The sequence below is a fragment of the Anabas testudineus genome, chromosome 1 (assembly GCF_900324465.2).
Source record: "Anabas testudineus chromosome 1, fAnaTes1.2, whole genome shotgun sequence".
Lineage (NCBI taxonomy): Eukaryota > Metazoa > Chordata > Actinopteri > Anabantiformes > Anabantidae > Anabas > Anabas testudineus.
This window is the reverse complement of record NC_046610.1, coordinates 21419101-21528395: the sequence shown is the minus strand read 5'-3', so window position 1 is coordinate 21528395 and position 109295 is coordinate 21419101. Positions and strand designations below refer to the sequence as shown.

General features: G+C 41.7%; 7 protein-coding genes and 1 non-coding gene across 11 annotated transcripts; 4 read left to right on the top strand and 4 right to left on the bottom strand.

The window, feature by feature from the left end:
• Positions 1 to 1451: 1451 nt before the first annotated feature.
• Positions 1452 to 34502, bottom strand: htt (huntingtin). Of its 2 annotated transcripts, none has more exons than XM_026358876.1 (66): positions 34405 to 34502; positions 30982 to 31065; positions 30453 to 30573; positions 30276 to 30335; positions 29996 to 30075; positions 29699 to 29837; positions 29074 to 29215; positions 28052 to 28230; positions 27753 to 27957; positions 27061 to 27138; positions 26552 to 26955; positions 24120 to 24249; positions 23913 to 24028; positions 23725 to 23836; positions 22947 to 23084; positions 22017 to 22175; positions 21776 to 21873; positions 21554 to 21693; positions 21371 to 21434; positions 21145 to 21245; positions 20831 to 20977; positions 20284 to 20404; positions 20058 to 20203; positions 18724 to 18908; positions 18404 to 18627; positions 18196 to 18322; positions 17969 to 18093; positions 17721 to 17831; positions 17488 to 17565; positions 16781 to 17004; positions 16586 to 16664; positions 16303 to 16464; positions 16164 to 16219; positions 15869 to 16017; positions 15617 to 15753; positions 15414 to 15530; positions 15179 to 15301; positions 14771 to 15030; positions 14517 to 14659; positions 14120 to 14348; positions 13701 to 13842; positions 13409 to 13588; positions 13074 to 13250; positions 12762 to 12838; positions 12486 to 12621; positions 12244 to 12366; positions 11884 to 12091; positions 11616 to 11761; positions 11276 to 11453; positions 11089 to 11187; positions 10764 to 10948; positions 10553 to 10679; positions 10330 to 10433; positions 10034 to 10188; positions 9804 to 9943; positions 9636 to 9721; positions 8802 to 8932; positions 8551 to 8683; positions 8181 to 8336; positions 7859 to 8049; positions 7404 to 7518; positions 7090 to 7303; positions 4744 to 4963; positions 4415 to 4577; positions 3637 to 3797; positions 1452 to 3498 (listed from the first exon to the last, which is right to left on the bottom strand). In XM_026358876.1, exons 1-66 carry the CDS (start codon positions 34500 to 34502, stop codon positions 3285 to 3287), a joined length of 9552 nt encoding a protein of 3183 aa, XP_026214661.1. In that variant the 3' UTR covers positions 1452 to 3284. The 2 variants fall into 2 exon arrangements, with proteins under 2 accessions (XP_026214661.1, XP_026214662.1); XM_026358877.1 differs by having other exon boundaries at positions 3285 to 3498; positions 4744 to 4852.
• LOC113162701 lies at positions 17327 to 17456 on the bottom strand. The gene has a single exon (XR_003298840.1).
• An 856-nt stretch (positions 34503 to 35358) lies between the features above and the next one.
• Positions 35359 to 76073, bottom strand: grk4 (G protein-coupled receptor kinase 4). Of its 2 annotated transcripts, none has more exons than XM_026358887.1 (16): positions 75741 to 76073; positions 63619 to 63714; positions 59228 to 59340; positions 58087 to 58164; positions 57182 to 57282; positions 51291 to 51383; positions 50625 to 50688; positions 50146 to 50286; positions 45012 to 45202; positions 43560 to 43597; positions 43101 to 43190; positions 42637 to 42845; positions 40661 to 40798; positions 39447 to 39584; positions 38919 to 39096; positions 35359 to 38336 (listed from the first exon to the last, which is right to left on the bottom strand). In XM_026358887.1, exons 1-15 carry the CDS (start codon positions 75790 to 75792, stop codon positions 38920 to 38922), a joined length of 1719 nt encoding a protein of 572 aa, XP_026214672.1. In that variant the 5' UTR covers positions 75793 to 76073; the 3' UTR covers positions 35359 to 38336; position 38919. The 2 variants fall into 2 exon arrangements, with proteins under 2 accessions (XP_026214672.1, XP_026214671.1); XM_026358886.1 differs by having other exon boundaries at positions 38965 to 39096; positions 75741 to 76072.
• A 2955-nt stretch (positions 76074 to 79028) lies between these two features.
• On the top strand, positions 79029 to 86196 carry LOC113162316 (target of Myb protein 1-like). Of its 2 annotated transcripts, none has more exons than XM_026360382.1 (15): positions 79029 to 79219; positions 81075 to 81159; positions 81762 to 81840; positions 82072 to 82221; positions 82595 to 82729; positions 82840 to 82989; positions 83545 to 83661; positions 83785 to 83918; positions 84043 to 84085; positions 84186 to 84318; positions 84807 to 84873; positions 85091 to 85166; positions 85283 to 85342; positions 85426 to 85465; positions 85585 to 86196. In XM_026360382.1, exons 1-15 carry the CDS (start codon positions 79147 to 79149, stop codon positions 85728 to 85730), a joined length of 1488 nt encoding a protein of 495 aa, XP_026216167.1. In that variant the 5' UTR covers positions 79029 to 79146; the 3' UTR covers positions 85731 to 86196. The 2 variants fall into 2 exon arrangements, with proteins under 2 accessions (XP_026216167.1, XP_026216166.1); XM_026360381.1 differs by having other exon boundaries at positions 84183 to 84318.
• A 142-nt stretch (positions 86197 to 86338) lies between these two features.
• Positions 86339 to 88771, top strand: LOC113162317 (noggin-2-like). Its single transcript, XM_026360383.1, has one exon. The coding sequence runs from the start codon at positions 86779 to 86781 to the stop codon at positions 87646 to 87648; it is 870 nt and encodes a 289-aa protein (XP_026216168.1). The 5' UTR covers positions 86339 to 86778; the 3' UTR covers positions 87649 to 88771.
• A 553-nt stretch (positions 88772 to 89324) lies between these two features.
• Positions 89325 to 95095, top strand: get3 (guided entry of tail-anchored proteins factor 3, ATPase). Its single transcript, XM_026360737.1, has 7 exons — positions 89325 to 89505; positions 90314 to 90461; positions 90829 to 90977; positions 91141 to 91291; positions 92744 to 92851; positions 93347 to 93544; positions 93639 to 95095. Exons 1-7 carry the CDS (start codon positions 89363 to 89365, stop codon positions 93765 to 93767), a joined length of 1026 nt encoding a protein of 341 aa, XP_026216522.1. The 5' UTR covers positions 89325 to 89362; the 3' UTR covers positions 93768 to 95095.
• A 933-nt stretch (positions 95096 to 96028) lies between these two features.
• LOC113162266 (bestrophin-2-like) lies at positions 96029 to 100604 on the top strand. Its single transcript, XM_026360318.1, has 9 exons — positions 96029 to 96183; positions 96300 to 96394; positions 96716 to 96949; positions 98016 to 98170; positions 98372 to 98449; positions 98991 to 99143; positions 99240 to 99320; positions 99429 to 99583; positions 99842 to 100604. The coding sequence occupies exons 1-9, from the start codon at positions 96032 to 96034 to the stop codon at positions 100602 to 100604; spliced, it is 1866 nt and encodes a 621-aa protein (XP_026216103.1). The 5' UTR covers positions 96029 to 96031.
• Positions 100605 to 101471: 867 nt separating this feature from the next.
• LOC113162427 (protein Hook homolog 3-like) lies at positions 101472 to 103098 on the bottom strand. The gene is made up of 3 exons (XM_026360547.1): positions 102791 to 103098; positions 102603 to 102683; positions 101472 to 101766 (listed from the first exon to the last, which is right to left on the bottom strand). Exons 1-3 carry the CDS (start codon positions 102845 to 102847, stop codon positions 101635 to 101637), a joined length of 270 nt encoding a protein of 89 aa, XP_026216332.1. The 5' UTR covers positions 102848 to 103098; the 3' UTR covers positions 101472 to 101634.
• Positions 103099 to 109295: the final 6197 nt, after the last annotated feature.

Here is a 109295-nt window from a genome sequence, read left to right as displayed (position 1 = left end):
CCACCTAAAAGGAACCAAGTGGTTTCATATCTGCTAAATAAACTGTTTCACGTCTGGCTAGATGTGAAACGGTGCTGAGATCATTTCTTTCTTTCCAGGACTGCAACCTGTTCCGTTTAATGTTGTAAATGCGGAGTGTAAAGTGCCACGCTTAGTGGAAATGACACAGATAACACTGGTGCATGTGCACTTGCTTAATACCCGTGCCATCATGATGTCAGCTCAGTGCTTCACGAACCATATGGCAAACAGTCTGGCACTGCTCTTAATACCTTTTAATCGTGAGCCACCCATCTTGAAGGGTGCTGGAGTTCCAGGAGCTAGAATGTGTGTTTTGTTTTCTTTCATACTGAAAAATCTATGTTTCAAGAGGTCAGGGCTACAGTTAAGGGCCTGATGACTGCTTTCTAACACACACAAACACACACAGTGCTGCCACATAAATTGTGAATTTTCTCCTGGAGGTTTCCGCCCGGCTCAGCTTGGCCATTTGTTGTGTGGATGATCCGAGGTGGCTGGCAACAGCTTGTTCTTTCTGGCAGAGAGGAAGACGAACTGGAGTGTAATCGAACATCGTAATGGTTGTAATCTCACACACAAACAAAGGATGCTTTCTGTGTCTGTGTGTAATGTTGTTATTACACTCTATTTCATCTTATGTACCAAACTGTATTTTATAGAATGGGGCAGAGATGTTTTCCAACCATGTGCCAGCATTTTAATGTTAGGCTGGTAGTTAGCTGATCTGTCATTAGATCAAAAGAATGCAACTATAAAATGCCAAAGAAAAATAAAGTCTTCAAGGGAAGCATATTAAATCGGCTGAACTTGACCTTTGTCCACAGCCTCCACGCCCATCTTCCCAAACTACAAACGATTTTTGGGTAATCGGATTACCCCCTGCAGGGGTCTCCAGTTGGTCTTTTGCTTTTCTTATGCCTGGATAATCTTGAAAAGTGTTTCTCTGTCCTGCTTCTGAATCACTCCATTAAACTTTATACGTATTGCAGAAAAAGGGCTTCCTCTCATCCTCATTTTTCTCACTACATAAAACACCGATGATATTCTGCCAAAAACAGGACTCATTTAATCTGCGCCAGAGGCACCTCGCATTGGAACTTCAATAAAGGCTGCAGGGGACAGGCATTTATTGTGTGAATCTATTTTAACACGATCGAAGTAAACCAGTCACATTACCTTTAAGGATGGAAAGTGGGAAAACATTTAGCAAACAATTCACAGTGAAGTTTTTCCTGTTCTGTACTGTAGGAGAAATGCATCTAACAACATGAGGAGAACTTCAAGTTTTAAGTGCTAGATGTGTTTAATATTCAGCACAAAGACAATGAATTATGAAATATTTACCAACCTTAGACCGAGACAAAACAATACTTAAAGCTCAACAAAAACGAAAACTCCCACTGTCACGTGGCTTCACCCCACTACACTTCCTCGTCTGTTGATTTGTCAAAGCTGCTGTTGGTTGCTAAGGTTACAAGGCTCCCTTTGGATTGTGTTTTTTCTCTTCCACACAACAGTCATGGCAACTGTACCCCTGGAAATGCAGTATTAAGAACTATGCAAAGAAAAAAAATAGTAATGCTAAGCATGCTTTCAAGCTTTCAGTGTAGAGGACATACATATATTCAGTCTTTTATCTAAGGCAAGTGTATGTACAGAAATGTGACGCCCAGCACTCGTCCAGGCAACTCAGAGCCTCAACTCAAGTCTTCAATAAAACAGAACTTTCTGCATTCTGCCACCTGCTGATTTGCTGATTCCCACCCCCACCCCATTTCCTCAACACGTGTTAAGACAAAAAAAAGAAAATATCACATTATCCGTCTATTTAAGATCTCTCATCTTTACACAGTTCTTATTTTGTCATGCACCATGGCTTTCATAGTACTTTACATTGACTTTTTACAAGATACGAAAGTAACTCCATTTAAAGATGACTGAATTACTTCCAGTCTTATTACAACAATAAGAGTCACATCTTACATCCTGAGAATTACAAAAAGAAAGGTGGAATCATTCGGGCACACTGGGGAGCATAAACGACTTTGAATGCAATAAAAACCAAAAAAAAGGACTAGACAGATATTAGCAGTGTCATAAAATCAGAAGAGGAAATGCTTTGTTCCCCCTGCTACTGATTAAAACAAAAACAAACAAAAAAAAAAAAACATCACTGCAATTTTGGTATTTTTCTTTTGCTGCTTGACAGTTTCCTCTGTCATAAGGAGTAAATTTATTGGGTCTAACAGCTAAATGTACAATGTTGAAAGTGTAGTGGAACATAAGGTGGTGTTTTTGAAACCACCTGATACATACCACCGTCTAATTCATCCTCTTAACGTAAGGGCCACTGAACATACAGGAATTGTGGCAACTTGTTGAAAGGAAGACAAGTTGCCTTTTCTACAGTGACCAATAAAGTTGCAACACTTATTCCCTGCTTCTCATAAAACAAAGTAGTTTCTGCTGTCAGTGATCAATGTTACACATTTTACTAATGCGTAGTGTAATGACCCTAACGTGAATATAAAAAAAGGTCTGAAGATACCAATCATTAACAGAACTGAGCAGGCATCTCTGACCTTTTTGTCTTTGTCCTAACCAGACCTTCTGCACCAACAGAAACACACTGAAAAATAGATGCATTTAAGCTTTGAATATAGTAAATACTTTGCATTTTCTAATTTTATTTCACCATTTTACTTTACGGACATCACAATACTCAAGCAAGAAAATAAACTAATCAGATTTTGTGTTTTATTAATGTAATCTTTATGTTTGTTTTTCTTTGTATTGAAATAAAGGTGCTGGGTAAGAGAAAGTGTTCAAGGTGCTGTCATCTGTCTCAAACATCTTGTGAGGGCCGGTGGTGGTTGTAAGCAGAACCACAGTGAGGGGTGGCAGCCAGCGTCCTTTATACACTTACACTATTCACAGTCAGTCCTTTTACACAGAACACACAGACCCTACATCTGACTTGGATTCGGATCTCCCTCAGTCTTTTCTTTGTTTGCTCACTCCACTAGACTCTTGTTGACTTCAGTAGTTCTACTAATTTTATGTCAGTGAAAGGGATGAGGCTACAGTAGCATTTTCTAATAGAACATTCTGATCTCCATCACAACTCGTGGAGACATGACCCTCCGTGACAACACATGGAGATCCAATTTCTCACCCTGCCACATTTCTCACTCTAATAGACTTTTCTCCCTGTGCTTCATCCCTCTCCCACTTCTCTGCATGCCCGTCTCAGTCTGTTGCTCTCAGAGCGTTGTATCCTGGTGGATTGACTGCAGGCAGCCCAGCAGCTGGTAATAAGGGCTGCCCGGCGAGGCCACGGTCTCAAAAACAGATTGAAAAGCCCGGCGATCCAGCTCTTCATCAATCTGGTGCCGGTAGAAATCCATGGCCACAAGGCAGAACAGGTTGACATCCACCACTTCACTGGAGCCCATTCGGCTGATCACATGTGGCAGTCTGGTTAAGAGTGGGATGGGTTAAGGACAAGAAACCACACTGTTTGATAAGCTGCACATTTAAACCTTGCACCAGAGACATTCCCAATATACATTATAGATACAACAACCCAATCACTGTTCTGTCATGTAAGGATACAGGGCTGAGATCCACTGGGAGGTGGAAGCAGAAACAAAGAAGCAGGAGAGGCTCCACATCGCCATAGCCACTGGTGTCCTCTGAGTGAAATTGGACAAGGAAAGCAGCACCCAGTCTCGCACCATAGACGACTGGCCGGTAGCATGGAGAGTCTGGAAAACCTGGGGATGGTTGCACAGCAGCGTGAGCGGCAACAGTTACAGGACGGAAATGGGTAAAAACAAAAAAGGCAGAGTATATTTCTTGATAAGAACTATTAACAAGTTCTTTTTTTTTTTTTTTTTTTTTTTTTAAATTTATTGTGTGGAGGTAGACGTTAGACGTATTTTTTCTGCTCCGTTTTTTTTAGCCCCATAAAGCTCTGTTTACCAGCTGTGGTTGGTCTTTGATTTCTTTGAATTACTGTGCACTTTTACATTAGTTTGAGGGCAAGAAATCTCTAACTGTGAACTCGGTTTAAAGATTTGGACTAATTTTGTAAATCAAAGTGCTCCAAAAACCACAATGTACATATTTAAAGATGATCTATTTCAGTATAAACATGCCTGAATCATGTTGCTTACGATTTTGTTCAACTGTTGTTGTTCTACTACCCACATTTATCTTGTTTGTTCTTTATTGTACATTCCTGGACAAACCTTTGTCTGATTGGGCAACAAAGGAACTGGTTTAAGTCGACAAAACAGTGCTGTACAAAACTGTACTCATACTGGTTTTCACTGAAAATCTTTCTTGCTTGAAAATGTTTGTTTGCAGGGACTCATGTCCTGCTTCTGACCTTGTAGACGACAGTGGCCATGAATTGAGGGTACGGCTGCTGATTGGACAGGAACTCCCCGATGACCTTGTTCATGACGTCCTGTGGTGGGAAGAAGTCTTCCAGAAACTGGGGCAGAATCCTGGACACCACCCGAGCCTCGCTGGGCAAACCCTTCCTGATCCTGGAAGAACAATTGGTGATGAGAAACAGAATAAAAGCTCATCATTAAGCCACATTGTTGAACTCCACAAACCTGTAACTTGACACATGAAAAGGAAGAAATCTGTTAAACAACAATAATTTTCTCAGCATAATTTATGTAAAGTGGAGCGTGTGCATGTGTGTACCTGTCAAAGAGGACAGAGATCCTCTCCATGGCAACAATGATGGACTCACTGTCTGGGGCCTGAGGGTCAGAGTGAGCAGGGCGGCCGGCAGGGCTAGCTTTCTCCTTGCCTGAGGAGAAACCAACATGACCCTCCGTGACGCCTGCAGCCTCCGCTATGGCAGAGCCAGAGTCAACCTGACCTCTAACCCCTGTCACGTCTGAACCCGACGCAAGAACCGCTGAGAGGACGAGAGGGAAGGGGGTGGCACCGGTTGAACCAGTGGGGGAGAGGTTAGAATGGGAGTAGGGACACCGATACAAGATTCAGATCAGAATTTAGTTGCCCTCAAACTGAAAATTTGTGAATTTGTGGAAGCAACCACCTTGAGACAAATCATTCTCTGAAGTGACTGGTGCTTTTTGGAGATTTTTGATGCCATGTTTTCTGGGTAAATTACATAGATTAGCCTCTCCTGTGACCTGAATGCATAAAGAGGCGTGTGCAGAAAGTTAGACTGTAGCATGAACCAAGGTTTAGAGTCAAAGAATTTGCTGGCTAGCTCTCAGGACCAAAGAGGTCAGTGTAGGGACAAGAACATGCTAGAGTTAGTAGGGGCCGACATAGGGGTTAGAGGTTGGGTATAAAATAGGCATTTATTATTTGCACTGGGTGGTATGACCACAGTTTATATTGCTGTATTTAAGATTGCATGCATGTCGGACTTATTCTAGTGTCAGGAGTACACAGAAAATAAAAAGGATATATTCATAGCCTTTACTGTTAGACATTCAAGAAAAAAGCTTATTATATTTGTACAATATTGTAATCATTCTAGCCAAGGTATACAAGTATTGTATACCTTACAAGTATTGTAGTATGGCTGAGGATCACAAATCTCAAGTCTCATGGCTTTTCCAGTCACATGCAGTGCCTTGAGAAAATGCCTCTCCAAGCAATGTCTTTGGCTTCGGTATTTCACTGATGCCAGCTTCGACTCGGACAACCATAACATTCGTGTTTTCGGAAGAGATGACGGACTAAGTCACTAGGTTTAACACCAGTGGCAACAACGGTGGCCTGGCAAACTGCAGTATGTACTCCTTTGATCTGCTTCAGATTTTGCAAAACACTTAACTTTCTTCATTCCCCAACACTGTTTTCTATTAATCTACCAGAATGACAGTCTCTGCCAACTGTTTACAGTCTGTTACAGCTTCTTGATTCTGCTATGTGATGGTATTAAATATTCATACTGTTCCAAAATATAAATAGTATGCCGCCTAGCACTACTCTGTATAAAACACATCGCATGCAAGTAATGTTTTTTTAATGCCACCATAGGTGTAATGAAACATCGACTGCAGCTTTGAAAGGTCTTCTGTGTTGAAAGAGACAACGTAAATCACCAGTATTAGAGATGATATGGTTCACAATAACTATGTACTATGAGTAGCTGTGAATGGGTTACTGGCAGTGAGTGAAAAGCAGAAACACAAATCTTGCACATATTGTTAAGAGCACCTTGAGAAAACACTCAGTAGTTGTAAGTGGGCTTTTGGAATTAAAGGGTTTTAGTCTCATGCTGTCACGCACCACGTTGCTTAAAAATATTTTAAGCAATATTTTAATTAAGCATCTGCCAAAATGGTTTGTTAGCAAACTTCAGCTTTTGTCTGCATATTCAGCTGCATACAAGAGTGGGATATACATTTAGGTGTAAACTAGTAAGTTAGCAAAGTAAGTAGCAGTAAAGCACAACCATCTAATGGGACTGTTAAAGGTTTGCCACACTTCTCCTTTAACTGTTCCTTTTGTTACACAGTCAGCTGTCAGGGTTAACAAAAAGAAAGTTGCAGCCAACAGCAGTGAATGTTTTCTTGTTTTTTTTGAGCTAGTCGAAAAATGTTTTATGGAGCTTAAAGTCCTTGAAGATGATTAACTTTTCCAACTAATTTTAAAACGTATGTTTTAGGATCTGTGAGCTCCACAGTTTAATAGTAAATGCTTATCACTTTTAGGAAGAGGTGGAGGAGTGAAGGTTTATAACAGGGACAGCACTGACATGCAGTGAGGAAGCAAGCAGTGACAGCAGGGTGCAAGCACATGGGGAAAAATGAGAAATAACCTTACTGTAGGAGAGCAATAGAACATAAGTAAAACTTGGATAGCTGCAAGCTAAACTAATGTCAATACTGCACCAGCCAGGACCAGTGAACACATGTTTACCTCTGTTGGGTGTTCATGCAGGTGAGTTAGCCAGCTAGCTTGAAGCCACAGTGAGTTTGCAGTGAATTGAGAAAGTCACCAGTCCCCCAGAATACATGCTGGTTAATTGGTTCGGTTATTAATGACAGTCTTTCTTACCAGTGTACATGCAGGTGAGCATGAGTCCCAGCGCAGCCATGGCTCTATGTGGCGATGGCATGTTGACACGGTCCACGCTGAGTTTGACCAGCGCTTCTCCATCCACACGTGACAACTGCTCTGACAACAGGAGTCGCTCCAGGCCACGCAACACGCAGTGATAGATGATGGACGGTGTGGAGTCCTCACTGGCCGACACCATCACGCCACATAACTAAAAGACAGGGGCAATAGTGGAGAATATAGTTTTTCTATTGTCATTTCTTTGTGTAATGTGCGTCAAGGTTTGATTTCCACCATTCATTTTACTATACCTGTACGACTCCAGCCATGAACTCAGCTCCTACATCCAGAGGGTAGTTCTCCATCATGTAGAAGGCCACTGCACACATCACCAGCACATGCTGCTGGTTATGCAGGTTAACACAGCTGCAGAATAAAGAGCAAGTGGGAAAATTTAGGATTAGAACTAAAAATGAGAAATAGTAGTAATAACACTAGTAGGTATCTGTTTAAAGTGTGTAGGGCAGCACCTGGAGGTCTAGAGTCATACTGCACTCTTGTTTCAATCACCTTATTAAGATGGATAAAAGTAATTGATTTAAAGAATTACTTGCAGTACAGAAGGGGGGGAGCATACACAGTGACATTAAGCACACTGGCTCCCCGACGCTCTGTCATTATCAATTCAGCTCATTAGATGATGACATGAGGTCAGCGTCTGCATGTGTTTTTTTTTTAGATGAGAGAGGGCGACGGCCATACTCACTGAGCAATAGCCCGGAGGTTGGACAGCAGGTATTCACAGACGGTGGGGATCAGCTGTTTAGCAGTGTCATCCAACAGGTCACACTCCAACACATATAGCACCCCGTGCAGGGCTCCTAGGCGGCTGGGTAGGTGGGTGCTGCGTAGGGTCGTCTCCAACAGGCGGCATACAGGCTCAGCAATTGCTTTATCCTAGGTACGTACATTTAGAAGTAGAATAACTCATTACAGGTTAATAGTACACATCATCCTGTCATCTAATGACTTCAGCACACAAACACACACACACACACACACACACACACACACACAGGTCTGCTCACCATGCCCAATACAGCAGCAGCCTTGCAGATGGCAGGTATTAGGTATTGATTAAGGATCTCATCCTCTGGTGGGTGGAGCTTCTGAAGTTCCATAAGGGTGGAGAACATCATGTCAAACTGATTCCTTTCTGTGAACAGGTCCGACACTGCCAGCAGCTACAGAAAGTGACAGAAGACAGAAAGTGGAAACATTTTTCCCTCTCATTTCCCAGGAAAAAACAAACAACAGGTATATTGAATGTGTCTAAATCCCAAAAAGGGAGAAAATTAAGGTATTTGAAAAAAGTTTTATCCAAAGTTATTCACAGTAGACTGATGAGAGTGAATGGGCATCTAGCTATAAAATGACAGAGTGTGCATCATAGCTCACCGATCGGACCACTTCACTGATAAGGATGGTCGGTGTCCTCCTGTTACTTGGCGAACCGGGAATCAGCCACTGGCTGTAGAGTTCCAGCAGGAACTGAGAACATGAATGTATGTCCACACCTGCACGATGCTTCCTGAAAGCAACAACAGTGGCAGGTCACGGTTTCATGTTTCAGTGCATGCGTCAACACATGGGCATTGAAGACTAGAGAAACCTGTACATGTTTGTATGTGTGTGCTTATCTGTCTGACCTAGAGTTGATGGGAGATAAAGGCGGTGAGGATGGAGCTGGATTGTCTGCATCATCTTCTTCATCTTCACCCCATTCTTCCTCCCTCAGTGGAGTGATGTTATTACCCAACCAAACTGAATGGATGGAGACCTGAGAGAGAGATGGCAAATACAACGCACAATCAAAAAGGCCATATTATGCTTAATTCAAGGTTCACATTTTATCCTGAGTTTCCACTGATACAAGTTTTTATGACTTTAAAGGTTAAAAAGAGCAATTGCATGTTATGCCTCTTTAACAGCTCCTCTGGCCTTGAGAATAAACATTCTCTTTTGAGCTCTTGCGTCTTTAAGGCCCCACTAGCCCCAATCCAACTCTGTTCTAATTGGCCAGTGTGTGGAAATCTTCCTGAGGGCTGAACAATGCCCAACCTAATTGAAAACACTGCTGCACACTGGAGGTTGTGAAAACTGTTGTCTGGTCACAGCCAAAAACACACGTTGTGCAAGACATATCAACCTCTGCATGAACACTCAGGAGAACATACTTGGTGGATATAGGAGCCCATAACAGATATGCCAGTTATGGATTTTCACACCTTTTTAAGTCAAAACTCTTGAGAACAAGGCTAAATCAGCCAGACTGAAACCTGTGCGTTTCACTACCAACCAGCATGCAAACACACGTTCACCTCAAGCTTTGGGCCTTTGACTATGTGTAACATGGGAATCCAACCCAAGTATATCTGTAATATCAGAACATGAAAAGTGCAATATTAATAAAATGAACATTACACAACTTAATCCCACTTATTGTTCCTCAAGATTCCAGTTATCCATCATCTTTCTCCTACCTGCCCTAGTTTGTAGTCCATGTTGCCCATCTCCCTCTCTGTGTTGATCTGCAGCAGCAGCTTCTCATGGCTGATCAGGGTACCAGCTGAAACAATCAAATATGAAATATATTCAATTCTAACTAATAAAACTGTGTGGGGGGTGTCACTGTGTGGGTTCTCTGTTACCTGCAGATGCTGCGGACAGTGAGGGTACAGGGTCCCAGGCGTGGTATGGGTGGTGTGTATGGACATTGTCTCTTTTTGACACAAGAGCCTGAATCTCTCTTTCCACCTCACCCCTGATCACTGCAAGTTTCCGACCAAACCTGAGATCACATACAAAAAGAAAAAACAAAAAAAGTTAAATACTACCACAGGCTCTTTGGGTTGCTACATAGTAAAAATATCCTGACTACCATGTTTCCAGGGCTTTAAGGCTCTTGTTGCGAGGCTGCTGTTCCAGACAGCTGACTGCAGGGTTGCCAGCAGTGGGCAGAGTCATGGCACTCAGCACCAGGCTGGTGATGGCCTGCACTGCTAACACATTCAACTGGGTACGCTCCAAATCCTCCTGGAGACAAAGGGTTGAAATATAAAATCCTAGATGAGTAGGAACAACATGCAAGTGCAAATAAAGGGTGCACATACAGGAGCTCTATGAATTTTCAGCAATATGTTTTATGAGTGATATTTGTTGTGTTTGTGTGTATACCTCCTGCTGTGTCTCCTCCTCCTGGTCCATGGTGATGGGTTGGGTGACCAGCACCCCGAGCAGAGTAGCCCACGTCTCCTCAAACTGAGTCCTGCTGCTCCATCCTAAACAAACACCAATCCGTGCACATGAGGAAATATTTAGGTGTCACAATTATGACAAAACCTGGCATTAGGTAGGTAAGTAGAGGTAAGAACTGATAACAAAAGGTGTGTTTCTGTACCCAGTGTGTTGATTCGGTACAGAAACTCTCTGAAGACATCCTTTTCCTGCAAGAAGTCCACAGGGATCTCAGGCAACGTTGTGCAAAACTCTCCTCCTGGCTGAGGGGACCAGCCCAGTTTCCAAACCTACGCACACACAGCATTTACACAAACAGACTAAAGCATACTTTATTCATATCTGAAGGTCAAGCATTTCTTTCAAGCACTCACCAGTGGAGGTACTCGGGTATAGCTGTTGACCAGGGGCAGTCGGGACAGACTTATGACAATGTTGCGCAACGGTGATGTGAGAAACGCAGGGAACACGCCGTTTCTATGGTGACCCAGGGAAAGAATGCTTTGCAGGCCTTCCACCAGCTCTGCCATGATTTCACATGCTTGCCACTCGCACGTGTCTGCACACAGAGGAAATTTTACATTATATACCCTTTAATTTCTCCAGAAACCTACTCAGAGGAGCAGAAAGCAATTAACTAATTTGAAGAGCTAAAGTTGCATTTTAAGCAACTCTGCGGTTTTACTGAAACTTGCTCACAGTCACTTTGCGAGTCCACTTGGTCTCCATCAGCATCTCTTCCTGTCTTTGTCTTTTTCTTCACCGGATGTAGCAGCTGGTCACCAGGACTCACAGCCACTGGGAGGCCAAAGCAGAAAATCTGATCACACTTTGCCCCTATATAACCAAAAGATATGGAAACATCCTGGTCTTTCTTTCCCATTACCTGCAACAATGATAAGGTGTAGGCAGTAGATGAGGGAGCAGGTGCGTGTGGTGTACTCTGGGGTAGACAACTTATTCCAGACACAAGGCTGCTGCAGGGCGAGACACAGGCAGGACAGAGCCCACTGTAGGTCTAAGCTCAGAGGCAAATGGTCCTGGAGCAGACGCCACACTACCACCTGGGCAAACAGTCACGTAAGAGTAGAAGAAGACTGTAGAACACTTTAATCTGAAATACACTGAATTACAAACCAATTCACTTTCCTTTAATGTACTGTTTATGTGAGAATCGATTCCCCAGAGCAGTGAACAGGACACAAAACATAACAAAAATGACTTACCTCAGTGGCAGCACAGGTGAAAGTAGTGATGAGGTGTTCCTTGTCAGACGGAATATGCAGTGAGGAGGGAAGCTGGCTCACACTCAGCAGGTACTGGGAAAGAGCTCTGCAGATCGACAAAACCCTTGGATAGAAACCTGGCTCATCTAAAAAAGAAAAGAAAAAATAAATTAAAAAAATCTGAAGTACACTCAATATCTGAACAGTGGCTAAGATTGCAAAAAAGGTATATTATAAAGTATCCTGTACTAAAGGCAAAAGGACTCACCATAAACATCTGCAAGTTGCTCCCAGTAGGGATGTGGCTTGGAGGGTGGCAGGAAACACTGGTGTGGAGCAGGAAGCGACTCTGTGACCCCTGTGATTTGTTCTAGGGTCACCTGCAAGGCAGTCTCCAACAAGAGAGAGCCCTGATTTCGTGATATCCTCTGCACCCCCATACTTAGACATGGACACAACAGGCTGAGGTTGAACTCCTGGAGATTTGAAAAGGGACAATATATATGACTGAAAGTTAGACAAGTGAAAATCTAACTATTGTGCGTGGCTATACCCATTAGCAAGTGAAAAAATGAAAAAAGCTTATGTTCACAATCAGTGGATGGTGTAGATTTGTTATCTGCGTCACCTTGCATCGCATGATGTTTAAGAGATCAGTGGGAGGTAGTTTGGTAAGAAGTTCTGTAGTCTCCAGCAGAGAAACGTCTCCACGAAGACAGCACTGAGACTTCACCAGAGTCACATACCACTCCTGCAATAATGAAATCAAATTAGTCTTTTTATTAGGAAAGCATTTTGTGAGGTGACATATAGTCACAGACACAAAAAGCTGGAATACACCTTTAGACCCCTAATTCGCTGATTCCCTACCTTATCTGCAATGACCAATTCAGGAGCAGGGGGTGGATCCCCATCCAAAGGGTGTGATGTCACAGGAGGGGTGGGGCTGCTGGTGTCAGCAACTGTGGCTCTAAACCTGTCCAGCAGGGAATAGAACCTCTGATGCCTGTGCCAAGAAAGATGAACAGAAGACACAACGATACGGACACTTTGATTATTTTGTTTATTAACTGATTTGATTAATTTCTTTTATTAATGTTTCTTTTGCTGTTTGCTTCTGTATGCAATCATAAGTTGCAGTGTTACCTCTGAGCCAGGCCACTGGACTGGAGGTATTCTTGGATCCTATCTAGTTCCTCCACAGGTAGCTGAGCTATACTGTTCTGTAGGGCAGAAGGACAGATTAACACATCAACTACAGGAACATGAATACAACAAAAGAAAACACTCACACTTTATCCCCAAGTAAGAAACTCACAGGTTTTCCCAGAGCTATGTCATGATGTACACTCCTGTCTTATTACACTGAATAAGCTGACCAACACATCTACACAAAATCTAACATGTTGCTCATGCAAGCAAACTCCCATTTCACAAAAATGCACAAACATACTGTACCTGTAGTGTCTCAGCCAGCAGCATCTCCACTCTACGACATGCCAGTGTGTCCACCATGCGAGCCAGAACCCTGAAGGGTGTATTGAGCAACTTGTCCACATACAACATCAGCAGGGAGCCAGACTGACTCAGATGGATGCCTTCCAGACACTGCAGTGTGTTCTTTAACATGGTAGGCTACAAAGAAGGGTTTGAAAAGAATAAAAAGGATGAGAAATGGGGGTAAGGAGAAAGGGAGGTGAAGAGAAAATAAGAAGTGAAACCTCTTTGGTCAAGATATTATTGTGTTACATTAATACAACAGTGATAATTGAAAGAATATAATTTATTCTCACTGTAGTGAGGTTGTCACAGCGAGACTGGATGGCCTGGATGAAGAGGCCACTAGCAGCCGAGTTGCGGTGCACAGCGCTGATGAAATCCTGCACTGGGGGCTCATGACAAAGACTAATGAGGTCACGCACGTGGTTGACAATCAGCCAGGTCAAATGCTCCGAGTCATGAAGGTTCTGACACTAAAAACATATGAAAACATAAAAGCTAGAATAAATCACAGCATTTCTGATAATCAAATGTTGTTAAAATTATTTATTTATTATTTGTCTCCAACATTCCTGTGAGTCTCACCACATAGTCGCAGAAGAGGATGAGAGCTCCCCTGCGTACAATCTCTCTGTTGACCATTGTTAAACGGGTCTCGGGCTTGTCCTCTTCACCCTCCCCTGAGGAGTGAGGGCTGAGCAGCTTTGTGCTTGAGAGGCTGTGTCTCCTGAGACAAGGAAAAGACAAAGATGGAAACTTAGGGGGAAAGATAGAGTATACACTCTAAGGAAACGCAGCTCAAACTATCAGTTTCAGTGTAAGAATTGATTTCACTTTTGCTCCTATATCTGTGATACTGAGGGATTTTTATATGATAGACTTTGATTTCTGTCCAATTGTCCCTTGACAATTCACTCCAAGTGTTTAAATTTTATTTATTTTTTTTAATGCTTAGGCTTTCCACACCATTTGAGAAGACGCATGACTAGGGTCTTTCTTCGTACCTGGGTGTCTGGTGAACCTCAGCCCACCATGAGTAGTTGGTATAATTGATGATGAGAAGGACCTGGCACCAGAGCAGAACCAGGGATGGGTGGGTGGTGATGAGGGACTGCACCATGTTGTTCAGACACTCTAAGGAGTAGAAGAGGACAGCCTCATGCCCGGTCTGTCCACCTGCACTTTCATCCTTAAGGAGACGGCTGGCTGCAGCCGTTATCCTTCGAAACATTCCTGAAAGAAATAAAAAAAAACATTGTTCAAGAAGAATACCTGACACTGAAGTGCTCTAGTTTCAAAAACTAACATGCGCTGGCTCTGGTGCATTCAGTGAATTTTGTTGTAAATCTACAGTTGAGGTTATTTGTTATATTTTCAGAAACAATATCACTATTTGCTCACCACTTTTAAAGACATGTATGAGGCACATAAGCAGAGTGCCTAATTGCTGGCAGTAGAAGGTATGCTGCTGTTCTGTAATGTCCACTTTAATCTGCCTGGAGGAAATATCATCCAGCAACACTCCAACCAGTTGGAGCAGGAATCTGAGGAACAAAGTAGAGGTGGCAATGAGACATATTTTTAGTACAATAAGGAAAATGTATTAAAAAAAAAAACATATTAAACTTTACAAGACAGAGAATACATAAACTAGCCTGGCAAATGTTTCCTCAGGTGGGGCTTTCTGTTCTTCATCATTAGTTTCCTGGTTGCTGAGCGTGTCAGCAGCAGGCGCATCATTTGGTGAGGAGCGTTGGTGATGGAGACGATGGACAGTGTGGCAAGAAAGAAGATGCGGGGAGAGTGAGAGCTCATGGACCCGGGACAAGACAATGTCCTCTGTGGACTGGGAGATAAGCACCCTGAGCACTGCCAGGATACCAGACACCCAAAGCTGGACTGTAGCTACTGATGCCTAGAAGACCAGAGGTTTGATTTCAGTTATTAATATTTATTTTGCAATCACTAAACAAAACACAGACCATGTGTTAAGCAACATCAGATTTGGTCAATGATCTGTCCAGATGTTTGTGTACATTTAGACATAAGATGTGATATCTTACCATGGTGGCCGGGATGGTAAACATACTCTTCAGCAGCATGTCTACTGGTCTGAGGGAGGAAGGCGCCACAGTTTCAAACAGAGTGTTCAGCACTCCCAACGCTTCTGGAGAGTCCAGATGCATCTGTAAGAACCCCACATACAAATTTTTGTACAAGTTGCCACAAGATCTGTTCCAAAACATATTTACAGTTGAAAGACAAATGATCACTAACATGCAACTCGCTTTTTCCTACCTGCTGCTTGGCAATCATGGAAAGTATGACATCAGCAATCTGTCTGGACAGTCGCTTCCATTTGTCCTCATTCTCTTTGTGACACTGCTGCAGTACAAGGATGAACATCTCCAACACCTTAACACAGGATAACACATGTAGAAACACGTAAGGCAAAAGGAAGAACAGCTGGACATTTGCATAATGTGCCTCTTTGCATGTACCTGATGGTACTGTATGAGTCTGAGCAACATGGAGACCACCACTTCTTTCTGTGTATCCAGTTCTTTGCCTGCATCTGCTTTGTTTGAACCCCTCAAGACAAAGAGGTCATGAACTATTGGCTGTAAAGCTGGGATGGCTGTGGAGAAAGCAAGAAAGTAAGTACACCCATAAGTTATGAGGCTCATAATAAAACAAGCTCACAAGTTCAAGATATGATTGTATATGTGATGTGTTACTTGTGTTCCTCTCACCATGTGTTACTGCTTTTCTGCCGCTTGCCATGATACCGTCACACAGCTGGATGATCTTGGGGATGCTGATAATTTGTTTGGAGTGGTAGCGCTCATAAGACAGCAGCACCAGGAAGAAAAAGATGTTGGGAATGACGGCCTCTGAATCTCTGTCCAAGAAGAGCAACAGTTATTTAGTATTTCACATAACACAGTGAGCAAATATAAACCTTAAGTCACATAACCAATGCAACCTCAGATACAATTTCCACTATACAATGCTCTTTTACAGGATTCACAGAAAAAGAAAACTTGCCGGAATTGGCCCACTTCGATGTACTCAAACTGCTTCAAGACAAAGCCTATGAACACCTAAAACACAGTAAAAGATATTGAGAGTGAGCAAGATTTCAAAATTTGAAGACACAAAGAATGTTTTTTTGTAATTGTTTAACCTGATCCGAGTCCAGCAGGCAGTAGTTGACTCTGAGCTGTACGAGCTGGGCGAGCAAGTCCAGCACTTGCCTCTGCAGGGCCACAGAGGTGCTGGTGGTGTACTGCTTCAAAGCTTTGATCACTAGCGGCTCAAACAGTCGAATGTGGTTGTGGATAGCATTCTGGAAAAACAAAGAGAGCAACTAAAGCTTTCAAATACATTATAACATAAGCAAAATACAATCTTGCCATAATATGTTTGCAGTCTCAGTTTGAAAAAGTAGCTGAACAAAGCATGTGTACCTTGTCTCCTCTGTTGCGTGTTGCATTTGCAATGTTTGACCTCAGCTGGTTGGAGGCTTTTTGCATCACATCAAACCACCTGGTGGAGAAAGAAGGAAGGTACAGTAAAATATACATACTGTACACAAACTTTTCTTATATACACACAAATGTGAATAACTGCTTCAACGCAAAATATGAAATACTACAACCCACCCAGAGGTGTCCTGCTCCTGTTCAGCCTGCACCATGTTGCGGAGACTGGCGTCAGCCAGAGCCTGGGTGAAGTGTGTGTATGGGGCCATGAAGCAGTAGTGGTAGAGGCCTGGTCGCAGACTGGAGGAGCCAAGACGAAGAGCCTTGCCCTGGGAACGGCTGGGTCCACTTAAGACACCTTCGTACTGGGAGGCCAGATTGGTGCCAAACAAAGTCTTCAACAGCTAAAGAATAACAAAAGGGTCTTCAGCCTTACAAATATGCCACATATCAAAATAAACAATCTATAAAAGATACATTTCATAATTATTCTACTTGGCTAGTCATGTTTTCACATTTAAATTAGAATCACTGGTGACTCTAGTTCCAGTGCATGTGTAAAAAAGCAGCATTACGGGGGATTACAAGGGATTTAACCTACCGTCGCTCATCTATTGTTAATTGTGATATTATTCTAACAAGCAACACTTTTGTTGCTGGTGTCAAAAGAAACTATCCAGCAGGATATTAGAGCTTGTGTCCCCCTTTATACAGTATACGAATATGAATGTATGGAACCATCGCACAGGGAAACCAACATCTTTACAGTCCCTGTCGGCAGGAACCAGTCTCACTCTGTGTGGAGTCACACAGGTTGCAGCACACTGCTCAGTGCTGGCACCATACAGACTGCCACACGCATACGGACGCACACAAAGACTACTGACCTGCTGTACACAAACAGTAGCCATGGTTGGTTCTCTGGAAAAGCAGGACTTGAGGTAGCCCAAAATTTCCTCCACACACTGAAAGAAAATATGAAATAATATTTTCTATTGATTCCAACAAATAATACAGTTACTTGGGGTAATTTCTTTGATTAATACAATTACTTACAATAATTTGCCAGTTAAATGTGTGTCTATGCTTTAACACTGTCCAATAAAGCTTATATATTTACCTTGCTGATATCATGTAGTGTAGCCAGCTCCAGCAGCTGAGAGAGCACGTCTAGAGTGGCACGCAGGAAACTTCCAAACTTCTCCTGACTACTGTGGAGGTCCAGTGTCACCTAAGAGACACCACAACTACATTCAACTTCAACAACTATAGCCAGCGACAATTTAGGATACTCAACATGGAAATCTACTTTCTGTTATGAAGGAGGTACTTCATAAAAAAAAAAAAAAAAAAAATGTATGTTCTGACCTTGTAGTTGGCATGCGTAGCTTTGAGAACATCATAAAGCTTGAGGTAGGGTGGCAGGTGGTAGAAGCTGCCAAGGGTGGTAGACTTGTTGACTGCCGTAGAACTTGTACTGTCTGCTGGCCTGCCTGTTCACAAAAAAAAAAAAAAAACATACAAAATTTCATAAATGTTAAGACACTCAGAGATGATGATTATCTATGCTGGTGCTTAGTCAGGTGTGCTTGTACCTGTGTTGACCTCATTGTTTTTCTTTGGGCTCATGGGGGCAGCACTAGGCTCAGCAGCATCCTTCTCTCTGCCTTTTCTTCGGATGGGACTCAGGGAGGGAGTGTTGCTTAAAGAAGGGAGACTGGCCTATAAAGTAGAAATCAGTACAGAAATTCAACTCAGTGGCATGGCCTTGTAAGCTATTTTCACCATTTTAAACAAAGTTACCTTAACTGCTGGTCCAGGTGGTGTATCGTCCAGCACATGAGCGCAGATGTTGAGGACTTTCAGTAGGTGGGAAAAGAGCTGCTCCACCATGGCCACCAGGGGACGCTCCGACAGTGCTGCCCAGGGTTCCTCCATCTTATTTGGGCCTCCACTGCTGTTCGTGCTCCCACTGCTGCCATCGTCCTCTCCAGCCCAGGGGTTGCGCATGCATTTAGTAGCAACAGCTGGAAACAAATTTTGTGAGAGTCAACTGTTTTCAAATGCAGTATAACTTTAAGCTACACAAATAACGTTGTGAAATTTGTCTGTGAGTTACCCACCTGCAAGCAGATTCCCAGAGAGCATAAGTGCATCCTGGTGTGCTGAGAGATCCAGTGGAAACCAGGCAGAGGAGAGTAAGGAGAGAATAACATTGGCCATTCCTACTGTTAGACTCCTCCGCTCAGTATCTGGTCCAGATGAGGAGTTGGCTGAGGAAGCTGAAGCACCGCTGGGCTGTGACAAACTGCAGAGCAGAGGAAAGAGGTGTGTAAACAGGTATTGAAATTAAGAGCAAAAATAATGTGTCATCCACCATGAAAATGTGGCAGATTATGCAATTACAATGACATAAGTAAAGTATAGGGAGTAAATTCTTTTACAAGCTTATAATTTCTAAGTTTTTAATTTGAACTGTCAGAGAGTTGATAATTCTGTTTGTTATTGAGGTCATAGTGGGTGGTGGAATCGTACTGGAGCACTTATACATTGTATTAAGAGGGATAGGGTGGCCATAATGTTATGATCACGCTGAAGGATGTTGCAGGCAGACTCCATGGCGTCTTCAGACTCTCTCATGTCTGTCACATGCTCAGTGTAAACTTGCCGTCATCCATGAAGAGCCTAGGGTGAGAATGGCAAAGCTGCCAATCTTGGTGTTCTGGTGAATACCACTCGGCCTGCACGGTGTTGGGCTGTGAGCACAGGCCCCACTTGTGGACGTCGGGCCCTCATACCACTGCCACAGAGTCTGTTTATGACAGTCTGACTAGCATGTGTGATACGGGGCCTGCTGGAGGTCATTTCATTGGGCTCTGACAGTGCTCCTCCTGTTCCTCCTTGCACAAAGGAGCAGATAGCAGTCCTGCTGCTAGGTTGTTGTCCTCTTACGCCACCCTCCACCGTCTCCTGATATCTCCTCCATGCTCTTGACACCGTGCTGGGAGACACAGTAAACCTTCTTGCCACAGTGAGAATTGATGTGCCATCCTGGATGAGCTGCACTACCTGAGCAACTTGTGTGGGTTGCAGACACCACCTAATGCTACCTCTAGTGATGAGGGCACTGGCCAAAGTGACCAAAAATCAGCCAGAAAGGCGACAGGAAGCAAGGATGAGGACAGGGAAACAGTCTGTGGCCACCACCTGCAGAAGCATGCCTTTATAGGGGTTGTCTAATTGCCTCTAATTTCCACCTGCTGTCTGTTTCATTTGCACAACAGCAGGTGAAACTGATTGTCAATCAGTGTAGCTTCCTAACTGGACAGGCTGATATCCCAGAAGTGTGATGGACTTGAGCTTATGTATGTGTGTCTTTATTTTTTTTTTTTAGCAGTGTATAGACCATCAATTAAGCATTATATGGCCACTTTAACAAGACAGAGGTTACACAAACCTGAGGGCCCTGCCTCTGCTGCGGTTGAGACTAGAGCGGGAAGAAAAGTTGCTAGTGGAGCTAACATAGCCGCAGTGCCAGCCTGTGCTCCAAGTGCACACAGGAAAATTTGAAGCCAAGAGGCACAAGGCCTCGCAACAGCCAAACTGTAGAAAAAGAAAGGAATGGAATTTAGGCTTTCTGAGAACAGTAAACGACAAAAGGTAAAGCATGTCTGAAAACTTACAGTTAGTGCTCTGGAAGTAGAGGACGTGAGAGCGTGAGAGACAGCGGTAACAACTCTGGACAAATTGTTCTCCAAAGTGACATCAGACACAGCGTTGGACAGGTTGTATCCTCTGTATGTCCTGGCAGAAAAAACAGTTCAGTTCCTCAGACTGCATTTTGTGTTTTTCATGAGCTCTGTTTATTTGAGGGAGTGGTTACAGTTCAGGAGGTAGAGCAGTTAATCCAAAACCTGCAGACGCAGATGTTTATTTATAATTGGCTTTAGATGAAGTTGTCTGCCAAATGACTACGTGTTTAAAACTGAACTGGTAAATATAAAAAAAAACCCTAACACTTCTATCTCCATCTTCAAAGTAGTTTTGATGGCATAAAGACATTAGGGCTTAAAAATTAATAACCAACACGAATACTTCATTAAAAATAAATTAATATGTAACAATGTAGGTGACTAAAAGGAAAACCAATGTTTGTAAGAATGACTTCTTAATTAGTCACATATTGAGTGTTGAGATGCGGCACCAAATGGAGAGAAGGAGTGTAAATACCTTGTGATTGTGCTCACTGTGAACTGGGAGGGGGGCTGTGTCTCGTGCATAAGAAGCTGCAGGTAGACTGAACTCTGGTCCCGGGCGATAGCCACCACTGGGTCCACCTGCCCCTGGTCACAGTCATAGAACAACCTAGGGACCAGTCTGGGGGATACGGATATAGAAACGTAAGATAACAGTTTGATAATGAAAAGAATGGGGGAAAAAAAAAACTAATAAAAACATATTAAAATGGAAAAAAGCTCTTCAGTAAAGTCCTGTAGATACAAGATGTGGCACAGACAATATGCATATGTGAAGACATTGGGTACCTGCTCACAGCAGAGGCGGCCACATGCCGCACTCTTGGATCATCATCTCCCAACAGACGGACGACAACATCATTGAGGACTCTGTCCTGCAGCCTCAGTCGCTAGAGAGAAATGTCAGCAAATGAAGTTGAAAACTGGAATAGGTACATGTGCAGGTGTGTCTGAAAACATTTATAGAATTTTTTGCACACTAACAAATACAATGAAGCTAGAATGGAGCACTTACTCCAGTGTAGTGATGATCTCCTTTGTGCAAACTTTCTGTTTTCCTCTCCAGGAAATTAACTAACCTACAAACACAGCAAAAAATATTGACATTGTTACACACATCATTGCAATGGGGAGTACCAGTGTATTAGCAAAGTGCCTGAATCAAGTAACTCAACACAAAAATGTTTATTTATTCTACCGAAAATCCATTTCAGCCAGCGTCTCCAATAGCTCTGTGCGAACAAGCCAATAGGAAGAGTCCCTCAGAGAGAGAAGGTCTATCACGAGCTGCAGGCCGAGCTCACTCAAGGTGCTGCTGCACACTGTCATTATACAATGCTGAAACACACAAATTAAAAGCTCACTCACACAAACACGCAGTGAAAAGACTAAAGACAGACCTGTCCAGACATGGACTTACTCTCACTGCCGAGCACGCCATCTTGCAAGTGACAGAGGACTCATCTTTCAGAGTTTTCTGGAGTAAAGGCACCAAGTCCAACAGTGACAGAGGGTTACCTGGAGAGGAACATGGCAGCCAGTTGAGAAGGGCACCACAAAATCCTATCCAAGCTTTCAACATGTCTTTTGACAACAAACACACGCTCACACACACGCTCACACACACGCTCACACACACGCTCACACACACGCTCACACACCTGTTGCACTCGCCACACTGGCCAGCCAGGTGTGTATGTTGTAACGTGTTTTGGTGAGTGCAGCCTGTATGATGGCCCCACAGAGGATGGCCGTGGCCCCTCTGATCTGTGGGTCTCCATGGTCAATTAGGCTCAGCACATTGCTGATATACTGCTGCTCTGCAAACAGACAGAGAAAGAAGCACGGTCAAAGAGAGCACTTAGGTCACATGAAGAGCGATGTCAAATACATTTTGAAAGTGGAAAAGTGTTTTGCATTAAGATCTTCATTCAATCTGGGACTGCAGACTTTAATATTATTGTTAATTATCTCATTCATGTAATTGTAATTCCATGTAATAATTTTTTTCAATCCATGTCAGATTTCTGACTATCTGCTGTCAAGATGATAAGATTGGTTTTCCCATTGTTTAATTGACATCCCACTTTTGCACAAATATGCATATTGCCTGTTAGAATCAGCTAGTGTGGGAACTGCACAGATGAGCAAAAATAAACACAGGAGTTCAACAATAGCAAATGGGCACAGGGAGACAAAGTTTCAGATTTGTTGTCAGATCAGATTTGTGAGAAAACTTTTATCTAAAAAAATTAACTGAGCAGTTTTTATTTAGTGGTAAAGTTTAGAGTTTATTTGGTGCATGTTTCAAGGAGACACAAAAAAGCTTATTAACATTATTACACATTTCACACTGGATTCACACACTGGATTTTTGGGGTCAGGATTGGTGAGATTCATTTGACTTTCTGACTGTGTATTTGTGTAAGGTCTCTTTTTGTAATACTTTTGTTTTTTGCGCTGACCTCCATGACTTTATCATAGTTAAATGCCAAAAAGATTATTGGACCGAAATAGTGGGATTGATCCCAACTTATTCAGGTGTCACACATCATCTAAACAGAAGAGTCTTGAACATCTTTTACCCATACCTTCTGCTGTAGTGCCACCCAGTGGCTCCAAGTAGAGAGAATTAAAGAAAGCTTCAGGATGCAGTGCTGCGGCTGCCCCAACACAGCTGACTGCCAAGGCCTTGACACTCACTCTCACCTCTTTGTCAGGGATAAGACCTAGAGAAACAGAGCAGTGATATTACTAGAGCACCAAGTGGTTACCCTTCTCAACATTCATGACACATTGTTTAATCTACCACGAGCAGTCAAGTGGGGAAAAATGTTTGTGAACCTCCAACTTCTCATTGTGTGTGACAGATCCTAGGAATTTCTGACCAGTGCAATATCTTTTGCTTGCAATACTGCCAACACAACAGGTTCAACAAAGGCTACAAAACAACCATCACTGGCAGTTAAAGACAAATAGAAAAAAAAAAAAAAGATAAATGAAGATACTTAAAAACTTTGGACTTGTATGTGTAACAAGCAGAAATTAGTAGCTAACACAACAATAGCCTAACTTAACCATTTAGCTAACGTAGCTGTTTGTTACACATACAAGTCCAACGTCAGGTACTTAAGTAGCAGCGCAACAGCAGCACAATGGATAACAACCACACTGGAATACTGTGTGAATGCTCACAACTTGTTTGTATCACAACATCCTTACAGTTCTGCTTATATAACACAGCAATATACTCAACCACGTTTTATTACAAGCACATCACTTTAGGATTCACATTAAATATAACTCAGTTTTATCTCATTTATCTTAGCTTTTATCTTATCTTGGTTTCTTTGTTGTAATATATTTTACCATTTTTTTGTCCTGTCAGTAGAAAAGAAGCAGCAAGAAGGCGTACGCAGTGCACCAGTGGTTCCACCCCCTGGTCTGTGTAATGTCCTATTGGACCCTTTATCCGTGATGGCTGAGAAACAGACAGAGAAGTTAGACAATCAGAAAAATGTACCATTACACTCTCTCACCTGGCTTGGAGGTTTTACCTTGTTGTCAGGTTCGGGTTCAGCAGGTTCATCCTTTGGTATAAGGCGGTCCACACTGCTATCCGAACCCTGCCGGTTGTGACCTCGTCCTTCGAAGAGATGAGGCTTGCTTAGCGCTGTAAACAAAACACACGCAGAGATGAAAACCATAATCAAAGTCACAATTTCTATGTTTACTCGTGCATTCATCTGCATGCGCAAACATACCCAGTGCCGACTGCAGGAATGGTGGTTCTGATGGTTCCTCTTGGGAGGGAGGTGCTGCTCCTTCATCTTCTTCATCCTGTAGTGTACCGATCTGCATTCCAGAGTACTGACTCTCACTGCCGTCCAGCACCTTATGCGCAGATACACAAAGAAACATCTCTAGCAGGGGACTAAAGTTAACTTTACAAACAAACCAAACGGCATTTTGTTCCCGTTTGAAATGCAAACCACATGCAAACAACATCTGAACACCTGTAACACTAAGTCATTCTTGAGTTTGATTTGCTGGATTGAAGACACAAAGACAAAGCACAACAAATGGCTAAAATTGCAAGTCAAACAAATGTTTGGCTAAAACATCATTGGATCATGCTCGATCCCAATTCACAGCAAATCAACAGCATATGGGATAAAGCACAGATTCAAGCACTCTTTATTTGTGGTTGTCACAGTCCACCAGAGAAGAGCAAGCTTTTGATCAAGCTTCTGATTAATGCTCTCCTAATCAAGGAAGAATTATTTTCTACTTTTTTGTTAGGAATTAAGAATTCTTAAGTCATCAGCTATAATCTACAAATCTAACAGAAAACTAGTTTGGCAACAGCTTCCTCCCAGAAAGAGGCATCTGTGAAGTACTATTCATTAAATAAATACATTTTTTTCCAACTTAGCTTTTTCCAACAAAAGCCCGTCACAGCCTCTTGAAAGAGTTGAGGGACACAAACTTTTGGAAAACAATCAACACATGGCCTTCATGCTTCTAGTTTTGAACTTCACAGCAAGCTAGGAAAGAGGGATGTTTGGGTTGCAATTTACAAAGAATGTTCAAAAGCATCTCATTTTTGGATGGGAAACGCTGGGAAACAAGGAAAAGGAGCAAGGAAAAGAAGAAGGGACATAATATAAAGAGAGGAAAAGTAGCAATAAGTAGGGCAAATTCTGTGCATGGCTTTAGACCAACAAGAGAACTGAAAAAGAAAGTTTCCAGACAAGCAAGCCACTGCCAATCTGTTTAACGTTTCCAATTGGCTGACCTTGTCGCTAGTGCTAGAGGAGGAGGAGGTGGCATAGAAAGAGGAAGAGCAAGAGAAAGAGAAAGAAGACGACGAAGAAGAAGCAGTGTAGACAGAAGAGTCATCATCTGGGACATCGGGACCCTTGGTGGAAGTTGGTGATGGCAGGGACTGCTCAGTCACCCGCGGCATTGGAGTATTTGACTGCGGTGAAGTGAGAAGGATAAAGGAGAGGGGGGCATAGAGGTAGAACTGTTAGAACGAACTATCTCGCACGTAAATCTGGTTTTTGGGAGGCAGGTCACGTGAACTGGTTAAAGTCTAAATGGTGGAACTTAGGGTCCAACATAACATCTTCTGCAGTGTGTTTGGAGCCCATTCCAGGCTTCAATGTTATAAGATGTAAAGAAAGCCATACTTTTATAAAAAAAACAAATCCCTAACTTTACTTTTGAATGCTATGTTGTTCATATTATATGACGTTTGTCAAAATGGTTGAGAGTAGTCTGTGCATGCAGTGTGCATGCAAAACTGGTTATGGTCCAAAAATGTTAAAAAAACACATGAAAAATGGAAGCAAGAATGAAAATGTCATAAAACCTTATTCTATTTTTAAAACAGAAACTGTGCTATTGAGGACAATAGGTTCATAGACCGCATTAGGTGGTAATTAAAACTTCCCGTGTCTAGGGTAGGGCTGGGTGATATGATTTTTTTTTTTAATCACTACTCTTTATTCTACTTTACTCCTGAGATGTATATGTATATCATATATTATATGTTTCACTGTAATATCACCGTGTTTTTTTTGTTGTTCTTATGGTCTGTCGTAGTTAACACAGGTATCACACTGGTGTTTTAGGAGACCACCAGGGAGACCACCAGCACTTTGGTCTGGGACTGTAGGTATTACACTGTGCATGCTCTGAAGGATCTCTACACTACCAAATAATTTGGACAATTCCAACAATCTCTTCATTTTTTAGGCCTTGGACTAGGTCCATTGGAATGTCTTCCTGGTTAATGCTGTGCTTGAGTTTTCATTAACTTTTTGTGTGGCTGCAGTAGCCCAAGCATTAGCACATTTGTCACTGCAAGCTTATACACTACTGCTGTGTGCATCAAGCTAACAACATCAGGTTATACTGCCTCTATTCTATTCACACTATTCTTATCATCAGCTTTACGTATTGCCTGTCATACCACGGATTGAACAAGTTCTATCAACGCTAATTTCAGTATGTATTAGTTCAGTATGTTTTATTGAGTAAAATTTATTTTGCAATAGTTATCTTTATAATTTATCGCCTAGCCCTAGTCTAGAGTATTCCACACAAACTCTATATATATATACACAGAAGTAAATTACTTTATTAAAAAACATGGGATTAAATCTCGCTCTCATGACCACACACTGACCAGCTCTGCTACATCTGAAGGGGTTACAGCTGAATCCGGTCCCTCTGTGGTGGTCTGGGAGGAGTCGCTGGGTGGAAGTGAGCGATCATTAGTGCCTAGCAGTGTCCCCCCTTCACCCAAAGGTCCTCCCTCTGGTGTTGCATTCTCTGGGGTGGTGTAGTCAGCCGTCTCTGGTGTAACGTTGGCCCCGCCGCTGGAGCTCCGACTCAGCATTTCCTCCTCATTGTCGTTGGGTGACTCTGGAGTGCCGGATGCAGAAGTGCCGCCTCCTCCACCGCCCTGGTCTGAGGAGGCACTGAGATCCACAGAGTCACCAGGCTGCAGGGTGTGCTGAGAGGAGCGTGGCTGTTCAGTGATGATGTCCACCTGGGCTGTGGAGGAGGCATCTGCTCCAACAACTGATGCTGAAAGAAAAAAAATACATTATCATCTATTGTGAAGTTTGGTCAATAAGACTGTTACAGTTTCCAAATACTGTACATTCTGCCTTCAGGTGGGTGGTTTCTCACCTGTGAAGGCACCAGTGGTGACATCTGTCCTCTCAGGGTCATCCTCCAACCCATCCTCCTCTCCAGAAAGTATTTTACCTGGAAACAAATGGTTTAACATCAACAAAGGACAAAGAGCTCTAACTCCAGCTTATGAGAGAAAAACCTGGGTGTGGACTGACTGGTTTCTGACTGAGCCTTATCCATGTGTTATTAGACAATAAAGTTAAAATGTGAAATTCAACAACTAAGTGGAAAATCAGCTACTGTAAGGGACTCAGCTGAAGGTGAATTTGCCCAAAGCCTGAGTGGAACATCAGTTAGAGGGTAGATGGCAGTGGAGGAAATAAACAGACTAGTCACCTCTCTGTTTCCTGAGAAGGAGTGGACTGCTGGAAGACCCTCCCCCCGCTGGAAATGGCAAGAACGAGGAAGTAGAAAGAGGAGATGAGAAAGAGAAAAGCAGCAAAAGCTCCAGAAGACTCATAGAAAAAAGTAATTATTTACAGACCACAGAAACAAGTTAAAAAAGCAAAGAAAAAGGCTGCAAACACATAGCAAAGCAGGAACAAGAAAAAAAGCACTAACACAGCTTGATCCTGGCAAAATATGGGTTAGTCGGTTAAGGAATTAAAAGTGACCTGAAGCAGCTATTTTTGCAATTGCCTGGTGACTATAAGTAAGTCTAGTAAAACAGCACTGTCCCAACTGACCAATGAGCTCAAGGATGCTGCTGGAGCGTGCACGGCTCTCAGTGTCCTGGCGAAACACGGTGGCATGTTGAATGCTGCCAGCAGTGATGAGTATGTGCAGAAGCTCAGGCGGAGGAGTCCTGAACACCTGCTGCAGGAGTTCCAGAGCAGCTGTGACTACATTGTGATCCCAGTGCTGTGTGTAGTGTAGAGTGAGCTCATACACCTTTAAGACACAAACCAGACTCCACAAGTCAGACACAACTTTACAATAATGTACACACTTTGTGACATACATAGAATCAGGTTTTATTCTCTACCTGTAGCAGTTGTTCAGGTGTCGGCTGTATGTCAGCCTCCTTCCTCATGACTCCAAAGCTTCCTTTGAGGCTGGTGGTGTTGACTTGCTGCTGCAGCAGAGGGATTAGGTAGCGGAGTGTTAACAACACCCCCAGAATCAGATGGCTAGGGTGCTCTTCATCCACTGGAACCAATAGACCTGGAAATAGAAAGAATAGACAGGAGTTCACCATTTGTGTTTCCTAACCACATTTTAATGTCTGCAGCCTGTGTGTTACATAAATGTTCATTAATAAATTCTGTCAATAAATTAGGAAAGTGAACATCTTTGTACATAATTACACAATTATATACACAAGTATATAACAATCCATCCATCAGGGCAACCGTGTGAGTCAAGTAACCAGGTTACAGTGACAGTGGGCTCTCGAGAAAGCATATTTCCTAATTGTCATGTAAACGGGAAACCTGGTTACCATGATTGCAGTAACAGATCAGAGAAACCTGATTTCCCAATGTTGATTTCTCCCAGAGAACTCTGATTACTCAGCCATGTAAACTTTTTACAAGGGTCCATGTGCATAACAAAGGCTGCTGACACTCACCACTCTACTACTCCTCAGCTGAGGAGTGAGGCTGGATGAAACAACCCAATCTCGTTTTTCCTGTATACATCTAAATAAGTCACTTTTCACCACGTTTTTTTTTTTTTTGTTTGCTCTGTTATAAGGAGCACTGTGCCTGTGTCTCTCGCCCTTTAACAAATCGAAGACGAAACGAACAAAAAAAAAGAAAGAAGAAAATTGGTTGGGAATCTGTCTTTTCTGTCTCCATAGGCTAAAATTTGTGGACTACACTTCCAAAAACAGTCCAGTGCAAAGGAGAAATCAGATTACCCTTTTGCTGCACGTATACTCGTATTACCAGAAACCAGGTTTCTTTTATGTTAACGTGTTTCGATTAGTTAAGAAATCTGGTCTCTCTCAATGACTTGGTTACTTGAGTCCATGTAAGTGAGAGTGTGGACCTTTTTGTATCCTACCAAGCAGCACATTAAGGAGCCAGGTGTAGAAGTAGCTGGTACGTCTGGAGTGATGGCAGACACTGACGGCTGAGCTGGCCGCTGTCCGCCTGATGGTCGGGGAGCTAGACTTCAGGTTGGCCACAAATGACTTTAGCAGCACCTGGGACAGAAATGGTAAAACTACTATTATATTTTGTCTTTTGGTTGAAATTATTTGTTTGTGTTAAAAAATGTTTTAAATAAATATTTTTAAACACAACTTTATAGATGATCAAGCGAGAAGAAATTTCTAAAGAGCAAAAATAAGGTATAAACATATCTGAAGAGAGGGATTCAATTTAAGCTAGTATGAATGTTACTTTCAGATAGGTTAATTGACTTCGGCAGAGAGGAAACATATGGTTAAAAACAACATTAGAACATTTTTTGAAACCAAATGTTTTATTGTATTTTTTTTTATTCTATACAAACACAATTTAAAAACAACTTTATTATTTAACTTAATTATTGTTGCAGGAGATTTGATTTTTTTCAGTTTGTGTCCTCCCATCCTCTCGTTACCTTGACAGTAGATGAAGTTGCAACAAAAATATCTGCTTCGCTCATACAACACAATTATCATTGTTTCTTTCTGTACTGATACCTTGATTTCTCCATCATTGGCAAAGTGTCCCAAAGCCAACATAATCTTGGGCATTGCTGCAGCCAGCGTTTCTTGCACAGTCTCCTCTTGCCGCTTGGTGATTCTGGTGAGGCACGGCAGCAGGTTGACCAGGTAGGGTCTGAACCACAAGAGGGATTAGAGAGAGAAGAATGACACAAAACAGTAAATGAGAGAAAAGATTATTGGTAGCCTTATAAATGACAATGTTGCCTCCACGTACACAGAAAAATGTGAAAATGAAGGAAAAAGAAGCTTTTTAGGCATTTGGGTGTCTACCTGCATTTCTGTGGTCTGATGAGGTGGGAAAGCTCAGCAAACCTCCACAAAGCTGCTCTAAGGCTCCGAGAGGCACCGTTCTACAGAGATACACAAGCCAGTGTCATCAACCCTTGCGTCACCACTACTTCTACTGTCACACTAATGTGTTTTAAGGAAACACATCCAAGCATTTCAGTTTTAACGCCACATGAAATAAATATCAAACCTGGGTCGCCAGTGAATGAGCAAAATGCTATTGCATAACAAAATGACTCACTACACAGCCACATTAGATTACCTTTTTAATTTCTTTGTACAGCTCTAGTTGCAATCTGGGGAGATTGGAGTCCATCAGAGCCTGAAGAGAAATATAACAAATAACCAACCAGAGATTATTACGTTTTGCAAATGAAATGTATCACACAAAACCAAATCAAGGGATACAAGAGATGAAAGCTGAAAAGGTCCTGCTTACTTTTATGATTTTGTTCAGGCACTCATCTGCCACCATTCGGACGTCTGATTCGCTGTCATCAGTGCAGAGCAGGAACATCTCCATGGCGATGCCCAGCAGTTTTTGAAACTCTGGAGATGTTCTGCTCCCCAAACCACAGAGAAGAAAAGTCACAACATGGGCATTCTTCCATTTAATTCTGTTGCAGTCAAATGGCTTTCCCTGCCTCAGACACAAAACCTCGTTCATACACACAGACTGGAATAGCTACATAGTTTTTCTGATTGGATGCTATGAGATCACTTTTTAATTGAGAATTATTGATGATGATGATCAGGATTAGTTCTGAGTGAAGACATTACTGTGATGACAGTGAGACTTGAATTTGTCTCAGAAGAATTAAAAATAAAAGCCATTTCTGAAGTTCAGAGGTTTTGGTAAGTTTGCCTGTGTCTAATATTTAGAAAGATTTTTCAATATTTTGTAAATATTAGACAGTTACCTACACTAAACTGTTAGATATGATTAAAAAAAAAAAAGCAAGACTTGCCTCAGAGATTGAGCCACAATGTTTTCACATATTGTCAAACAGTGGGTGACCCTGTCCTTCTTTGTGGTAGCCTGTTCCTTTTTCCTGTGAAAGAGTAAAGAAGAGGCACATAAGAAGAAGGGGAAGGAAAACAAGAGGCAGCACAAAAGGAAGAGACACAGAAGGCAGAGAGCGAACAACTGGGTTATTCCATCTCGAACCAGGATCTTAACAACCCTGAATATGACAAGTCACAACATAAAACACTGCAACACTGCTAGATTCTGTGGCAACAAGTCAAAGTAAACTCATCAACTAAATTGATTCAGATGACGGCATCCATATCCAACACTTGAAATGCCTAAGTGAAAACTCACAAGGTCATAATCTGAAACCTTTGGAGTCCAAATCTCATAATAAAGCACTTATCAACGTGACAGAGCAGCAGCATAAGCCCTGTTAAATAATGTAATGTTGAGTAAATCTACAACCCCAATTCCCAAAAGGTTTGGGAAGCTGTTAAAGTCTATGTGAAAAGAGGAAAGCTATGATTTGATGATTTAATCTCATGAATGCATGTTTTATTCACAACAGACAATAGAAACAACAAATGTTTAAACTGAGAAGATTTACCATTTTAATAAAACAAATAATTTGAAAGTAGTGTTAGCAAAACAGCTTAAAAAAGCAACAATAGGCTGGAAAGTAAGTAGTAGGAACATGGAAAAGCTGAAGGAACATTTTGCAACTGAATAGGACAACGCTGAGACTGATTGGACTATTGGATGCTCATCATCTTTGGGATCTCAGACAGCAGTGCATTAAAAACAGGCATAAGATTCAGCACTGTCTGAGAACACAGTTCATTGTGCCAGCTCTATCATATAACGAAGAATCCCTGCCATCTTCACTGTAACAAAGTATAAAACCATCCTGATGTCAGACAAATCAAAATTTGACAAGAGCCTGGGTGCTGAACTGACCTGCCTGCAGTCTAGACCTTTCACCAATTTAAACTATTTGGCACATCTAGCATGCAATATATAACAAAGAAGACCCAGGACTGCTGAGTAGTTAGAATCTTGTATCAGGCAAGAAGGAGATCATGTTCCTCTTGCAAAACTTCTGGTCTCCTCAGTACCCAGATATTTACAGACTAGAGGGGATGCTACACCGTGTTAAACATGGCCGTGTCCCAACTTTTGTTTACACGTGTTGCTGCCATTAATTTCAAAATCACCTTTTTTTTGTCTTGGTACATTTTCTCATATTTCTCTCTCTCACATTTGGTATGTTTTAGTGATGCACCAAGTGATTGGCTGGAGATCAAATTGGACAGTTGTAAGCTTGATTGGCCATGAACAGTGACCAGCCGACCAGCCTGAGACATCCCATTCTGAGCCATTTATAAGCATGATGATTCACGTTGCACACCAGAGCACGGTGGAGCAGTGAGAATTTTTCACTCTGCTTAATGGAGCTGTTCACCAGCTTCACTCTCCTGCTCAAAGCCTTGTTCCTAGGTCGGGCTTAGCTGCGCTTCAGGTTAATGGTGTGAGTGGTAGCAGAGTGAAATTGAGCAAAATCAGAATCAGCAATATTAAAAAAACAAATCACAAATCAGATCAGAAAATTGCAATCGTTGCATCTCTAACATGTATTCCATGTTCTATTGTAGATAAAATATGAGTTTGTGAGATCTGCAAATAATTGCATTCTGTTTTTATGTAGATTTTACATAGTGTCCCAATTTTTTTGGAAACTGGGAATGACGTTTAGGGAAGGGTTTCCGGAATAGACTTCATGATATGGCATCATTAACACTGTAACAGTATATGCAGGCATATACATCATGATTGTGTGAACTAATACTGTAATGTGGTATGGTACTGTTGACTGTACTGCATTGTATTGAGGGTCCATCCATTTTTATCAATGAAGCTAAGCTTAATAGTTCAGTTTAATGCAAAACAAATGCTTCTTTAAACTGTTTAAACAGAAACTGAACTTTCACCTTCACGAGGTAAGGATTTATTACAGGGCAGTTGAATAAGACTTCAATAGTCTTTTCTGGGTGAGCCAGACAGAATTCCAACTGACTATAACCATTGTAAACACTAGTCAGGTAGCAGGCCTCCCACTGCACCGATCACCTGTGATCATAACACAATGCACGGTGAATAAAGTGTGTGTATGTGTGTTTGTTAGTCACAACTTTCTACAATGTCACACTGACAAGAAACTATAATCTTATAAGAGCAAAGCATCTGTAGTTTATTCAGCACAGCTACTTCCCACCAACTGCAGGCACTGCACAGACAGACTAGGCATCACTACCAGCTAAACCCTTATGGGTTCACCAATTTTGAACATACTGAGATTTAAGATCTAACCATATCCAGAACAATAGCTTTCATTCTTACACTGAGTGGGCTTTATTCTTAAACTATTAAATTAAAAGCATATCAACACTGTGTTGTTAATGATCTGCTTTTAATGTAATAGTTTACAATATTATTGAAACCTAATTGTATAAATACATCACTCTTATTAGAAAAATAATACATTGTGGGTTTGTTGAAAAAAGATGGAAATGCACAGTTTTAAGATCATCTGGTCTGGAGGATCAGCCTAATAGGTCTTCTGTTTCTGTTCAAACGCCAATTAACAACTTGAGTACTAGGAGCATCATCGGTAATGCACTTGTCATTCTCCCTTAACATATAATTTGACTAATGTCCTTAAGATTATTAATAAATCTAATTATCAAATCGAAAATGTTACGTTTATGAAAAAGCGTGATTCCTCGAGCAGGGGGTATTACAAAAACAAGGCACGCAGTCTTAATCGCTACAGCATCTCTTGATCCATGGATCAGGATAGAGTGAAAATGACGTCGGTCCAAGAGGCTACCATATTAATGCACCTGATCTTCGGCACAAGCAGTACCATCTAGATTAATGTGCAATTTACTACAAAATGTTACGCCTAAATTGTGAATGCGACTGGTCAAACACAAAGACAATTTATTAAGTAAACTGTGCACATTTTAATTGATCCCTAACCCCGTTTTCAGTTGCTTGAGCATCAATTAACGGACGCTCTCTACGTCGGCTATCATTAAGCTAGTCTGCCACTACAAATGTGCTTAGCTGACATTTGGTTAACATTAACGATAATATCAGAAGAAGAAGCCTCGTTAACCATTGGTGCAAAGTCTACAAATAATGACATAAAATTAGACTTACAATTCCAGAGAAGTATGGATAATATATTGTTCTAAGGTTGTTAGCTTGCATCTTAGCCCAACTAGCTTTAAGCTAACTTTTAGCTAAACCTTGGTTATCAGAGAGGCATTAACTTTAGCTACGGAGCTAAGCTAGCTGTCCTGTGCAGCGGCTGTTGGCTTGTTTTGCAACCGTGGTTGGACGACGATCCACTTACTGCTTCTGGACAAGCTCCTCGGCTGTTGGTGGTCCCTGTTGTTGCTGAAATGACTTCAGAGACTCAAAGGCCTTCATCAGTTTCTCCATGGTGGCCATTTTAGCATTCAACAGTAAGTAGGCTAGCTTTGCTAGCTAGCTAATATTTATTATGAGGGCTAACTGAGTAGCACAGTGAAGACAAGTTAGCGCACAGAGAGAGCAAGCGGTGCGTAGTGCGACGAGAGTGCTAACACTACTCGCGACAACTACCACCGGCTCTCTGCCTTATTTCCGTGCAAGATGTCCCTTATTCCTTCCCAATACTATTTCCAAATAACCCAAATGATGGTTGATAACGAGCCATGGTTGATGCAGCGTTGCGTTTCCCTGTCCAATCACACCAGGAAGTGGCATATGTGACACATTCAGGGAGAGGTGAGGGCTGCAACGTCACCGACCAATCACACTGCAGTTTTGTGTTGAGTGACTTAGCAAAGAACCAATGAGTGCTCTTTTTCTTTTGTTGTTATTGACGCTGTCACGGGATCAGTGAAACCCAGAGTGCTAAAGCAGATTTGTGCCTTCATTTGTGCACCAAGATGACTGCGGGTTACCGAAACGTCCTGGGAACTTAATCAAGGAGAAATAAAATGTCCATGTACATCTAACCTATCCACCGCACGGAGGGAAAAGTTAGAGAGAAGTAAATCACTGCTATCTTTTCATACTCCAGCCCATCGTCTCAGGCAGTGGGAGGGGCGAAGTTTGAATGAAGGAACGGTAACCAGAAATGTATGATCAACAAAGTGACTCCTATATTTACATTTACATTTACATTTACATTTATATTTATCTATATTATGATTAAAGCGAGTGGCAGGAATTGCTTTAGATACAATCTGTTTAAACTCCTCCCATCTATGCCAATATATGCACAACAAAATAAGATGACACAAATAAGTCAAGACAATAGTGTTTTTATACAAATGGCAGTGTATTATTTCATAATTACAAATGTCCGATATGGTACAACAACCAGTGATACAACTTGTACAAGAATTAACAATGACTGCAGTGGTTGAACAACATGACTGTACAGATACAAAAAAAGAAGGAAAAATAAAATCAAGAAGTCCCAGGCCCAGTTTGAATACCACTAATGCATTTTTCATTAGCATACTCCCTGCCTTGATTATGTCACGCAAGTGATATATCTGGACAGAAGAGTACTGGTGTTATCCCCTAAACTAAATTTAAGTGACACCAAAGAACTGAGGATCTGTCACTTCCATCTTCATCCCCGTATTTTGGGGGACTGACGCGTCATCAGCGCCTTGACTGAAGGCAGGAGAGAACGTTTCAAACTGGGCCAACTCAGCTGGTCACCTTGCCATTTATAAGCTTGTCCTCAGATACCAGTGAGATATGTTGGCACAAGAAGGTCATCATTTACATATATAAGGAACCTGAAGTATTACAAACCGATACATGCTTGAGTAATAAAACATATGTTTTTTTTTTTCTAAACAGGCATTACAATGCACTTAGTGCGGACATTCAAAACTGTTGAGCTGTTTAAACTTCCTTTATGTGAAGGAATTTCTCTCAGAATGGACGGACGATACAGAGGTTGAAAAAAGGCGGGATGTCAAAACTTAACTTTGCAACTGGCACATATAATAAAGGCTGTCAGTCTTTCTTCAGTAAAGTCTCTGGATAACAAAGCAAGTTTGATTTATGTAGCTTTTGGTATCATTGGCAAAAAAGTTAAAGACACTTCCTATAGTCATTGTTAAAACACACCATAGTGCAATGAAACTGACAGAATTTCTTTACTACTATACTGTATGGAAGGTATAAGAGTAAAGTTACTCCAAACAATGACAGAGGCATGGTTGGCAAACACAGTGAATGTGTGTTAGAGCTTAGTTACATGTTAGAAATACATACTTTACAAGGTTTTAGAGGGTAAAGAGTCAAAAGGCTAAAATCTACATAGGCAAGAGAAATCAGCTTCAAAATGTGCAAATGCAACAAAACAAAAACAAAACAAACACAAAAAAAAAAAACACTCAGAAACTCATGTTAACTCAATGGCTAGATGCACATTTCTGATTCCTGATTTTAACAATGGAATGTGCAACAGGAGACAACATTTTAGAAAAAACAAACTTGCCAAATTGATTATTAGATGGGGGATTATATGCGTACCATTTAAAATATTTGCGCTATTGAACTGTTAAAAATCCATTTGAATGACATTCAAGTCTGTACATGATTTTGAAGTATTGTATTGAAAAAGGCAGACACTGCTTTGTGTAAAAAAAAAAAAAAAAAACTCAATGTATAAAATGAAGGAATCCTTTAGATAATTAAATTCTAACTGCACAAGGGCATAGCTAATTTACTGCATTGACTGAACAAAAGCGGCATTGGCATACAGTGTAATACACACACACACACACACACACACACATAAAGCTAACATGTCTAGATTGGGTATTCACAGCATTAAAACAGGTGATGGGAAAAATCCTCGATGGCGTCAAAAGCAAAATGGCTTCAAATGTTTCTGAGAGGCCAGTGAGAACAAAATGTTTACGATAATTAATCTTGGTTCGGGGCATGTAAAGAAAATGTTCCTTCCTGATTGTTTCACTTGGGAGGTCTACTAGCAGGATATGCAGCAGACAGGTATTGTGTCATTCAGGATCAAGAGAAGGGTGCATCTTGACTCAGAGCAGAGGCCAATGCCTGCTGGCAACCGATTTAATGGAACAGTAACTTGTTATTTAGATGAAGCCACTGTCAGCCACAGTCATCCAGTTTTGCGTTTACTGTTATTCTAGAAATATAAGAAGCAAATTACTAAGGAATTTCACAGAGAAAGATTTCTGCTCTGCACATTAAACAGGCTCATAATAACTGGATAACTAAGAAAAAAAAAACTAATGAAAAGCCTGGAAGAACAACAAAATCAGAAAAAGAGATCATAGGAAACATTGGATACTTGCTTTCAATGGAAACACTCTCTAGCATCTGAAATTAATAATCTGAGTCTTTTGCAGCTCATGAAAGAGTTTTGGAGAAGTCCTGGAACGACAATCATCAGGACTTCTATGACTGAAAGTGGCCTCTGTAATATATTCTTTGCATGTTACTGGTACTTTAACTTGCACATGCTGACTAAAAAGAAATAAATCCATCCCGCCTCATCTAGAACTGAATGGATACAGGCACCTAAAAGACTCATACTACATACTACTCATACAAAAACAAATCAGAGGGGTGGATGGAGATGTGAGAAAGTTTAAGCAGCTTGGCATCAACACAGCAATGTTCGACTGGACTCTGTTTCCACGCATGTTGTTTGGGTCTACGCCCTTCATTCAGATCTATCTGAGCCTTGAGGAGTGCGGAGACTAAAGGTTAGTTTGGGACCGGGAGGATCTGATGAGCTAACGCCACGTCACATTGGCCAAATGAATGCCAAACATACAGCACATATAAAAACAAAAAGGCCTTATGCTACATTGACAAAAATAAAAACTACTGGTACTGTGCTTCTTAAAAAAACACTCCCCAATACGCATTATCCATACTCGTTTCGAAAGAAAATAAAAAGGAAATAATAAGGTAATGTATGCATTCAAGTGGTACTTTTATGGCTTTTTGTACAATACAACCTTTAGTGAAAATATACATCTACACATAAATTCAAGTACAAATGTACAAAATCTTTAAACTCATACTTTTTTCTTTAATTATAATACACTTTTAATACAGCTCATAAATACAGGTCAACATTCACTGAGTTCCTAAGATTTGCGCTCGGTTGGAGTTTGTGGTGAAGTTTAGCGGCGAGAGGCGGAGGAGGCAGGTGGAGGGAGTGGTTTAAAGTCGCGAGGGCTCTTCGATCTCGTCGTCACTGTAGCCGCTCTTCAAACAGACCTGGGGAGAACCAAAAGTCAGGATATATCACCAACGTCAGCAGCCTTCGGCGCTACGCTGTCTCACATGTGTGGTCAAGTCCAGAATTCCTGACTTGACCACATCACGCACATAATTGTGAACGAGCACTGACAGCCTGCCTTGTGGCAAGTTGGAATGTAACAACAGGCCCCCAACTAAATAATTAAAAACTGTTTTAAATAAAAGTAGATCCTAGTTTTTAAAAGCACTACGAGTGCAGTAAACCAACTATGTTGACCACTGTGTCACTACATTTAAAATGTTTATGTCATGTCAAAGCATTACGGCCTTTCTTCCCACAACCTCCAGAAAAGATTCCTCAGGTTTGACCTTCTGAAACAAAGCAGCGTAGCAACAAATACAGGAAAGAATGTGCAAAGGGATTAAAAAGGAACTGCAATATCCAATTTAAGAAAAAGAGAAAGGAAGGCCTTATTCTAACCCACTCGAATGAACTGGAAACAACAACTTCACACTGAATTCCAGAGGAGATTCAGCCGAGTTTGGACAAGGCCTTGGGGGGTAAAAAGGAAGGAAGGAAAGTAGGAAGATAGGAAGTACCTTAGCCCCCACCCCCTCGGACAGTTGCCGGAGCACTAGCACTTGCCTCTCTTCTGAACAGGCGGTAGAAGAAGCCTCTCTTTGGTGGAGGGTTCGGCCGGTTCATGTCCAAGTCTGGGCACAGTGTCCCGTCGGTCTCGTAGACATTGATTTCTTTGAAGCACTCCATCTCAATCATCTACAAGAGACGAGATGTCGAGTTAAATACCCTGATAAATTTCAATACCATAGGAGGGTTGGTTCTACGACAGGCCTGTGGGTCAGCATAGTGTTGGGTCTCATTTGTTTATAACTTAACGCTGTCTACAAATGGACATTTAAGAAGTAAATGAACACCTCCACACTAACTGGTAACTCTTATTGCAATTTCGTGTTTAAAAGCATTTACATTGATTTATCTCTGTACATCACTGTTAAAGAATGGGTTTTCCCTATTGATTCCTATGTCATCGCCATCACTGTGCTGCACTGTTTGTGTCTGCTGTGGGACTGAACAATGACATCATCTCAGGGCTCAGCTCGCAGTACCTCATTCTGCCACGGGATGGAGACACTGCCTGTGACAAACTTGTGGTAGAAGTCATCGTCCGTGGGGTCAAGGTTCACGCCTTTGACGGTGGAGAACTGCTCGATGTCCAAGACGTCTTTACAGTACACGGCTCGAGGCTGGAGACAGAGAAAAATGAAGACAACAGTGAGAAAGAGAGTTTAACTGCAGAAGAAAAGAGAAATGTAAAATTACTTTGAATGAAAGTGTGAACTAATGAATAAATAATACTTTAAATCAGGTTGATATTTGCCTAACATCTAAATCTTCACATGCCTGACGACTCTTTGCTGCTCTGCTTTGTTCAGTGTGGCTCTACTGACCTGAAAAACCCAAAATAGAAATGGAGATAACACTATCTTCTTTCAACTATTGATTTAACCTCACAGGTCAGTCATTCCCCTTACTCTGTTTATTTATGACACTGAAAATGGAATGAATCTCTCTGTGAGCAGCTGTGCTATCCCATGCAGAAAAAGATCTATAAGGGAAGCACAGCAGAGCTGTAAAGAGTACTAAAGGATTTCAGAGTTCAAAAAGTTCTCTTACTGACGGTGACTGGTGACACTGTACTCAAATAAAAGTGAAAAGTTACTTGCTTTAAATTCGCTTTGAGCGCTGTAGGAAATTTGTTCAACTAAGTTTTATATAGAGTGATGACAGAGAAAGGAGAGTTGTTCATGAGGGCAAATGAACTGCAGGAGAAATATAATGCCTGTAAACGGAGGGAGACGAGAGGGAGCGCAGAAAAAAACGACACCGAAAGCATCACATGGGCAAGGATGCTCCTCCAGCTGTCACGCGACAACACACAGTGTTTAATTGAACATATCGCAAAATATATCTGACTGTGACTGTTAATTTACCTTTTGTACAGACTGTGATCTAATAACTAAGGCAGTGTTATAGCTCTGTTAACTTGTCATTGGTTACTGTTACTTAAGCTTAAGTAAGAAAAACGAATGAGCTACTGTTTACTAGAGACCATCAGACGGTAAAACAGCAGTAAAACTACAGGTTATTAGCACAGATAAATTAGAAATTCAGGGGTTACAGTTTAATCTATACCGCCTGGCACTGGGACAAGCAGCTGACAGGAGCAGTTGCTGGAAGAGAAGGTTTTGTTTACATGTGACAATGGTATTTCCTGTAGCACGTATGTACTGTGAGTACACAGGTTTGTATGTGTTCTTACATCGGGGATGAAGGGAGGGTCCAGCATGTTGGCCTCCAGTCGTTTGAAGTTGATGTTTCTGAAGATGGGGTGCTGCTTGACTTCTATGGCCCCACGACCCTGACAGCCCAGTCTCTCCTTGGGGTCCTTGGCCAGGAGCTGCCATGTAGCATGAGGAAGACGGAAAAGAGACTTAAACATTGTAACTAATAAAAACCTCCTCATCAAAAAGACACAACGTGAATAAGACTAATTCGTCTTGTTCAGCATACACCCAATAAAGACAAATCCAAGTCCCTGCACTCAGGGGTTAATACAGCAGCATCATGGATAGAATTAGAGAGTGTCGCTGTGAGAGCCTCTGGATAATATTACCACCACACTACCTACAGTACAGCACGCTTATGAAGTGGATGAGTGCTGTTTAGTGGTTTGGCTACTAGCAGACACTCTCTCTCTGTCTCTCTCGCCTTGTTGTCACCCAACAGCTGATGTCTTTCACAACAGACAAACCAATGGCTTTTCACGTTTTCACTACATCTCACATTCTGTCTCTATTTCCCCTTTGTTGCTCTTGTTCTTTCGCAACTCTTGCCCAAATTATGTCAGGGTTCAAAGGAGACTCTCACTCTCACTTTCTGCTCTTGACAGCTCTAGATCACTTGTCTATTTTGGTCTGTGGTAATTACACACACACACACACACACACACACACACAGACACTCATTCTCTCCCATTCTTTATTATCTTTCTCCTATTTCTTGCTGAAACGTTTCTTCTCCCTGCACACCACCTTGTAGCCCCCCACCACTCAATTCCTCCTCTCCCTGGGGAGTCTTTCAATCTGCTGAACCTCGGGTCAGAATGTTCCAGCGCGTCACACAAACCACCTCGTCCCCTGCTCAGAAACAAAGCGGCTCAGTGGCTCCCTCTCAGAGCGCGGAGCAGTGGCACCGAGGAGAGCAGACGAGTTGAAAGAGAGTCGAGGTAAGTTGTAACGAACTACTGGTCTCCCTTAAACACTCGATCAACAGCTTTCTATCAACACAGGGTTAAATATGAACCCACCTCACATAAAACGTCACACTAATCAGCTGTGTGGGGCAATTTAAACCTTTTCAGCACATTTTTTTTCTTTAATGGCAAAAATATACAAAGGTACCGTTTTGATTCCATCTCACCACTGTCAACCTAGTTTTTAGCAGCAGCGAGCTGCTGTTTTCAGAGAAAAACCTAAAAAATAAACCCACTTTACACTTAACAGACAAAGTTAGCAACTACTGGAGCAGAAGGGTATCGTGGAGAATATAGCAGATAAAGGACCAGATACTTCCCTCAGAAACAAAAGAAACAGAGCAACAAAGGAGAGCTTCTATTCGTTGGGTGAACTACAAACATTTGTTCATGTAGTTTTGTGTCACATATTGACCACATTGACTTTTACATTAAGATATTAAATCTGATTATAAAAAAAAACATTCATAGTGGAGGGATCATTTTCATTTTTTATTGTAAAACTTCTACTGACCCAAACACTGAACTATGATTTTCTTGGCATGCCGCTCAGTGCATGCTGGGACTAACTCCCACTACCGTGAAGAAGTGGGTGTACTAAAAAAACAAAAAACAAACAAACAAAAAAAAAGGCTCCTGTTCAAAATGATCATGATCATGATGTACTGTATGGTGAAATGAAAACATTTCAATAAGAGAAACTATATATAATAAATAATAAATATAATAAAAGCAGGATTTGATGTGTTTGATGAAAGTTTCTGCTGGGCAACTTTTGTTTTTGTTGTTGTTGTTTACTTACTTCACTTAATGTTTGTGTCATTTATTAATAATCTGACTACATTTTATACACAGAACTGAAATCCTCATGGGTTTGTTTTCTCTCTATACCACCGGCCTCAGAGAACTTTCTTAACATGCTCTCTTCCTGTTGTCCTTTTTCTGCCCTCCATCATTTGGCACCTCCATCTCTTCACGCTCACCTGTCTACAGATGTCCTTCGCCTCCTCAGAGAACTTATCAGAGTACTCCTCCTGATCCTCCCTCACTCTCCTGTCCACCTCCTCCCGCTTTACACGTTCCTTGCGTTTGCGGAAGGGCGACTGGCCCTGGATCATCTCAAATATCAGGCAGCCCAGCCCCCACCAGTCTGGGCTGAAGGTGTAGCTCTCGTTCTGGATCACCTCTGGAGCTAAGAGAGGCAAGTGTGAGAAAACAAAGGGTCAGTTCAGGCTAATCATGCTAAGATGAGACAGAGTTAATAAATGTCGTCTAAAGAGGTAGAGTATTAAGCTGTGGAAGCAGAGGAATGACGTGTTAAGATAAAAAGGCTAAAATACAAAGCAAAACATATATCAGAGGTTTGTCTGCCTAAAGTCTATCGAGACTTTTAGCAGAATTTATTTATTTTTCCCTTATGTCAAATGTTATTTTATCAGATTCTTACCCATGTATCCAACTGTGCCTACTCTCCCACGTATCGTCTCTCCTTCAGGGATTTGAACAGCGAGGCCCAGATCCGAAATTCGGATGTGTCCTAAACAGGAACCAGAGATTACATAACTGAGATCATGTTGAATATGCATTTTAATAAGGATTTACACTTTGTTTCAGAGAACCATTGAGGAACAACTTTCATTTCCCTGTTGTCTAGGGTTGTATTATAAAGTAGTACAAGTACAAGTGCCCTAACAGGAACACACTGTTGCTGTTGTGCTTGCACACTATAAAGTGGACTACTTACAAACTGTTCAATTTTTTGGGATATTGTGAGCTATGGCTTGCATCAAATAAACACTGGCAAACAAATTATGGAAAAAAAAAAAACTATAGCTGAGAAATGTGCCCACATTTTAGCCCATTCTAGTCTGAACTGTACAATAAACAAAAAAGCACTGGGACATACCACGATCATCCAGAAGAATGTTTTCAGGTTTCAAATCCCTGCAAAGAAAGAAAAAAGCTCTGATACCGTGGAAGCTTTAAAAATAGACCTTACATTTGAGAACAAGGATATAACATTAAAATCCTGATAAATGGGTGTATTCTTTATTAACTTGTGGTTTTGTTGACGTTGCATTGTCTCAGATTGCCTGTGTGCTCTCTGATCTTGAGCTTCGCAGTCTTTCTTGTGGATTAGTAGAGGCTCATCTACATGCATATACTGTATTTATTTGCATTGTTACCAAGTGCAGTTTTGTACTGAGCTGCATTCGTGGTTTCATTAGTGTTGTAGTATTTTAGGCTTTTAAAAGCTTTTTTTAAATGAATATCAAATCTCATTTACATGTTAAGACCTTTTTATTGACAACTAAGAGCTCATGTTATTCTTAAAGCAAAAATCATTGTATCTAACTTTTTACAAAGTGCAATAGAAAAAGTTCATTATTTATTGTAAGAGCTACAAAATCTAAAAACTAGAGCTCTTAACTTATGTCTGCATGACTATGATGCGTCCCCTAAGAACATCAGTGTTTATGTTAGCATTACTCGAAGGCTCTGCTGAGTGTGACCGGTGCATTACACCTCCGTGAAATCAGTACACCATTAATCCAGTCACACTTCATCATCCAGGACTTTCTATTTGCACTTGTCACAGTCTTACACGACTGTAAACACTGGTGTGAAATACATCTCTCATTAACACTGGAGCTGAGACACATATTTGGACATCCAGCTCATTTATGGTTTAGTTTAAGCTTTTTGATTGGTGAGATTTGCCAATCATGTTTTGTGTAGTGGAGAAGTATTCCACTGATTTAGTGCTGCGCTTTGATAATGTGTTTGTGTTAGAGATATTCTGTCCTCTCTAGTATTGATCAAGATTCAAAACGCTGCATCCCACATGTCCCACGATGGAACTGGATAGCATATTTGTTTAGACTCTCCATACTGGGTAAAACCACATGTCTTTCAAACCTAATGTGACATCATCAGGGTTATTTTCCCAGCCTTCAGTAAGCATCCCTCAGAGCCACAAAATAATTTATACAATTGTTTTCACAAGCTGAGTTGAACCCCTCCTTAGTACGTAAAACTGATGGAATGGTCCTTTAAATGCCAGGACCGTTTAGCCAATTGTAGGCAAATTCTCTTGTACAAAAACAAGCTTACATAATGTGGTTCTGGGACTGTAAACCTCACAACATTAGTCCTTGGAGACAGATCCAAAAAATACCCCTGAATCTTTCTTCCTAAATCCTCAATGTTTTGAGACAGGAAAGTTCATTTTAAGCAGAAATAATACTGCTAAGATAAAAACATCTTAGTCTTGTAATTTTCTTTTTTTTTCTTTTTTTTTTTTGGCTTTCCCAGCAACGCCTGGACCAAATTGTTTCTGACCTGTATGTGACCTAACCTGTAGACTATCCTCTCACGGTGCAGGTCCTCAAGGCCACAGCAGATCTCAGCAGCGTAGAAGATGGCCCTCTGTTCGTCGAAGCCTGAATTGCCCATGTTGTAGATGTGGAACTTTAAGTCACCGCCATTCATTATGGTCAACACCAGGCACAGCGCATCCTTGGTCTCATAAGCATATGCTAGACTAACCTGGAGAAGGATGGGAATTTGTGGAAGTTGTAATGAGGGAGGTGAGAGAGAGAGCGAGTGGTCAAGAAGAAACAGTGTAGATGAGAGCAAAAGAGAGAATGGGGAGAGAAGGAGGGAAGAGCAGTGGTAAGCGACAGAGAAGCTAGAGGAGCATCATTGTTTCATTTGATTTGTCTAATGCCCCAAAAGATCATCCATTATCCCCCATGGAATGTCTGGAATGTACACAAAGAGATACACCACAGACACGGAAAACCAGAGGCTTCTTCTCCACTCATCACCCACTGCCTTGTGTCCTCCCTCTCCAATCCCATCATCTATCTCTCTTTCTTCCCTTCATTCCCACCAGCCCCCTTCCTCGCCCCAACTCCACCCCCCAACCCCGGTGGGTCAGTGACACACGGGGTACAGCGTGTGTGCATGTGCCGTTGTGTATAAGCAGGATGTTGCTGCCATCAGGAGGAATCCCATCTGCTAAGGAGTATGTAGTCCGAGACAGATCACAAGAGGGGATGGGAAAATTCTTAGAGGCCAAAATACACACACACACACACACACACACACACACACACACACACACACACACACACACACACACACACACACACACACACTCATTCAGTAGTTTTTCCAAGTTTAGATTTTTTTCCTCATAGTAGATAAATACAAGAGAGAAGATATCAAAACTATGAAAGTGTAACCTTTTGCTTTGAACACTCATTTCAACATTATCTCAACCAGCTTCATGCGCTAGTCACTGGAATGCTTTTTACAATTGTCTTGGAAGCATTTCCACATATGATGAACACTTGCTGGATGCCCTTCCTGTCACTGCAGGTTGTTGTTGTAGCCGTACTGGTTGAGAGCACCTTAAATTCAGAAGAAATCCACCAACATTGTCATCAGCGAAGCACCCCCACACCATTGCACCTCCTCCTCTGTGATTCACAGTGGGAACTATACATGCAGATACAGTACCATCCATCTCACACTCTCAGAAATTTAAAACAAAAAATCTATAATTTGGACTAATGCTGAGATCCAGTTGGTCCACTGGTCCATTCCTTTTGTATCCTGGTCTCTCTTAACAACTGATGTTGAGACGTGTTTGCTGCTCTGGAAGGCACTGATGTGGAGGCAGTTAGTTGAACTTCTGCAGCAGAGGTAACTTGTTGTCTTCCTTCCTTTGGGAAGTCTGTATGATGATTTTGCAACTGCAACATTAACTAAACTTCCATGTTTTAAAGTAATGGTCGCTTCTCTTTACTTTGCTTAGTGGTTCTTGGCGAAATTGCGATTAAAACTTGGCACGACACTACTAATGCTCATTGGTCATTCTGGTACATTTATATGACTCTATGGTGCATGTTGACACACACTATGTTAGAAGAGCACGTCTTTTTTAAACTTTTCTGGTTTTGTAGAAACCAGTACCTGAGTGGTCCATTCAAAGTTCACACTCAAAATGACAGATTGCCGAATCTCAGGGACTCAATCCCTGCACAGGCTCGGTCCAAACACTGCCCACGCTGGAACACGGGCAGTCCGATACTGTTTTCTAAGCTCCAAAAGCATAATATGGGCACTTTAAAAATGCTAGAAATGCCTCCAGTGAACTGTTATTTAAAACCATTCCAGGTGACTACTTCATGAAGCTGGTTGAGATACTGCCCGTCTTCAAGGCAAACTGTGGCTATGTACATTTCATAGTTTTGATCTCATCCAAAAACCATTGAATGCAAAAGTGTGTCCAATCTTTTAATGGCCACTATGGTGTACTGTGCGTATTGCACCTTGACAAACACACAAATATGAATGCCAAAATAAATGATCTTACCCACTTTTAAAATAAATCTGAAATAAAAATCACCAAACCTATTGAAGTAATTTAATTAGGGACAGTGTAAAACGCTAGAAAATGCTGTAATTAAATATAATGCAAAAGCTGCCTAATAATGATAAAATGTATTTCAATTATACAATAAATATTTCCACAAATCCAACATGTGTGCTAATGTAATTAAATTAAGTAACAAAACACTATTAGTGCAATCATATGATCCAATAATTAACCTAAACTCAACTAAAAACAACAAGGATGAATAAATAATAAATATAATCCTGTACATTTAAATAAAACTCCTTTTTAACCCTACCTTCTTCTAGTGAGTGCCCCACTCTACAGAACAGACATACCCCTGTTCCCAAGTCATGGACAGGACAGTTCATGCAAGTTCACTTATTCTTTGATGTGATCTTTAAAATCAAATTTAAAATGAGTATGAATTTCATTATATGATCGAGTATTTTTCCTAATAAGTTCTTAAATGTATGCCAGACTCATTATGCATTATGTTTTTATGCCATTTGTCTAATGGCAATTTTATCAAACTGGCATCAGCATCAAAACATTTCAGATGCTAACAAGAACAAAACTGCATCAGAGTGAAGCAGCTCTACTTCAGTGAATCCTGGAGGAGACTTTAGAGTAGGGTCAACATATGTCTCACGTACACATACACCCCCACACAGCGAATATGTGGATGGCTTATTGGTTAAAACGTACAGTAAGCCAGCAGAATGTACTGACTAATAGTATGTGCTGATCAAAAAAAGGTAAAGAAGAATAGCGAGAGAGAGAAATGAGGGGTTTGAGAGAGCACTTGACTCTTCTCCTTGCTACTGCTGTTTGGTCAGTGTTGCTAGGTAACAGAGCTGCTCTCGTAGGTAGAGAGGCACATGAAGAGTCATCAGTTCTGCCTGCAGCACGGAGAACGAAAACACACACACACACACACACACACACACACACACACACACACACACACACACACACACACACACACACACACACACACACACACACACACACAATCATGTGCCAATCCCAGGTGACAGGAGCTGCAAGTCTGAGGTTCTGTAACAAGCCCACTCCAGCCTCTGTGTGTGTGTGTGTGTGTGTGTGTGTGTGTATACACGCATGCCCATATACATGCTTCTTCCATGACTCACTCAAAACAAGGACGTGCAACATAGCTCACGCTGCATCAGAAACAGACTAATACAACACACCCATTAGCTCCAAATAAATAACATATAGTCAATATCGCAGCTCTGTGCAATTAATTAGTCATAGTATGTTCACCTATAGAAAGTACACACAGCACATACGCCACAAATGATCCCTCCAGCCTCTCCTCGCCAATTTCCAGGAATTTTAAACAAGCACTTGTTATAATTTTCTTGTCTTTGGAACAATCACTTTTTAGAGAAACAAAACACTGAGCCAACGCTAAGTTTCCTTTTCCTGCCCGAGCACCTGAGATGGAGTTTTTTTTTGTGCGTACAGTCGGGCGAAATGGAAAAAGAGGCATCACTCGTTTTCCAATGGCATTTAAACCCAGATTTCAACACGTGTAGTTAAGCAGGATAAAAAGGAGACAGGCCAACTATTGCTACTCACTCTGTGTTTGTGACATATTTAGCACATTTAATAAAGATCCCTATAATATCTTCATTTAAGGTTGTGAGCTGCTCCTATACACTATCACCTTACATATTAATAGACTAGGTTTTGCCCTTTTGTGTACTTTGGTGCAGCATGGAAGAAATTAAAAGGTAATTACAGAAGCTTGGCATTACAGTACCAGCCAAAAACCACCACTTACTCACAACTATGGCTCAATTTATAGACGTCCTCCATAGGAAAAATAAGCCCATAACAACGCCACCAATCAGAGTTTGAGAGGGAGAAGTACAGTGGTAGAATTTTTTTTCTTCTAGATGAAGATGCGTTATTAAATGTTATTGAGTCAAATTTTAATCAGAAATGCATTAATGTGTATGTAACAGCACACATCCAATGCTCTCCCAGCATTTTGTGGTTTTGCAAACTGAGTTTTTTTTTTTTTTCCAACAACACCAATGGCCTTTGTCCCAGTTATTCATTTTGATTGGTTTGACCAGGAAGAGCACTTTTAATGCTGTTTCCTATCAATGGAGGCTGCAATGCTGTTGTGACATCCTTGCGCAGTGTTCCTTGCATCAGTGCTTCCTCAGAACTGTCTTTGACATTTAACAGTCACTTAGATTTCATGCTCAAGTTACTCCTGTGACGTGAGTTTTTCCATCTGATTACAGATTTGTTTGAGTTGGTCTCAAAGGAAGTCAGTAAAGTTGTAAGGGGCGTCTGATACACATAACTGTTACTTAGGTCGGGTAGTCTCTGACCATAGGATGAATATATTGTGTCTTAGTTTTCAGCAAATTGTAGTGACAATAGAGGTTTCAATGTACCCATCACTGCATTAATAGTGAAGCACAAAGAAACAATCAGGTGGACATGTATGTGTTGTTTGTCCCAACAATATATGACATGCACCTGCCAAAAAGCACACAAATATACAAGGAAGAATCTCCACTGCAATAGAACTGCAGAAACTCCACATATAAAAATTATAGAAAACATATCAATGAAATTTGAGAAAACATCCACAGTTGATTAAAGGCTGACAGTATGCTCCAAATCAAATCAAATTTGGCATGTTTGCACAGGCAGCATGGCAGAAAGACACCTGCCACAGGTCAATAATGTCATATGACGACCCCCCCCCCCCCCCCCCCCTTTGTAGTTCTATCCTAGCATGCCTCTTTCCACTGCGAGTCACGGGCTTCTCCACCTGGCGCGGACGTCATTAAAACAAATAACTTGAGTCGGCGCAACTGTCTTTAACAGCTGATCGACAGCCTTTGCAAACACGCCATTCAATTTAATTTGCAGGATCCTGGAGCCACAGCAAACAATGTTCTCACACACAGTACGTGCATGCACACAAAAGCACACACGCGCGCACACACACACACACACACACACACACACACACACACACAATACAAGTGCAATTCTGATTGAAGTAAAAATATAAGAAAAAGGTAGTACTTACTACAAAACTACTGTTAACTTTTTCTAAAATGCGTTTTTCGTTTAGTGCCATTGCTTCACCTTTTCTTTTCTTCACTCGTTTCTTTTCCAGCTTTTTACAGGCGTACATCTTACCGGTGGCACGTACTTGGCAGGCACAAACCTGGAAAACGAGCAGCAGGGAAACATGATCATTGCACACACATTCACATAAAAAAAAACACCCTTTAAAAACTATAATTAATGGAAGTTCATATGTCACACCACAGATTTCCCCACCCAACATTACTGCATTAGAGACATTAACAGCACTATATTAACTAAGTGTCAAGGGTTACTTGCACCAACTTAAATCATTAACATTAACATCTAATTTCAAAACTTAATGTGCAAAGGAACATAATGGTGGCTCAGTATCCATCATCGAAACCTTAATAACTCTAAAGCCACAGTAAATGTTCAGTTATTTCAACTTCATTTCTCGACTGCTGGGGCTCTTACCTCGCCAAATCCACCTTTTCCTAGTACTCTATAATGTCTGAAGGTATTTTTGGTTACTGGTTGCCTGCAGGAGAAATGAAAAAGAGAGAAAGACAGGGGAACGATAAAGGAGACAAAATAAGAATGAGACATAATATAACTGATAGGTTGTGTCATTCTCTCAGACTATGTGATGCTGCAGACAGAGTAATGCTCTAATATATTATTAATCCACCCTGATGACTGTGGTTTCCACGCAGCCATTATGCAAAGCATCATCAATTATTAACCACTCACACAGAAACACCGATTGGCAGTTTTTATATTTTGGTTGCTCCTGCTTCTGGTCTATACTATGTTCATTTGTTTGTGGATTTATATACAGCATATCTATTTCTATATATATATATATTTGTTTGTTTGGTTGAAACTTTTCTTAAAGCAATTTCATTAAATGTATTGTTGTTTACATTAGATTCATTATTAACTTACTTTATAATCTGCTGCTCTGGAAGTTTAAAGGAGATAAAGTGCTGGCTTTAGCAAACAAATAGATGGAATGAAAGATAACAAAGCGACCGGTGAATATTCAATGTGTGTAAGATCACAGGTGTCACTGTTATGTAACAAAAAGGAATGGGTTGCATGTTTGCTTTACCAAGTGTGTAATCAGCAGTGACTACCCACCTCTCCAACCATTTCCACTGCAGGAAGCGAGAGAAGTACATGGACTCCTGGTAGGAGGAAAATGGAGCTCCACTCAGATAATCACGAACTATTCTGTAGGAAGGGAGGGAGAAAGAACGGCAGTGATCATTTTGATAACAAGTTAATAAGGTCATTTTCAGGAGAAAAACAAGCTGATGTAAGATTTCTGCTGAAACCCTCTAAACAGCCAAACAGACAGCTGGCCCGTGTTCCCTACAGAACAGCTTTTAACCTCTACAATGAGTACAAACAAACATCCTCTTTATTTGACTACTCCCTGAATCACACACGTGCACATGTTTGTGTACATCTGTGTGACCATGTGCGCGTGTGTTTGTAGGCATCGCCGGCCGTGGTAGAGTTCGAAGCTGCCCCTGATGCACGACCATCAAAAATCCTAAATGCCTTTGAAAGGAGACATTTCACTCGAGCAGGAAACTGGGGATTTTGGGGAACCCTTTATTTGTTTGTTTGTTCCTTTCACTGAGCAGCAGGCTGAGCGGAACATGTAATCTCACTTTACTTGACATGTGAATGTGGCTGTTGAAAGTTTGTCCGAATCGCTCCCATTATGTCGTATGTTCAGATATTAGCAGCCAAGAATAACTTTATTTTGTAAAATCCTTGATTAAAAGAGAAGACATACGGTAAACGGATATTCACGATGTCCCCAAAACATACTGAGGAAAGGAGGGGTCATGGAAGGTCAGTGCTACATCATCTCCTGATCATACATCAACCATCACGCCACAGAGTGTTTTTACAGCATGGCCCTTTAACACGTGCCCTTTTTAACTGCTTTGACCACAGATGTTGTTTGACTTAAACACTACGTTCTCTTTAACATCATTGTACCAAACATGGTGGACTGGACTTTACTGGGACACGTTTACAGTTACTTCAAGGTTTGTGATAAGAAAAAAATAACAGAAGTCAGCACAACCGTCTTTGTTTCTATAGCTCCTTCCCAACTGCTGTAATCGAACTGCAAGAGGAGTCAGAGGCCAGAGAAGAGTGGATAATACTAGACATATAAAGCTGGTCCACGTCTTTGGGATGTGACCAAGTTTTCACCATCAAGTTCACAGACACAAGCTTTTGATTCAGAGTTTCACATAACCAGCATAAGTCACTGCCAAAAACAGTCAATGTATCTGCTTCATGTTGCAGCACAGGCACTGACCAAGACGACCTTAAGACAGACACTGTGTGTCACAAGAACTTGACCTGTTTTACACATCTGCTTTTGAACTCTTAAGAAAAAAAAAAAAAACACATTTGCTACAGGAGAAACGAATAATGTAGCTACTCATATTATTTCAATAACACAAAGCTTTAGTAAAGAGGTAATGTACAGCATTTAAGGCTGGGTGCTAAAGATTTCCTAATCCAGCCATCCATTATATTTTCCTGCTAAAGGTTCAGGGTGCTGAAGTCAATCCCAGCTGCAGACAACCTGTGCCGACACAGACGGGAAAAAAAAACAAACCTTTCCATCATTTCAATGAGTAACGTTACCAAGCCTCCATCCCTGCACAAAGCCAAAACCAAAGTGTACATTCCCAAGCTGCTAGAACTAGCACCGAAACTCGCAAACAAGACTTGTGTGGTCAAGTTCCCAGCAGCAGTCGCTCCACTCTGCCTTTTCAGTCACCAGCCAGCCACTGCCATGAGGCTGGTGAGTGTATCGATTCATTAACTTAATAATAAATGACTGTATGAAACCATAACACGCCACCTGACTTAAGTTGGATATAGCCCCACAGGCAGAACCCTCAAAAGTCTAATTAAAATGTGTGTTGCAGTCCAAACAACGTGTTCATTCACCGTAACACAGTGTGTGTACAGGTCCAGCAAACATGTTCAATATGTTTTCTTCCTCATTAATGGTATATATCAGTGAAAACATATCAAAACCGCATCACCCAGCTCTAATTGATTACAATCCAACAGTATGATCACAAAATGACGCAGTTTCTGCTTTCTCTACTGCTGACCAGTATGATCACAGTCCTCTGCTAGTCTACAAAATATGACTGAAAACCAAAGGTACAAACCACAGTTCCCTCCACTACCACCCAAATGTTGAAGAGATGCTCATATTTGGCCAGGAGATTTTCCTTTTGACCACAGTTGAACATGACTTCATCGCTAAAGAGGATGAGGAAAGCTGCCTGTAGTTACCAACACCACTGGGGTGGCTGTTCTTGGCAAAACACTCCAAGTAGAGAGTTTCCACAAGGGGAGCACCTTCTGCTGTGTAAAAGAAAACTGAATTATGTCATCGTGCGATCCAGTTGTTCCGCACATGACACGAACGTTCATCTACCCTGACGATGTCTCGGTCCTTTACAGGAGGACTACAGCGTATTTAAAGACAGCATATTAGCACTCGGTCCTGCGCTGAGGTTTCTCAGCTCAGACCTGACACTTTTAGAAAGGGGCCACAGAAAGGCAGGAGCACAGCAGCGCCTGGCTTGGAGTCGAGCCGCAGACAGACACCTCTGGGAGTCGACATAAACACAGCTACAATATGGCTTTTGTTGCACGAAGGGAGCAGGAGAGGAAGAGTGCGGTGGAGGAAAATCAGCAGAAAGACGTTTATCAAGAGACACAACACACTGTAATACACATGTACGGAACGTGCACACTCTACCCTTAGTATGACATAATTGCATGTTCCACTGCAGCAGAAGAAAATCCATGAGTGAGCTAATACATTTCTGCTGGTGGGTGTGTGGCTCAGCCAATAGTCACGTTTCCACGTGCAGCACCATGCTTTCCTACAGGCTTTCCCTCCGAAAAGAAAACTGAGTAAACTCTGGGTCATAATTACGTATTGGAATAAAATAACAAAGCAAACCAAAACTCCACAGCGGAATACAAAAATGATAGTGGAAGGAGTGATGACTGAACTTGAACAGGAATCCCATTCAAAAACCTCTGAACTGCTGCTGTGAGGTTTTCAGGAACATAAACACGTGATTGTGTTGTTCTACGTTTGTCCATTCTGCTATTTTCCCCTGCTCTTCTTAACACTTTCTTTCCATTTCTACGCACGTTTCCCCCCATTTTTGCTTTTTTCTCCCCTTCCATTGCTCTCTGTGCATTTTCACCTTCAGCCGCTCACGATGTGCCGTTTGTCGGCACTTCACTATATGGCTTGCTCCGTTATAAATCTGGTCAAGAGTGGAGCAGATGCTGTGCTTCTCACATCAACAAATTGTGGAACGTAAGTGTTATAATGACTATTGACTATTGCAACAGTCTGTTCACCTGTCTTAGCCACAAATCTCTGCTGCAAGACTCTTAACTAGAAAAAGATAATATGAACACATCACTCCTGTCTTAGCTTCCTTGCACTGACTTCCAGTATGTTTTAGGATAGATTTTAAAATGTTATTAATAACTTTTAAAGCCCTGCATGGTCTTTCCCCCAGCTATATATCCCAGCTGTTAAACCCTTATGAGCCTGCACGTAGCCTGAGATCCTCTGGTAGAGAGCTTCTGCATGTAACTGATGTTAGAATGAAAATGAGGCAACAGAGCTTTTGCAGTAAGACCCCCAAACTCTGGAACAATTTACCTGAGGAAAAAAGATCAGCTGACTCAGTAACATCTTTTAAATCTCTCCTTAAAACCGACAAGCCTTTCCTTATTTAGCACGACTTCATCAATTTTGATGAATGTGATTGAGTTTCCTCCATCTATCGTTTTGGAACTGGTTTTCTAAAGGACTGATGTTGTAGTTGTTGTGTAAATTTAGTTCATTGTTTGTTTCCTGCACCCAAACCGGTCGAAGCAGATGACCAACTAACCTGAGCCTGGTTCTGCTGGAGGTTTCTTCCTCTAAAGGGAGTTTTTCCTCTCTACTGTTGCCTAGTGCCTGTTCAAGTTGGACTTGTTGGGCTACCTGTATTTTTTTATTTCTTATGTGAAGCACTTTGTAGCACATGTTTAGAAAGTGCTTTATAAATAAATGTATTATTATTATTATCATTATTATTATGATTATTATTAGAATGCTGCCCTCCTCAGTGCCCTTTTAACAACACAGAGATGTTAAAACAGGTATGCATGCAGAAGAGAAAGAAACTGACCTGAAAATATGACTTGAGGGGCCAAAAAAATACAAAAAAAAAACAAGTGTGTGTTGTGCTTTGACCACTGACCAGTCAAACATCAACTTCTGTCTAATGAATTTACTTTGTCCTATGTTTTAACCACATATATGTGTATACACACATACACGCCTCTTGCTATTTCTCCTATTTCTATCTATTTGTTTGTCACCGTGCTAACCTTCAACCAAGCCTAACCAGCAAACACACAGATCAGGATGTGTTAATTGACAAAAAAGAAAAATCCAGAAATGATCAAGAAACAAAATGGCTGTCAATGCGTCCTGTCAGCAGTACATCTGCCCCTCTCAGCCTTGTGCAGCATAAGGTTTGCTGAGTTTATGAATCAAAGAGCTCTTGAACAGTTCTCTAAACATGTTTGCAAAAAAACAAGAGTGCAAGCTAAGAACATAATTGAGTGTTTTCCCATCTCCTGAGTCCCTTCGAACAGATTCCAGTATTCCCAGAAGAAGCTCATATAAATCAGAGGCTGGTCACAGCACTTTCAATCCTAATCAGTTTGTATTTCATACCTTAGTCCAATCTTAATGCATGGTACCCATATCATGGTAGCAGTACATCTGACCCTCTCAGCCCATGCTCAGAAGTGACAAAAAAGATCATTATTATACTACTACTTTAACTCCTGAGCTCACCTGAGAATTAACACATTTTAAAGTGTTCTTAGGTAACACAGTAATTCAGTGATGGATGAATGTGCAGCCATGATTATATTCCAAACAGGAAGTGCTAATAGATAACTCAGTGCACTTTTAATGGTGTTTAGCCAGGTTAAAAAAAAAGAAAAGAAAAGAAAAAAAAAGAAACAGACACCAGTGCAGAATATCTTAAATTGTCATTCATCCCCCAAATTATGGGAACTGGTCAACAAACGTAGAGCATGATTATCTCCCCAAAGGAATTAAGACAAACAACAACAACAACAACAACAATAATCCTACTAATAATAATGTAACCTCAGTGTATTTGTATCACAACTCTCTTAAAATCTGTCTAAAAAGAACTAGCCAATCAGCACACAGCGCGGTTCAGACATTCAGAATCATTAACAGCTCATAAATAATCATTAACACGTTATAGGTGACCAAGAACAAATAAAAAAACACAGAATAGAGAAAATGTAACATTGTGCTGATGCTTTTAAAATAGTTAACATTGCCTTACCAAAATCAGTTTTACAACTTACCACTATATACATTTCACACTGTGTATCATACAGCTTAAGTAAATTGTGCAACAGAAACCAACTGTGACGGAGTTATATATGAAAATTAAATATTACAAATATCTGTGTGTGTGTGTGTGCACACATGGGCAATGAGAAGTACATTTGGATAATAATCCCCAGTCTGTTTGCTTCTCCTGGCTCTCGGTGCAGGAAGCAGAAACACCTGCAAGTGTGCGTGTGTATGTGTGTGTTTGTAAATCTGTGTTTGTGTGTGTACAGGGAACACTGAGGCGGCTGTTGTTTTCATGCCAGCCATCCGGATGCTCTCTGCCCACTGCTCTTTTTCATGGCCTCAACTGTGCATGTGTTTGCAAGTCTGTATGTGTGTGTTGCTGCACACCAGGTGCCAGCTGCCTCATCATCACTAGTGACAGGGTGCACTAGTCCACACAGTCTTTAACAAACACACGCGCACTAACACACTATTGCTGAAGGAATACGATTCTATTAGTGCCACTACATTTTGATGACCAGGATCGTAAAGAAAGATGGGGACTTACTTGGTGCAGTCATCGAAAAGCTCCTTACATGGACTCTGCTCCAGTCTCTCCCGGCACCCAGCGACTACATCCTGGGGTATGTCTGGCAAATGGGCTGCCGACTTGAGGGTTACAAGGAGAAAAAGGACACAAAGTGAGACAGGCAGACAGAGAAAGGGATAGAAACAAGTCAGATAACTGTGCACTGTGGCTGCAGACTGAAGGGTAAGAGAAAAGGTCAAAATGTTATCAGTCAGATCGTCCCGTTCTGTTTGTGAACCTGTTTTGCTGGAAGAGGATCAAGGTTGTGATAACACCTCTCCAGTTTGGCTTTAAAACTAATTTTGGTTTCAGTACAGTTGAATTCATTAAGGGTGGTGTGAACACAGCGAAGACTTCTGTGGACCACAGTGCTTTAACCTAATAAATGTTTCCACTGCGGTTGTGGCAACAACACACACACAAACAAAAAAGAAACCACAAAAGGGTGTGAAATGGGTGTAGAGAACGCATTTTACCAAAACCTCTTCACAGTTTGGCACCTTATCTATTTACAGCATCTGTAGCTTATAATGATAAATGACGTCCAGTGTGAATCTTAGTCAAACCAAAATAGAGGTGCAAGCACAGTCTGGTAATAATTGATGATACCCCGGCAGAAAAACTAAAGTCACCAGTGCTGGGACTTGATTACACATGTTTGGATTCACACAGTTTGAATAAAGTCCAAAGTTTCTAAGGTTGATCCATGACAGATTGGCAAACATGTGCTTAGTCATTCAAAAATATAAATATCATGATAAGATAACTAAATAATAAATGAATTTATGTACTTCATTTAATGGAAAAACATTTTATCTTAAACTATTATTATTTCTAATGTACTATATAGTCTAGCTGTGTCATTATGTGTATGTGCACCTCACCCCATTATTAAAGTATGTGTCTAAAACATTCAGTCCACAGTCCCTCCTCTTCTCATCTGGAGCTAGCTGGTACATGGCCTGCCATAGAAAAACAGAAGTGTGAGCAACCATAGCATCGCAGGAAACATGCTCATTCAGCCATCTTTTCTTCATCTCTCTCCAAATAAGGTCAGAGTTAGACAGTCAACAGAAGACATGGCGGGAGGAGGTTCGAGAAGGAACGGTTGAGGTTGTATAGAGAAAGAAGAGGGAGAAGCAAATTAAAAACAGAAGTGAGCGTGGGGCCGCAGAAACATAGCAAGAGGTTACTGATGACAAAACATCTGAACTAATTCAAGGCAGCAAAGTGGCGACGATGGTTGTTGACGCACTTTGCCCGTTGCATCCTTCAACCAGAATGATGCCTCAGTTTTCACCCCATCGCACCATCACAGATTGTGTTTTTGGTCAAATATGGCTGTAGACATGGACATGGTCGAGAGTTTTACTGCTTCAAGGAGTTTTTTTTTTTTTAAAAACAAGCTCATCAGAGAGGAATGGGACCGAGCTGTGCTGCAACACGTCACAGCTGAGGCAGTGGGACTAAACTAACAGCATGTGTTAAGCACTAAAGTGTTTGTATCGTTCTTGAATTCAGTATGACTATGTGCGACTCCCAGGGTGCATATGTACATGCGTTTCAGCCAAAAAACAATGTAAGTTCTTATTAAATACGCATGATCCCCTGTTTTCCTTTCTCGCATACCTCGAGAGGCCTTGACACAAGCTTGGGCCTGTGTTTGCCTGCTCACTCGGGGGACCTGCCTCTGACGTCGGTTTGACCTCACGCAGGAGTGCATGTAGAAAAGAGGAGGGTCTTCTGTCTGACAGCCTGTGTAAGTTGCTAATCACCGCCTCTACGCCCACCCCACCCTCCACCTCGTGCTACTGCCAAGAGCAGGCAAAGGACCAAGCTCGTACTTTCTTTTCCTATTCCTTGCTCTTCAGGGGCCTGAATCAGGCAAGTCCCATGGGAGAAATCACAGAGAGATGGGGAAGACGAGAGCGACTGAGACAGAGCAGCATAGAGAGACGTGCAAAAGTAGGAAAATAGTTGGAGAAGAGAGGAGAACAAGCAGAGTAAAAGGTGATCGACACATACCACAGCATCCATGAATTCGATGCAGCGCTTCAGCTCTGGCCTGGTGTCACAGTACTGACGGAATAATAGCCGACCAATGGGCTGTTTCTCACATAGACTGGTGTAGTCCCTCTCTGAGGAGAATAGGGCAGGGGGAGAAAGAGACACAGGAGAAGACAGATTGAGAATAATCACTGCACAAGAAAAATTTAAATCTGACTTTTGTCTCTTTTTGTGAAACCATCTTAAAATGTAATAACATGAAACAGTCTTCGATGTTCTGATTTACAGTACAGACATGCAACCACGGAATCACCTGCAGATGTTGCTTCATATTAACGCGCTGGGAATTTGAAGTTGTGTTGTTATGAGGAATAGGAATATGTACTTATGAACCAGAATGAGAGACTTTTCTGTGTATGTTTGCAGTTGTACACCTGTGTTCGGTGATTCGCTTTGTTGTATTACCTGTATTACATTTATGTATTTGCAGCAGGTGGCTGCATTATTCACAGATAATGTTTGATGCTGCAATTGTTGTCCCGTCATATTAAAGCTGCAGTCCTAATTCTCTCCTAGCGTGCCTCATGAACTCCTTTACAGCTTTGTAGAAAGTTTAATGAAAGAAAGTGAGCAAACCAACCACATGTTAACATAAAGAGGTCAACATAAGTTTAGTAAAAGCTAGCTGAGACAGAAGGGGATACTTCATCTCTCTTTCATCTCATATCCCAATCAATACTATACAATACAATACAAACCAGTTGAAGCTTCATCTTCAACCGGCGCACTTGTTTCTGCTGCTCTGTGCTATAAAGAAAAACACAATGCAAGGCTGTGTTCTGTGAGTTTGTGGTAGCATGTTTTCTCTGCGTGTCTCCTGTGCAGCTGGCTCCGGCCTATTAGGACTATTAGCATCCATTTCAGTCATATTTCCTCTGGTACCAAAGGAGGATGAAGAAATTTTCCATCCCTAGTTGACAGTGAGGACAGATAGACATACAAAGATAAACAAGCTACACATTTGCATGCAGGAGGAGGGGGGATTTCATGGCGTTCAGTGGCGACAGCTCGGACAACATCCAACAGTAAATCAAATCTTCACAACAGCCTTTGGAGTTGCACTGTTTATTACGCAGCACGCCCCTCTGCTCCGCAGCGCGTCCAAACGAGACACTTACACGACCACGAAACCCAAGTCGTCACTTTGATGAGCGACCAGAGGAGCGTGGATCTGATACTTTTATTGCTTCCCTTTCCACTGTGCGGCCGCCATGTTTTAAATCTGGAGAACAAAAGCCACGTCAGATCATCTCACAAAGAAATGTTCAACTGTGTTACGCTGCATTGCCTTCAGACCTCTTTTCATTTCTGATCGCCAAGTTCTTGGAGGCCTGTTTTGGCACTTCCCTATCGACTGTGTTCAGCTGTGAGCTGGAGCTAAGGAAGGCCCACACACACACACTCAGAGTTGATAAGGGCCAACTTCAGGGCGTTTGCACAGCAACAATGTTTGGAGTAATATTCACTATTTTGAACCCTATTTGTTCTGTTTTCACTACATTCATTTCTTATAACATTCACAATAAATCAAATCTCCAGTTTTTATGATTTTTCCTGCTGAGATGTCCCAATGTTTTCAGTACACCGTAACACTTCCTGTATATATGTATGGAGATGAGTGTGTTTGTGTGTTTTGTTAATTCAATGTGGTGACCTCCTAAATCACACACCATCACTTTCCATTCAAACAGCAGCGATTCTCAGCAGCTACAAATATGTTGTGTTATTTTCTGTCCAAATTTGTTTTCATTTTAACAATACACAGAGGACTGGGAGTTGGCAACAAGCTACACGCAGGAACATATGACTGATTTTAGTGTCTATGCTTTCATAAGTTAATGGTAAACAAGAAAAAGAAACGCACACATTATTCCTGTCAGAGAAACGACGACTACAAAGAGGCAGTCCAAGTGAACAAAATAACACAGCTAAATAAATCCTTTGGTCGTCACAGGTTTTGCAATCAACTGTGTCAGCGTCTGCTAAGGTCTACACGTAAGGACAAAAACGATGCTAAAAATCACATGCACATCTTAGCACATGCTCTCTCTTTATTTGGCCTATTTGTTGGATGAAGTTTACAGACTGGTCTTTTTATGTTCACCATATACGTTATGCAACGGGATCCTAGGTTTAGCACGTGGGCAAAGACCTAAGAAGAGAACACAGTTTCTTTGGACTGGCACTGGTTAGTGTGTGTGTGTGTGAGAGAGAGCATTTGCACGAGTGTGTGTGTGCATGCTCTGATTCCAGGCTCCAAATCATTAAATATGAGAACGTAGGCCAGTGAAATGAAACACTTCCTCTTTGAGTAAGAGAACCTCGCGATCCTTGAAGGAAAGAACAGCTATGGAGAAAAAAAGGGAAAGGGATACAGATATGGTGAGACAGGGAGAGAGAGAGTGTGTGTGTATAAGATGGCAAGGTGTCAGGGAAAGTGGGACAGGAGAACGAGAGGACTGAAAAAAAGAGAGGGAAGCATTGTAAAGCTTGAACTAGTCTGGACTACTAAATGTCTGTGCCAGTGAGCTGCAATTGCAACTTAATTAAAATTCCAATTTAGGCCAAGACAGAGTGACTTAATGAGACAGTGAATGGCCAGCTAAATTTGCACAAATGTGAACGAGTATGTGCAATGGCTGAAAGAGTAGCTGAACAGTTGAGTGCGTGTGTGTGTGTGTGTGTGTGTGACCTGAGTAGTGGCCAACACTCACTGCTGCTATGCAACAGGAGCTGTTAGTCTCCATCCAAAATACCTCTGGTTTCAGGAGCGTGTTAAACAAGCTAACATGTCCGCAGTGATCAAAAGTAATAGGTGCACATGTTCTGTATGTGTTGGATAGATACCCAGAGAAAGAAAAAGGAGGAGAGGAAGGCAGAAGGAAAATGGTCGAAGGCTGGCAGACAAAGTGGCTGCAGCGCACTTAATGTAATCTGGGCTTCCTAGAAGTACGACACACTTGTCAAGGCTAAGGTCAAATGCCTGACATTATCAAGACACAACAAAGACACTGCTATCAGTTGCTATACTGTGTCTTTTTATCCGCTGTGCCTACACGGCGTACAGGCACGCGGGTGCGTCTCGGCACACAGATTTGTGTGTGCACATGCACAGGCCTACATGTCTTTGTGTTTAAGGACGCAAAGGGTACTATTATGATCCTGCGGCTGGTGCGATAGGGAAATTTCGCAATAGTGTCTATGTAACAGTGACGTGTGTAACCGCCAACAGCTGCTGAACGCACGCGCGCGCGCAGCCACACATCATTCTCTCCTGCAAAGTTACAATCCGAAGGCGAATAAAATATGTAAAGACATGACAAGTACAATGCTCCCTCACACCTACGGTGACATTTATGTGCTGTTTTTAAGAAGGTAATCTAGCACATCTTAAGATAGATATATTCAAGTATATGGTAATTAAATCTGTGAGTGATGATTTGTGATATGAAGACAGAACCACAAGAAACACAATCAGCGCTGAGTAAGAGATATCACCGTAGGGAGTATGTGCCTCTGCATCTCTTTCACTTAGCCTCCCTCCTTCCCTCTCGCGCTCTCCTGTCCTTAAGACATCTTTCCTACTGCTGTAAAAGCTGCTCTCTCTTTGTTTCGGTTTTTCGCTCATTCTTTCTCTCCCTCCATAACTCTCCTGCTCTGCCACTCTTATGTTGCTCTGAAGTGGTGGAAAGGGGGGAGGGAGGGAGGGAGAGATAGATACAGATAGTGGGAGAGGGAGGCATGTAGATAGAAAAGAGGGAGGGAGAGTATGTGGGGGAGGGTAGCACTGTAATCTGGCAGAGATAGCTGTGACGCATGATTACACACACACACACACACACACACACACACACACACACGCAGAGGCATGCAGAGAACCAGAATGGGTTTGGGTAGGGGGCATTGTAATGTAGTACATAATAGCACAGAGGAGAGCACTGGTCTGGGACCTTGCCCCCTCTACTTTCAAGTCAAACCTGGATGTGAAGAACAGGAAGGAAGCAGCAGTGAAGATGTTTTGATTTGCTGTGTGAGCAGACAGTCAGTGACACACACCTAATGTTAAAAGACACTGTGATTAACAAACGGCTGTGCAAACAGATTCCCTAAGGCAGACACACACGCACTTACAAACACACACACACACACACACACACACACACACACACACGGTTTCCTGTCCCCTGCCTGTAACTGCGGGTGGAGACGGGTAGAAACAGGAAGGAAGTCCAATCTGAACTTCCTCCCACAGTCAGACCCACCCCAACGACACAGCATGGCACGTTATCTTCCTGTCTGAGACCCACACACATACACACACACACACACACACACACACACACTCTTACCTATAGTGCGGCGTAGCTCCTCACACTGGCTGATGTGCGGGAGTTTGAGCATCTCCTTCCATTTCTTACTACGACCATTCCTCTTCCCTCCTCCACCTAAGGGACATAAAGAGAAAGACTGAAATCAGACCATCAACAGTTCGACCGTCGCTGTAGGAGGATTTTAACCACATCTATCCACTGGTAATTTCAACACAAGAAGACAAGGAATAACACCCAGACGTGTGTGTGCGCGCCCGGGTGCAAGCACGTTGACCTCGCTGTGCCCAGAGGCCCGGACAGCTGGTTCGTCTCACCAGTCACCTCTATGCATAATGAAGAATGTTGACGGTTTCAGAGATCATGGGGCACGTACACACGCACACACACACACGCACACACACACACAGGCCTCAGTCAAACATTAGCCTAGCATAACTTTAACATAACATTCATGAATTATCTCAAACACGGAGAGGTGTTGGGGAGTTTTCTCAGCAGATCAGATGACCTTCATGTGAAGGGTGAACGACCTCTGGACACAGCAGCATTCTTCAGTGGACGGGGGTCACGTCATATACTTTACTGAAACTCACTCCAACAGCAGCTGAAGATGAAGAAGTCAGCAGACTGCCCTGATGAGATGCTGCTTTGATTTGCTAACTAGCAGCTTTTACACACACACACACACACACATACACACACACACACACACACACCACATATTAGAATTACATAGAAACCAGGACATTGTAGTCTTTGGTTTGTGTGTTACAAAAACATTTGTTGGTTGCAACTAAAAGGCTTTTTTGGTTTTTGTTTCAAAATCCATCTGTTATCACTTTTATACTCAACTCTCCAATAATAAGTGGTGATAACAGAAAATAAATCCTAAACACAGTTTAAATTCCAAATTCCTTCTTTCAGACTAGACACATGCATCCAGTGAATTGATCTAACTGATACAATATGTAGCAAATCAGCTACTCAACTAAAGCAAAATGACACAAAGTACATTTACATTTAGTGATTTGGCAGACGCTTTTATCCAAAGCGACTTACAAGTGAGGTACCTCCCTACTGGAGGTAGGCCACAGCTTGGATTTGAATCCCTAGTCTCCCACATGGCGGCGATCTTACCACTACCCTGTGCAGACTTACACACACTTTTGAGCTTTGGCCGCAAATAAACAGACGACTCAAGATCCCATTAGCAGATATAAGACTATTTCATGTAACCAGTAGTCCTCTTTTTCCTTGTTAATTCATTCCCGGTCCACACACACACACACACACACACACACACACACACACACACACACACACACACACACACACAGGCATTTCTTAAAGAAGACACAAAGTGCAAAGTAGCAAGATTCAAATCACTTTGTTGCACTTCTTACAGCCAGCATGGATAAAGCAATAATAATAAACATTTTCTACAAACCTCTGTTTCAGTTTTTAGAAATGAATTCATTTTGCACTAAATGAAAGAATATGAACAAAATCTATGCATATGAAAGTAAAAGTGGCAAAAGTTAAATCTGAAACTGATCAAAGAACTGGTAAATTAAAAAAAAGTGTTCATGTTTTTCTCTTCTTAAGAAAATGTATTTAAATCTAATCCGATTTTAATTTTCATCAATACAAAACATTTGAAAATAAGTGAGAGAGTAAAGTACAGAAAACCTTTGCTGCAGCGTCACACACTTGGATCCAGAGACGGCTGATTTAAACCCTCCATCATCTTTGGATAAACATCGCCAATTTTCCACATCACTTCAATTCCATGTTTTAAAACACAGATTGGATAAACTAGCCTGAACTCAGGTGAACTGTGTAGACTGTGACAGAAAGGGAAATCCTCTGCTCCTGAACTTCACCTGACATCAGCCGCTCCAGCAGAGTCATGTGACAGCTTCAACACAAACACTTACAGGGATCACCTCGGTCAAACACCTGCAAAACAACACAGTACTGCACACACACCACACACACACACACACACACAGACACAGGTGTACCGCGCTCTCAACGCTACAAAAGCATTTTCATGACTTTCTTTAGCCAAACATTCAGTTATTAAAGCTCATAGGAGCCCACTGGTGCTTATACTGCAGATGAGGCGTCATGTACATGTAGTGGTGATTGAAGGTATATATTTAAATGTAGACAAATGCACAAAAATGTGCTCTCTTTGTTGCAGGATAAAGAAAAAAACAAAACAGGAAGAGTAATAATGGGAAATGTTCACTGTTCGATTGGCTGTTGTACACTGAGGGCGGCTATCAGTAGAAGTACTGTATTAAACGTGTACTGTATTAAAGACGTGAAGCTGAGAAATGTCACGTAAACTGGAGGAAAGCTGGGAAAAAGTTCACAAGAAAGAAATGAGGAAAATGATAAGAGAAAACAAAAGCTGGGATTTTAATAGCATTCATTGGAAGAGCATGTGTGCAAGCCTGTCAGAGCTGGCTGGGCCACCCCACCCTGTTTAATGTCACTCTGACGTCAAAGCCATGTGTGCAGGCCCTTAATGCAGACAGGATGGAGCGAGTATTTATTTAACTTTGGTTCTCCCCTTAGAGAGGATGGGGCCCGCCATAAACACTGACTTCAGAGAAGGTTCAGTCATTCATAGCTGAGCATCAGCCAGCAGCTGAGATCATTGTGCAGGATCCGGGGATGGATCTGCGCATGTGCACCGGTGACGACATTCAAAAAGTTGGAACATGTTGAGTGAAGAATGATGTCAAAACATGAGACATGCAGCTCGACTACGAGGAAGCGCATTCCTTTCCTTAAAAGATTTATAGACGGCAGTGCCATTCTGGTCCCAGAGCAGGAAAATGTGTAACATGTTACCAAACCAACAGTGCCTCGTGTTGAAGTCACACTGGCCACCAGTGCTTCACATCATCCCCTTCTGTATTTCCCAATGCTTGATGTAAACTGTAAAGTAAAGTGATACAAAAAAAAAAAAAAAAAAGGGCCAGAAAACTGCCCACAGAAAAAAGGACGTTCCAACACACCACTCGGCTTGTTTAAAACAACTTTATGTCGCCAAAGTCTCCCACAGTGCTTTAAATCCAAGAGTCTGTCAGCGCTCATTTTATGGGGAATCTGCTTTTTTATTTTATAATGTTGCAACAATCCCAGTGTCACAAGACAATCGCTATTCAACACTCGTATCTAATTTGTTGCATTACTTACAGTAGGCCTGGATACACCGCTAGCAGGGTCACTTCCTTTGTGTCAGCACTGTACTTTGTGCGTTTCCTCAATTTTCAAGTCAGACCGGTTAGACGTATTTAATAAATGGGAGTACAAGAAACACAAAGAAAATACACAAGGGACATTATTTTAACACAGCTTTTGTCTGTAAGTCTCGGTGTGTTTGGAGTGAGCTGCTGGTGCGTTAATCAAAGTACATTCATGGGTCGCTTCTTGTTCGCTCTTGCACTTTTCACATGCTCTTAATGCACGTGAAGGCCAAATCCAGCGCAGCACCATCCCAAATATGCTGCTCTCCCTTTCCTCTCTTTCATCTCAAGTGGGAGAAGGAGCCAGACTGGAGGTCATACACAGTAGACTGTGGCAGTATCATCTCAGGGAGATAATACAGCCACTGTATCAGAGGTCAGGCAGCTTTCAACAAGTCAGACTTCAGATTTATATTTTGGAAAGCGGAAAAAAAAAAGTTGACCTTAGAGTAGAATTCCTTGTGCAATAAACTTTTCAGAATTAGGACTCAATCATTCAAATCCCTAAACAGCATTTAAACTCATTTCTACGCTCAAGTTTCAAGTTTATTTTTGCATTTTATAGCAAATGTCAAATACAAAACAACACATGAAGCCATTTTTAACTCAATACACAAGAAACGCAACAACATTTGGAATTGCACAAAATAGAAGCTCACACTCCAGAAGAATGACGGATATAAAAAGTCAGTGGGTTTTTTCTTTGGGTTTTAGCTGCAACAAACAAAAGTTTATGATACAAATGAACAGTTTGTATGTTGATAAATCTACAATTAGTAAGGAGTTCGAACAGTTTGCAATTGAACTACACTCTATAGTGTGCAATTAAAGTAAAAACACAACAAACCAGTGACGTCTAATATTCCCGCCAACGTCTGTGGTGTCATTTAGCCACTTGCCAGTAACTCCTTTAAGATGTGTATTAAAAAATAAACAAAAAAACTAATTGGGATATTTGCTGTTGTAAAACGTGAACGACACATAACCTTGTGTTCACCACAAACCTTATTACATTACATATTACACAATTCTCATTTTCCATGACTAATCCACAGAGTCTGTGTGATGTACTGGCAATTTACTCCAACTTAACGGTTCTCGGATAATGATGCTCTGTACAGCAACTACCACTGGCAATCATTCATAATTGGCTGATCAAACATAGGCCACACCCCAATTAGTTGTTGACAACAACCTGAAAATGAGCAAACAAAGAGAAATAAAGTGAAAAGGAAGTCTGTTGTATGAAATTCATGGGAACAACTTTTCTAACATGACTTTAGGAGAGTAGTGACAGCACTGACCTGTTTGCTGTGTTCAAATCAACTGATCCCCCCCAAAAAAGTCTTCAGATCAAAAAGTCATTTTTAAGGTTTGTTGAAATTATTATTTTTACAAAGTCACCCCAACCACTCCAGTATTAGTAATTGCAGAAATTTGCAATAACATTATTTCCCTCAGGAAAACAGTGTTATTCTGTGTCACGTATGTTTATAGAATAAAGAGTTATTGCAATAAAGATGATTTTTATGAGAATAAAAGATATGGCTTGATTAAATAAAAAAATTTAAATACTTGAATGGGGAAGTGGCAACTTCTTTTACTGCGAGTCTCAGCTTCTTCAGATGTTACCATGAACACAGAGCAGAGCGACACTGCTGTCTTCACAACCCGTCCTGTTTTTTTTTTTTTTTTTTTTTTTTTGCATCACCATATGGGAGAAGCCGCTCAGCCATCTGATGAACACATGTCACATACTGACACTTGGAACAGCCACAAGGCCAGAAAATCCAGGACGTCTGTGACGGTGCAAGAGCGACCACGGCAGATCGTCACACAACATGCTTCAGGCAGCGGCTACACAACTTCTAAAGAGTGGCTCGGAATGAGTAGAAGAATAATGTCATGTCTAGAAGGAAGGAGGAAAGATCGGGGTCGGTGTTCACTTTAAAAAATTCCTCTGAGCATGCAGCAAACAGCAAGGTAAGAGGAAAAAACAAGGAATGAGAAGGATAAAAAAGCCAAACACACCGTTATGCAACTCCACTACATTTTGGCACTAACAGCAATTTTTCTAACTTTGGAAACACTGATAACGCTGTTTACCAAGTTATTTCTGGCCAACGTAATCGTACCCTGAATATTTGCTACCAGTCCATGCCCGGTCTGATTTGACCCCCATGCATGGTGCAGACACATAGGTAGGGATTTGGCTAGGAGGGCATCGGTACTCTCCCAAAAACACGACTTAAATGGTAGGAAATGAGAAAGGGTCACGCATAGTTTAGGGCCATTGTAACATGAGCGTGCACACACACACACACACACACACACACACACACACACACACACACACACACACACACACACACACACACATATACACACACACAGCGGCACAATGGAGCCTGGACATGATAAATGAATGGCCTGTTGCTTTCCCAGTTGTTCTCCCATACAGCGTGCGATTGGCTGGAGTAGCCTCTGATAAGGAAAACATTAGCTGCGAGAATCTGTGTTGCCTATTCAAAGCGAAGGTTCACTGTTTGCACAAGGTAATCTGTCTGTATACTCGCACTGAAAGACACACATCAGCTGGAAGAGGGAGCGAGAGGGAGGGGAAAAGAGAAACACGTTAATATCAGGCAGCGCCGCTCTCCTCTAATCCTCACCTCTCTCGCAGGCCCCCCTTCCCTTTTTTCCTCCTCTCTCCGAGTTTAGATTCTTTCTCCCATCCCCCCACAAAAAAAAAAACTGTTTTCTTTTCTTGTTGTGCCTTCGTTAATTCTTCATGGCCAGCCCCCCCCCCCCTCTCTCTGACTTCATACGGACCTCGAGAAAGGTGTGCGTCACGTGCAAAAATGTGAACATTACAACACGAGAGTAAAGTCCAGGACGTAACAGCTGATGAACAAGGTGGTGGGGCTCTCACACGGGACACTTCTTCACAGCAGACACACATACGTACACACCCCGCACATAAACATGCGCTCTGGCTCATTTGGGCAGCGTGCTGTGGTGTTTTGCAAGACCTTTCCTTCCTCTTCCCCATCTCCCCATGTGCTGAGATATTCCATTAAATCTGGCCGAGACGTACTTGAAAACTGACCCTTGTTTTCACAGTGTCTTGAGGGAGAAGGGGGGAGGGAAGGACTGTGAAGGAACACAGTGAGACTAAACTCAAGCAGGACGCACAGAGTTCGAGCTCGTAAAAGGACAAACCGAAAGGTTAATCATCTATATGTTATCTACAGCTGTCTCTCAGATGAAGGGCCCACTGGTTAAATTCATGGCCATGCTGACAGAACAGGAACACACAAAAGCAGGCTCTCCAGCACGCAGCCCTTGAGCGTGGAACACAGAGGCCGTACTACACCTTGAAGATTATCTTTGATAAGACAACACCTTCAAGTCTTATTTGAACTCAGGACTGACAAAATCTAACCAAGGGCAGACGTCAAATTAATGACTGTAGTAGCACTTTAAAAAGGCAAATTCATCAAGTACGAGGGGCCTTTGACTCGGTCTGACCTCCAAAACTGTTTTTTTAGAGAAAACCATAACAACTTGTAAATACACACACTGTTCGAGTCAGGCCGACAGCTGGTTTCTCACAGCAAGAATGCTCATTTAACATTTAATAAGGCGGTTGGAACAATGTCCTTATGATGTTCACAAAGGGCCTCGAAAAGTGCCTCTTCATGCTTTGTTAGGTTCCCAGGAATTGGGCTAATGAACTTCCCAGTGACCACCGGGCTATGCCTTGCTGCTAGTGCCTTGCAGGACGCAGAAGAGTTACATACGCAACACACTGCGTCTCCTTCTCCACACAGCCCATTTGTGGGCGCAATAATTGTAAAATGAATCCCAGATCAAGGGACAGTCACAAAGCGATGTGTTTTATGAGCCACTGCTGGGGGAAACACCCCAGAGTGATGACAACAAGTGTTAGCCCAGCGATGACCACAAAACTAATAAAGCTTCGCTGGCAAACGTCACAGGAAAACCTTCACAAGTGGTCTGAGAGGACCTGCTAGGATACAATTTGATGGGTGGCAGAGATGGGGCTGAGAGCAGAGGAGAGGTTAGTGACACCAACAGCACAGACACACACACACACACACACACACACAACAATAAAAAAAGAATCCAACGACTAAAGTGGAAAGGAGTTGCATAAGGATTAACGTGTCTTGTGTTTGTCAAAGGAATGCGAGCACTGAACTGTCCACATTCCTTCATTAGAAAACAGGAACGATGAAAGTAGCAAAGCAGATAAAGGCCGACTCCAGAGAACAGAGGCACGAGTACTGACACACACTTCACGTCGATTCATTTTTCATATCTGAATATGAAAATATGTGGGAAAGGTTAGTGACGCTCAGCTGACAGTTTATGAGTTAAAACTGAAGCACGAAGGCGGTAAAGTCAGGTTTTTAATTAACTTTTTTGAGAGGCTTCAACGATTTAAATGCTGTTCGTGGTTTCAGGGCGTCACACTGACAGGTGTTTCTACTATTCTGTCCACCCCACTTCTACGTATGACTAACAGAGTAACAGAAACACAGTACAGTTCAACAACAGCCTCCAAACCGACCACAAAGTTGAATCAACGCTTCCCTAAAATAAAAACTGAACATGATCACCGTGGTAGCAGACGATTCATTCAGGACTGTTGAATTACACTGCATTGGTTTTAGCTGGGTGTATCTAATAAACTGCCACCGCAGTGTATATTCGTGTCCCTGGTAATAACACTCGTCTACTCTGTTTCATTAAGTTCCTCTCTGGCCTTTGGATGATTTCCTTGCTTCTTAGCACAGACTCGTTTCCCTTCCATGAGCACAATGTTAGGAAGTGAGACTAAAGTCAGTGACAAACGTACCAGGACAATTCACCTGTCCGCTTCAGTAAAATGTACGTGGTACTTTTATTAACTCAAAAATCATGTTTACTACAGATTTAAACCCTGCACCGCGTTTGTGACAGTAGTATTACACAGTACATGTCATGTCCCTCAATGAGGAACACATGCAGAGTATATTCACATCATCAAACTTTCAGCAGTAACCAAGTTCCTAAATGGTTCATTAATCCTAAACAGAGCAGACGCATTAAACATATCTATTACATATAAGAGGGAAAAGCTTTCTTTCTCCAACCCATTACTACTGCTCTCTCTACACTGACTATATTTACACACACACACACACACACACACACAGCTAAATGCAACAAGCTGAAATCAGAGCTCAGCTTTTGAGATACATAGTTAAAATTTGACTTAAGAGAGATATTTATTTATATCAATATTAAGATATGTCAGAGAATATGTCAGATTGGCCATAGCTGTACATGTTTTCTACATATTTTTGTGAGGTCCTAACTTACAACAACTCTATGTAAAGTGCCTTGAGAAGATTTTTGTTTGGATTTGGTGCTGTATGGGTAAACTGAACTGAACTCATTTGGATTTTTATCTATAAAGCTGATATCTAACAATGTCAGAGCATTTGAAACTTAAGCAATGTTTTAAATATTCATAGCATCAGGAGTGAGATCAGCATTTATTGACAAAGTTAGAGTTAATTTTCTAGTTGCTGCAGTTTGTTTCTAGCCAAGATAAAACTGCATGTTTAATATATAAATATAAAATGTAGTTTTTACATATTCGTTAAAAACATTTTTTATCTTAAATTCATGTTTAAAAAGAGCGAGAGAGAGAGAGAGAAAGTACCTTCAGACTTGTTCATTAAATACCTTTGACAAATATAGATGTAATGAAAGCAGGATATTTTACAGCTGAAGAGTAAACATCATTTTCTGAACAGACTTCACACCACCATCTGCTCGGCTGGGATAGGTTGCTCCGCCAACTCAAGTGCCGCGAAGTATTGTAAACAGTGGAGCCTGTGGGACAAACTATGATAACACTGTATCTAAATTATCTCAAGTGCTTTTAGCCGCTTGATGTACTTCAGGTTTTCTGTGAATATGCATCAATACCTGTCAGCTCCACCAGAAGTCCAATATATTGGTCTTTGAACATTTCTGGGTAATGCTGAATATGACCACTCAACGGTGTTACTGTCAGCACAATTAATGATTCTCCTGATGTTGTTCTGAATGAGACCACGTGGAAGCATACTGCTATGTTGAAAATAACTCTTGCATGCTTGGCTGAGCTTTTAGATCCACATAAACTGTGGGTTGCATCTCTGCCAAAAGTTATCCTCTTGGTATTCTCACAATCACCATTTCCAAAAATGTCCCAATATGTTATCAGAAAGCTTCATCAGTAACTTCCTCCAGGAATAGAAGACAGCCGCCTCTAACTGCGAGCTCATTCAGTCTGAGCCGACTCTAAATGTTGTAAAGGTGGTTGTCCTTTGAAATGCACATGGCAACAAATGTATGTGTGAAATCTACTGCGTCTGGGGTGGGGAACAGTGTCGTCTGTAACCGCTTCCCTTGACGTGTCATTTGAGCTGTACTAGACTGGACACACCCTGTCACAACACTTCTCACTCTGACCACCCAGTTTCACATCAACAGGTGGATTAAAGTTGATCAGAAACTCCTCTTATGAGCATCCTGTGACCTGAACCAGACGTTTCTTAGGCATTAACAAACATTACTAGTCAAGTGTTCGCTCTGAGATGAACTGAACCCAAATTTCCACCAGAACGACCTGTGATTTTATGTGCACTGTGCCTTCAGCGAGCACTAAGCTGGGAAGTAGTCACCCCCCCAACCCCCGCCCCTCTACAGCGAGGTCAGATAGTTACAGAACAACTGATTTAATGTATTGCTCAAGGACACATCAGCAGGGCACACTCTTGCTGACTCAGCGGCTTGGACCCAGCTGTCCGACCATGTGGCTGAGCTTTTACTGTCTGAAAAAGTGCCTCCATGCACCCATGTCCTGAGTGCAGAGGCTTTAACGCCATGAAACACAAGAGTGGCCAACGAGGGACTGTCAGATAAAGGGACGGCAAACCTCTGATCCACAAGACCCAAGTCCTGTCTGGTTTTGTGTTAAAAGGTAACAACTGGTGAGACTACCACTGTTGACAGCTACAAACACCCACCTCTGGAAAGGAGAATTAAAATCCAATTAGTCTCCTGTGCATCTTAAAGGGATAAATGGAGAGCCATTAGCTGTTTTAATCTGTGCGATAATTAACACAGTGAAGGGTGTGAGAGGGAGAAATATGAAAAACGACTGTACACATGGTTTGACGTGGTAGAGCGGTCTACTACTGACTGTTTTCTCCATTTATCCATCACATTCTGAATTCACTGACTAACTGTGCATAGCCTTACAAGATAATAACAAGTTTATATCACATCAGCTTTTCACAAACTGAGCAATGAGGTATGTAATGAGCAACTAGTTGGTATAATATAAGCAACTACTGATTCAAAACTCGCACATTCACCAATGTCTCTGAGGACAGTTTGGAGCAACTGGTGATCACAGAGCCTCAAGATCCAGTCGAGCACTCATGACTGTGTCTGGCAGCATCTAACGACAGCTGAAGAAAAGCCTGATGCTGATGCTGCTATGAAATGGATTCATGGTGAATAATCCATGACACAGCAGTGCTGGCGTTTAGTCTTCAGCTCAAAGGCAGTGGGAATATGATGCACACCACGAGCAGGGAAGGCCTCTGCATAAGTACAGTGAGGTGCGACCCCCTCCTCCTCCTCCTCCTCCTCCTCCTCCCCCACTCAGACAGGCGATTTTGCTGTCGAATAAAATGGATCAACTTGCACAAAGGGCCCCGGACCTTTCTGCTGGTATCCAGTCCGACTGGACGCAATGAAAACACACACACACACACACACACACACACCACGAATGGAAATCGTTGAGGAGTAATAGCACCTCTCTCTCTCTCTTTTTTTTTTTTCCTCCCTCCTCTGGCTGCAGATACTGAGCTGCACACCCACACTGTGCCCACTCACTGGCTACAGAGTAGCTCCTCTGCTCTGCCATCTTCTGGAAAAGCAGATGGATGCTCGCCTCGTTCCCACCTCCAGGTGAGCTGCAGCGGGGATCACTGACCCGCTGAGCAGCGTGTGATGGCCTGGGCCGCCGGGTATATGGTGGGCCTTCTTCCAGTAACCCCCCCACACCACCACCACCACCACCCCCCACCCTGAATCTAAAACCTCCACACTGTCCCCTTCATGTGAGCAGCTCTCAGTCAACAGGCAAACGACAATGCAGAGGCACATCTCTGCGTCAGACACCACCACACTGTCTCCTCCTAATGAGCCTTTAAACGCGGATGACAGGTCAGGAGCGGCTGCGCCGGGACACGGAGCCCCACTGCGCAGCTAGATTTGTGCTCCACGCTCAGCACCGCGCGACGGGAACACCTGGAAATATCGGTTTATGACACCGTGAAACGGAAACATCCACAAAAACACCGCCGGTGGTCGGCGTAGAGAGAAATGTGCTCGACAGCCTCTCGTGAAGCGCGACCGTGTACGCGCGATGCTGCAAAAGCAAACACTCCCTGCGTTGTTCGTTTCCAGCCTGCTGGGCCTTATGTTAACCTGCCCGGTAAGAGAGAGTGTGTGTGTGTGTGTGTGTGTGTGTGTGTGTGTCGGTTAGTGTACAAACAGCTGGTTTTAGGCGGAACATGTTTGGCGTTTGCCCGGAGACAAAGCGCTGCGCAGGGATGGGAGACACCATAAATCCCAAGGAGGACAGCAGAGAGCTCGGGCTCGTCCGCGTCGCTGAGGTGGACAAAAAAAAATTACACACACACACACACACACACACACACACACACACACACATCCATCTAACGTATTGTTCGTTTTCTAGCTGCTGTCGGGTGCCTCTGGGCGGCTTGTGCTTACCTTCCCTCGCCTTCAGGAGAACCGTGTTGGCCACGATATTTTCAATCTCCATTGTCAGAATGTGAATCCCGAGCAGTCTCGATACATTTCACTCAGCGGAAAAACACGGTGGTTCTGATCAAACGTGCGGACGACGAGCAGGCAGCTGCACGCAGGCGAGGGGGACGCGGCACTGGCGCATAGTAGGTCTCTAATAGTGCCCGTCGGTCCTCTCCATTGCAAGATGTTTTCGTATCAAAGCCGACCTACGGAGCCGTGTGATTACGACGGGGCTTGTTAGCATTCAGCCTGCCTGCCTTCCTTCCTGCTTCGGCTCCCTCCTCCTCCTCGCCCCTCTTCTGCACAACGAACCAGCGAGAGTAGGAGGGATCAATTTACGACCAGCGCAAAGACACACACACACACACACACACACACACACACACACTCAAATGCGTTCATACATGCATGCGGTGGATGGTTATGTCATTTGTTGTGTGGTAGTTTATTTGGATTAAGTCATGCACATGTGCGCTTTTTAGCAAGTTTCACTGAGGTATATTGGTGCCCCCTCACACCGTGTCTAATGTGAGCATGAGAAGCTACTGGAAACACACACATGCTCCCCCTCTGTTAAGCAGGTTTTATCCAAATGTTGTTGCACTGTGCTGGGTGCGTTAACAGCCTGGAGAAAGGAGATAACACACTGGTTTTCTCATAATCACTTACTGTCACACTGCGAGCCCAGCATCCTTCTGGGCTCTCTAATCAGACTCTTTGATCAAGAGAACCCACACAGCTCTGAGATCTGCTAAGGTGATGTGAATGTTTAGCTTTGTCTGTTCTTGAAAAAGATTCATAGTGTAAGAGGGATAACTGTGGGTGAACAAGCAAAACAGCACTTTCTCTTTGCATTTTGCTGCTATGACCGTAAAAGCACAACGGGGAGGTGTGAAGGTAACTGCCTGCCAGAGGAACTGAAGAAGTCAAAGGTCACTAACTTTCATCTTCACATCCTCACCGGCAGAAAGTGTCGAGTTACTGGATCAATCAAAGTGTGTCCGTGTTTCATGTCGGGCCTTAGCTGTGTTTTGAAAGCGGCAGGAGGGAATTTTTCAAAATTAAAAGAGTTTATTGTTAACAGGTGTGTGTGTGTGTGTGTGTGTGTGTGTGTGTGTGTGTATGCGCATGTCCAGACATGAAATCAATAATTCCTGGTATCCTTTGTTCTCACACCACCTTTTAGACATTACAACTATTACTGTCACCCTGTCAGGGGTTCAGAAACAAAGTCTCTACTGACATAATAATGATTAGAGTGTGTGATAGGAAACCTGATCTAGGCTTAGCGGCATGACTAAGGACCAGAGAGCTATTCCCTAACGATCTGGTACTGCCTTCATTTATTCTTACTTTCTTTTGAAGACATTTTCCATCGAGGCACTAATGTTACCTGTTAATTACTCTTACTAGAAGTTCACAGTGAGGATTCAGTCAGATGCCACAAAGAAGAGTAGGTCTGTACATCAGTTTCATTGTAACTATGTGGATTCAACATATGGTGTGATGGTTTCTTCTGTGCATGGTTTGTTTTGCTGTTATTGCAGGGTTGCTTGTGTGAAAAAGCTAAAACTCCATCTGACAGGTAATGCTCACAGCTGATCCTTTTAGATTACATGCTTCCACCTAGTGGCGATGATACAAAAATACAAAGATCCAAAGATTTAGACTTTATCAAATACTCTTCTCTATGGATTAAACTTCCCAAAAATAAAACGTCATCTTTCTCTTTTCTTATTTCCTCTCATCAGTGTACTCTCCCTCCTCAAATGGCACTAAATAAATCACAAACGACTTAAGTGAAAAGACATTGGTTTCCTCCTACACCCACAGTGTTTTGTGGGAAAAAACATGATCCTGGTTTTAATGTGAAGAAAAATTAGATGAAAATATACAAGGTAGATCTAAACCATTTCTATCCAGACTACTGAGACTTTCAGTTTTTCTCTGTGTTGTAATGCAGACTACATTACAGACACAAGGTGGTGCTGCTTTCAAAAGAGTGTTTGCTTAGCCACCACCTCAGTCAAGTTATTTAATTACCTGTGGTTTTAGATGCTGATGCAAACTTAAACATTAGTTAATGACAACATGCATGTATTAATTTTCTGTTATTCACTCTTTGGCCACAGACTCGGTGAAGATCTCATTATCATTGGAGGATCTTGCTTTGATAAATGAAGATTTTAGATTTTTACAATAATAACAACGATCACACCATTTCATAAATGTTTTGTTTGCTCAGATGAGGAGGACGTGCATTGAGAAAGATGCTTACCAGTATGAATGACTGATGTGGTTAAATGAAATGAAGTAGATGAACTTTAATGCAGTTTTAAGGGGCATACAGTTTTCCTGTATGTGTATTTCTACAGCATGACACTGTAGCCCCACTGCATTCACCTGACAGCCACAGTTAATACTTCACATATGCGATTAGCACGCACTACAGTGTTTAATGTACTCATGTACACTGTGGCTTTATATTCAATTAGTTTATTTTATTGTTTGTGAGGCTTTTGTATTTTATTTTGATAATATGTAGCCTAATATGAAACATATATAGTATGTAGTACTGCACATAAAGTGTAATTTCTTTGCCAGTACTTACACGTTAGTAAAACAACAATGCAGAACACAAATAAAAAGCAGCAGAAGATCAGAAGAAATACACATTCGGTTCACATAGTTCAGGTCCAGCCACCATTTTCCAAGTCAACTTTGACCTAGTTTAATGATGTTATCCTGTTATTATGATGTTATTTCAGGTCAATAAATTAGCTGTTTTTGCTGAGAGCATGTTCATGAGTGGCCTCCAAATGTTCAGAAGTGACCTTACCTTCAGGCACATAGCTGATTATCTGGTGGTGAGGCTCTGCCATCTCCTTGTTCATGACCCTATTTACCCTTTACATCCCTACATTTAATGGACAGCCATAACTGCTTGTTACCTTTCAGATCAAGTTGTCATATCTAAAAAGTTTCTTATGCATTAAGTTACCAGTCATACGACTTGCTGAAAGCTCTGCCTTTATTTAAGACTGGACAGAGTAGAACAGTAAGTTGCAGCTAAGTGAGGTAAAAAAAAAAAAACAAATGAATGAAGATCAGATGATCACACCACTTTGATCAAACTTTCTGAATACGAGCAGGCCTTTCACGGGGTAAACATGAACATATGATGCTCAGCGGCTGTCGACAGTCTGCTTCCTGGCTGTGCGCATGGTTTCACGTGACCAGACGAGCGGCTGTGCGCCTCGGAGGCAGCGGCGCACAGTGAAAGCAGGAGGAAATAGGCTGCAGCGGCTTGGAGCTCCCACTTTGCCCGATTATCTCAATACAGAGGGGACGTGGGAACATTTCGAGGATGTTTTCAATAGGGGAGACAATGGAGTTTCTCATAGGAAACCCATTTTCTACGCCAGTCGGTCAGAGAATCGGTATGTTGCGATCGTTTTACCAACTATAACATAGCCTGTGCTAGGAGTTGTGTTCTGTTTGATCAATCTGACATCATCACTTTCATTTAAACGATCGAGAACAGGTTTCTGAATTTGAAAACGACACTACCGCGAATGTAAACCAGCTTAGTGGGACTTTTATAGTCGCATTTATGTTTTTATATTCCAAAATGTATAATAACTCTAAATTTGACAGTAACATAAAAGTATTGGGAGCCAATGAAACGATCGAGGCGGGACTTAGCTCCCTCAGTCTTTCATGTGATTGGTCGTTATGAGGGAAGTGACAAGTCGTTTGGCGAATAAGGAAGCCACCTGATGTTTCCCCCCCCCTCACTTCCTCAACTAATGTGTTTTGTCAAGCTGCAGTTTCACACCTCATGCGCAAGTGTTAGTGATCCGTTTCAGTGTACTCATATGTCACATTACACAACTTTAAAAGCAGTAGGATTGCCTCATAAAGCCGGCAGGCTGCTTCTTCTTGTGAAACCTTTAACAAAAAAATTTAAAAAAAAACAGGAAAACCCTCAGAAGGCTTGAGCCCAGCTGTTAAAGTCCTGAAAGATGTGTAACCAGGACAGTCATGAGCAGTGAGTGAGAAAAGGTTGCACACCCACCCCTAGCCTTCCTTCCTTCTATCTCACGCACTCGTTTTCTTACTCGTAAATGTCGGAGAAGCTTCAGCTACTTCTGAGGCCAAGGAGGACAGAAGCAGCTGACAGTCACATGAAGTGGAGGGGAGCAGGGAGAGGCCAGGGATGGAGGGAGTGGATGGGAGTGAGAAAGGCAGGGGTGAGGGATTTGGAGAGGTGTGGGAGGTGTTGGTGGAAAGGAATGAAGGAGATTTAGAGGCTTATGAGGAGCCTGTTAAGGGTGAGGTGCAAAGAAAGGCTTTCTTTGCTAAATATTTTATACGAGATGTTAAAGATGAAATTCTATTTTCTCAATCAGCTATTTTCTCATAATCACCTGGCAGCTGTTGGTTTGAGGTTGTCTATACTGTCAGAGGAAGTGCTACTCACTACTCAAGCCTTCAGTAATAGATGTTTCCTAATTTGGAGGAAAAAAATGTATATTCATGGAGAATATATATAAGAATATATATTTGTATGGGTTGACTTCAAGTGTCTGCTTGAAGTCAAGCATGAACTAATTAGATTTTGGTTTTCCAAGGCCAAAGTCACTGTTGCTTTATGTGTGTCCGATTCTCATCAGCGCTATATTTCAGAAATGCCTGGCACAAATGTCCACTTGGACTGAAAGATGACCAAATTAGAATATGAATGTGGACAGAGATGCATGTAAATTACAACTTGACTGGTTGTCAACGGCGATCAACTGCGATGCAAAAAGTCTAATTAATTAAACTGTTTAGAAATAAAGCTACAGAGAGGGCAGAGAAGACCTAATAAATTGTGGGAATTGTAGTTGGCAGCATTTTTAGAGCTGGGCCCATACTTTAAATATGTCTCCAAGTCACCAAATCTTACAGAGGTGCTGAACTACATTGAACCCCCGTTTTTTCTTCATAGTAGTGTTCACATCTGGATCACAATGCCCTCAATTTAGCTACCTAAAAAAAGTGAAACAAGGTTTTACTTAGCCACATATTTAGCCACACATATTTAATATAAAATAATAAAGATTTGAAACCAAACTGAGACTTTAATGTGCAAATATGGACCTTTTGTTTAATAACATCAATGGCTCTACTCAAAGATGCATGTGATGTTTTATTGATGTAAATTAGAAAAATCTTTTTGTTACAGTAATATTTTTACATTCACATTTTCAGTATAACTGTAGCCTCGTATGATTTCCTCTGTGTTGACAGAGCGAGCAACCAGCAGCTCTTTACCATTGGAGGACTGGGGCCTCAACATGGAGATATGTGACATCATCAATGAGACGGACGAGGGGTAAAGATGATGCCACTGGCTTTGTTCACTTAACTTAAGTTTTTTTTGTTTAGTGTTCCAATTTCTTTTTTATCATTAATTTCTTTCTCTTATTACAAGTCAGGATAATGATTATTGGAAAGAGGAAACTCCAAAGCACATAAGTCCTATGATTTCATAAAGCAGCCAAAACCACTGCACCCTCTTCTTGCTGACACAATATTTCTTCCTTATTAATATACAGTATTATATTTAGGTCTGTATGTTTATTTTTTGTATTATTACCATGTCACTTCCTTTATGGTTTTGCTGTTTCTTTTTGCAATACTGCCCTGAACTGAATGTCCCTACTTATGTTTTAGGTTAATCTCATAGTTGGTTTTCTGTTTAGTCTGTAATGCCGTGAGGAATGTCACTGTTAGCTTCAAATGCAGTGGGTTTGTAGTTCATGGATGTGTGTAGTAAAAAGCCAAAAGGTTTTTTCTTTCTTTTTTAGCCAGAAGAGTGACTTTAGGCCCTTTTTTCTATCACTGTACACATGATCCACAAACAGTTTAAATATTAAAACGGAAAAGCAAACAAACTGATCATCTGATGCAAAGTTGTTGTTTTTTTCCCGGCAGTCCCAGAGATGCAGTCAAAGCTATTAAGAAGAGGATTGTAGGAAGCAAGAACTTCAAACAGATCATGTTTGCCCTTACTGTGAGTAGTCATGTGTAGGCCACTGTCAGAGTTTTTTTTGTTCTTTCACAAAGTGAGGATTGAAGGATTTAAGAGGAAATGAGCCTTGTCGTGATTGACTAGTGCTTTGAAGAACATGGTTTCACTGTATATGATTTGCTGAACAAGTTGCTAAGACCACATATTAGTTATCAAGAAAAAAGATGTTCTCAGAGGTTTAGTTACATTTTTGACGTCATCATTGTCCCACAGGTACTTGAGACTTGTGTGAAGAACTGCGGCCATCGCTTCCACGTTCTGGTGGCATCACAGGAGTTTGTTGAGGGAGTTTTGGTTCGTTCCATCCTGCCAAAATATAATCCCCCCACAGTCCTCCATGACAGGGTGCTTAGCCTCATACAGGTATGTAGAGACCACCATACAGAGCAATTTGCACCATGGCTGTACATAATGATTATATGACCCAGTATAAAACCCAAACATGATCAGTTTACTCTGTGACCAGCAAATATTCCCATGCAGTTTTAACATTTCTGCTTTAAAAAGCATCTGCAATGATAGATTTATCATTACAAATTAACTTTCCACCGATCATTTCAGCTCCAGTCTCCAATTAATTTAATTGTATTTTAAATGAGCAAAGTTTAAACCCTAAACTAGCAGGAGTGATAAGTGTCAAGTTTGTAAATGTTGACCTTTTGTTGTCTGTCTACTGTCTGATCAAATAAGAACATGAGTGTCAGCCATTCCCTCTATATTTCCCTCCCATCGTCAGTCGTGGGCTGATGCATTTCGTAGCTCTCCCTCCTTGGTAGGGGTGGTGCATGTATACGATGACCTGAGGAAGCGAGGTCTGGAGTTCCCCATGACAGACCTGGATGCTCTGTCTCCCATCCATACTCCAAACAGGGTGAGAACTTCCACAAAGTGAAAATAACACACATATAATCAATTAGTGAATAGAAATCCATCTTTATATTGTAATTAGCAAATGGCACAGTCTTTGCCCTCACCTTGCAGAGTATCCCTGAAAGCGAGACACCGGAGACACCCACTGCTGCTGTTCTCACGCTAGAGTCACAACCACAAGCCTCTTCCAGCAATCCCAGTCTGAATCCTTCACCTCCACTCCAACCAAGCGAAGGACCAGTCTCCCTCTCTGCAGAACAGGTAGAACTGCGTAAAAGCAACTGCCAGTCATATACTACACAGTTTTCCAGGTTGACGTTAACATATTGAGCAACATATAAAGCCATTGCCTTCAAAGGTAAAGCATTTTTCACATGCTCTCTACATGAGAGTTTTTAAAAGAAGAACTGCTGGAACCTCTGCAACTTAATTTGGAAACAGGGTTTGTACAGGTCGAACAACATTGAAAACCTCAGCAAAAGTTAGGTACATGTTGTCAGGTTGACCTCTGTGACCTTTTCATTAACTGGAGAAATTACAACGTCTGAACCAATTTAATAAGTAACTAATAACTAATAATCATTTATTGCAGATGAAATGTGTATAAGGTCATACTGGACTGAATTAGTGGTGCTAATATTTAGATGTAGAGTTACCACTTTTATGAACTTTTAAAAACTGAATTATACTGAATACTAACCCTGTAAAAGTAGAATCCATGGCAGAGTTGTGTACCTAACAAAGTGGCCAGTGAGCACATATTCCCAGCAGTGGGCAACAGAATACTTTTTTATGATTTGTTTGTTTTAAATCCAGGAACAGAAGTTGCGAAGTGAGCTGGCGCTGGTGAAGGGTAATCTCACAGTGATGTCTGATATGCTGAATGAGCTAATACCTGGACAAACCCGGCACAATGATACAGAGCTGCTACAGGTCAGAGTTGTCTATAACATTTACTGTGTCTTACAATCACATGAGTTTAAGGAAATATTTGCTCTGTCTTCATTTTGATTACCTCTGAAAATGAATTAATCTCTCTCTCTTCTGCCCAAGCAGCAGCTGTACTCGGTGTGTAAGAACATGCAGACCCGAGTGGTGGAGCTCATCCCCCAGCTGATGGATGAAAGGTTCATTGAAGAGCTGCTTGTAGTGAATGATGACCTCAACAACGTGTTTATCCGCTATGAGAGGTGCGCTCTCGCTTAGCTCCATGTTTTGGATTTTGTTTTTGCTTAGTTGTTTATTGTGAAATACAGTGATGTGCATGTTGCTTATGGTCAATGTGATTCTCAGTGTACCGCAATTGTGTTTTAGGTTTGACAGACTGAACAAGGCCCAAATTACAAGTAATCAACAGGTAAGAAGGAAACTGAAATAATAAAGAGGTACTGTGGGTTTTTCATCTTCATTGCAAGACGAGAATGTATTCATACAGTGCTGTGTCCTCCTCCCAGCAGAGCTCTGCAAGCAGACCAAGCCTGTCTGACCTTAGCCCTGCACCTTCCACTTTCAGCCAGCCTGCTGTCATCACAACAAGCAGCCAACCAACAGTCAGCATCTTGGCTAATCAACAGCAATCAACCAACCACAGTGAGTGAACGCTGTATAACTTCTGCTTCGTAACGTGCACAAAACAACAAATCTACATGTACAATTTCTTGTAACTGAAGTCTGGCTTTTCATCATTTGTTTCATTTCTAGTTGAAAACAGGATGTTGTGGTTGGACATCAGGGGATTGTTCAAAAAAGCATGGACTACAATGTGACAAACATTATGATGGCTAACGGGATGTTTTGGGAAATAATCTGAAATACCATGTTGTAGCATATGGTCCACTTGAAAGTTGTACATGGAGAGTGCAGTAGTGGGCAAACTGACCAAGAATTTGTGTGGATATGAGATATTAGTTATGTCTATAAGTATATTAATATTCAAATTACGAATAATAAAGTATCGATTATAAAAAAAATCATGTTGGTTGAAAATTACAGGCGTTTTATATGTGATATAATTATATAAAACAGTACGGACAAACTGGTTTTCATTCAGTTGTAACGTGATACTTTCTGTGTTGCAGAAGATGAGGAGGAATTTGACATGTTTGCTCAAACCAGAGGCAGCTCCCTCGCTGAGCAGAGGAAATGGTGAGTGTTGCTAAGTGGTGACAAAAAGACGCACATCATGTATCGTTCCTGCTTTGCTTGCTTAAGGTTGATAGGCTTGTCCTGAACATCCCTTTTACTTTTTAAAAATGTGTTAGCATATTATATTACAGTATATTTCTTCACTGTTTTACAATGACTCATGATTAAAGCCTGTTGAAATATTTTCTCAGTACGGTTTGTGTATGTTTGTGACCAGTGTCAGGTACGAGGACCCAGGAGCTGTAGAAGGTCTCGCTGGAGCTCTGGACACGAGGTTGCAGGTCACAGGAGGGGTGTGTATACCACAGCAACACACAAATGTGTTTGAACAGAATATTGCCGGTGAATTAAGAGTAGGTTACATTATATTAGTAATGCTAAAACACCTCTTTATTACTTTTCTTCTTAGATGCCACCAGCCAACAACTTGAACCAGAGTGATATTGACAAATGGTTATCTAATGATATGGTAAGAGAAAGTGTCACTGTACACTGTACATGTTCTGAAACAAACAATGCTATATTTAATCTATGTCTTGTTTTCTTGTGCAGGAAGAGCAATCTTCAGTTTGTGAGGGAGTGTCCAGTGAAGGTATGTTGTTGTCTCTTTAGCGCTTCACCTTTAGTAGAATAGATACCATTTCTTAAATCTTCCTTTGTTCTGGTAAATTCATACATGAACTCACATCTAACTGTAACCGTCCCTGCCAGATTTTGATAAGTTTCTTGAAGATCGGGCAAAGGCGTCAGACCACAGGAGTCAGGCGCCTCGCAGCTCCCCACCCTCCACATCGAGACCACCACCACAATCTACCCAGCAACAGGACAGGTCACATGACCAACTTTTTTCACTCTGAGTTTGAAGACAAACAAGAGAAGCAGGTGGATGTAAAGGTCGACATACACATATCATCACATTGAAGTATACATACAATCACACACAAATGTCAGTGCCAAGTCAGGTTTTCTCTGAAAGTACCCCGCACACACACACACACACACACACACACACACACACACACACACACACACACACACACAGTAAAACCTGACACTACAGAACTGCTGTCTAATCAACACAGTACAAAGGCAGTACTTTTTCATTCTTCATTGTTTATCTTTGTGACTGTATATATGAAATATATAAGAAATATATTATTATGATGTTGATATAAAAAAAGTCATAAAAAGTGTTTACAGTTAAGTATAGTTTTGAGAATATATGTGATTTTACTCCATCATGTGCCTTTGCTCCAGACAGCTGAATAAATGGAATAAAAACAGAGAGAATAGAGAATAAATGGGGCATTGTCTTGCAAGGTATGTTTTGTCTGTTTTTCTTTTTTTTAATTATCTTTCGATCTAAGCTACCATGAAGGGAATTTACCCTGAAGCTTGTTTTCGAATTGACATGCAGTCTTTGTGTGAGTCAGCTGTTATTTTTGAAGATTTGTGAAGACACAGCTTCCTCCAAAAGATACGTTATTTTGTTTTTATGTTTACTGTGAAATACGTGTGAAATATACAGCAATACGTCCTTAATCGTCCTTCATTTAAATTTAGCACACATAGGAATTTGTAACATTGTAATAAATCTCAACACATGACATGAAACCAAAGTCAAGCACCATTGTCCTGTGTTTTTGCATTGGAAACTTAGCCAAAACATCAAAGCCTTGAATCAGAAGTGGGAGCTCAGGTGTGCTCTGGTCATACTCCATAATATGTCTGCTGCTTGTGTGATAAGGCACTAATTTGTTATTGTTGAAGAGCTCAAGGATGTCTGGTGCTGGGTACACAGAGTCCCTGAAGCACTCAGGGGATAACCTACAAATGAGTGGGTGAAAAGAAGGAGCAGAAGAGCAGGTTTTCATTCTTCTGAGCTACCATCCAGACTTGAAGACCATGTTCCGACAGTTTAAGTGTTTCTGTCTCCGCTGGATCTGTGTGTCTGTGCTTCTGTATGGATCTGCAACCTTAACTGCTAACATTTCAACCCAGAATGAGCTTCTAAATGAGACTGTTTGGGATTCACCGTTTCTTCAGCTGAGGGCCAGACTTCCATCCTACTCTCAGCCAGTCCGGCCATACACCTTGCTGACCAATGTTGAAGACTACCACTACTTGCCAAAATCCAGACATCGCCGGCGTTCTCAACTTCTGCGTCTTCTGGGGTCTTCCTTTGACCCATTTTGGATGTCAATTGATCAACCATCTGAAGCATCTGGGGGTCAGAGTAATGGTCGACCTTTGTTTCACACACTGCCTGCTAAAATACTTAACTACAGCACGTTCAGAAGCAAGTTCAACCTGAATCCTTCTCCAGAGCTGAGAGAGGCTGCAGAGAGCGGTCGCCAGAAACTAAAGAAGGAGGCTGAAGAGCTGGTTCTTGGTTCTCTGCCTCCAGATGTTGCCAGGTCAGTCAGAGACTGGCTGGTGCGCTCAGCTACGTGTGAATTACACTACCGCTGGGTGGATCTGGGCCCGGCCTTCTGGCCGCGCTGGCTGCGGCAGACTGATTGTGAACGATCAGATGGAGTGCAAAGTTGCTCCTTTCCCAGTGGGATGCAGTGTGTGAGAGCTCAGACAACACACATAAAGATTCTGGCTTGGCACTGCTTGGAAATCAGAAATGGAGTTGATGAATCCAGACGGATTAAGGGTGAAAGGCCTGATGGCAGCATTGAAGTTGGGCCAGGTGAAGTAATGAAACAGTGTTTATGGAGGCAAGTTCCTTATCCTGTGGTCGCAGCATGTACGTGTTCATGTAAATAAATCTGATTCCAAGATTTTTGCTTATCTGAAGCTGCTTTCTACGTGCAAAATATATATTTTATACAATGGAGTTGATGTCAAGGATGTAACTAAAACTGTGTTAACTGTATCTATTCATAGCTAGTTCTTATTACTCTACAAGAAACTGCATGTACCTTAATGTTGCTGGCTTTAAGTACAGTTTAATAAACCTATTTTATCTTGTTAATTTACTGATCAGGGGCATAAAAATCTGAAACTCCTTCTTAGAGTCACTCCAATGCTCAACAGGGCAGTTCTCAGCCAAACACAGTCCTCTATTGTTGCTTTATGGAAACGCCTGTTGGTGTACCTGTGCAGTGATGAAGTATGCTATAAATATTTACAGTCTCCTATTTTCAGGTGATCTGGGGATTAAATATATATCTACCCTTGGATCACAAACATGCTTCTCAAAAAGTCTTGGAAATGGCTGGTACAGACTAAAGTGAAATTTCTTGTTGGTGTGCCACAGTACAGGAAATTCATGTTTTGCTACACAATAAAGTTTTTACTTCTTTGTTTCCTTTTTTTTGACAGTTAGTGTTGGTGTAAATTATTAAATGCAACTTTTTTACAGCAAAGAAACATTACAATGTCAGCCTGAAATAGAAAACACAAGAAAAATGTCATACAATAATGTAATTTCAAAAATCGTTGTGACAAATGAAATTCTGCTACAAATGGACCTGTCTTATAGCCCATAGGTTTTATCTGTTATACAGCACAAATTAAGTAACTGCAGATTTAAAATAAGTAACACCTCAGTGGTATTACCTGCTTTATGTTTCCCATATAAAGTTAGTTTTACAGTGATGTATGCATATGTTTGTTGTTGTTCATGAGGTCCTGGGCTAACTCAATCACACACTTTTTATTTGAAATAAATGCAAGCATCACTAAATAGTACTTAATGACCAGTTCATGCTTGTTTTTTTTGGTTTTGTTTGTAAAGGTTGGAATAAGCTCATTGCTGCCATCTGCTTTTTGACATGTTCACTGTAATGCTGCACCCCTACTGGTGATGTGGGAGCACCTGTTTGGAGGTAGACTGAGTCACAACACTGTGGGTTTCCATAGAGCAGACACTGGATGCCAAGTTTTGCTCTTTTTTTTTTTACAACATAAATTGACTTTACACACACACAATTAAACATTTTGTTTGATTTGTTTTCCGATTCTAAATTTTCACCAGATTGTTTAGTTGTAGAGGACAGAGCATGAAATGTATAGTTGTTATTATAAATCACTTTCCTGTGAGTTTTATGCAAATGTATTTTTTACCACTAATAAAAATATTTTAAAAAAATGGAATAATACATATATCCTGTCTGGAAATTAGAATTTGGTGGTATCTATATTTTGTATCTGATGTCTAATAAAGTAGTATCTTTATAATGAAACAATGAAACAATGAAACAACCTACCACTGTCACATAGAGAGACTTTGCTATTGTTTGTAAAGCTTTTCAGTCTTTCATGAGTTACTCTGAACCGCTTTTAAAACAATTTATTTGTCTGATCTAATGAAAACAAATAGCAAACATTAAATATAGAACATCGACACCACAGGGTTACACGTCCCGCATCGACCACACAAACCATACGGACTGTAAGCCAAAGCTCCGAGGAGCAGTGAAGGCAGCAGTGTCAGTACAGCCCACCTGAGCTGGATGTTCCAGTGTACACAGACAAGATGGCAGCTTCATTGGAAGATGAATTTGAAGATGCGCCCGATGTGGAGCCGCTGGAACCGACTCTGAAGAATATTATAGAACAAAAATCTTTGAAATGGATATTTGTGGGTGGAAAGGGGGGTGTTGGTAAAACGACATGTAGGTAAGTTTGCCTCCTGCCATTGTCACTCGTCGTTAGCTAACAGAGCTAACTAGCTAAGATTAGCCGTCACCATAAGTTGACGTGGATCATTTCAGTAAACCGGAGTAAAGTGGGTGTTTTTTAATAACGACTAACCAGTCAGCGATATCTCGCTAAGTCACGACGCATTAGCAGTAAAAGATAAATAACGTAACCGTTTTAATTAATGGGGTAAAGCTGGTTGTTAATTTACCGGGTAGCTTCTTGGACGCTGTCAAGCGCTGTCACTAGCTAACGTTAGCCAGCTGACACGTTCATGAGCTTCTCAGCTGCTGTGATAATATTTTCACGGTGCAACTTGATTATTGGCGCTGTGTTTGTTCCCACACTTCTTCCATCTTTTAACAAGAGAAGCGCCTGTCTTGTGTCGAGGAACACTAGCTAGCTGTTTCTTGTAATGGTAGCGCTAGTTAACTTGTTTAGCCAGTGAAGCTAATGCCCTGGGGTAAAGTCTAAACTAGCGCTAGCACGCTAGCTGGCGTTAGCTACTAAGAATTCTTAAGTGCATACACATGACGCTTCCTACTTAAATCACATCTACTGAGTAGAAGCCTTCACTACTTGAGGCTGGAAAGTTCAAGTCCATAACATCCGTTACTTTAATATATTACAATATTACAAGACAATAATGGCAACACAGTCTTCTATTACTCAATCTAGTCTACACATTTAAACATACTACCGAGATATCAGTGGATGTGAAAAATGGCAAGAGCACTAAACATTGTCATGTCCTCCTGGGGTCTCTTTTCTGTGTGCCATTTTCTAGCTGTAGTTTGGCTGTCCAGCTGGCTGCAGTCAGGGAGAGCGTCCTCATCATTTCCACAGATCCTGCCCATAACATCTCTGATGCCTTTGACCAGAAGTTCTCAAAGGTCCCGACTAAAGTCAAGGGCTATGACAACCTTTTTGCAATGGTAAGTCAGAGAAAGCTAAAGCAGTTCCCAAATAATTACATGTCATAAACAAACATTTTCCATTTTCCAGTATATCCAGTTTCCTTTTCCAGTTCATTTAGGCTTTTTCCAAAGCAGAATTTGCAGAATATTAGAAGTCTTCTAAAATTAATTTGAGAATTTGATAGAATTACAGCTGCATTTGTTGACAAAGACGTCTATTTATGATATCATTGGCAAATTAAATGTAATGCTTATCTGTGTCACATGGATCTCGCAAGCACAAACTATCTTTGTTCAACAAACATAAGACCCGGAGGGTAATGCGCTTTCTGATTTTTTTTTGTTTGTTTGTTTGTTTGTTTTTTACTTGTGCATGTGAGTGCAGGAGATTGACCCAAGTCTGGGTGTGGCAGAACTGCCTGATGAGTTCTTTGAAGAGGACAACATGCTCAGCATGGGCAAAAAGATGATGCAGGAGGCCATGAGTGCCTTCCCAGGGATTGACGAGGCAATGAGCTATGCAGAGGTCATGAGGTAAGATAGTCTGGTCATTGTTAAGCCAAACCACTTTTTATTTTTATTTTTTAAGTAAACCTGATTCAAGGTTGCATTTACGTCTCACTGTACTTTGAGTCGATCAAGAAAAGTTTCCCAGTTAAGAGTATTGACTTAGCATTACTGTTTTCCTGGCCCTCAGGTTGGTGAAAGGAATGAACTTCTCAGTGGTGGTCTTTGACACCGCCCCCACCGGACACACACTGCGACTGCTTAACTTCCCCACTATTGTGGAGCGTGGATTGGGGCGCCTCATGCAGATCAAGAACCAGATCAGTCCTTTCATCTCCCAGGTGAGGAGGGCTCAGCAGATGCTAGTTTCTGTGTTAGATATCTATTAAACCCACAGGTAAGGAGATAGATGTATAAACATGAAGAAAATAAAGCTCCACCACCCTGGAGAGAAATATCAGATGATCCAAAAACAAGTACAAAAAGCTGTCAATGTAATCAAATCACATCATCGTCACTGTAAAATTAATCAAAATATCAATTTTGAAGTAGGAAATATTGGTTAAATATGCTCATATATTAGTCTATAAGATAATTAATGGCGTGGCCCCCAAGTGTTGTCTGAGTTTGCGAAGAAAGCAAACAGTAGGAGCACCACGGCTGTGCATAGAGGTGACTGCATTATAACATACAGGAAAAACACATTTGGACATTTTTTTATCAGGTAATACACAGCTGAAATTCACTTGAGAAGACAATCAATACAGTATTTTTGCAAAAAATTTCATAAATAGTTAAAGGTATTTGGAACTTTTGGAAATGTTAGATTTATTCTTTTTATGTCAATTTGTTTAAACTTTGGAATTAATTTTAACTATGTCAGGTCTTAATCTTAAATATAGATTTTAGGTGTGACATTGTGAGAAATGTCCAGGGAAACAGATGAAGATTAACTTACTAACTTGGGCAAAATAATTCCATCAACCAGGTTACAGTGGGCTTTCTCGAATATGCTGATTTCTTAACTGTCATGTATTTGGGAAACCTGGTTACCATTATTGGTGTAGGGGATTAGAGAAACCTGATTTCTCCTTTTACAATAGTGCATGTGCAGAACAAAGGCTGCTGACACTCACCACTCTGTCAGCTGAGAAGTGCATCTAGATGAAAGAACAGATCATTAGATGGAGTGTTGTGGACTAATTTTTAAACCAAGTCTGCCCAATATCCAACTAAAACTGAAACCAACACAAAGGTCCCCGTCGAAGTCTAAGCCACTTTTCACAGCATATTCCTTTAATTCAGACAGTTTGTGCTGCGAAAAGTAGCGCTTTGACTGTCTGTGTGTCTCTCCCACAGTGCTGTCAGTAAGCTGCCCCGACATGTCTTAAAACAATCAAACAAAACAAAAGACTATTAAAATCTGTGGACCAGGCTTCCAAAATCAGCCTAGGGCAGAGGAGAAATCAGATTACTCTTTTGCTGCATGTATACTCGAATTGCCAGTAACCCGGTTTTTTGAGTTCACATTAACTTGTTCCCCGAGAACCCACAAAACTTGTTTTCTCTCAGTAACCTTGTTACTTGAATGCTTGCAACACACTGAGGATGTTAATTAATGTGGGAGATCTCTGTCAAATAAAGTAAATAAAGATGGGAAAAAAGAACAACCTGACGTTAATATTTTTCATTCCAGGTAGTTATATTTAATTTTAAAGACATAAATTTGTTAAACATGTACTTTAGTTGTGCATGATTGAAGCCTACATAAATTGTATAATTTCTCTGTGTAGATGTGTAACATGCTCGGCCTGGGGGACATGAACGCAGACCAGCTGGCCTCTAAGCTTGAGGAGACCCTGCCAGTCATCCGTTCAGTCAGCGAGCAGTTCAAAGACCCCGTAAGTCACACAACAGTGCAACAGTCACGGAAATAATAACCTAACCGTAGATGCTAGGAGAATATGCATGTGAGTGACTTTCTTTGGAAACAGAACCGCATTACTTTCACATAAGTGTTTCAGTTTTATGCCCTTTACCTCTGTAGTGGTTTCCAATCATCATATACATACAGCTTAACAAGAAGTGTAACTGAGTCTACAGTATGTGGAGACAGGAAAGAACAGTTAGTAGTTGAAGGCTGATGTAAAAGATTTTTTCCCAACAGAAAATGCAGAGTTCCTGTTTTCAATGCAACTTCTCCTCTGCTGGCAGTTCCTTTCTACTGTGTGCTCTAATGTTGAAACATAACCTATATTGTGGGTAGTAAATTGTAACCAGTGGCTCACTTGACAACATGCTTTGTGATCTGGTGCATTTGAGTTGGTTGGTACAAAAGCTTTCTGTACAGTGTATGTATAAAGCTTAACCTTCCACACCTTTGATCCATCCATCAGGAACAGACCACCTTCATCTGTGTGTGTATCGCTGAGTTCCTCTCCTTGTATGAGACAGAGCGGCTGATCCAGGAATTGGCCAAGTGCCGCATAGACACCCACAATATCATCGTCAACCAACTTGTTTTCCCTGACGTGGAGAGGCCCTGTAAAATGTGTGAAGCTCGCCATAAAATTCAGTCTAAGTATTTAGACCAGGTAAGTAGCTTTTGTTTTTGTGTGTACAGTTGTTTTGTTGGCATCAAATTTCACATGCCACTGTTCTCATTAACGTTTTGTTATCTCCCTACAGATGGAAGACCTTTATGAAGATTTCCACATAGTCAAGTTACCACTGCTGCCCCATGAAGTTCGAGGTGCTGACAAGGTCAACACATTCTCTAAGCAACTTCTGGAACCCTACAAACCCCCAAACAAGTGATCTCCCTCCCTGCAGGAACTCCCGTCACTGGTCCGGTACAGACCACACCTCTGTCTACAATCTGGAACCCCCTACTCCCTAAAAACAGCCTCAAACCCTGAAGTAACAGCCTCAACATGATCCACTCAGTCCTCAGCCTGTCATCCAAAGCAGAGCACAGCTACAGCAAGACACGCTCTTAACAAAGAGGAGCTGATGAATCTCAAACGCAGACATGTATATTCTGCTATATTGTTAGAGATAAGACAGTACACATGCCCTTTCCTCATTTTCCTCTTATTTCCATGTCATCTGTGTGGCAGTTGTACTATTCTTACATAAAGCATTTAACTTTTCTCAAACAAAAAAAGAAACTTAACCACCTCCTCAGTTGTACACTGTGTCGAACCTCAGTTGTGAAAAATGTGTTTTGGTGCTGTGTTATCCAGGATAAAACAGCTTTCAGATGGTTGATATTTATGCCACGTTTGCTCTGTATAGTTTGGTAGCGGTGTCTGTTCTCCAGTTTGACTTTTGACAAAATTTCATACATAAACATCAGGAATCTGTCATCCAGTTCTCTACAGATTCAGGGTGACAGCAGGGCAATGCTGTCAAAAAACACTAGACACTAGAAAAGCATGGTGTGTGGTCTTAGTAATTTTTGTTCTCGACCATGACCATATGTTGTTTCAATTAAAAAGTAAGTATTCTAAAAGTGTATTTTACCATTTCCGAGTTCATTGGACATTACCACACCATGTAATTTATGATGTAAATGCAGTAATTCATGTCAATGAGATTTTGCATCAAGTCAAATTGGGAACCTTATCTCCATAAATGGCTTGATATTTGTTTGTTTGAACTGGGCAGTCTTACTCATCTGTTAAAATTCTTTAAACCATTGTCATTGCTTCAGGTGCAAAAACTAGGAGCGTCTTGATGCTTGAGTGTCTGAAAGCTCCAATACACTGTTTATGAAACTCATACAACTGTCCAACACTTTGTTCTGTTTACTGACGATGGGAACATTGAAAGACATTAGTACCTTTTATTTAGACAATTGTTTATTAAAAAAAACCTATATATTGAATGTTACTTGATCAAATGTTGGACAAATGAATGGTTAGTAAAGCATCTTTGCCATGGTGATTGAATACTGGACTAATTGCCTCTCTTAGTTCTCCTACCGTTTTCAACGGACACATCGAGGACAGGTTAATGTCATCCTCAAGCTAAAGCATCATTTCTCCTCACTTTCACTGAATGCTTTTCATTCACTAAGAAGCGGTTTTCTATAGACTGTCTTTAAGTTATGTGCCGGCTCTGATTAAAACAAACTGCTCTCAGCAGCTGACAGCCTTTCGGGGTCCTTCTTCTCATCTCTTTGACCCATCACATTGAATATTGCAGAGCTCATGACCACAAAGGGACAGGTTGTCGGTTGCTCAGTCGTTAAATCGGTGGTAAATCGCATCGGGATCAAGTGGGATTAACAAAGCCCACAGGGTGTTTTCTCTCTTCTTTTTTTTTTCTGAGTACATTTCAAAAAAACAAATGAGTCTTTCTGACAAATAGATGCCTTTAAAGTCTTTTTTTTCTCCGAGCTTCAGGCGTCATAGTTAGTAATTATGTACAATTAACCATGGAAATGTGTTGTAGTAGTATCACTTATCATGGTCCACTTGCGCCAGCTTCCTAATGTTCCAGCTCTGCTGCTGCGTCCTGTGCGCTCCCTGCGCTCCCTGCGCTCCGGCGCTGCGGCCTGTCGCTTGTGGTCCATCACCGAGCCGCGCTCTCGCCGTCGGGGGCCGCACTAACGAGCTCCTCCTCCTCCTCCTACTTTTTGGGGATTTAGCCCAGGGCGCACTGATCACTGAGCGCACCGAGGAGGCTCCGGGGATTACTGCCATGCTAAAGACGAGAGGACGAGCTACTAAACTACACATCATTAGTAAGAATAGTGACAAAGAAAAGACGAACAGGTGAAGCGGGAATCCACCTCGACGCACAGGGATGCGCTGAGCAGCTGAAAAAACAAGAGCACACCTTACGGTAATCCTTTTTTTCCACATCTGTTCACATAGTGTCATGCCAGAAGTTAATGTAGAGACACTTTATCTTTGAATCAAATACAGTTTATCATCACGAGGAGGCTGATTTTATGGCACCTAAGTTACCTGCACTTGTCACTTGAGCACATTTGCATTGCAGGTGTTACAGTGGAGATGGTTTCTTGGCTATAGGCCGTTTTTTAGTTTGAAGATCTGTTGTGGCTGTCACCAATGACTGTCACCTACACGGCCAGAGTTGCAAATGCCCGATTCTGTGGCTTCTCCAAGCTGCTTTTGGCCTGGAAAGGAAGCATCTACAAGGTGCTATACAAGGAGTTTCTGGCGTTCTTTGCCATGTACACGGCCATCAGCATCACTTACAGGTGAGGGAGAAAGACCTGCTGTGGAAACATCCACCTGCTGACACATTCATCATTTATCCTGCTTTGATTTGTGATCACTGTTTCTTTCTTTCTTTCTTTCTTTTTTTTTTTTTTAGATTTTTCCTCTATGAAGACCAGAGGAGATATTTTGAAAAACTGGCCATTTACTGCAACTACTACTCCAGTCTCATCCCTATGTCCTTTGTGCTGGGTAAGATTCAGTGGGGACCTGGGTTCACTGTGATGAACAAGACAAACCAGATTTCTTTTACTGTCTTAAAATACTTGCTGTCTAATATATCAGCTGGGCTCCAGTAAAAATGATGTAACAGTAAAGTCAAAAAAATTGTTTTTAATTGTCGGGGCCCCCAGAGGCCACATTTAATGTGACCTGCTGGTCCAGTACTCCACGGGGGGGAACCTAAACCAGTTTGACCAGAGCAATCACGCGTGTCTCCTCTCCTCTCCTCTCCTCTCCTCTCCTCTCCTCTCCTCTCCTCTCCTCTCCTCTCCTCTCCTCTCCTGTTTTCAGGTTTCTATGTGACCCTGGTGGTGAACCGGTGGTGGAACCAGTACACCAGCATCCCGCTCCCCGACAGGCTCATGTGCGTTCTTTCTGGGGGCCTCCAGGGGAGCGATGAGCGAGGCCGCCTGCTGAGACGCACCATGATGCGCTACGCCAGCCTGTCAGCCCTGCTCATCCTCCGCTCCGTCAGCACGGCTGTTTTCAAACGTTTCCCCACCATGGACCATGTGGTGGAGGCTGGTGAGGAGAAGGAGAGGGGTGGTGATGTGGGTGGTGGGATTCATGCTTAGCCTTGAACGATTTTACACTTTGCTCTTATCCAATTATCCACAGATGTTTTAAATGAATAAAAATGGAAATAAATGAATATAGAGTCGATCCACTTTGCTGTCTGATGAACTACACAGTAGTTTGTACTGCAGGTGCACCTCTACTTATGATCATTTACACCATGTTTCATAATGTCTGATTTAATTTCTCATGCTGTGAGTTGTGACCAGTCACATGCTCACGTCATAAGTGTGTGTTGTTTCCCCTCCTGTACATTCTCTACACCAGAGAGCACCAGGGAAATCACAAGGACAGGCACATCCTGAAATATACAGATGATAAAACAGAAGTTATCATGAGTCTGTAACAAGATGGAAAGACACTGGTGCAGCAGTCGCCTCATCTGTGTGTTCTAAACTGAACATGTTGCAGCCTTTGGTGGAGTCAGAGATTAATTTTTACTGTGACACTGTTGTTTTAAGGGTTGTAATCATCTATGAGCTGAGATGCCAACTGTGATATACAGTCACTGGCCACCTGTACAATCTAATTCAATCTAAAACAGCTGCTCTGCCATTAAATGGCAGAAAGGTGATAATTATTAATATGTTTATTATTGAGGTGATAGTGGTGGAGTCTGGGTGGAGTGCATTATATTAAGAGGTGTTTCTAATGTTTTGACCCCTCATTTACTGTATGAGGTGGAATTCATGGTGGAGCTGTTTGGATATTTATCTTTCATTCCTAGTGTCACAATCCTATTCCTGCCTCTCTATGGCAAAACTGTATAACAAATTTCACATTAGGAATAAATGAATACAGTGGCAAGAATAAAGGCACGAAGGATCAGAGTTTTTTTGTGTTATTACTTTAGGTACATTATATTTGTTAATACTCTTGATTTAGATGAGGATCAGATCACGTTTTATGGCAAATTAATGCAGAAAACCATGAAATTGCAAAAGGTTCACATACTTTTTCTTGCCACTGTATGTGGTATAAAGCTTCGGGCTGCTCTCCTTTTTTAATTGTGCAGGATTCATGACAAGAGAGGAACGAAAGAAGTTTGAGGGCCTCCACTCTCCGTATAACAAGTACTGGATCCCCTGCGTTTGGTTCACCAACCTGGCAGCAGTTGCCCGCTGTGAGGGCAGGATCAAAGACGATCACACACTCAAACTACTGCTGGAGGTGCACCATTACACACACACACACACACACACACACACACACTACAGGAACTACAACTGAGTTACAGTACAGTTCCTGTGTTGAATAATTTTGACAAAGATTCAATTGGAGATGTGTATTCACGCAGACATAAAGACAGATTTAGCATTGGGATTAATGTGGTGAAATGACATCAGAAGGTCACTGTTTATTTATTAACAGGAGCTGAATGCATTCAGAGGGAAGTGCAGCATGCTGTTTCATTATGACATGATCAGTGTTCCCCTGGTTTACACTCAGGTAAGTGCTGCATGCTGCTGGAAGTTGCACAACTTGCACGTAGGCAATTCAAGCAACTTGCGTACTTCTTTACTGTAAATGCACTTTGATCAAAGATGTAGAGATGTATCCTTGTGCTGCTGGTTCTGAAATGATTTTCTCCGATGTGAATTAGTTTTTTTTTATATAATTTCACTACCAAGAAATTAACAGTGGTTTATTAGCTGCAACTTTGGTGAGAAATACCTATTAGTTGAACATATAACCTGTATATGTGGCAAAAAACCTTTTGGAAATTCATGTTTTTATGGTTCTGGTCTTTATCTAAGTCAAGAGTATTAACAAATCTAATGTGCTTAAAGTAATACCAGAAAACAAAACTCTGACTGACAAAAAACACTCAAACCTTTTGAGTTTGCTCCGTACAAGAAAAATACACTTATGTGAGCCATGCCTCAGCAAACTGAGCTTTTATGGAAACATACTTTTCTTGCCACTGTATAATTAATGGAATGAAATTGTCGGTGTGACATGTGTTCATTTACTTCATTTTGTTGCTCAGGTTGTGACTTTGGCAGTGTACAGTTTCTTCCTTGTGTGTATAATTGGTCGTCAGTTCCTGGACCCTAGTCAAGGCTATCCAGGTCATGACCTCGACCTTTATGTGCCCATCTTCACCCTGCTGCAGTTCTTCTTCTATGCTGGCTGGCTCAAGGTTAGAAAGACGTTATGTTTTAACGTCTTTGCAGAAACGATAAAACAGCTCTGGTGTTCCTATGCAGCTTGTTGAATTTTCTGTTATGTCCTGTAGGTGGCAGAGCAGCTGATCAACCCTTTTGGAGAAGATGATGATGACTTTGAGACCAACTGGCTGATAGACAGAAACTTCCAGGTTAGTGCTGCCCCCCGCAAAACTTGGCTGACACTAGATGTCCTCAGCCCTGTTTTTCTATTTAGCATTCCCATGAAATGTATGTGCATCCATCTTTACATGCTACAGGTGTCCATGATGGCAGTGGATGAGATGTATGGGGATCTGCCGATGATGGAGAGAGACCGTTACTGGAATGATTCCAACCCCCGACCCCCCTACACTGCTGCCACTCTCTTTGTCCTCCGTAAACCCTCCTTCCAGGGGTCCACTTTTGACATGGCGTGAGTTTCTTGGGTTTTACCTTTTGCACCTTTACGTAACTTGTGAAAGTTAGATTCTCAGTTTGAATCTTTCCCACTGTGTGTGAAACTCTGAGTGATGAAATTGAAAGTATTCTGCAAACATTTAAAAAGAAGTTGCATGAAGTAGTTTGTGCTGCAAAAAGTTAAAATGATAAAGGATGAAAACAGTGAACACTGCAACTGCAAAATTTGGTATTTCCAGGAAAATAAAACATACATTGCAACATCTGTTGACAGCATCCCTAAAGAGGAAATGCACTTTCAGCATCTGGAGGACATTGCTGAGAACCTGGAGGAGTCGGGAAGTCGCCACCCCAACGTGGCCCTCTTCAACCGCCTCCTCAGTTCTGCCCCGTCCCCCACTGGCTTCATGGGAGGAGCGCTTCGGCGCACCTCTGCCCAAGTCCAGAGGCTTCGCCAGTCCCCCAGCATTGACCAGTGCACCAGCGATGATGATGATGATGAAAGCTGTAAAATAGGGGGTTCTCTGCCATCAGGGCTGGGGCAGGAAACCCAGAGCACGATGTGTAGTGTCAGGGAGGAAAAGAGCAGTAGAACACCTCTGCTGGAGATTCAGTTTGGAGCGGAGCAAGAGAGGCGAGGAGGGCATCCTGCCATCAATGAAGAGAAGAGGGTGAGCGGAGTGGGGGGGAAAGGTGATGAAGAGCACGTGGGGAAAACAGCGAGTATACGGGAAGTGACCAAAGGGGCCGTGTCACTGCTTCCTCCGCCTCCCCAGTCCTCGAGAGACAAGTCCACTCGACCAGCCTCCACCATTCCCACGACTTCCAGTCACCCCCCTGCCTTCCTGTTTCACCCAGCTGCCCACTCCTGTCTGGAGCACTGCAGCTCACAACCAGCTATCAATCAGAACAGAGCTCTGCCCACCGTCCCCAAACCTTCCTTTGGTGGGAACAAAATGTCCTTCCTCACTGTGCCATCTTACGAGCCTCAGCGTTTTCGCAGTGTGAGCATGGGGTCAGAGCTGACCGGATCTTAGGTGAACAGTGGGTTGGGATCTTCCTTTGGGTTCTTGACTGTAACTTAACGCTTGATTCAGAGCAGCATTTCACAAGTGAAATCAGTCATAGAAACAGGACTGTGAGTGCACTTTTACTTTGACTCTGAAACACGTTTGGGGTCACGACTTGACCAGTTTTTGGAAACTAGATCAGTAAAGATAAACTCCCTGATCTTGTCATGGGAACTTGTCGCTGCACCAGTGCCAAACAGATATCATCACAGGTTTTAGCTTAGTTTAGCACCAGAATGAGTAACTAGCAAACACATAGTCATCAGTGCATCCAAGAGTCACCTGGCTTTGATTCAGATTTGTAAAAGCCACTTTACCATGAAGCTGTAATCACACAGCTGGCTGCTTGTTGAACTGTTTTTACTTCAATATTTGTGAAATACAGGAAATATAAATATAGTGGCAACAGATTGTTGTTACTGTTAAGCTAAGTATATTAAAGCTATCTGTGCATAGGAGATAAAACTGAAACCTGTTGTTCCATAAAATCAAGTAGCTTGTATCTTAATAAAAATTATTTCTGCCTGTTACTACAAAACTCTTGAATAGTATTTTAACATTAGCCAACGTTTGGACAGAGGATGGTGTTAGACAGAGACAAAATGGGTGAATGTTTTAACTGTTGTTTTATTCCCTATTTTTCTCATTTCTAATGCGTACGTGTGTATTTCTAAAAACTAAAACAAATATTGAATTGTAATTAATGGAACAACATATTTGCTAATGGAAACAGTATCTTAAAATACAGATCTGACACAGTGAAAAATGCAGATGACAATCTCCATTTCACATTTAGTTAGAAAACCAATAACAACAGCTCTCAGTGACACTATGTGATGTCAATTCATTACCACTATCGAGCAGCAGGGGGTGACAGCAGCAAACCAAATAGAAACCCGCTGAGTGAAAATTCCTTCCCTTCTTGCTTTCAGTCTTGCTTTCCTTCCTGCCAGGGAATGGGCTGCACTTCTCCTCTTCTCCCTGCAGATGAAGCCTCCTACCTGGGCTGCAGCTGGGGAGAGAGCGCTCTCCTGGACTGGGTGGACTTCCTCTGCTTGGCCAGGAAAGACTGAGCTGGACCTGGAGCTTTGGAGTCTTCACAGAGGCCGTGCTGCTGCAGAGCAGAGGACTGCAAGAGGCATAAATATCGTTCATCTGCTACTGGACACACAGTAATACAAAAATACAAGCGTGACCCCTGCTACTGAATAGCACTACTGCTGATACTATAACTCTAGTAAATGAGCATGAATTGAAATTTAGGTTGTGTCTGACACTTTCATTTGAGAAATATCAGCTCTATGAGTAAACAAAGTACATGTGTAACACCCAGTGAAAGTAGCACATGGGTATCTCAGCGTTAATACAAGACCAGCCCTCCGTCCCCACACGTGCCTTGTTTATCGGAAGTCAGTGAGGGATAATGTGGGACTCTGTGTACGGCCCTGGTGAATCTATTTATTTGTAGGTTAAAAAAAGATATTCTGTGTATCAGTGAAGGCTTGTGGCTGTCCACATCCTCTCCATGGCCAACAGTGGTATTATCAGTGACAACTTGTCATAACAACAAACTTCATAGAGAATAAACAGCCTGTAAATAAAAAATAAAAAAATCACCAGAAAGATCAGCACTTATTTAGAAGTGGGGAATTTCAGAAACTTTTATTTGCAGACTACACTGAGACACAAACTAACTTTGCCTATTTAGAACAAAGCAGTTCTTTATCACAAATAAATCAGGTGTGACAGATATGGTTTCATCGACACAACAAACAGCACTACGTTGTTGGTTTGAACTGCGTGATTCGCTATGATTCAGACAGGCATTTTGAATTCTTCGAATTTTCACGTTGTAACGCCTCCGTCAAACTTTCATGTGTTTCTGATAAACAGTACTTGATGAAACTGCAAGTTTAAAAGGGCACAGTCGTAAGGATAATAAGATTTCTTTCCCCATGTTCTCACCATACTTCTCCAGGCTGCAAGGATCAGTTCCTCCTCTTGTTCCTGCCTGGACCTAGTAGTAGCTCCCTCAGAGTCCTGTAGCTTTGACATTTGAAAAAGTCATTAAGTGTTTCACTTGGTCAGTTTAGCCCACTGAGAAAAGTGGAAAAAAAAAAAAGTGCTTTAAAGAAGTCTGGACACTAACTCACCTCTGGGGCAGCTGTCGTCATTGCATCAAACAGCGTGGCCTCTTTGTTGCTAGTCATTATTCAAAATGTATCACGACACAGACAAATCCAACGAGAATATAACCAAAGAGATGTTTGCGTGACTGACCAACTTGTGCACCCACAGGCCCCCTGCCCTGTCTATCTGCAGCTCAGTGCTGCTCTTGGCTGTGTTTTGAAGCGGAGGCCCTGGTTTTGTTGTGTGGCAGACAGAACAATATGTAGAGGTGCTGCAGGCTTAAGTGCTCTGGATCCTCGCCATAGTCAAAGATGTCATCCTGCTGACTCGGACACATTCACTGTTGGATAGCCAGTCACCGGGCTGACATAATACAGTGAGCTCGACAACAGACGTGGTGTAAATATGAGTACCTCAAAAGCAACTTGGCTTTGAAATACTGTTTATTGCTGTGTCACAACAATAGAAAATTGTATTCTTGTGTCAGTCACATTATTGTCATGGAGCTCTGATGTTTCCAGGACTTAGTGTGCACATTTGTTGGTCTGTTTAACTGACTCATTACCGGTTTCATTGACCCAGAAATTCAGTATTTCCCCTAACGATCACTTGACCAGCATCAAAGGCCAGCAGTATCAGCATATCAGGCAAGATCAAGCAACAGAACAAAGGTTTGGCCACTGGAGGCTGGTTACTGGAGATCTCTATTTCCTGTATCCCAGAGTCAGTTTTTACAAAGGTCAACCCATTCCAGTCTTTGCGCTGGCTTCGGGGGAAATGTGGTTTATGTTTCTGTCATTAAGTGTGAAAACACAAGTGTGGGGGAGGATTTCAAAGAACTATGTGTTTGTGTGCCTGTTTCTTTGGAACCAGGAGTACTGAGGTCAGCACTGAGGCTTACTGAAACAATCTAATTTAAGATCTTCTCTGCAGCTCCTCACAAGCGATGTGACTACACTTACCACACGGTAAGTATGGACATACGTTCGCACCTATCATTCTGGCTTGTATGTGCCACTTTCAGTTTGTGGAACATTGTGGAAAAGAAATGCCACCGAAAAGGAAACAAGAAAAGAAACAGAGAGAAAAAAGAAAAATGTGGGAAGAAAAGAAACTTTCACAGACATGTTTCTTGGAATCTGCCTTATATGAAACCTGCAAATGTTTACTCTGTTATGAAAAAGTTGCAGATCACAAGGGCGCACTGCAGATTCCTGTTAGCAGACGGGGCCCGAACAGCTGTTGTGAAAGCTTCCTCCTACGGCAGTGTCAGAGATTTCTAAACATTTCTGCTGCATCAATATCTGTTTCCTCACGTCAGCTCACCACACAAATCACACTCGATCACACAAAGCCGATTACTCGTTAATACCCAGTAATTAAAGGGAAATTAAGATAAATAAAAGTTATTGTGTAGTTGGCTGATAAATCCTCAGTGCAAGCAAGAATCACATGATAGATATAAATGTGCCAAAGGTTTAGTCACATCATCTAAACCACTTTATTCTGAGGTCAAACTGTAAGTGAACACACCCAAAAAGTCAGTAACAAGCTTTCTTTGCACAGGAAAGTGTGTGTGTGTGTGTGTAGGTGTGTGTGTAAAATGCCTGTAAATACAGTAGATCAAAGTTGAACCAGGAAGTTGGACTTTAAGCTGTTACAGCTTGCAGCATACAGTACAAATAATAACTCTGCCGTTCAGGTTTATTTTGTCTTCCACATACGTCTGGCCAACTTGGGGGGGATGTTTAAAACCTGTCTGATTAGTTGACTGTTTGTGTTGCCTATGACCTTGATGTTTTAGTGATGTCACCAAAATCTCAGCAGATACTTTAGTAACTACAGCGATATTATTACTATTATTATTATCAATGATAACAAGGAGCAAAGGTTATGAAAATATGGCAAAGTGGAATCTCCCTTTACGTTAACTGCCTGTGTGAGAGTTGTTAAATATGCCATAAAGCCAGAGTTTAAAAAGTTACGACCATAAACCGTTTCATTCGTGATGTGTATGATGTGTCATGATGTAGAAGTTGGTCACTGGGAAGTGAAACCGAGTTAAAAATACACGCTGGACACAACAGAAAGAAACACTGGACAGAACAAATCACAGCAGGACATTCACAGTCTTTAAAAAACACTGAAAACATACACATGTAATATAGATAAACTCACACACTGATTGTAAGTAGTGTAATTAATATTACCACAACATTATTTGTATTGATTTCTTTGTTCACACACACACACACACACACAGTTTTCAACCTCAGCTTTGCACATTATGTAATAATTGGATATAAGGTGATTTTTCAACTGAGTAAACACGCATGTGACTCCACTTAGTGTTTATTGTACCAATTCTAACCCTGTACTTTCACATTTGTTTTTGTCTGGTGTGTGTGTGAGCGTGTGTTTCGGGACACTCCCTGTCTTACACACCCTTCTTCGTGAGGTAGTACTCTGTGCATAAGGACCCGTCTGTCTGGTTCACACCGGCTCAGTGCGTGCACGCGCCTGTGTTCGTCAGCGCTGTCTGTTACAGGATGGTTCACTGTCTTCGTCACACATATGTACAGTTTCTTTTTGGCCGTCTGCTGTTCTAACTTTGTTTAAACAAAACCGCTTTATCAGTGTTGTCTGACCCAAAGTGAATCAACTGTTAGTTGAGTGAGTTAGAGTGTTTGACGGTGAAATGGTATCATGATAGATGCTAGTACAAAGTCTGTGTGTGTGTGTGTGTGTGTGTGTGTGTCTACAATGATCATGAATTTACATTTAGTCATTCGGCAGACTCTTTTATCCAAAGAGACTTACAAGGAACAGGGCAAAGGCAGGATAAGCGTAAGGAGGTCTTGAGTTTAAAGTAGCAAGTAGAACAGATTTTCCTATCTGACGTCTTAAAGGATCAGTTTGACCTTTTGGGAAATACACAGATCTTTCCCAAACTTTCTCACTACTGCTCACTACTCCACATGTCGTATCTTCTCTGGTAAATCCATAATACTGTGTCAGAAAAGCCCTTTTACAGAGTTCTTGTTGTCATAGTCTAGATGTTGACACAAATAAAGAGTAAAATGTACGGTAACCCAATTTAGAAAAATGTCAATGAACGTGTGTTTCAATCTCCTATAATGTTACACGGGCATTTGGAGTTGGTTCATGGAGATAAGAAGCTTGGGGCAGAGAAAGCGTGATGGAAATATAACAGTCACTCTTGTGGAAGATCACAGCCTCATTGCGCCACACAGATCTGATGTTTTTGTCAGCTAGTGGTTAATTCAGCTTTTTTTTAATGCGCAGATTGAAAATGCAGATAAAAACTGGAGGATGGAAACACACATACCGAAGGGCAGCCAGTAACTAGTGGACACACAGGAGTGGTAAGTGTCTGAAAATCAATTTAAAAAACCCGCCTACTGATTTCAGGTGTGTGTTTTCACACATATAAAAGTGATCTGGTTGTCTACAAACAGTGGTAATTCTAATTTAACCACAGTGGTTGGCAAAGTGGAGCTGGGCAGGATTATTCAGAGGCTCAATATTAGGTGCCCAGATGAAAAATAATCTGTCTTGTACTCCCTAAGAACAATTCACACTCACTCGCCAATTTATTATGGACACCTGTACAATCTAATAATTCAATACAGCAGCTCTCACATGACTTTCTCTCTCATTCGATCTGATATAATGCACTCCACTGCAACTCTGACCTCAATAATAATCTACTAGGAGAATTATCTACTTTCTTACAGTGTCAACAATAACTTAAACTTAAATTATGAGGGTGTAAAAGTAGAATTCATGCCAGAGCTGCTGTATTAGATTATTAGATTATTAGATTGTACAGGTGTACCCAATAAAGTGGCCAGTGAGTGTATGTATAGAGAAAGGAGTGCAGTGTTCATGGGTTTTGTTCTTCATCATTCTGGCATCAACTCAAAGTTATATAATCTGTACCAAGTTATATTTAACAACACCAGACATGTCAGATGTGATTCCAAAGGATCATTTTAAAAAATCTAATTAAATGCAGTCCATGGTCTAATGCAGATCTTTTTGTTTTTTGGCATAGGGTTATCTGGGGGTGGACATGGAGGTCTTCCATGTTTCCCTCTGATTCCTGTGTAATACAAAGACTCCTTAGAGTGTTAACACCTGGGTGTAATGGGTGCAGTAGGCATGCAGCTACCACCTGCAGCAGCAGCCTCCCAGCTTCCTCAGCCCGGCCTCACCACTATTTACGTCTGGGTTGCAACTCTTAGTAGTGGCCAGCAGCTGGAAAACATGTTTTTCCTCAGAGGATCTGAAAACTAGACAGTCAACCTCAGGATGCTGTTATTTCTGCGTACAAGCTGCAGCACACTTGGGGGATGGGTAATACTTTACTTTTTAATTTCACGGTAAATGCCCATAGTTTGCTTTATTTCATTGGCAGGTGCTGTCCAGCTGTCCTTTGTTAGTGAATGTAGCAAATGAACAAATGAATTTCTTTTTATAGATTGAGATCTGGGACGTTCAGTTCCACGCCTGTCACTCTCAGATTGACAAAATTACTGATGGTTCAGATTACTGACTGCTTCAAAATGTTAGAAAATCCAACCAGACTGTCCACATCTATGATTTGTGAAATAAGTTACATAAAAAGACTGTCTATCATTAGCCTGACAATTTAATAATCTACCGTTCCTTTTAAGGAAATTAAAATATGTTTGTAATTACCAAGCAATTCAGTGACCTCTTGTACACTCGACAGAAACATTTGCCATGTTTCCCATTTCCCACCCATTTATTCACATTTTCATCCATCTGTACAGTTTATTATGTGTTTTGGCAAATGGACCTCAGTCCTATGAATTTCCCATGACTATACTCCAGTGGTGAACGTGATAAACAACTTGCATTGCCCTGTGAAATAGCACATGTCGAGAAATTCAGCAGCTGCAGGGCTGCACATCTGCATTCAGAACAGATGCAGAAGGGAGGAGAGGGGAGGAGGGGATGTGGGACAGCGAACAAGTGTACTGGAGGGCTGAGGGGTGACTAGTTAAGGGCTGACTCCCAGCCCTGACCTCCTCTCCTCCCTTTATTCCTCCTGCCTTGCCTGCTCCCATGTCACCCCTGGGCTCCCTGATGGATCCTGACAGTAACGGCTGTCCTCCGTCCCCAACTCATCCCCCTCGACCCGCCTACACCCCACCTCCTCCACTCACTTTCTTCCTCTCTCCTTCACCCCTCAATCTTGCCCGTTCAGTGCTGACCACAATGACCTCGCTTTGGCTCGGCTCCGAGCTTCTTGGAGGGGGACAAAATGTCTGAGCTTGGCTGTCAAAGGCACATCTGGGACGTGATCTGCCACCCATCCATCTCTGGTGGATAGTTGTTTCTTAATGCTATAAGCAGATCCCTGCATGTCACTAAGAAAAAAGCTAAAATGGCGTTTTACTGCGTATTCGTAATTCTCTCATGACTCGACTTGAATTAAATGTAAAAGAACTTTTTGTGATGAGTCAGTTTGACACCTGTGTTAAGAGATCCGTTGCACAATGTGTCGTGAGTAAAACCTCACCACGTGTCAATCACTTTTTTTTCTTTTTAACTAGGGTGTGGCATTGTCTGTAAAACACACACACACATGCACACACACACTTCCACTTCCTGTTGGGCAATTTGATAAACTACTAATGTGAAGGCTGAACTGGTTGAACTGGATGGAAGATGGCAGAAAATCAGCCCAGAAGTCTCACATGGAAATAAAAATGGGCTAAAATACACACACAACCACACACTACCCTGCTGACATGGGTCAGTAATGATGAAATAAACTTTATAAAATAGCAGATGTGAGAGGAGAAAGTGGAGGATGTCATCTTTTGGTGGGGACATGTATTATTCATGTTGTCAGCAGAGGCGCTGGTGAAGTCACAGGAGTGTAAGTAATAGCGTGTGTCACATAAATCAACAGCAATGATGACCTCATTTTACTGCATAATTCCCTCCACCCACACACTCTTTAAGGAGCTCCAGATGCAGCAAGATGCACACACACACACACACACACACATTGGTCTTTCTATAGCTGTGAGGTCACTTACTGACATAATCCTACATGACCAACCGACACATTTCCTCTACGTGTGGTGTGTATTATCAGAATGAACTAATAGATGTTACAGTAAAACTAAAATTCCTTGACAGATTTGGAAGCAGAACCCAAAAAATACAGACACACAGTCAGACACTGTATTGAAGGTGACCTTTAGGAGCCCTAACCCACCTGGAAGGCCCATCTGACCACAATGAAGTGATGAAGTTTATTAAATAAAGCCTAACCACACTGTAGGAGCAGAGAACAGACTGAAATCAGTGGTGTTGACTGGACAATTCTCTGGAGCTGGACAGTTCGCACAATATCTCAGGTAACAGCTGCAATCTGACAAGGAATGGGACTGATGTAGGGTCATTAGACAGGTTGGTAGTGCTGAACTGAGTCGGGGGGAACCTGTTGGAGTGTTGGAGCAATGC

Excerpts from the sequence above, each read along its gene's own strand:
- htt (XM_026358876.1), bottom strand. The coding sequence starts at position 34,502 with ATGGCCACCATGGAGAAACTGATGAAGGCCTTTGAGTCTCTGAAGTCA. Across the intron at positions 28,231-29,073 it reads GCTCCTTAATGTGCTGCTTG|GTCTATTGGTTCCAGTGGAT; the intron begins GTAGGATACAAA and ends TTCTATTTCCAG. Across the intron at positions 10,434-10,552 it reads GTACCGAATCAACACACTGG|GATGGAGCAGCAGGACTCAG; the intron begins GTACAGAAACAC and ends GTGTTTGTTTAG.
- grk4 (XM_026358886.1), bottom strand. The coding sequence starts at position 75,792 with ATGGAGATTGAAAATATCGTGGCCAACACGGTTCTCCTGAAGGCGAGG. Across the intron at positions 58,165-59,227 it reads TCGAATTCATGGATGCTGTG|GCCATGTACCAGCTAGCTCC; the intron begins GTATGTGTCGAT and ends TTTCTATGGCAG. Across the intron at positions 45,203-50,145 it reads AAGTTAACAGTAGTTTTGTA|GTTAGTCTAGCATATGCTTA; the intron begins GTAAGTACTACC and ends ATCCTTCTCCAG.
- LOC113162316 (XM_026360381.1), top strand. The coding sequence starts at position 79,147 with ATGTTTTCAATAGGGGAGACAATGGAGTTTCTCATAGGAAACCCATTT. Across the intron at positions 81,841-82,071 it reads AGATCATGTTTGCCCTTACT|GTACTTGAGACTTGTGTGAA; the intron begins GTGAGTAGTCAT and ends ATTGTCCCACAG. Across the intron at positions 83,662-83,784 it reads ATGATACAGAGCTGCTACAG|CAGCTGTACTCGGTGTGTAA; the intron begins GTCAGAGTTGTC and ends CTGCCCAAGCAG.
- LOC113162317 (XM_026360383.1), top strand. The coding sequence starts at position 86,779 with ATGTTCCGACAGTTTAAGTGTTTCTGTCTCCGCTGGATCTGTGTGTCT.
- get3 (XM_026360737.1), top strand. The coding sequence starts at position 89,363 with ATGGCAGCTTCATTGGAAGATGAATTTGAAGATGCGCCCGATGTGGAG. Across the intron at positions 89,506-90,313 it reads GTTGGTAAAACGACATGTAG|CTGTAGTTTGGCTGTCCAGC; the intron begins GTAAGTTTGCCT and ends GCCATTTTCTAG. Across the intron at positions 90,978-91,140 it reads AGCTATGCAGAGGTCATGAG|GTTGGTGAAAGGAATGAACT; the intron begins GTAAGATAGTCT and ends CCTGGCCCTCAG.
- LOC113162266 (XM_026360318.1), top strand. The coding sequence starts at position 96,032 with ATGACTGTCACCTACACGGCCAGAGTTGCAAATGCCCGATTCTGTGGC. Across the intron at positions 96,184-96,299 it reads GCCATCAGCATCACTTACAG|ATTTTTCCTCTATGAAGACC; the intron begins GTGAGGGAGAAA and ends TTTTTTTTTTAG. Across the intron at positions 99,144-99,239 it reads TCTATGCTGGCTGGCTCAAG|GTGGCAGAGCAGCTGATCAA; the intron begins GTTAGAAAGACG and ends TATGTCCTGTAG.
- LOC113162427 (XM_026360547.1), bottom strand. The coding sequence starts at position 102,847 with ATGACTAGCAACAAAGAGGCCACGCTGTTTGATGCAATGACGACAGCT. Across the intron at positions 102,684-102,790 it reads TGACGACAGCTGCCCCAGAG|CTACAGGACTCTGAGGGAGC; the intron begins GTGAGTTAGTGT and ends CAAATGTCAAAG. Across the intron at positions 101,767-102,602 it reads TTGCAGCCTGGAGAAGTATG|TCCTCTGCTCTGCAGCAGCA; the intron begins GTGAGAACATGG and ends TGCCTCTTGCAG.